At 37.7% G+C, this 144,179-nt stretch overlaps 2 protein-coding genes across 2 annotated transcripts; both read right to left on the reverse strand.

Annotated features, from left to right (window-relative positions):
• Window positions 1-3,765: 3,765 nt before the first annotated feature.
• Window positions 3,766-11,835, reverse strand: IFI44L (interferon induced protein 44 like; the record flags this gene model as incomplete). The annotated part of the gene is made up of 4 exons (XM_081214257.1): window positions 3,766-3,936; window positions 4,224-4,324; window positions 7,611-7,782; window positions 11,743-11,835. 4 exons carry the CDS (start codon window positions 11,833-11,835, stop codon window positions 3,766-3,768), a joined length of 537 nt encoding a protein of 178 aa, XP_081070383.1.
• A 35,032-nt stretch (window positions 11,836-46,867) lies between these two features.
• Window positions 46,868-113,892, reverse strand: PTGFR (prostaglandin F receptor; the record flags this gene model as incomplete). Its single annotated transcript, XM_081224000.1, has 2 exons — window positions 46,868-47,158; window positions 113,095-113,892. The coding sequence occupies 2 exons, from the start codon at window positions 113,890-113,892 to the stop codon at window positions 46,868-46,870; spliced, it is 1,089 nt and encodes a 362-aa protein (XP_081080126.1).
• Window positions 113,893-144,179: the final 30,287 nt, after the last annotated feature.

Consider the following 144,179-nt stretch of genomic DNA (forward strand, 5'->3'; position numbering starts at 1 on the left):
CTTTCACAATATAAAACCAAAATAGAAGACAAATGAACTCAAAAGCTTAAATGTATGGGGTTGTTTTGCATTTTTTATTGATGTCAGACTGGAGTTATCATGAAATATTTCAAAGAAATCAATTGTTTAAAAACCTTTTAAAACTATAATGATCTATCCACCACTGAGCACAGCTTGTTAGTCTCTTCCCCACCCCATCCCAATTCCTGCAACCCATACTTGCAGTTTTGTTTACACTGACATTTCTTCCCTGGGGCCTGGAATAGCTTGAATCTATCCATGTGAGGGGCGTGCAGCTGGATATTGGCTATTATCCAAACTATTGTCTGGCTGACCCCAGTGCCCTGCATTTTCTTCAACACCAGAAAAAAAATTTGCAGTGGTTTGCAACTGGTAGGCAAGATTCCATCTTGCTTATATTGATGGCAAAAATCAGATGTACTTAATCTACTCTCCTCCATAAATCAGCCCAGACACTCATCACATTAGGATTGGGATTTGGGGACATCCAAATTCCCACAGCTTTTAGGAACACCTAAAGACTTTGATCAGCCTTGCTATCAAGTGGCTACTTTAGCATCAGATGGAATTTTGTCCCTACAAGATGATTACTCATCAGCTGGTCTCTGAAGCACCTGAGACTTACTTGAGTCCCCCAATCAATTTTGTGAAATTAGTTATGAACCTGCCTTTTTTATGAAGAAGCAATATGATAACCTTTAAGATTAGTTTTCTAAAGAAGACACAGCCTTACACATCACCCACCACAATTACCCCTCTTACTAAGGTAGATACTGGGTGAATTTGTACAATGTTACCAATTTCTGTCAGAAAGAAACACTTTGGTTTTTTACTTTTTTTCAAGCTTTATTAAGATATAATTGATATATAACATTATGTAAGTTTAAGGTGTTCAACATGATGCTTTAATAAACATATATATTGTGAAATGATTACAATAAGGTTAGTTAATACATCCATCACCTCAAATCATTACACTTTTTGTATGTGTGGTGAGAACATTTAAGAACTACTTTCTAAGCAACTTTCAAGTATATGATACTGTATTGTTAACTATAGTCACCTTGCTGTACATTAGATTATCAGAACTTATTCGCCTTACAGCTGGAAATTTGTACCCTTTAACCAACATCTCCCCATTTCCCCCACCCCTCAGCCCCTGGCAACCACCATTCCACTGTTTCTATGAGTCCAGCTTTGTTAGGTTCCACATATAAGTGATGTCATAGAGTATTTGTCTTTCCTATCTGACTTATTTCTTTTAGCATATGCCATTTTGTTTAAAATGGCAGGACTTCCTTCTTTTTATGGCTTAATAATATTCCATTTTCTTTATCCATTCATCTGTTGATGGACACGTAGGTTAAGAAACAGTCACTTTTTAATGTCACAGCCAACCCACTCACTCATCCACCCACTGGGCAAAGTTTCTAGCAAAATTGTCTCTACAACATCCCTCTCACTTTAAGATGATATTCTACTTGACACCACACTTATGTTTCATCTACTGTGTCCCTTAGCACGATTTTACTAACAAATATTTTAGTGATTTGGGCTGGATTGTACATCAAGATGAATTGCAAATTATTCAAAACTCCTGAATGGCCTCTAAAACGTAGCAAAGTGGTGAATCCCACTGACTCTCAGGATGGTAGAGAAAGATTGGCAGAATCCACAATGTCAGGGAAGGTTCTCTCTCAGATAAAAGAGAAGCTTATCCCTTTTTGAAGCTCCCCTCACCAATCTTTTCCAACCTAAACTCCAAATATACATTTAGCTCCATTGGAGGTTTAAGTGTTCCCAAAGTAGTGTACAGCCGGAGGATTCAGAATTGTGACATAATTTATCTAACACCTTTATAGAAAAAAAAAAGAAAAACTTAGCCTCAACATTTGTACTCTCAAACAATGTTGGTTCACCTGGACAGTCCCTCATTGTTTATCTCTCTTAATCATTCCATTACTTCTCTTCTTTTCAGTGTCTCCATCTCCCTCATAAGGGTGTTACATGCTACCCCTTCAAATAGAGTAAAGAAGTTCTACCTTGAATCTAACTTTACATCTAGTAAAACTTTCCTCTGCCCAGATTTTTGCTGACTCCACCTTGGAGAAACATGAGTTATGGCCCTATAGTTTGTGAAAACAATGGTGGGTCTTCAATCACCTTCAGTCTTTCCCAACCAACAACGGCCATGTCTTGTTTTTCTCCCTGGATTACATAGAGAAAACATACCTTACTTTTTGGACCCGTTGCATCCTACATACATATCATAGCCATCCTGGCTGCCACTCTAATTTTGTTCCCAATATCTACTTTGGGCTCTCTTCCTCAATACTTATTACATTTCTATTCCTAGATCTTTTTTAAAGACCCCATCCATCTCTTCCATTGAATCATGGCTCCTGGACATTCATTTGAGCACAGCTTCACCTGCAGCTTTGCTTTAGGAAGTATTCCTTTTTCCTTAACTATCCCTAAGGAATTCTTGCCCTTGTAATACCCAGGACTTCCCTAAAAAAGATAATAATTCTGATTATAAGTAAATTAGACTGCTTTAATATTAATAACTATTGAGCCAAAGCATATTCATTTGAAAAAGACTTAGAAATTTGAAGAAGAGAGTTAAGAGAAAAAAGAGAGGAAAAAAAAAACACTGAAACCTATTTTCTGGAATTATTTTTTTATCTTTATTAATAGTTCTAACTTCTTCAGCCACCCAGAGAACTTTAGAATCATTTGGGAGCACCTGTATAAGACAACTGTGTTATTGACTTGCACTAGTAAACATATTTGATCACTCTACTTTGGAAACATGGCTAGGATGGTTTGGAATTCAATTAATGAAAATCAGGCATGGGTTCATTAGAAGAAAAAGCTTTTTTTTTTTACAGAAACAAAATGCAAGTCCTTTAGAAATACTTGTTCTTTTTAATTAACTTAAATCATATTGTCATCCAGAGATAAGTGAAACATTCTCCGTCCTTTATTTATCTCCAGCATTTCATTCTCTCCTAGTCTTCTCCTCTATAAGGAGAAAATTTTAAATACATGGTATCACTCTGGGGAGGTTGAGAGAGATGCTTAATAGCAGGTATGCTTGCTCCCTGCCAGGCACTATGCTAATTTCTGTGAATACAAAGATAAGTAAAATCGAAACTCTGTTTCTTAAAAGACTCACAATTTATTTAGAAAAGCAGATAACTATGTAACCAGTTTATATTCAATGTGGTTAGTACTTGCATAGAGTTTTAAATTAAGTGTTATGGATAAATAATAAGGGAATAGTTAATTTTGCTGAGGAGATTTAGAAAGGTGTCATACTAATTAAATTGTAAATAGTGCAGAAATACAAAGGGTGGTTTGCAATAGAGCGTATGTTGGCCCACCACTGCTCAAGGTTGGCCTTTGCACTTGAGGTGTGACTGATCCTAGAAGGAACCATCAGTTAGATGTTGTCAGAGACAGAAGGTAAAACATGAATAGAAGCAGAGTCCCAAAGAGGCTGTCAGCAACCCTGGTTTGGGCCAAGTGTCTGAATCAAGGCAACTGATGTCACATGCAGAGCTGGAACATTCCCACAATTGCCCCTGAAAACAAAACATAAAAAGAGTGAAAACAAAACACATATTGTAACATGGCTGTCAGGACTAGAGCAGGCAGATGGTACCAGCCATCCAACTGAGGCATAGCTTAGAATTTTTCCAAAAGCTTGTGAGAGGAGCAGAACGGGGTCAGATCACCTGTTTACTCAAGAGGCAAATCCTCTAAGAAGTCATCTGCAGCCCGGAACATCTGCTTCAGTGCAGAGAGGATCAAAATGTCCTTTAAAGGATCCATCTCCTGTTCTGAAGCATACTTTTCAACCACCAAGATATTAGAAAGAGGAATGCCTAGCATCTTGTTGGCATTCTGTATCTGTGGAAAAATCAATTTAATAAGCATGTCTTATATCTGAAATTTGACTGATTTAAATATAATTCAAGAAACAGAAAAAGCAATGGCTTAATAAAGTATTTTCTGAATATAATTATAATTCAGATCATTATTTTAAAGTGGGGTATAAACTTGAGTCAACCAGGCGATTGATCCATTTCTTCATTTACCCGTGAATATGTAGTGTGAGCACACACACACACACACACACACATACACACAGTACAACACTATTACAATACTATCTAGTTGCAAGAAGTATTCCTCACCTGGCTTTGAGAAATCATAGATTTATTCATCTTTAAGAAGTTGTCTTGAAGAACCACATAGCAATTATTCACTTTAGTAAGCAATGCTACATGTGCTACACCTATATCAAATAGATAAATCAGTTATTTTATATCATAAACAGAAGCGTGTCAACAAGGTAATTAAATATGTGTGAAAACAGTACTCTGTAACGTAAATTTGAGATCAGGAGAATGCAATAGCCCCAAGAAATCTCAATATGAGACTTGAAGTTCTTCTAACAGGAGAAATGATTCCTTCCAAAGTGAGAGATCATTTCTAAATGCAATTAAATTCACACTAAGTTGCAATCAGCTACTATCCCATTCAAATAGTGTGTTTTAAAGTGTCCAGGGGGTAAAAGTGGTTGCTGAATCTTGAAGACTACAAAAGAACCCCAAGAAAGAGAAAGTGAGGAGGGTTGTGTGTGAGCATTTATAAAAGCAAAGTACACTGACTTCACAGTTCTACTAAGGACCTCTTGCCTTTTCCCTCAAACCGCAGAGATCAGATGAGTAAATCACACTCACCTCCTAACGGAATCAAAGTTCTGCTTTACTAATAACTGATTCCCCAGGAAGGACAGAGGGGATATCCCTACAAACCCCAAAGACATAAAAAGAATAAGAAAATACTACAAACAACCTTACATGCATAAATTTGACAACTTAGAAGAAAAAGACTAAAACTACGCACTACAAACTACCACAACTCATCTAATATGAAATATATAATTTTAATAACTCTAAAACTATTTTTAAATTGAATTTGTGGTTTTAAAAACTCCTGAAAAAGAAATCTTCAGGCCCAGATGGCTTTACTGGAGAATTCTACCAGACATTTAAAAAGAAATTAATACCAGTTCTACACAATCTCTTCCAGAAAATGAAAGAAGAAGGAACACTTCCCAACTCATTATAAAAATAAAAAAACACAACTACAGACCAATATTCCTCATAAATATAGATGCAAAAATTCTTAATAAAATATTATCATACAGGATTCAGCAATACATAAAAAGAATTATGCACCATGAACACATGGTTTTTTTCCTAAAGAGACAAAGTTGGCTTAAGATTCAAATTCAGTCTATATAATCCATGATACAAACAAGCTAAAGAGGAAAAACTCCCAGGATCATATCAATCTATGGAGAAAAACCATTTGGCAAAATTCAACACCAATTCATGATTTAAAAAAAAAAAACTCCTAGAGAAGTAGGAATAAAGAAGAACTTCCTCAACTTAATAAAGAACTATTATTAAAAACCTATAGTTGACATCATAGTGGTGAAACACTAGATACTTTCCTCCTAAGATCAGAAACAAGGCAAGAGTATCTGCTCTCACCACTATTATTCAACATAGTATTGGAAGTCCTAGCCAGGACAGTAAGACAAGCAAAGGAAATAAAACACATACAAATTGAAAAGGAAGACATAAAATTGTCCCCATCTGAGATGTCATGAAATCCTAAGAACTCAACAAAAAATCTTCCTAGAGCTAACAAACTATCAATATCCCACCAAGATTTTTTTGTAGAAATAGACAAGGTAATTCTAAAATTCCCATGGAAATGTAAAGGTACTAGAATAGCTAAAACAATTTTGACAAATAAAAATAACATGGGAGGAATTATTTTACCCACTTTAAGACCTATATTTTTATTATTATATAGCTACAGTTATAAAGACTGTGTGGTGTTGGTAGAAGAATGAACACATAGATCAAGGGAACAGAATACAGAACCCAGAAATAGATGCACAAAAGCAAGGACAATGAATTTTTGACAACAGTGCAAAAGCAATACAATGGAGCAATGATAATCTTTTCAACAAGTGGTGCTGGAGCAATTGAATATCCATAGGCAAAATAAAATAAAATAAACCTTGACCTATACCTCACATCTTACACAGAAAGTGATTCAGAATTAATCATATATTCAAATGTAAAAACTAAGACTATAAAACTTTTAGAAAAAAACAAAGAAAAAATTTGGGGACTTATAGCTTGGTAACGGATTTTAGACACAAAATGAAAAGCATGATCCTTAAAAGAAAGAATTGATAAATTAGAGTTCACCAAAATTTTTTAAATTTAGTTTTTTGAAAGTCTCCGTTAAGATAATGAAAAGACAACTGAGCACTGGGAGAAACTATTTGCAAACTATATATCTGATAATTGACTCATATCTAGAATTTATGGATCTCTTAAAACTCAACAGTAAAAAACCAAAGTGTCCGAATAGAAAATAGGTCAAATACATGAAGAGATATTTCCCTGAGGAATACACATACAAACAAATAAGTACATTAAAAGATGTTCAATGTAATTCATCATTAGGGCAATGCAAATAAAGACCATGATGAGCTATCACTATACACCTATTAGAAGAGTTAATTTTTTAAAAAAATAGCAATAATGGCAAATACTAGCAAGAATACAGAGAAACTAGGTCTCTCATATATTGTTAAAATATAAAATGTGCAGTAATTCTGAAGAGTGGTTTGGTGGTTTCTTAAAAAATTAAACACACACTTAGCATAGGACCCAACAATCACAATTTCAGGGAATTATCCCAGAAAAATGAAAACTTATGTCCACACAAAAACCTGCACACTAATATTCAAAGGAGCTTTATTTGCAATAGCCAAAAACCAGAAGTAATCAAAACGTCCTTTGATAAAGAATGGTTAAAGCAACTGTGGAATATCTATACCATGGATTACTACTCAACAATAAAAAGGAATGAACAATTGATATACACAACAACTTCGATGGAATTCAAAGGATATTAGGCTGAGCAAAAAAAGCCAGTCTCAAATCAGACATACTGTTGGATTCCATTTGTATAACATTCTCAAAATGACAAAAGTATGGAGATGGAGGAGAGATTAGTTGCTGCCAAAAACTATGGATGGTGAGGATTGGGGGATACCATGACAAAGACCTTGTGGTGATAGAGTAGTTCTGTATCTTGATTGTAGTGGCGGTTACATGAATCTACACATGTGACAAAATGACAAAGCTATACCACACATTATAAGAGTGTTATATCTCCCGGTTTTAATCTTTCTGGTCTAGACACATAATGTGGGGAGGTGACTCCCCTATCTAGCCACAGGAAAATCACACATGACAAAAAAACTATGGCCTTTCTAATCTTTAAGGAATGAAGACTAGGATTTAGGGTCCTGCTTTCAGTAAAGCCTTTGGATGATCTCCATCTGCTGTTGCCACCAACTAACCCAGGGCTCGGGAAATTGGATGAAGGGGGCATGGGACCTTGCTGTACTCTTTTTGCAATTTCCTGTTAATATAGCATTATTTCCAAGTAAAAATATTTTTAATAAGTACAATGAGACTCACTGCAGTTTAATATTTCTTTCTGAACTTGTTTGAACTTTGCCACCATTTTAGAGGAGAGATTGTCAATAGAGTTGATATCAAAGACATAAGCCACACAGTGAATCCTGTCTTTCAGTGATGGAGAGGTGATGAAAGTAGGATGCTTGGGTGTAATTGGTTTATGGGGACTAATCTGTTATAGAAACATAAGGTAACATTTAGAGAGTCTCTGCTGAATTCTTTCAGATAAAATTCATGTTTCAAACATGCCCACCACTAACCTCCAAACCAAAATCTTCCCTTCCCCCCAATACTCCTTCCCCAGATTAGTTAGTAGCACCCCTTTCATGCTTCCTCTCCACTGTTAGCATGGCGCCATTATGTCTTTTTTATAAAACAACACACTCCATTGCTTTGGCAAAAATGGTGATTATAACTTAATTATCCATAGTGGAAAAATTTAGAAAAGTACAAATAATGTTTTTCTTAAAACCTAATTTCAAAACTCTTGCATACTTAAATGGACTAACTGAGAGAAAAGGCAAGAGAAAAATATATTGAAAATGTCATTTAAACTAAAACTATAATTTCTTTTAATTTTACAGAAGAAAAAGAAACTAAAGTGAAAAAAATACCAAATTTTAAATTACCATCTCCTTACCACAAGACAAAAATCTTTCCAGGGTTAAGAAAATAATTACAAAACATAATACAAGGCTGGGTTCATTATTTTTTTAACTATATGTTTCAGTGTTGGACTGAATTGATTGACTCTGTGCTGTGAAAAATGAAGGTGCTCATATGTCCATGATTTCTCCCATTTCTCTACCCTGCTCCTCCGCCCTGTATCTTTATGTCTTTTTAGATTGTGAGCTTCTTGAGGATAGGATTATGTTCATATTCAAAACTAGTGTAGTATCTGACACAAATTAAGTTTTTAATCAACAGTTTTTAAATAAATAAGTGCATAGTTAAGGTTTCCAATCAAGCACAATTGAGAGGCAAAAGAAGTCACTGCTTAGAAACTGAGGCTGATTTTATTGTGCCTAAAAGAAAGAAATTTTAAATTTTTTAAATTTTAAATTTTTAAATTTTAAATTCGTTGTCTGGGGACCAGGATGACGGCGGCCTCACCCAGTCTTAGTGCACTAGGAAAAAGCTTGCTAAAAGATCAAAGTTTAGACTGAGACATGAATTACAAGGAAGAAGTGAAGCAAGAGAGAGCACAGTGTTATAAGACCTCCAATTATTTTAGTCTGACTGGAATGGAATGACAACATCAGATTGGCAGGCAGTGAGGCTAGGGAGGTGATCATGGTTTTAAAAGACGCAGACATAGAGAATGGACTTGAGGACATGGGGAGGGGGCAGGGTAAGCTGGGATGAAGTGAGAGAGTAGCATTGACATATATACACTACCAAATGTAAAATAGGTAGCTAGTGAGAAGCAGCCGCATAGCACAGGGAGATCAGCTCGGTGCTTTGTGACCACCTAGAGGGGTGGGATAGGGAGGGTGGGAGGGAGACGCAGGAGGGAGAAGATATGGGGATATATGTATATGTATAGCTGATTCACTTTGTTATAAAGCAGAAACTAACAAACCATTGTAAAGCAATTATACTCCAATAAAGATGTTAAAAAAATAAATAAATAAAATGTACAAAGTAAAAAAAATATATACACACCTGGGGGGAAAAAAGTCTTATTTAAATTGAATTTTTATCAGGAAGACAACATTCACACTCTAAAAGCAGGGGGTGGCATGGTCAAAATTGAATGTCTTAGAAAGAAAAGTGTATTTGTTGTTTAGGAAGAAAAGTGTATTTTTTGTTTCTTGCTTTGTAACAAATACCATAAACCTAGAGGCTTTGAAACAACTCACATTTATTATGGCACAGTTTTTCCATGGATCAGGAGACCAACATGGCTCAACTGGATTCTCTCCTCAGGGTCTCTCACTCAAGGTGTTGGCCAGGAGTGGTCTCATCTTTCTCTGGGAAAGCTCTTTCCCGTTACGGCAGAATTCAGTTCCGAGAAGTGTAAGACTGAGGTCCCCTGTTGTTTGCTGGCTGCCAGCCTGAGGCCACTCTCAGCTCCAAGAGGATGCTCCCAGTTCCTTGCCAATGGTCTCACTCATCTGAGGCTTACAAGACATGTTGGCAACAGAATCCTCCAAGGCCAGCAGCAGAATCTCCCTCGTGTCAAGTCTCCTTTCAGAAAGAGCCCCTTTCTTTTAAGGGTTTACCTGATTGCATCAAGCCCACCCACTGAAGATAATCTCTCTTTTAAAGCCAATAAATTAATCATGGAAGTGGTATCCCATCATTTTCAGATCTCTCTCGCACTCAAGGGTAGAGAGTTACACAAGGATGTAGGTCATGGGGGGGGGGAATCATAGATTTCTGACTATCACAAAGGGCAAGACTGAGATCAAAGAGACCACTTTTTAGACTTTTGCATTTATTTATTTATTCAATCATTCATCCATTCATCTATCTGTTCTTTTTTTTTCTGTTTTTTGAAGTATAACTGATTTACAATACTGTGTTAGTTTCAGGTATACAGCATAATGATTCAGTATTTTTGCAGATTATGTTCCATTATAGATTATTATAAGATAATGGGTATAATTCCCTGTGCTATACAGTAAATCCTTGTGGTGTATCTATTTTATATATAGTAGTTTGTATCTGTTATTTCCATAACCCTACTTTGTCCATTCTCTCTTCCCTCTCCCCTTTGATAACCCCAAGTTTATTTTCTATGTCTGTGAGTCTTTTTTAGTTTTGCATATAGTTTTATTTTTTATATTACACATATAAGTGATATCATGTAATATTTGTCTTTCTCTGTCTGACTTACTTCATTAAGTATATTACTCTCTAGGTCCATCCATATTGCTTCCCATTTGCTCTTCTTATTCCTGTGTTGTATACCTGAAACTATCATAACATTGTAAGCCAATTATACTTCAATTAAAAAAAAATTTTAGTCAAACAGGAAAAAACAAAAAGATTCCCAGGTCTGCCTAGAATAATACTCTAAATCCTAGATTCAGGCCTTAAAGACTGAAATGGCCAAAGTGTTTTGTCACTTGAGTTATTCCTGTAGCTGAATAGGGGGGCCACCTCCAAAAGCAATGAGCATCCCCCACGCTGTGTGTAGTCAGGAAGACCAGAGAGCCACGGTTGCCTCACCCAACGGACAGAAAGGTATGGCCCTGACTTCCTTCTCCTTCTTTGCGCTTCCTGTTGTTCTGCAGCTTCTTCCGGATACAGACTCAGAGTCTCTAGCTTCCCAGTACTGTCTTGCTTTGAACATTTTGTTTTCTTTCCACTTATTTTGCTTCCTCATCCCATAATGCCTTCCTTTTCTATTTTCTTCCTCCTCAACATTTTTCCTTCCTTGGCTTTCTTCCTTCTCCTCTGTGGTTAGTCTCCACTTCTGCTTGTTATTCCTCAGCTGCTTAATATACATTTGAAGAATGAATTAAATTAAACAGATGAATGACAATTTAGAAACCCCCAAGGTTAAAGAAGAGCCTGGTCATGACCATTGTGACCCATTTTCTAAAGAGAAAGTAGAGCATATTTAAAGAAAAATGTCTCTTTGAGAAAATAAAAATAATGAAAATAAATATTTTCCTATAATTAATTTCTTTTCCTTATAATTAAACATACAATTATTCATTTCTTATTATTCTGCATTGTAGATGAACAGTGAACTGATTTTAACATGATACTCAGACTTAGGCTCAGGAAGAACAGCCTACAATGCTTATGTAATTTCACATTTGGGGCTACAACAAACTGTGGTATGAAAAATGTCAAATTTACCAACTTTACTACATTTAACATTTTTATTATTAAATGAAAAAGAATGTTGCATAATAAAATTTTCACAGTAATCATGAGCATAAAATAGAAATATATTTAAAAGAAATACAAATTTCACTCTTCTAACTCAAGTATGTTAAATCATCATTTTCTTTAAATCAATTTATTCATTTCTGAATCCCTCTCTCAGAGTGTTGGGAATTTATGCTCTGGCATTTGGGGAACTCTCCACTTTCAGAATTGGACCAAAGACACTGAATCCAGCAGCAGGACAGTACATGTCCTGAAGCAGTTAGGGCATGTGTCCTAAGCAAACTGTCCCAGTGACAGGAGCTTGACTGGGCCCCTTCTCCCTTGACTCCTGGACAAGGCTACTTCCAATTTCCCTGTTGATATCCATGTAACACATTCCTGTTCTTTAAGTCAGTGAGCATTGACTATTGCTGTTTATAACAATAGAACCCTAACAAACCCGCATTTACTTCTCTATTAACACTCTCACATCCTGGATGATTTGATTTGGTCCCATACTCTATTTTTTTTTTTTGTATATGGTACAATTAGTGTTTTTATTGAAATACAGTTAATTTACAACGTTGTGTCAGTTTCAAGTGCACAACAAAGTGATTCAGTGATACATACATATATATATATATATAATATATATATATAATATATTATTTTTCAGATTTTTTCCATTAAAGATTATTATAAGATATTGAGTATAGTTCCCTGTGCTATAGAGTCAGTCCTTATTATTTATCTGTTTTATATATAGTAGTGTGTATCTGTTAATCCCAAACTTCTAATTTATCCCTCCCCTGCCCCCTTTCCCCTTTGGTAACCATAAGACTGTTTTCTATGTCTGTGAGTCTGTTTCTGTTTTGTAAATAAGCTCATTTGTATCGTTTTTTTAGATTCCACAAATAAGTGATATCATGATATTTGTCTTTCTCTGCCTGACGTACTTCACTTAGTATGATAATCTCTAGGTCCATCCATGTTGCTGCAAAAAGCATTATTTCATTATTTTTAAGGCAGAATAATATCTCATTGTTTGTGTGTGTGTGTGTGTGTGTATATATATATATATATATATATATATATATATATATCACCTCTTCATTATCCATTCATCTGTCTATGGACACTTAGGTTGCTTCCATGTCTTGGCTATTGTAAATAGTGCTGCTATGAACATTGGGGCACATGTATCTTTTCAAATTAGAGTGTTCCTCTTTTCCAGATATAAGCCCAGGAATGAGATTGCTGGGCCATGTGGTAACTCTATTTTTAGTTTTTTAAGGAATCTCCACACTGTTTTCCTTAGTGTTTGCACCAATTTACATTCCCACCAACAGTCTAAGAGGTTTCCCTTTTCTCCACACCCTCTCTAGCATTCATTATTTGTAGACTTTTTGATGATGGCCATTCTGACCAGTGTGAAGTGATAACTTATTGTAGTTTTAATTTGTATTTCTCTAATAATTATCACTGTTGAGCACCTTTGCATGTGCCTCTTGGGGATCTCTATGTCTTCTTTGGAGAAATGTCTATTTAGGTCTTCTGCCCATTTTTTGATTTGATAAACCCTTAAGACACCACACAAAAGCTATTAGAACTGATAAACAAATTTACAAGGTAGCAGGATACAAGATTAACATACAGAAATCTGTTGCAAAAAAAAAGATTTCATAATTCCTAAAAAAAAAAAAAAGAAATCTGTTGCAGTTCTTTACACTAACAATGCAATATCAGAAAGAGAAAGTTTTTAAAAATCCCTTTTAAAATTGCATCAAAAAAATAAAATACTTAGGAATAAATCTGACCAAAAAGGTGAATGACTTATATGCTGCAAACTATAAAACATTGATAAAGGAAACTGAAGGTGATTCAGAGAAATGGAAAGATATCCCATGTTCTTGGACTGAAAGAATTAATATTGTTAAAATGGCCATACTACCCAAAGCAATCTACAGCTTTAATTCAATCCCTATCAATTTACTCATGACATTTTTCATAGAACTAGAACAGATAATCAAAAAATTCATATGGAACCATAAAAAACCCAGAATTGCCAAAACAACAAAGCTAGAGGTATAACCCTCTCAGACTTTAGACAATACTACAAAGCTACAGTAATCAATACAGCATGGCATTGGCACAAAAAACAGACATATGGATTAATGGAACAGAATAGAGAGCCCAGAAAAAAACCCACACACCTACAGTCAATGAATCTTCAACAAAGGAGGCAAGAATATACAATGGTCAAAAGACAGTCTCCTCAGCAAGAGGTGTTGGTAAAGCTGGAGAGCTGCATGTAAATCAATGAACTTAGAACACTCCCTCACACCATACACAAAAGTAAACTCAAAATGGCTTAAAGACTTAAATATAAGACATGACATCATAGAATTCCTAGAAGAGAACATAGGAAAAACATTCTCTGACATAAATCGTAACAATGTTTTCTTAGGTCAGTCTCCCAATGCAAAAGAAATAAAAGCAAAAATAAACAAATAAGACCTAATCAAACATAAGTTTTTGCACAGCAAAGAAAACCATAAACAAGTTGAAAAGACAACCTATGGACTGGGAGAAAATATTCACAAATGAGCACATGACAAGGGCTTAAATTCCAAAATATACAAACAGCACATACAACTCAATACCAAAAAAACAAACAGTCCCTTACTTTAAATACCACACATGTTGATATGCCAAGGACTCTCAGATGCATGTCTTCAGTCCTGACCTCTTCCCAGAACATCAGGCTGACCACTGATATCTCTACTGGATGTCTAAAAAGCATTTAAGTTTTTAACAGGCCTACAATAAAACCTGCCTTCAAACATGACCTCACTTCTCCCCTAGTAGTTCCTGTTTTAGTTAAGGATACCAACACCCATCTAGCTTTATTCAGACAAAGCCTAGGAATTCTTCTTAATTTCTCTTTTTTTTTTTCACTCCATATCCAAATTATGAGCAAAGCTGTCACTATAAAATATTTTCTCTCTAATATCCCTAGTGTATACTATTATCTTATTTAACTTAGATAGTGATACAAGCTCTGTTTTGGTGTTTCAGTTACCTGTTGTTGCATAACAAAGTACCTGTGACGTTTAATGAGTTAAAACAATGACAATTATTTCTCAGGATTCTATGCATTCACCATTAAGTGCTTCTTCTTCACTTGATTTTGGCTGGGGTGTAGAACAGGCAGAAGTCCAAAATGACCTCACTCCCAAGGCTGGAAGTTGGAAGTTGTTCCTGGCTGCTGGTTAGTAGCTTTCCTGGGGCTGTTGGCTAGAAGACTTGATTTTCTCTGACATAGTTGCTTGGCTTTCTCACAGTATAATGAGCCATAAGTTGATTCTTTGCAAAGACAAAACTAATAAACTCCTAGCAAGACAGATCAAAAGAATGAGAGAGAGAGAGAGAATGAGAGGTAGAGAATACAAATGATCAACATTAGATATGAAAGAGTAGACATCACTATCACTACTTACCTAACCCTAAAGACATTAAAAATAGAATAAAGATATTATTAGCAGCTTACATCAACATATTTGACAATATATATAAAATGGAAATTTTTCTAGAAAAACCCAACTTAAAACTGATAGAAGAAAAAATAGAAAATTTAAAATTTCCACTCTCTAATAAAGAAATTAAATATTTTATTTAAAATCTTTCCACAAAGAATAATGAACAGACAAAAAGTTATAAAAATATCCATCAAACACATGAAAAGATGTTCAAAAACACTCACAATTAGAGAAATGAAAATGTAGAAAGCACTGCTATACCGTTTCTCACTTGTATTTAAAATTTATGGCACATTCTGTTGGTGAAACTAGAGGGAAACAAACACTCATATATTACTGGTGGGAACGCAAGCTGGTACAGCCTTTCAGGAGGGGAATTGAACAATAAGTAAGAAAAGTACATGTGTCCTTACCTTTTGGCCAATAATCCCATATCTAGGAATCTACCATGAAGATATGCTTCCAAAAATGCAAAAATACATATGCACAGGGTTATTCATTACAGCATTCTTTGTAATTACAAAATGTTAGAAACAACATAAATGCCTATATATAGGAGATCAGGTGAAGAAATGGTACAATACACAGTGGAGAATTACGCTGTATAAAAAAATCTCTATGAACTGATATGAAGTAATTTCCAGAATTTACTATTAAGTGAAAAAAGTAAGCGCAAATAAGAGTATCTATAGTCATCTACCTTTCATGTAAGAAAGAACATAAGAAAATATACATGTATCCACTCATTTGTGCAAAAGAAATACAGTCAGCCTTCCATATTCATGGGTTCCACATCCACAGATTCAACCAAATGTAGATTGAAAATATGCAGAAAAAAATTCCAGAAAGTTCCAAAAGACAAAACTTGAACTTGCCACACACCAGCAACATAGTGTTTACATTGTATTTACTACCATTTACATAGCATTTATATTGTATTAGTTATTATAAGTAATCTAGATATGACTTAAAGTATTCCAGAGAATTTGCATAGGCTATATACAAATACTACTCCATTTTATATATAGGACATGAGCATCTGTGGTTTTGGGTATCTACTGGGGGTCCAGAAACCAATCCTCCCAGGGATACCAAGGGATGACTGTACAGGAATGCTAAACCAGAAACTAAAGAGATTGATTACTAATGGGGTGGGGAAGGTGTAGAGGAAAAGGGGGACTGAAAAAGGAGTAGTAGGTATGAGGAAGGAACGTCACTTCTCTAAGTATGTCCTTTGGCTTGCCTCTTACTTGTAGAACTCTAGTAATGTTTCACATACCAAAACAAATAAACAATTTAAATCAATCAAGATGTGGGAGGACCCCAAAATACAATATGAACTGTAGCAAAGGAACCTAACCTAACCATGTGCCCAGAAATGATGGAACCACTTTGAAGGAGAGGGAGAAGAAAAGAACTAACCTAGGTAACTGAGAAAAACGTACTTTGACTAAATACTCTAATGCTAAAGACAAAAAGAACTGTAAAATACCTTATTCTGCTTACTAAATGTGTTAGCAATAGGGGTTTGGGTTAGCAATTTTGAAATAAATTAATGTTTGTTCCAACTAGAATTGAAGGAAAGCTAAATATATTGTAAATAATAAGAACTATGCTTCTTTTTGCCAAAGAAATTACAAATAAGAAAAGGAAGAAGGCTAGCAGGAATTCTGTAGTGCTGTATTAGAATTGCAGGAATTGGTATAAGCACACATACAGATGGATAGATACAGAAATATAGATGTATGTGTACGTGTGGATTAATATGCAACATATATTCCTAGATCCATCAACTAAGAAAGGACTACCTTGCGGTGCCAGAATGTGAGACGGTGCTCCAAAAAAATGTCAAAAAGACACAGAATGACTGAAGGGGAAATAATTTGAGAAGCAAAATAAATAATAATCGTATTAGTTTATAACCCATAGAATAAAATAAATAGCCATGAACTCATCCTGATATAAATAAGTAATTTAATATGTAAATAAATGAATGACAAAGTACAGCTCTGAATTCCAATTAATAAGTGTAGGAAAAATGAGGGAAATAAAAAATCAATATTAGGTAAATTCCATAAGATGCATCAATGTATGCTAAAATTAATGAGTGTAAGTTTGAGGAGAAATAGGACATTTACAGAGTCTCAAAGTATCTCCCCCAAGATATTTATTAATTTTGAAGGAAAAAATAGTAACTTAAAGTAGACAAATTCTGCAGACACCACCTTAACTAGGTAATTGAGGTTAACATTACCAGGATAAACATATTGATATTATGTACTCCTAGTTATCATGCACTGAGAAGAACATATAACTTTTATGATATTCTTGGTAAAATGCGTAACTTTCATCTACTCATAAGAAAATATCAGACAAAGTCGTATCGAAGGCCATTTTACAAAAAAAAAGCTGAACAGAAATCTTCAAAAGTGTCGAGGTCATAAAAGATAAGGAAAGAATTAGAAACTGTCACAGACTGAAGGAGACTAAGAAGACAACTAAATACAATGTGGGATCTTAGATTGTTCCTGGGACAAAGACATTAGTAGAAAAACTGACAAAATTTGAATGATGTCTGTAATTTAGTGAATAGTATAATAGCAATGTTAATTTCCTAGTTTTGATAATTGTATTATGATTATGGGAAATGTTCATATTAAGGGAAACTGAGTTGAGAGTGTGTAGGAACTGTATAGGAACTCTCTGTACTATGTCTGCAACTTTTCTGTAAGTCTAAACTATTGCAAAATAAAAATTAAAAGAAAAATCTCACAAAGAAAACCCCAAACCCAGGTAGTTCTGCTAGTGAAATCTTTTAAATATAAGAAGAATAAATAATACAAACATTATACAAAAATTTCAAGAGCACTTCCTAAATCTTGAGATCAGTTAACGTAGATACAAAACTTGAGATCAGAATAACCTATGTACAAAACTTGACAAGGACATTATAAGACAAGAAAGGAAAACTATAAACCACTATCAACATAGATACAAAAATCTTAAACAGTATTTAGGAAATTGAATCTATCAATGAATAAAAAGGATAGTACATCCCAACGACGTCGGTTCATTGCAGTAATACAGAGTGTTTTTACATTAGAAAAGCAACTAATTTTATGTATTAATAAAAAAAAGTTTTGAAATAATATAAGATCTACACAAAGAGAAAATACTTAATAAAATTTGACACCCACTCATTTTAAAATAATAATAAAATCCTTAACAAACTAGGAATAGAAGGAACCTTCCTAATCTAATAAAGAGTATCTAATGATAAATAACTACAGTATGCATCATCCTTAATGGTGTAATACTGAACTTTTTTTCCAAGAAAAAGAGTATCTGCTATTACCAGTTATGTTTAACCTCGTATTGAAGGTGTTAAATGTAAACATGCAATAAGTCAAGATACAGAAATAAAAAGCATAAGAATTAGAAGGAAAAAGTAAATTCAGTGATTTGCATAAGTGTTAAATGTGTATGTGGAAAAATACAGAAGACTATGCAGGCACACTCTTAGAAATAAAATGTGAATTTAGCAAGTTCAGTGAATAAAAGGCAAATTGTGAAAAATCAGTTAGATTCCTATATAACAATAACAAAATTAATACTAAATATAAAAGATACCATTTACAATAACATCAATGCATGTTAAAAAAGTGATAAATCTATCAAATGTTGTACAAGAATAGAACTAACTAAATGGAAAAACGTACCATGTTCAGAGTGGAAGACTTTATTTTAAAGATATTATGTCAACCTAGATAAAATCAGGAGAAAGAAACCACACTGTAATTTAATCTGGGAAAGTTTAATACAAAGAACTATTTATAGTAACAGAGGGTTGTAACAATGAGAGATTGTCTAGAAGTAAAAACTAAAAACTGTATAAATAGCAGATATAAGGAACAGTCATACCCTTAGGATGAATTAGAACACACAGCCAGAAGTCCCAGTAGGGCAAAGAACCCCATATCTTAAGTATGGCAGTGGCTTTCTAAATGACAAGGAAATGCCTGTTGCGTGCATTGGTGGGAATTGCTGGAAATTCACTCTCTGGCGTGCTGGGGAAAGTTGCTCGGACAGCGGTGTCTCACTGGAGTCATGCTGCTACAAAACTACCCGAGGTGGGGTATTGGGGAACGCCGCAGGTGCTGGGTGCTTCTGGCTGCCATGCACTGCAGGAGCCTGGTACTGGAATAGCCAGCTGTGCATGCTGCAGGAGCTGGACCCTGGAGAAGCCATGCACGCTTCAGAATTTGCAGAACCGGGAAGCAAAACCCTTCTCTTGCAATGTCTCTCCAGTGCCCTCTACTAACAATGCTCAACTTCATACCAAATGACAAAGGGAAAACATTTAAAAGGACAATTTTCATCAGAGACTGGGCAATAAAGAGTGAATTTGGAGCCAGGAGGCAATAAATTGATAAAGGGAACAGAAGAAGAACACCACCCAAACTGGAGGACTCACTATTATAAAACTATTGTAAAACCATCATTAAGATAGTGTGTGATTGATGAAAGAGAAACTGACCAGTTGAACAGAATAGAGTCTATAGAGACAGACTCACACATACACAGTCGCCTGATTAATGATAAACACACACTGCAGTACAGTGAAGAAAGGATAGTTCATTCAATAAATGGTTCTGAGTCCATTAGAAGACCAAACAGAAAAAAATTAATTTTGACCCTACTCAAAAATTAATTCTAAATGGATTACAAATCTGAATGTCAAAGGTAAAACAATCACATTTTTAGAAGAAAACTATATGGAACATTTCCAGACTTTGGAGTAGGCAAAGCATTCTTAAATATGGTGCAAAAAGCAGTAACTATAAAATCTGATAAAGTGAAAAATATTAAAATTAAGGATTTCTTATCAAAAGACACACCACTAGGAATGAAAATACATCTCACAAATTTGGAGAGGAGATTTCCAATTAGTATATGCAACAGAGAATTCATATCCAGAATATTTCAAGAACAGGTACAAATCAGGAGAGACAAACCAATAGAAAAATGAGTGCTTCATAAATGGTGAATTGACATATGCAAAGTATTCAACTTCATCAATCATCAAGAAAGTAAAAATTAAAACCACAATGAGATATCACTATTCAGCTATCAGACTGACCGAAATGATAAAGATCAACGAAGTGTTGGCTAGAAAGTGGCACAATGGCATTTCTGGTTGTGGAAGTATAAACTGGTAAAACCATTTTAAAAACTAGTGGGCAGGGGCTTCCCTGGTGGCGCAGTGGTTGAGAGTCCGCCTGCCGATGCAGGGGACACGGGTTCGTGCCCCGATCTGGGAGGATCCCACATGCCGCAGAGTGGCTGGGCCCGTGAGCCATGGCCGCTGGGCCAGCGCGTCCGGAGCCTGTGCTCCGCAACGGGAGAGGCCACAACAGTGAGAGGCCCACATACCGCAAAAAAAAAAAAAAAAAAAAAAAAACTAGTGGGCAATATCAATGAAAGCTGAGTATAAGGGTACCTTATGACTCAGCAATTCTACCACCTATGAATTCTCCTATCCATATTCATCACAGAACATGCACAAGAATGTTCATAGCAGCACTGTTTGTAATAGTCCCAGGCTGAAAACTCCTCAAATGCCCATTAGCAATAGAACAAATAAATATGTTATAGTATATTCACAAAATGAAATACTGTACAGCAATGAGAGCAAAAGAATGATATCTTCATACCTGGATGAACCCCACAAACAATGTTAAGTGAAAAATGGGAAAAGGATGGGAAAAGAATACATAATGTATGATTTATCAATGTTCAAGTATAGTCAAAACCTACCTATGGTGTTAAAAATCAGAATAGTGGCTGCCCTTGCAGGAGCAGTGACTAGAAGCAGGAACAAGGGGAGTGTTCTTGGTGTTAGTAATATTCTGATTCTTGATCTGGGTGCTGGTTACATAGGTATGTTCAATTTATGATAATTTATTGAACTATACACTTGTGATTTGTATACTTTTCTGTATGTGTTATACTTCTATAAGTTGCTTTTAAAAGAGAGTAAAGGAAACAAAAACAAACATAATGACATCAAATTAATGAATATGGTACAATTAACTCATACTTCAAACGTATTGGGTATAAGATAAGAAAAATCTAATGAATTCTAGTTACAGTCTTCGTTTGGAGTAATATTCTCCTGCCACAAGGGGGTTCCCTTGTTACACTCCTTTACTTATGACACTACATATTTTCTAGATTCTCTTAGTGTTCTGATGCATTTTACCTATTTATCTTTGAAGAGTTCAACAAGGCACACTCTTTACTGAAAATCTGTAAATCTACAGAATAAAATATAGCATGAAGCCTCTCCACAATTACTCCAAAAATGGTCATCCAACAAGTAGTGGAAGATGTTTCTTCAAACTCTTAATCTGATTACTAGAAAGTGTATCCTAATATAATATTTAAATCTATCCCTTGTCATTTCTAGCCTTTGTTCTTGCTCTGACTCTCAGGACTGAATTTCTCTGTTTTGGGCAGAGTATAAGCTTTCTATTAAGGCAACTGAGGTATTTTTATCAGCTACATCCTATCTCTAACTTCTTAAACTGACAGTTGGGTAGCACTCACAGATTTTTTTTCTGGGTGTTGTCATGTTTAAATCTTTTGTACAAACACGTTTCAGGACTCTGTTAATCCTTATGTTAATCCTTATTAATTTTCTGTTAAATTTAGACAATTATGTCAACCTATCATGTTATTTTTAATCTAATTTGGTTTTCAAATTAGATTCCACAAGTTTTGTGTTACACACAAATGTAAATGAATTTCTCCTACCTCATAAGGTGCCTAGCATATAGTAATAACTCAATAATATTCATTTAAGTCAATTCGGTGAAATAATGTATTCAAGAAGAGAGCAATTTGAACCCAAATAATTATAAAGTTAATTTACATTTCTCTATCTTGTCTACATATATTTTATAATATTTTTCCTTTTTTTCTGAAATCCATATATTTTATGTCTACAGCATTACCCAAGTCTTTAGGTTGATCAAACCTACTTCACAAAGAGAATTAGATTATTCTACCAAGACCTGGTTTTGACTAAGTTATGATGGTACCTAGTGATCATTACTTCCCTCTATAATTTTGTCTGCTCATGCATTCATTCATTCATTTGTCAAGTATATATGGAGTACCTGCAAGGTGTTCTGCACTTTCTAGAAGCTGGGATGGGGACCTTGAATATGACAAGTTCCTACCTTCAAGGAGCTTTATGTTCAGTGGGAGAAAAATGGAAAATAAATAATTGAACAAATAAATTAGCAAGTTAATGTCACATAGCAAAAGTTCTGATAAGCTAATAAAAGCAAACTTACATAGTAGAGAGTTACAGGGAGATACTTTAGATAGGATGGTCAGGGAAGACCTCTTTGAAGAAGTACCATTTGAGTTAAGACCTGAATTGTGAGGAACCAGCCACAAAAGTGACCAAAAAAAAAAATTTCAAGAACAGAAAATAGCAACCAAAGGAAGATCTGAGGCAGTAACAAGCATGATGAGGGAAAGAAAGAAGGTCAAAGTAATGTATAGGGAGCAACAGCAGGAGAAGTGTGAGATGAGGTGGGTAAGGTTGGCAATACCAGAGCAAGTGTGGACTGATCGGCCATGTCAGGGAGTTTGTGTTTCATCCCAAGTGTAATAGGGAGCCATTGAAGGTTTTCAATGGAAGAAAGATATGATCTAGTTGATAGATTGAAAGCATCACTATGTATGCTGAAAAGAAGAGGGATGGCAGGGGAAGGTGGCAAAAGTGGGTGACTATCCAAATGAGTTATGATGGATTGGCCTAGGGTGGTGGTGATCAGGATAAAAATAAATTAAGAGGTAGGAAGAATATTTTGGAGATAAAGCCAGGAGATCTTGCTAATGGACTGTATATGGGAATGGCAGAAAGAGAGAAACAAAGAACAATTTCTAAATTTTTGGCCTAAGCAATTGACTATACGAAGGTGTCATTTTCTGAGCCAAAGGGAAACTGGAAACTGAGGAAAGATCGGATTTGGCACATGGAGCCAAAAGTTCCACTTTGAGTATACAAAGTTAGATGTTAAACAATTATGTAGCATTTTTCAGTTGCCTGTTAGACATACGAGTGTTGAGGAACTCATTAGGTGTTCCTGTCACTTCACCATTTGTTCATCCCTTTATCTTCGCCTCTCTTCTCTCTGTGAGCTGATTTTTGGAAACTCCAGTAGAATGCGTATCCCAGGTTGTATTTAGATAATGTTCAATGATTCATCCCTCTGCCCCACAGCCTAACATGCCCCCAAACAGCCATTACTGAAGACAGAGAGTGTAGTTTAACTTCTGCCTTACATATGGTAGAACGCTGTTGGGGACCAGGAAACATTTCTTGTTGTCAAGAATCAGGAACTGGTTTTTGTCCATTTTTGTATTACCTGAACCAGTGCTAGTATTTATAGAAAAAAGATTATTTAAACAAAAGTTATGTAAACCAAATGTTATCACTTTAAAAACACTTCCTAAGCCAGCTCAAAGATCAAAACTTTGACAATTTTTTAATAAGGCAGATATCCAACATTTGCCTGACTTAAAAGTTTGTTTTGTCCACTAACCTGATAGGTCAACTCAAATCCCAACAGCCAAACCAGTTTGGCAAAATAGATGATGATTTACCTAAAGTGGAACTGGACACTACTTAAATATCATTCTCACTGAATGACTTCACTTCTGATGTAAAGAAAACTGCTTCTAAAAATCCACGTTTTAATTTTAGTCAGAATGTAGCATAATGAGAAGGCTAGGAGAGAGAGGGAGGGAGGGAGAGAGAAGCAGACAGAGAGGCAGAGAGAGAAGAGGAAGAAACAAATTACAGACAAATATATTGATTTGTTTACAAGCATTTAGGACTGCTGGGAACTAGTTTTTAGATCTTAAATGTGTTGTGAATAAAATCTTCAGCTTTACAGTTTGTTCAGTGAAATATAAAAACACTATTCAGTCAAAATAATAAAAGTATATTAATAATGACATTACCACAAGCAATAAGTATACTTTCTTATCTTGGAAACCATCTACAAAATAACAGATGTTGAATGAATTATAAGTAAATTTCTCTTTTCTTTGTATAAAATAGTTGTGAATTCATTTATTTCTTGAAATTAAATACAAGCATTTCAGATTCCACCAGATCAGCAAACATAGCTCCCTACAACTATTCAAAAATTTAAAAAGACTGATAATAGAAAATATATGTATATAAATAAAAGTTTTTCTTATTATTTGAAGTCTGATTTTCAATTCAGTGGTAAATAGTATATTGTAGAAAACACCATGGTGTATTGAAAATTACTCTTTGCAACTAATAGGACTTGCACTGGAATCTTTAGTTCCATTTAGTTCCAGTCAACAAATATTTTTTTTTTTCAAATAATAATCCTATCTCACATTTCTACTGCAGCAAATAATAAAAATTCTACTTATTAAATCTCCTGAAAAACTTCCAAAAAACTTGAATGTTGTGAGAATTATACTAATTAAGCTTAAATTTTCAGTGTTCTAGAAAGCCCAATTTTAAAGTACCTCTTCATTCGTATTATTCGTATCATCCCTACTATCTTGCATCAGATTCCAATAAATCTAAACCATGCTTAAGGGTCAAGAAATAAAGAATAAACAGCTGATAAAAATGGCAGAGTTGGAGAATTGGGCAGATAAATTTTAAAACTATTTTCCATTATTATTAATGTACCAAATCTTTATGGACCATCTCTAATGTGCCTGATTACTAAGCTAAGCACTGAAGAGAGAGAAATGTACAGAATAAATATGGTCCCTGCTCTCACAGAGCTTTCCACGTAGTGCAGGACACAGATCTTGAAAATACATTCGCACAAAAATATATAAATTACAGATAATAATTATGACTATTTAAATCATGAATCTTTCCCTCACTCAACAAAATTATTTTTTAAATGCATCAAGATAGTCCCAGAAGAGTAGGGTTGAATCCAGTTAGATGGAAAATTTGCAAGCTGGGATATGGTGGGATTAGCTCACACATACTGATCGACAGAAAGAGAAGAGGAACAACATTGTCAGAATCTTTGGATTGCAGTGACTTCAGACCACATACTAGCCAGTGGTTCTGATATATAGCTCATAAATCTGTTTCCTAGTGCCCTCTCAAATCTTTGGCACTTGAAAGACATGTGCAGTGATAACATTGAATCTGAGAATCTTTTGCTTTCAATCTCTTTAAGTTTCTCAAATCCTAGTCACTAAGATTATTTCTGACTCACCTTACAGTCCTATGATTGGTGAAGCATAGTCTGACATAATTTATTCTGGAAAATTCAGTGTTGTGTATAGGCCATATATTAAGTACTGAGTAAATATTGCGTTTATTATTTTTCCCACACAATAGATAATTTATGAAAGCTCAAGATCTTTATAATTTCATTTTATAGGCAGCTATACTCTCCAGCTTCTTAATATCTTTGCTAAGATAATATTAAGTGTATTTGATTTTATTTGACATGGCTTCAGTTAAAATTTCAAAGTATCCAGAAATCAACTTTTGTATACTCCATAGTTCTTACTATTATTTTTCAAAATATGAGTATTATATTTTTCCCATTCTATATAAAGTAATTAAACTTGGCGAGAATTCACTAACTTTCAGAATGGTTTCCACTTCATTACTTGTCTTAAATTTAGAGATATTGATCTCATGATTTCATGAGTGTTTGATTTCACTTTATTGGTTATTTCCTTAAAATCATTGGTTAGAATCTAGCAAGAATGTTCAAAGAATAGTGAATAAAGTATGTGTGCATATGTTTGTTTGTGATTCTCTTTGCAAAATACAGAGTCAAGTTATTTTAATTAATGAGAATCTAATTGATAGGATGCACAGGGAATGAAGAAAGTAAGAATCCTAGGCACATGATTAGTTGTCAAGGAAATTCAAGAAAAGCCAAGCACCCAGCCCATACAGGAAGAAGAGATACCACAGTGCTCTTGGTCCTCATGGCACCAAAACATCTTTCAGGCACCAGGGCAACTGTAAAAATCTGGTCAACTTTTAACCCTTCCCACTATGAGAGTCCCTGCATCACTCTAGTTTTTCTGCTACCAACATGGCTCAGTTACTATGTCCATTTCCCCTCGAGCTACCAATTAAGTAATTTTCTCTATATTTCCCTATTCAAATTCCTGATAATTAGTGAATCTAGTGGGACCTGCTAACTACCATCAACACTTTCCAGGCCATCTTAAAACTGTTCATCTTGGTACAATCATACATGGCCGATAAGTTCACAAGGCATGGAACATGGACACCCTTGCTTTCCTCAGTCATGCCTTGGGGAGAGCAGTTTCCCTTAGGAAACAAGTAAATGGCCAGAAGCAGAAGAACCATCTTGCACTTATGTAGTCGAAACAAGAAAACTCACATCTAACAGTGGCAGGGTAGAAATCTAGAATTTTAACAACATGTTGGAGCTGCTATACCAGCTAGAATACCTTCCTCCTACCTTCTCATTACCTAAGGGGGAAAAAAATCTTGCTGTTTTTAGTTAACCACAGTTAATTAGGTTTTCTCTATGAGGCAGAATATAATTTCTGGCACTGCTGGAATGAAACATTCTTATGAAGCAATAAGATCTAACATTTCATCTGATCCCCAATGTCAGTGTACTACGTCTAATAAATTATTTTCCTCCATTATTTCATTTAAATGAATCACTTTGGTTTCTATTTTATCTTCTGCCTAACTATTAATAACAATGACCCCCAGAACACAGCCTTTGGCATCTCACTTTAAGAAATCTCATCCATTCCCATGGCTTCAATTATGACATACATGTTGAAGGCTGTCATACACCCAACTAAACCCAAGACTCTTGTATGTAGCTGACAACTGGAAATATGAACTTTATCTGTGGTGAAGATAAGGCACTTTAAACTCACCATTTCCTTCTTAAACCTGATCTTCCTCTGTTCTCTAATTTGGAGAATAACATGAGCCTCCTCTTAGTTTATCTAAATTGGTGTCATTGAAATTAAACTTTATTCTTCCTTTTGCCCTCTAAATACCATTGTCACCGAATCCTGGTGATCTACCTCGTATGTACTAGCCCTCTGTTCTGTCCTTCTCTCTCTTTCTTCACTGTCACTGTCCCTCTTAGAATCGTCAATGGGCTCATCAAGGGCTCATAACACTGCCCTCGGCTAGAAAAGGGCAACAGTCCCTCCGACACATTCTACTCACTACTGTGAGATGACTCTTTCTAAAATACAAATCTTATGTGATTTGCCATGTAAAACAGTTTGGTGACTCTTCATGGCTTTTAGGATGACATAAAATTCAGTAAGGCCCAGGCTCTACCATAATCTCCAGACTCATCTTTGACTATCTCACCCTAAGCACCAGTGACACAGTATTTCTAACACACCATGATTTTACACATAGATATATCTTTGAATATACTGTTCCCTATGCCTGGACTAAGCTTTCATTATTGTTCATTCTGATCCTCTCCTAGACTAACTGCCAGACAACTGCAAAAAATCTGATATCACCAACAGAAATGATGGACATGTTAATGATGTTCATATATTACATATCATTCATTATTATCTATTAAAACATTAAATAATCCCAGGATATAAATGATATTTCCACTTTACATATGAGAAAAATTGGTTCAAAAGAGTTAAATGATGTGTCTGAGCCAAGAAATCAAAGAAAGATGTATTCATATTATGTTAATCAATGAGCTTCATGTTTTATAAGAAACCACTCCTGGGCATATATCTGGACAAAACTATAATTCAAAAAGATATTGATACATGCACCCTTATACATGGTAACACTATTTACAAAAGCCAAGACAGGGAACCAGACTAAATGTCCATCGACAGAAGAATGGATAAAGAAGATGTGGTGTATATATATACATGAATATATATATATATATATATATATATATATACATATATATATATATATATATATATGAATACTACTCAGCTGTAAAAAAGAATGGAATAATGCCATTTGCAGCAACATGGATGTACCTAGAGATTATCATATTAAGTGAAGCAAGTCAAAGAAAAATACCATATGATATCACTTATATGTGGAATCTAAAATACAACACAAATGAACTTATCTATGAAACAGAAACAGACTCACATAGAGAACAGACTTATGGTTACCAAGGGGAAGGAGAGGTGGGGGAGGGATGGATTGGGAGTTTGGGATTAGCATATGCAAACTATCATATATATGTATAACAATCACTTTGCTGTACACCAGAAACTAACATAACATTGTAAATCAACTATAATAAATTATTTAAAAAATAAAGAAACCAAGGACAAATTATTTTATGCTTAAAACTACCAAGTGTTATTAAATTAATAATAGCCAATATAGACTTCAAATTCCCATTATGTTTTCTATTCTTATGAAAGGAACATTGACCACTCAGTTGCCACGAGTTAGTGATTATTACATAGTTTTAATATATGGCTTTTAAAATTAGGACATATTGAAAGGTGTTTAACAAATATTTGTTAAGAGGGAAAGAAAGATCAGTATTTCCCATGAAGATAATGTTACAATTTACAGAGTTATTAGCACAGGAAAATTAAGCACCTATTTTGAAGAACACAAAGTTCAGAAATCAGGATCAACAGGTGTTGCTTCTGTTAATATACAAATAGCCTGATTATGTTCTAATGCTCTGTTCCACTGCCATGCCTTCATGCCTGATGACTCTTTGGAAGTACTAGGAAGGCACAATTTGTCTTTCATTATTTATGACCTTAGGAAAGCTTAGATCAAATGAAGCATGGGGCTTCTTGTTCTTTATTTTAACCCAGATATCCAGCTGAGACCACTGAAGCACAGTGCATTTGGGGGAAGATGTAAGACCACACAAATTTACACTTATACCTACCGGAATAAGTGTATATTTTGGTGTTTGCAATAAGATTCCAATTTATCTTCACCTTAGGAGCTAGCAAACTGCTTCCAGGAAGCTTAAAAGAGTTTTGCAAATATTGGAGTGCTTATATGTATAACATTCTATGAAAGAAGAGATTAAAGATAGATAAATTATCTGATAAGTAGATAAGAAGAGATGTAATATATAAAATTATTATTAGAGAAAGGGACTGGAGACAAAACAATTAAACAATGTTTTAACAAAAGTAAAACAGTAATAGAGTATTCTGAAATTAATTTAGCCTGTGCCATTATAAGAAATTAATTGAATACTGTTCTTTTTATTTTTAGCTTTATTGAGGTATAATTTATACACAAAAATACTGTATACATTTCATGTAAACTCATGCAAACCCTTCATGAGTTTGGACATATGCAAAGTTTCTGTTGTCCAAGATGAATAAGTTGTAGAGATCTGCTATCCAACATAATACCTATAGGTAACAAACCTGTACTGTACACTGTAAAATACTATTCATTTTTTACAATGTATGTTGAGGCAGGAGAAATTGGGATGAATAGAAATAATCAACTTTATCCAGGTTTTTAATATTGTAAGCATGGAATTGTGTGCAGCATTTCTTAATTTTTAAAAATAATTTAAATATGTGTCCCTATATCTAGTTTCTCACTATTGATTTTAGTAGTTCCCTCTTTATTTCAATTTTGTTTGCTAGGCTTTTCAAGAATATTAGATTGTTGGGTTTCCTTCCCTCAGACAAGCAACCAATTTTTAGATTTTTATCAGTTTCCTTGTTCTATTTACTTTCTGAGTTATTAATTTCTTATTTGCTCTGTACTTTCTATCATTTTTGGTGTTGTGCTCATCCTCTGAGTTTTAGGAATGAGATTAGTTTTACCTTTCCTACACATTTCCCTTTAGTTCATAGTGCTTTCAATATATTTTTGTTGTTCATTTTCAAATGCATTTGATGAAAGTTTAATTCATTATTTTTAAATTTCAAAATATTTAAAGTTTTGAATTTGCTCTTGAGCGGATCTTTAGATGATGTATTTCATGTTTTAATATGAAAACTTCATTTTTACTTTCTCTAAATAGTATGAAGTTGAGTCTGAATTGTATTTTACATCCAATAGTAATTTAGGTGATTGTGCATAATAATTTAATTTTAAAATGTATACAAATTTTAAAATGATTGACTTTGTTATCGAAATATCTGGCCTTTGGGTATAATTTCTTTAGTTAGTTGAGTGCTTTATAGTATTCTAAAATTATTGCTTCTATCAAGTTATCTGTATATTTCTAACACCTTTTTACATGAAATATTGCAAGGTTACATATTCTGCTAAAATGGGTCATGACTATTATATGGTCATTGTGAACCATGCTTATTGATATAAAATTATCTTGCTTAATGATTTGTCTTGAATTGTCTTTTCTTTGAAATTTAATATTTCTTCCTTTGCTTTTTGTTTCTACTTGCCTTATTACTTTTCATCATCCTTTGTTTTTTAATCACCTGTGTCACTACTTTAGATATGCTTTTACAAGCAGCCTGTTATTGAAATATCCTTTTTAAATCAATATGAAATGTTGCTATGTAATAGGGGAAATTAAGCTATTTGTATCCATTTTCATAACTGATATAACAGTTCTCTTATTTCATACTTCCTCTGTAAAAAAATACTTATTTCTTTTGCATTTTATTGCATAGGCTAAACATTCTTAGCTTTTATCTACTCCAGTGATTTAACAATGATATATCCTGCTTTAAAATATGCTGCTAATCACATTAAGATTAAAAAATAGAAACACTATAATTTTCTGATTACTAAAATCAATAATGAATTTGCCTTACCACACTCCAAGTAAAATGGGAATTTACTTATTTTTTTCTCCTCAATCTATATTTGTAAATATAATCTAGGAGTTCAATATATATTAATCATATCAAATTATCATTTTTAATATTACATGTGTTTTCATTTAAGAATTACTTTTGATATTTACATATTTTAAAGCAATATTTTAAAATAAGTGCTTCTAATTTATTTTATATTGAAATGTTTTTCACACTCATCCCATTCCTCTAACACCACAGATTACTCATTTTGGGGTTATAGACCTTTATTTATTTTTGTGTTGACTTACATATGACTTGAAGTATTTCTCAAAAAGTATCCTTTTAGGGTAAATTCTCTGTACTACTGTGTATCTGAGTTTATTTTTTCATTAGCAACTCACGTGACCAACACCTTGACTGGATATAATTTTCTTTGATCAAAACTTTTCTCTTCAAAATTCTGTAAATATTGGTCCCAACTGATATCTGATGGGCATTTTTTCCACTTTTTGGTGATACATTTGTGTACAAGTTTTTGTTTGAATACCTGTTTCAATTCTTCTGGGTATATTCTTAGAAGTGGAGTTGCTGCGTCATATGCTAATTCTGTTTAATCTTTTCAGAAAACTCCAAACTGTTTTCCATAGCAGTTTCCCCATTTTACATTCCCACCACAAACTTCTCTACATCCCCACCAACACTTGTTAATCCTGGCTTATTATTATTATAGCCATTTTAGTGGGTGTGAAATGATATCTTATTGTGGTTCCACAAGGTTTTAATTACTTTAACTTATAATAAATTTAATACTCTCTGCTTTAGCAAGTATCTTTTCTATTTTTTGAAACAATCAGGTTAATTTTGTTTATTTTTAAATGACCTTTATATTAATTTTTTCAGATTGAAAAAAATTGATGTAATTTTCATTAGTATTGTGCTAGTTTTAATGGTTAATTTAGGGAAGATTTACATCTTAACAATTTTCAAATATTCTCTGGTGTCTCTCAATAAGACTTTGTATTTTTCATTTAGATTCTGAACATTTTTATTATGTTTATTCCTAGTTACTTGACACCAACTGGTCTGGCTATCTTACAGGAAAGCCATTTACTGACATTGTAATTTTATTTTATTAACTGGTAATCCAAAGACTGAATCCAGACTAAAAGCAATCCATACTAAATACAATTATTTTGAATACTTTATTTTGAAAACTTCAATTAGCAATATTCCATGTCCTTTTGAAAAATTAAGAGATCTAGACCATTCCCAGAAATTACCAATAGGCTGGAACTAAGTTGCACTGTCCCCTTTGCGTAGGAAATAATCTTTACTTTCCTACTTTCATCTGCACTACTTTCATCTGCACTACTTTCATCTGCACTACTCCTTGTTTTATTCAAAAACTAGGGCTGAGTAGGAAGGGATAAACATCAGTGTTCTTATGCTGTTGTTGATATAGTTTTTCTAGTAACAGAGTTAGAAAAGTAGAACTTTTTTTGTAAATATGAGTCTTGGTTGGGTTTCTCAGAAAGCACAGCCTGTGACAAGGAGTTGAACACAGAGAGTTTATTTGGGAAGGAATGAAGGAAGCAAGAATGAGGGAGTTAGGAAGACTGAGAAAGTGAAGGAGAGAAAAACAAGGCAATATCCTTTGCTGAACTGGTTACTGCAATAAACAATGGAGGCACAATCCTCCCCAAGGACCTCTGAGAACTGTGAAGATGCCACCTCAGAATTTTTCCTTCAAATAATGAGAGCTGGTGTATTCATCCACTGCTCCCCCCTCTCTACATTAGTTGAGGGCTGCAACTAGGGACACTTCATTCCACCACCCCACCCCCTGCCCCACCCAACTCTGGGCAGAATCAGCTCCCTTAACTTTGGGGAAAGCCCTGAGGCAGAAAAAAACAGCGATACTGCTGGGGCTTGAAGTAGGATCAAGGAAGTATCCACCACAGTCACTTCCAAAATCAAAGGGTGGAGAGGTTGTGGCTGGGGAAACCCAGCAGCATCGACAAAGCCATTTTCCTGTCAAAAGTGGGGAAATCAAGATAAAAATCAAATGAATGCATGTTTGAATAAAGTATCTCTGTGTCAAAAAAGACACAACTTAAGACTCCATTGTGAAGATACCTTCAAGATGGCAGAAGAGTAAGACGTGGAGATCACCTTCCTCTCCACAAATATATCAAAAATACATCTACATGTGGAACAAATCTTACAGAACACTGACTGAATGCTGGCAGAAGACCTCAGGCTTCCCAAAAGGCAAGAAATCCCCATATACCTGGCATGTAGTTGACACGGCTTTGGTGCTCCGGCTGGGTGTCAGGCCTGTGCCTCTGAAGTGGGAGAGCTGAGTTCAGGACTTTGGTCCACCAGAGACCTCCCAGCTCCACATAATATCAAACAATGAAAGCGCTCCCAGAGACTCCATCTCAATGATTAGACCCAGCTCCACTCACCAACCAGCAAGCTAGAGTGCTGGACACCCTATGCCAAACAACTAGCAAGACAGGAACACAACCCCACGCATTAGCAGAGAGGCCACCTAAAATCATAATAAGGTCACAGACACCCCAAAACACACCACCGGATGCGGTCCTGTCCACCAGAAAGACAAGATCCAGCCTCAACCACCAAAGCACAGGCACCAGTCCCCTCTACCAGGAAGCCTACACAACCCATTGAACAAACCTTAGCCACTGGTGGCAGACACCAAAAACAACAGGAACTACAAACTTTCATCCTGCAAAAAGGAGACCCCAAACACAGTAAGTTAAGCAAAATGAGAAGACAGAGAAACAGCAGATGAAGGAGCAAGGTAAAAACCCACCAGCCCTAACAAATGAAGAGGAAATAGGCAGTCTACCTGAAAAATAATTCAGAATAATGAGAGTAAAGATGATCCAAAATCTTGGAAATGGAATGGAGAAAATACAAGAAACGTTTAACAAGGACCTAAAAGAACTAAAGGGTAAACAAACAATGATGAACAACACAATAAATGAAATTTAAAATTATCCAGAAGGAATCAATAGCAGAATAACTGAGGCAGAAGAATGGATAAGTGACCTGGAAGATAAAATAGTGGAAACAACTACTGCAGAGCAGAATAAAGAACAAAGAATGAAAAGAATTGAGGACACTCTCAGAGAACTCTGAGACAACATTAAATGTACTGACATTCGAATTTCAGGGGTCCCAGAAGAAGAGAAAGGGACTGAGAAAAAATTTGAAGAGATTATAGTGGAAAACTTCCCTAATATGGGAAAGGAAATAGTTAATCAAGTCCAGGAAGAGCAGAGAGTCCCATACAGGATAAATCCAAGGAGAAACATGCCAAGACACATATTAATCAAACTATCAAAAATTAAATACAAAGAAAACATATTAAAAGCAGCAAGGGAAAAACAACAAATAACATACAAGGGAATCCCCATAAGGTTAGTAGTTGATTTTTCAGCAGAAACTCTGCAAGCCAGAAGGGAATGGCAGGCCATATTTAAATGAAAGGGAAAGGGAAAAACAACCAAGATTACTCTACCCAGCAAGGATCTCATTCAGATTTGACGGAGAAATTAAAACCTTTACAGACAAGCAAAAGCTAAGAGAATTCAGCACCACCAAACCAGCTCTACAACAAATGCTAAAGGAACTTCTCTAGGCAGGAAACACAAGAGAAGGAAAATACTTACAATAACATACCCAAAACAATTAAGAAAATGGTAATAGGAACATACATATCGATAATTACCTTAAATGTAAATGGATTAAATGCTCCAACCAAAAGATGTAGACTGGCTATATGAATACAAAAGCAAGACCTGTATATATGCTGTCTACAAGAGACCCACTTCATACCTAGGGACACATACAGACTGAAAGTGAGGGGATAGGAAAAGATACTCCATGCAAATGGAAATCAAAAGAAAGCTAGAGTAGCAATTCTCATATCAGACAAAATAGACTTTAAAACAAAGACTATTACAAGAGATAAAGAAGGACACTACATAACGATCAAGGGATCAATCCAAGAAGAAGATATAATAATTGCAAATATTTATGCACCCAAACATAGGAGCACCTCAGTACATAAGGCAAATGCTAACAGCCATAAAAGGAGAAATCAACAGTAACACAGTCAAAGTAGAGGACTTTAACACCCCACTTTCACCAATGAACAGATCATCCAAACTGAAAATAAATAAGGAAACACAAGCTTTAAATAACACATTAAACAAGATTGACCTAATTGATACTTATTGGACATTCCATCCAAAAACAACAGAGTACACTTTCTTCTCAAGTGTTCATGGAACATTCTCCAGGATAGATCATATCTTGGGTCACAAATCAAGCCTTGGTAAATTTAAGAAAATTGAAATCGTATCAAGTAACTTTTCTGACCACAACGCTATGAGACTAGATATTAATTACAGGAAAATATCTGTAAAAAATACAAACACATGCAGGCTAAACAATACACTCCTTAATAACCAAGAGATCACTGAAGAAATCAAAGAGGAAATCAAAAAATACCTAGAAACAAATGACAATGAAAACACAATGACCCAAAACCTATGGGATGCAGCAAAAGCAATTTCAGTGGAAATTTCAGTCTTTTTTCTGGTACGTTAACTTTTGTAACATGCGTATTTTTGTACCACAGTTGTAGTTGACACTATGGTTTATTTCACAATGGAGTCTTTTTTTTTAACATCTTTACTGGAGTATAATTGCTTTACAATGGTGTGTTAGCTTCTGCTTTATAACAAAGTGAATCAGCTATACATATACATATATCCCCATATTTCCCCCCTCTTGCATCTCCCTCCCATCCTCCCTATCCCACCCCTCTAGGTGGTCACAAAGCACCGAGCTAATCTCCCTGTGCTCTGTGGCTGCTTCCCACTAGCTATCTATTTTACATTTGATAGTGTATATATGTCCATGCCACTCTCTCACTTCATCCCAGCTTACCCTTCCCCCTCCCCATATCCTCAAGTCCATTCTCTACATCTTTATTCCTGTCCTACCCCTAGGTTCTTCAGAACCTTTTTTTTTTTTTAGATTCCATATATATGTGTTGGCATACGGTATTTGTTTTTTTCTTTCTGATTCACTTCACTCTGTATGACAGACTCTAGGTCCATCCACGTCACTACAAATAACTCAATTTCGTTTCTTTTTATGGCTGAGTAATATTCCATTGTATATATGTGCCACATCTTCTTTATGCAGAATCCTTTAATAACTTTTAAATAACATCAGACTAATGGAATTCTTAAAAATGATTTCAATGTCCAGTCCTATAAATTAGGTAATTCATGTGGCTCTTTAATTATACCACCACATTAAAAATTATTTTTCACAGCAGCAATGTAGCCTCAATTTTAAGACTGGTGTTTTAATACTCTCTCTGTGCTCTTAAGCAAATGGTTTCACCAAGCTATAGATTTTTTCTATTTAAAATGGCATAATAATATAATGGAATATTAATACCAAGTAAAGATCAAATTAGATCACTGATAACCTTATGAATAAAATTTCAGGCAAGAGAATCCGATTTTCAGAACTTGATAAAGAGGTCTACTTGTGGTCAGATTCAATTAGTCTCAGAGTACAAGAATAGTTATTGGTAAAAACCTCTGAAAATGATAAAAGGAGACTCAGAAATCTCAGCGAGAACAGGATGGTTTATAGGATTGCTCAGACTCTCCAGAAAAGATCCACTATAGACACGATAGTGAAGAGCTTTGTTTGTCATGCTAAGTAGTTTGGACCAAATTTGAAGGCAAAGAAGAATGGAAATAATTCAAAAGCAGGTAGGTAAAATAGTCATAGTTATTTTTAGAAAGAAAATTCCACACATGGTCAAAGTGGTGACTCTTTGGGAAACAAAGTGGTTTAAAAAAACAACAGGTAGGCAGCTATAGATCAGGTAAAATGTGATACTTGACTTGCAGTGATAATTGTAATGAAGAGCAAAATTTAAAAGCTTACATGATGGCACTCAGCAGCCATCTACCCTCTCTTAATCATCAGAGAAAGAATGATTTATATCCATAAAGAAATGTGTCATTGGGCAAGTGAAGGTTGAACCACACAGGCTCAGATGGTATTAATAGTTACAAATTTAATAATGGCACTCTTACCTACTTGCAAAATTTACTCAGCATTACAAGTGAAATGCTGAATTTCAGGGGGGTGGTCATAATTTTATAAAGAATTACTGGCAATGCTTATGGGAGTTGAATTATTTCCAAGAGCAGTGTTGTAATGTGATGGTGGATCATCTTCCATTCTTGCAGATGTTTTTCTTCTGAAGCTAGAGACATTAAAATCATTCTTTTCCCCTCATGCTTACTCCCCACAAATCAAAATTATGGGAAGTTTCTAAACACGTACAGGTGAATGACTGCAATGCCAGCCTGTAAGCTAAGTGGTTGATGCTGCTTCATTAGGTCAGATTGAATTGCTGAATCAGTTCTGAACCAAATCACAACCGATGATAGGTTCTCTTGACAGGTAAAGGCAAGCTAGTCCAAAATGTATTTCTATTTTAGTTGGACATAGCTATATTGGGCTTAAATCAGTAGAGGGCCAACAACTTACCCTCAAAGCCAGTTGATACATCTTTATTATAGCACAAAACTACAACCGCCACACAGATCCAAGCTGCTTTTCACCTCAAGGCCCTGGCACATGGAGGTCTTCTTGGAACACTCTTCCCAAACACCACAAGTTTCTGATTAGTGCAATTAATAAGGGCTGGGAGGTGTGTACCACAAACCAGAAAGAAGGTAGTATCCACAAGAGCCTCAGCTAGATCATCTGGCAAATGCTACCTCATGAGAAATGCCATTGTTTCTTAAGGCATTACTGAAAGCATCACTAAATGACAATTTTAATATCTGCCCAACCACAATTTGGAAAGCAAATAGCTATGTAGTGCTTCTAACTTTAGCTTCTTTAATTCTCAGGACATTTTTAAGCTCTCTGTTTTGCATTTTCTTTTGAGCATTGCTGTGAGGAAATCACTAATCTTATAAAACCAAAATCATAAAGTGATGACAAATGTCACAGTCTTCAGGAAACTATATCCAGTTGCTGTTTTTCACTCTTTTAATAGTCCAAGTTTTATAAATTAGCACATTTGGCACTGAGATTTCAGAATGATATATTTATTTAAAGAAGTAGCTAAGTAAAACATTTTTATCTGTGTTTATGTTTGATATTCTTTGTAAGTCTCCCAGTAACCAATGATATATTATCCTTAAGAGGGAGAGGAACTGTCCTAGGTAGAACTGTGTTTTGAAAAAGCACAGCCTGGGCTTTTGCTTCTGTAGCTTTTTTCCCCTTTACCTTAGAAATAGCACTTATTTGGACTTGTATAAAAGACCTTGTATTTTAATGCCTTTAGAATGAGATTTTGTGTTCAAGTGTTTTTATTTAGTTTTGGTCCATTTATTGTCTACTGTTATTCTAAAAATAAAATAAATAAAAACCACTCTTATAATTTACTTGACCCAAAAATATTAGTGTTATATTTTATTTGGAAACTGAAAAGTCTCAGCACCCACTGGGAAGCCAAAAAACTGACTGAAGATTTATTTTACCAGAGCAGGGAATTATTGTAAGATCAACTGGACTCAAGCAAGAATGGAAAACACAAGGATCAAAAAAGATTATAAACACTGAAAGTGTGGGGAGGGAAATATAAAATTTATCCAAACAACCTTGTTAAAAGCTTTTGGTTAGAATTAAAAGGTAAGCAATATTTTCAGACTATGGGAATTTTGCCAGTCTACAACATAACACAAAAATTCCTTTGACACCAGTAAGAAAGTTATAGCCACCTAAACCGTGGCCTCACGTAGGTCTGCTTTGTCTTTTTGTATACAATTTTTACTGTCAATCTATATTATCCCATGTTCTAGCCACTTTCTGGATAGTTCTTACATTTTTCAGGTCAAATTTGTTTGGGGTTGGAGCAAAAAAAGTGTTTAGGAAAAGAATTAAAATACCAGTACTAAAACAGTGGTACAGTTTTGCACTGTCAAAAAGCTTCATGGTTCTTTGTGTGTTTCATATCATGCCATCTGTGGCTGGTTAGCCTAGTTGATTAGGCCAGTGATTCTCAAAGTGTGTTCCTTAGACCAGCATTGCCTAGGGACCTTCCCCTGGGATCTTGTTAAAAATGTAAATTCAGTGGTTCATCTCAAGACCTACTGAATCAGTCACTGGGATGGGGCCTGGCAATCTGATTTAGCAAGACCTCCATGTAAAACAGATGCATACTAACATTTGAGAACCACTGGATAATAAACGTAATGTAACATACTCAACTCTTATATGGTCCATCTACCATAACTTTATCTTAATGTCTCAGACTATACTCTTGTTATGGGCTGAATTGTGTCCCTCCAAAATGCGTATGTTGAAATCCTAATTCCCCAGTCCCTCAGAATGTGGCTGAATTTAGAGATAGGGTGGTTAAAGAGTGTCATTAAGGTTAAATGAGAACTCTAAGGTGGTCCTTAATCCAATATTACAGGTGTCCTCATCAGAAGAGGATATTAGACATAGACAAAAGACCATGTGAAGATAAAGGGAAAAGACAGCCATCTACAAGTCAGGGAGACAGGCCTTAGTAGAAATCAACCCAACTGACACCTTGATCTCAGACTTCTGCCTTCCAGAAATGTGAAGAAATAAATTTCTGTTGTTTAAGCCACGCAGTCTGTGGTCCTTTGTTATAACGGCCCCAGCAAAATAATACACCTCCTCATTAACCCGCTTAACCTTAAGCTGGAAACTGTTGATGGTCACAGAAAACATATGGCAAACAGGAAAAATGATATTACATAAAATTATATTCTTTTCTGGAAAAACAATTGAAAGGCTGAGTCCTACTAATGATAGGTCTTAGTGGTATTGTTGAATACTAAAGGTAGTATTACTTTTGTGTGGTCTAGACAACTGTTTTCCATCCTGAGTTAATAATAGAGACCAGGTGAGCTGAGTGCAATATTTTAAAAAGCCTAATAGAAATCTACCCAAGATAAGACTTCAAGAACATAACTTTAAAAAACAATTCTGAAATTGCTAGCATGATGTTGGATCTATTGGTTATACATCTGGGATTTAAAAAGAAAAGTTAGATACCCATCTCACATGACATAAAAATATAAATTCCATGAAGACTACACAATTTAAAGATAAAAAACAAAATTTGAATTGTAGAAAATGACATAGGGGGATATATTTATAACCTTTGAGGACAGAAAGACTTTCTAAACAAGAAACAAAAGAAGGAATCCATAAAAGGTTAGTTCTACCTAAGTAAAAATGTAAAATTCTTGCATAGTGAAAGACACCTTCAATGCAGAAGAAAATGGCAGCCTGGTACAAAGGTATTTGTAACATATATCAAAAAGTATTAATACCTGCTATGGACTGAATTGTGTCTGCCCACCCCCCAAAATTCCTATGTTTAAGCTCTATCCCCCAATGTAATGGTATTTGGAGATGGGGCCTTTGGGAAGTAATTAGGTTTTGATGAGGTCACGAGGGCAAGGTCTTCATAATGGGATTAGTGCCCTTATAAGAAGAGACCAGACAATTTGTTCTCTCTCTCTCTCTGTCTCTGGCATGTGAGGATACAGAAAGAAGATGGCTAGAAAGAGAGCCCTAGACCAGTTATCTAACTGACTGACACCTTAATCTTGGACTTCTCAGACTCCAGAACTGTGAGAAATAAATTTCTGTTGTTTAAGTCATCCAGTCTATGGTACTTCATTAGAGCAGCCCAAGCTGACAAAGATAATATCCTTAATATACACAGTCTTCCTGCAAGTCAAGAGGAAAAAATGAGTGTATTAAAAATAGATAAAGGTCAGGAACAGGAAATTTATAGAGGAAGCACAAATGACTAATGAATGTATGAAAACATGCTCATCTTTATTAGCAAAGTGAAATGCAAGTAACCTAAAGGATGACCTAAAATATGCTTTATTTTTGCCAATAAGATTGGTGACAATAAAAAGATTGCTGGAATACACAGTAGATGATGTCAGGAATAGGGCATCTTCTCTTAGAAGAGAATGGCTGCACACACTGCACAATTTAGCAATGCATATGAACATTGAAAATGAGCATGTCTTAAGCCAGCAATTCCACAACATACACACACACAAAGTAGAATGGTGTGCATATCAAAATAGCATTATTTGAAAAAGGGAAATAACTGGAAACAAAAACAACTCTCCTTCAATAGGAAAATTGTTTATTTAAGTTATGGCACATTTAATTATGTAATACTATTTAGCTGTTAAAGAAGAGTATTCTTAATATATTGACATGGACAATTGAAATTAAGTGAAGAACACAATAGATGTCTCATTTTTTAAAGCTAAGATGATGTTGGTGTATACTAGTGTTGAATTGCCTCCTTTAATGTGGGAAAGGTAGCACTGTAACAGCAGGATGCACTTTGTTAATTTGGAGTTTACCAATCAGACATTAAAAATAATTCAAATGAAATTAAATATGAAACTCTAAGACTGAGTTTACATCCTAAGTAAAAATGTAAAGGGCACTTCAAATCCAAAATATAGTTCCTTTAGATTTCAATAATTCTACCTTTCCTTTTTATGAATAAGATGTATATAAAACAGTATTTTCATTATTCTTTCACAAACTATCTAGATTATTAACTAAAAAGTATACTTTAACAAATATGAGATTTTTGATAATGTAAAAACCTTCCAACTATTTTTTTTCATAATTGCATATCATATCTTTATCATATTACTTTCAGTTGATATTTTTGCAGGGCAGAAAGACAGCTCTGCTGGAAATTCTTTGCAATAACTCCCTACAGAATCTTTGAACAGGACACTTGGTATATATGAACTTACATCTCAAGATTCCTAAGATTTAAATTTAACCAAGTCTCTGATTCATTTCATATACTGTCATGTTTGGGTTCAAAATGAATAGACTTGGAGAAAAAGAAAAGAAATGTAGTTTAATCTTGTTCTAGTGCTATTATACTACTTTGGGTTTTCTGACAGTTCAATAAAATTCAATGGCAAAGAGTATATCAAGGTATCAAAATATTCAATTATAAGGAGACTGAAAATTCAAAGGCAAAAATAAATTTCAAATATTCTCATCTATTAGAAAAGCAACTATTTCAGACAGTGTTGCAACTAAGCTATTCTTAGGCATTGTACAGAAAGGTCCCACTCCCTGCATTTTTAAGAACCAAGTTTTTCACTTTTTATTCTATGGTGTTTTGTTTTGTTTTGTTTTGTTTGTCATCTAAAATTTCTATTAATTTCAAAAAGCTTGTGGAATATATAATGGCATTCATTCTGTCTTATCTTTATAGATTACAAGATTCTTAGATTACAAGCTTCTTAGGTGAATGAGATCTAAATGTTTTTAATCCCACGATGTTTCTAAATAAAAAAAAAAAAAATTTAACCTGGTTCCAGTTTGAATGCCGTTAGAAAGGCAATAATGAAAAAAAATTACCTAATGTGGAAATCACTAGTGCTATCTACCAATTATTTTCAGTTCTCCTCCTGGACATTTTATAGTATTGCATTTACCTGCCCGCTTGAAGTTAGTGGGGCATGTTATTTGCTTTGGCCAGAAATGTGTGAGCAAAAGTAATATGTATCACCTCCAGGTGTAAGCTCTAAGAGCCAGTGCATGATTCACCAGGCTGTTGTTCCGTTTAGCACTGCAGACAGCAACATATAAGATGATGGCTGCTTTGTCCCCTGAGGTCTCTGAGTGGTTACGGTAAGCAGAAATCCCCTTCTGAGTGGACAGCATCCACAGGTGAGATACAAACCTTTCTGGGTTTATGACACTGAGATTTGCAGGTTGTTTGTTATCACAGGTATACTTGGGCCACTGTGTTTTGGAAATGATCAGATTCCCATCAGAATTATGACCTACCTACATAAAATGAGGCACAGGTAAAAGAAAGAAAGCAGATGTCACAGAAGAGTGGACAGGAAAGGGATAGCAAAACGTAATAATGGAAAACAAGCTGAAATTCTTCCCATCTAATAGCAGGTAAAAATGGAAGTTTAGGTAGGTTCAAGAGTTCCAAGTTTTATATGATCTTCCTAAAAATAACCACTCTTGATAAACATTAGTCCAAGTTTATTTTTTAAAAATCATTTGTTTAAAGTTTTAAACTAGTCAAAGCACTAAAATTACATGAATTGCATACTGATGGAAGCCACAAAATACACATATCACTCTTTACTCTCTTATACAATCCAACAAGTATGAAGAGAACAAAATACATTTATTCACGTAACACATTTCATCTACTGTTAAAATATGTCAATAACAAGTTGAAGTCCAACACTATTCTTTACCAGGTGGTAAAATATTCTGACCTCCAGATGAAGAAGAAGGAAAATGTACACTCCCATCCTTTATATTCTCACCTTAGACAATTAATTTAGAGCAATAATTGTGATATAGGTGATGCTAGCAATAAGTTTCACAAAAAGTTCACTTTATTTATTTAACAAATAATCTTATTTGGATTCTAAACTCAGATTAGCACAAAACTAAAGTAATTTTTTCATTTTAAGACTGAAAATAATCAAACAAGACCATATGTTTTACAAGACAGATATATCTGTGTATGTATGTGTGTGTGTGTGTGTGTGTGTTTTAAGTATTTTCCACTTCAGCAATACAGATAGTTAGAAGCAACTTTCTGCCTTTAGAAAAAATGTCTAAAGAACATATTTCTATCACCTAGTTAAATCCATCAGCAAAAAATCTGATGTTTTGGGATACACTTACAGCTAATTATGAATCAGCATTATCTGTCTCTGCATTCACAAGCATAAAAACCCATGTGCTGTTGGGGGTTTTTTGATCTCATTTTTTTTAGAGTTCACTAACATCAGAAAAAGTCTGGTATTTTCAAGTAATTTGCCTAGAGTAATATAATTACCCAGAAATAATTTGATCAAACTGCATGTGAAGTTGCCTAGCTACTACTTAATCCAATGAGAAGGGAAATTCAGTTACTCTGATGGTCTAATGATAAATTTTAAAATAGAGTGTAGAACTTCAAAACTGGCAAACTTGCTGAACACTATTTACTTTGAACAAATATATGAAAGTTATTGGTAGATGCTCCATTTATTATTCCTTATATAATAAATTGTCAAACTACACTGAAATACATATAATGACAGAAATAAAATTCTGAAGTCAGATATGCATATTGTTGTGTTCACTTTATTTCATTTTCTGTGGACAAAAAAGCCTAACACAATGTAAACACACATATTCTTTGACTAATTGTTTTTTCAATTTTTGGTGTTTATTTTTTGAGTTTAACAGCATCATAAAACCAATTTAGTTACCCTAAACCTACGCTCAGATAATAGAGATAACCCTTCCAGGTTATGCAGAGAATGACCACCCTGTCACTTCCCAAAATCTTGCATGTTAAGCTCATACTCTCCCACACATGGGCATGTCACAATATCTCCTCAATGCAGACACACATGGCCAGAGTGACATCATGACCAAGGGTCATGAAATAGAGCAACAATTCTGTCATTTGAGTAGAAGCCACAAGGAGAAGAGGCCTAAAACTCTGAATGAGGGTTTCTCCTCCACATCTCTCCCAGATCAGGCTCTATGGGAGTGTCTGCTGCAGCGTGCTACCCAGCCTGAGAAGAAAGGATGGAGCTTTGGTGCCTTGTGCCTCTTCTCACAAAACGCCAACACTCTCTCAAGCAACTGTAGGAGATACATATCTCCTGTAAACCATCTACAAGTTCTTTTAGTCTTTAAGTGCTCCTAAAACACATGAGAACATGTATGTAATACAACAACGATAACAAACTGCAATGGCTTTTTTTTAAGTATATACACTGAAGATATATATATCTTAAAATAACCAGTATGTAATTGCCAGTTTAAAAATGCACAAAAACTTCGCACATCCATGCTCATTTGCACCAAGAAATTCTTTCCAGTTTTGGCAAGTATCAAGCACCTACTCGGTACTCTATATATGAGAATGACCTGCATTTGTATGATTCATCATTTACTTGTCATAAACTAAGAATATCATATGCCAGTGTGTATATGTATGTTGCCCTACTTTAAATTCATTGGGGAAAAAAAAGATAGTTGTCTTTAAGTCTTCACTGAGGCTATTTGCTCAATTTCTTTTTTTTTTAATTTATTTATTTATTTTTGGCTGCGTTGGGTCTTCGTTGCTGCGCACGGGCCTTCTTTAGTCACGGCGAGCAGGGGCTACTCTTCGTTGCGGTGCGCGGGCTTCTCATTGTGGTGGCTTCTGTTGTTGCGGAGCACAGGCTCTAGGCGTGCGGGTCTCAGTAGTTGTGGCACGCAGGCTCAGTAGTTGTGGCACACGGGCTTAGTTGCTCCGCAGCATGTGGGATCTTCCCAGACCAGGACTTGAACCCGTGACCCCTGCATTGGCAGGCAGATTCTTAACCACTGCACCACCAGGGAAGCCCCAATTTCTTTTAATGTATTCATTAGAATTTACCAACATTGACCAAAGTTAACAATAACTTCCAATGTAAATTACCAGTCAAAGGCAAAAATCTGTGAAAATAATAATTTAAGTCTAATTGAACTGCACAGATTTCCTAGAGAATCTAAAATCAGTCTCACGGGGAAGATTAATTTTAAAACAGACCCCAGTTAATGAAGGGACTCTTTTTACAGAAATGCATTTCCCTATTATAAGCAGAACTAGCTACGCTATGCTGTGATAGACCCACTACATTTTGAATGATTACTAAAATTCTTTGGGTTAAGTTATACAAACAAGCAAAAATAAAGTTTAAAATATCACTGAGAAATTTGGGGAAAGATTTCAACCCTTGATCTCTTGGTTAGCCATTATAAGGGTCTCAAAATGCCTGCTAATTGCCAACCCTCTCCTTGGCACTGGTAGCACAGGCTTTAGAAGATGCCACATTACAGATTTAAGGAGCCCTCTGAAGTTCTTTGTGTGTGTAAGAGAGGGTGTGTATGTGTATGTGTGTGTGTGTAAGTGGAAAGAGCCACGTTAGCTGCAGGTGGTCTTTGAATATTATTCTCTAGAGGTTGTGTTTCTTTTGTTCCCTGACATAGAAATGACACTGTGTCAATGACTCTAAAGGTAAAGTGCATTTGCCAATGTTCTTTGCACCTATCACTTGGGGTTTAAGTTCTGTTTTGCATTATCTATGGCAGAGCTTCTTAGGAACTGCTATAATGAATGTCACCTATACACGTGCTCACAGAGCCTTTGTTTCTCTAAAAATTATTGACTATACACTAGAATTTTCAGAGGAAATGGTGATTACTTGAAAACTATGACTTAACAAGAATATCTTCAAACAACACTTGACCTCCATAATAATAAATGCAAGCAGTCATATCTGTCAAATATGACAAGGATAGGCTCATTCTAAACAGGCTCACAAGATCAGTCAAACTGACAGCCACACCTCACGTACGTGGAAGTCATTATAAAAAGCCACAACGAATCCACTGTGACATGACAACACACTAATTGAGGCTACATAATCTGGGGTAAAACAGACCAGATCAAAAGAGGGCGCTCCGCTTCACTGTGCTTAGTCTATAAGGAACTGCTATAGAGCAGTGACACCCCCAAATAGCCATTTCACTGTACAGGTAGTAAGCCAAGTAAATGCTACAGGCTTCAAGAGAGTCACTTGTTCCAAAAGCATCAATAACACAGATAAGCCCCAAATTGTTTTCAATTTGACTCCTGTGGCATTATTTCATCACGTTTACCTCCAGTTGACAAAAACATGTGAAAATGCACAATTATACAGTTAATTTAACAAATTTCAAAAGCCAAATCTGACAAAAGTGCCCCCCAAACTATCTGGCTGAGGGTTGATTTTTCCAGTTAGGCTTTCTATATTTATACATTAACTGAAATATTGCCAAAACTTTCCTTAATTTGGTCCTAGACCTACACTGATTTACCATCCTACTGAACTAGGTGCTTGTTTGCTGAGTTACTTTCTCTGTAACTGGTGACTCAGAAATAGCAGCAACCTTTAAGGAATTTTTAATGGAGCTAAGCTCCCAAACATGTAAGCTGATGATATGTACTCCACAACAGCGTCTGGTAAATGTGTAGAGACTCTTAAGGACAGCCTTCCGAAGAAGAATATACACCCAGGGATCTAAGATTTGATTCCATGTTGCCATTCGAAGAGTAAAAAGGGTTCTTTCACAGGCACCCATAAAATCTTGCCTATTCATTCCAATGCTGGCCATTGTCACCTGCAAAACAAAATACGGAAATCAGCTGAGAGACATTTTCTCAGTCCTATAGTTTTGTTTTTTAACATCTTTATTGGAGTATAATTGCTTCACATTGTTGTGTTATTTTCTGCTATATAACAGTGAATCAGCTATACATATACATGTATTCCCATATCCCCTCTCTCTTGCATCTCCCTCCCACTCTCCCTATCCCACCCCTCTAGGTGGTCACAAAGCTCAGTCCTATAGTTTTTTAACTGAACAAACTACTATATGCTATTCATTTCACTTTCCACAAAGTGATGTTATTTTGCAAAATACTGAGAAAAAGAAATGAACAGTCACAGAAACATTGATGTAGACATCTGAATCCTTTGAATTCAAATTGACATCAGAACTACAAAAATGTTAACTTATCTAGCAAGTCAAATGTGCACAAATAGGTATGTGCACATATACGCAAGAGAGGACAAACACTGATCCTAGTAACAGACCTTTTCTTACTTCTGGGAAGAGAAAATTCAAAGCCAACACACATTTGTAAATTTCAATGAAAAAACTAAAGTTTATTTATGCAAATAAAGTATAGATAAGCTAAAGTTTGGATAAACTATAGAGTTTTAAATTTTTTATTTAGAGCATCTGATACTAATTTGCACATGGTATGTTATATTGTTCTGGAATGTTACTTTTAGAATTTTCTGCTTGGTAACTACAATGATACCAATGTTTTCTCTTTCATATTCCCTTTCCTTCATCTCTTACCCTAACCTTAACTTAGCTAAAATATTCCAAAATGCAATGGGATTTCCTAAGGGCTTTGAGGAAATGGGTTCCCCTCTTCATTACCATTGAGACTTAACAATAACAATGTAGATTTTGGTCTCATGTGTCCATTTCCTGACCACTCATGATGTTAAAGAGATCATTTTGTAGAATAAGTTCCATAAATGGTCCCAGCTATAGGTTAGAACTAGTCTAATCACTGAGCCCAGCTTTAACTTCTAAATGAACAACTGCAGAGCAAACAAGATATTTTTGAAAACACCTAGGATATAAAAACAAATAACAAATAAATGAACAAAAGGTAAAACTGAAAACTTAAGGGAGACAGATTATTATGCCACCAGGATTAAGAGAAGATGTAAAAGCCTAAAACCCAAATGAAAAGAAAATCAAGTCTTCTTGGTCTTCTTGATGGATCATTATCAAGAAGAAATATCTTAATTTGGCCTGGTGATACTAATGGTTGAAGGAAAAATGTCACTTACCAAAACCTTCATTATCTACACAACAAAGTAGAAACTCCTTAATTGCCTTTTTGATGATGCATCTGAAATCCTCCTCTAAACCTCATCTCTCCTGCCAACACCCTCTGCTCCAACCGCTGTAAAGGCCTCATCTGTCCCAAATGCACCATTCCCTTCTGAACTTTGGCTTGTGTAAGTCTCTTCATTTTGAACTTCTACTCCCCCTTTCTCTGCCTGACAAACTCCTACGCATCCTTCAAACCCCATGTCAAAATGGGCTCACCTCCATGAAGCTTTCTCTGGCTTCACCAAGATGAATTAGCAAGTTGTGCTGCCCCAGCACCCTGTCTATACCCAATTGTATCACTTGCCACACTGTCTGATAATTATGTATTATCCTGTATATCTATGATCATCTCTTCTTTGTATTTTTATTTCTAATAACTGGTACAAAGCTGATACCTAAGATGTTCTTAGTAAGTGCTGAAATGAATAAAATTGTATTAGTTTTATTCATTGAGGCTATTTCTAGAAGCACAGCAACTAGTCATCAGAGAAACATCTGCTCATCCATCACAGAGGTCTAATATTTTGAGGCTTAGAATGCTTCTAAAAGTTTTAACACAACACCATCCACTAGTAAATGATTCCAAGCTGGTTTGTTGCCACTAAAAGGAACAAGATCTTGCAGTCCACACAGATCCTTTGGGAAATGGTTCTTTCCTTTATGGGTCCTTTTGTAGGGGAAAAATGTATCAAAGTGCAGGCTTCATGATTCTCTAGCTAAATAAGGCCGGCCAAGTTTCAACACAGAGAAAATTAGTCCCCATACAATAGTACCTGGGTCAGGTTCAGAGTCCTGTATCCCTGCTCCCCAAGTTAGCCAGCAGGATTGAAGAAATAAGCCTATATGAGCCCTGTTCCTCTCAGAAGAAAGCAGAGCCAAGCCCCAGTTGGCTATCGGATTGAGATATCGGGTTGGCCAAAAGTTCATTCAGGTTCTCCATAACATCTTACAAGAAAACCTGAACAAACTTTTTGGCCAACCCAATATTTTCACTTCATGTTTTTTCTTTATTCATCAAATATGTGTTGATTACCTGCTATGTGCCAGGAAATGTGCTAGGCACTGAGGACACAGTGGCAAACAAAGCAGACATTCCCTGCCCTTATGGAACTTAAAATCTATTTGCTGAGTTTTGGGAGGGTTTTTTTGGTTCAAGAATGAAGGAATCAATCTTTCTCTTGCTTCATGAATATTAAGTGAATGCGTTTCCTATTAATGACTAGGTGTGTTCCTGGAGATCTCAGAACCCAGCCAAGACATGGCTCTGTGTAGTCGGGAAAAAAGATGCTTGGTGCAATTGCATGGAACAGCTGGGCCTAGTTTAGAAACAACCTGAAACTAACACAACATTGTTAATCAACTATACTCCAATATAAAATAATTTTTTTTAAAAAATGCCTGAATTACATGACACACACTTCTCTGACTTGACTCTTCTCCCTCCCTGCAAGCAGCAGTGTGGTCACCAGCCGTGAAAAGCCATTGAGTCCTCTGCTGAGGGCAGCCGGTACTCAGGCTTCTCTCCAGAACACCAGAGCAGTGGCCAGGCATTCCATCTCTCTCCCTCCCTTGACCCCCAGCCCCAACCTGGAAGAGAGGTTGCTTTAGGGCCTAGCTTGGGAGAAGCACCAACCACTTACCCACCAGTAAAGATGTGGATGGAGTGTTCATGTTAAAGAAAGATCATAGTATATTGTTGACAATAGTATATTATTGAAAATTCAGGACAACCAAGTATGCAACAAAGGATAAATTATGGTAATTTCATGTAATGGGAAAAAAATGAAAGCATTGATGTTTGTAAGATTCAGTTTGTAAGATTCAGTCTTAATTTTTTTTAAAGCAAGTTACCAAACTTCGCTGTACGGCACGTGCGGCATCTTAGTTCCCCAACCAGGGATCGAACCCATGCCCCCTGCAGTGGAAGCAGAGTCTTAACCACTGGACCGCCAGGGAAGTCCCGCAAGTTACCAAACTGTATTCACTGTATGATCCCAATTTTGAGAAGAAAACAAAACATAATTTTGTGCATACATAGAAAAAAAAACCTGGGGTGTAGTTCAATGTTTTCCTTTGTTAACTCCAGATAGTAGAACTACAGAGGATTTGGATTTTCTCCTTTGGTTTGTCTCTAATTTACTAATTTGTTGGATAGATTGTGCATTGCTTTTGTAATCTGCATCTTTTTTTCCCATGTAATTTGTTGAAATATACAGGCGTACCTTGTTTTATTGCTTTTAGCTTTATTGTGCTTTGCAGATACTGCATTTTTTTCTTACAAATTAAAGGTTTGTGGTAACCTTGTGTTGTCAGGTGATGGTCAGCATTTTTTTTTTGCAATAAAGTATTTTTAATTAAGGTATGTACATTGTTTTGTTAGACATAATGCTATTGCTCAGTTGATAGCCTACCGTATAGTGTAAATATAATTTTGTATGCCTTGGGAAACCATAATTTCATAACTCATTGCGATATTCAGTTTATTGCAGTGATCTGGAACCGAACCCACGATATCTCCAAGGTAAGCTTGTACTATGGTACTAAAGAATCAGAGCTATTGTTAATCATTTATGAATGTCTATGTGTATGTGAGAGAGGTGCTGCAGAATTGCTGGGGAATTTCAGCCCTTATAAGCCTGGTAGAAGGTTGGGAGTTGGGGTAAGAACAGGAATGTCTACCATTTTCCCTAGGCTCCATCAACATCCACCTCACAAGCCCTGAAAGCATTCTTCTCCAGCCAGCCCACGGGAACTTGGATTCCAGAGAGCCGTGCACAGATTCTCATCACACACGCAGCCTTTCATCTAGGTTCTAAGAGCTACCCGACACGTAACTATTGTGTGTTATTTTCTAAAATATCTTCCATTGGACCTTGGCAGGTTACAGTTGGTCATCTTTGTTTATGATTAGAATTCTAACTGAGAAGTGGAAAGGCCAACTGTTTGGATACTCTATGAAAACATAAGTGAATTAACCTGATACTTCTCAAGACACTCAACATTAAGACAATAGAGAAATAATGGAATCAAAGATGTGTATGGGCCAGAGTGTTTATGTTCATTGCTAGCTTCAAAGAGCATAACAGACAGATGTTACAATACAATCTCCATTTATTTGGGCTCCATAGTACAATTATATCAACTGTTAAGGTCACCAAATTAATGAATCTACCAGGCTACTTTACTCACAGATAATAGAGCTCATGGTCACTAAAGTTTTGTTCTGGAAGTTACTCCATCATCCCCTACCCTAAGTCTGTATATTTGTTGACTGGTATCAGCACTCCAGTGGCTGTTCACAATTAAAAGCAATGGTAAATTCAAGAATTATAATTCTGTTCCTTTGAGTAATCACGAAAGTAAATCAAGCCAGCAGTGAGTAGTTTGAGTGTCTACTACATCCAGGCCTTGTGGTAGATGCTAGTGATGCAAAGAACAATATTTAGAGAAATCCCAACATATGATATATTTTGCTTTGTCTAGTTTTTACTTCTGTCTCTACCACTAAAATATCATCTTTAAGGCATGTATTTTTATCTGGTTCTCTGCTGTATCCCCAGCACCTGGCATAGAGTAGGGTAGGCCAATATTTGTTGAATGAATTAAATGAATGAAGTCCCTATGATGAGAGACTGACAAGAAAGCAAACAGTTATAATTTGTAAGTAATATAATAAAGACATATAAAAGGTAACACAGGCAGAGCTATTTGCTGGTACATGATCACAGATGCAGTAATTAAAATAATGAGCTTTTGCAATTTTTCTAGTACATCAAAACTTCATTTACTCAGACTTCACTAATTTTGAATTTTGTTTCTGCTAAAGTTTGTATTTCTCCTTGGCACCATTTTTTAAGGAAATTTAAATGAATACATAATAAAAACATTTCTGGTAGAATGTCCAACTTCTTTAGATATGAGGCCATTTTCTAGCATTTTATTAACATCTATTTTCATATGAACAGTGTCTATGACAACTATACATTGTTCTCATCTAGTCACTAAAGCAGGTATTTTCACACATAGATTTCTTTTCTTTTTTTTTTTTTTTTTTTTGCTGTACGTGGGCCTCTCACAGCTGTGGCCTCTCCTGTTGCGGAGCACAGGCTCCGGACGTGCAGTCTCAGGGGCCATGGCTCACGGGCCCAGCCGCTCCGCGGAATGTGGGATCTTCCTGGACCGGGGCACAAACCTGCGTCCCCCGCATCGGCAGGCAGACTCTCAACCACTGAGCCACGAGGGAAGCCCCTCACACATAGCTTTCTTATTCCAAGCAGACCATTCCTTTCCTCCTTTCTGTCCTCATAAAAGACTTAGTTCAGGGACACTTTCTTTGGGGACTGAAAGCATACACAGAAGTACAGTTCACTGATTTGCAAGTTATTGTCTCTTATAGCATGGTCATCCAGAGACTGATCTTTAGGGTTGGCACCTGAATAACCACAGAGATGAGGGCTAATTGTGATTATGTCATTACAACCCAGTCTTACCCGATGATGACAATGGTCCATCTGGAAGCTTTACCAAGGAACCATTTCATTACATCTCCAAGTTTGAGAAGTTCAATCTATGTGATAATTTGGATAACTAGTGAATAAAGAACCAGGTATAGATGAATGATTTTTAAATGTCACAGCACCTATGATTATTGCAAATTAGAAATTTAATTTAATTTAATTTAATTTTCATTTAAATTGCCTTAATGGCAATTTTGGAAAAGGTACATTATATAAATCACTGAATCCATCTCAGTACAACAGGTAACTTTTAGAATTGAATATATTTGTGGTGATCTAACTCTAGCATTTATTCTTAAAATAGAATATTTTATCTCTGCAACAATGACTACAAGAACTTTGAGAAAAAAACTTACTCTAGTGTAACTCCCAAATAATAGATTTTTTTTTAAGTAACAAATTGAAATGTAGAGGCTCTAACAGGATATATCTTTCAACTATGAACTTTTCCCATACCTGAATTTTATAAATTTCTACACTGTTGAATATAGAATCATTTCCTATTTATTGAATACTCATTAAAATTAAGACAGTATTTGCACATGGTGAATGATTCAGAGATAAGTAAGACAGAAATATTATAGTTCAGGGAGAAATGGACAAAAACATGTGGTATTTCTTATACCACAACTCTAGAACAGCTGTGAAATGTTGTCTACCCCTAAAGTATACATCAGTGCTGCAAAATACAAACACACGTACAATAATATTTTTTTTCTGTTTGATGTGTTGATAGAGGATTAACCAATGGTCCGATTGACAGCACATCTTTGTCTCTGCCTAAAGACATTGACAGTTACAAAGAAGTGAGAAAACAGGGCATGCTGTATCAAATAGCTCACCCTAGAATGGGACTGTCCTAAATCATAATATTTTGTATGCATCTTTGCTGCTTCATGCCGGCTGAGGAAATCAGGTTCAAAATGAAGAGCAGGAAAAATTTTCAACTGAACAGTACATAGAGAAGAAAAAAATTATAATACTTGAAAAAACAAATATTAATCTTTCTAGAGAATGTTCATTTGTAGAATCCGTGTATTTTCATTTTCTATTCCAGTATTTTCTCCCAGGCCTGCACTTTTTTTGAGTCTGTTTAGAGGGAAAATTTATGCCAGAACTCCTAGGACTAATCGTCCATGTGGTCCCCTGCTGCTAGGCCTTACAAAAAAAAAAAAAAAAAAGTTGTATTTTTTTTCTGACACTTTTCAAAGGAATAAAATACAGTCATTTATCCCAGAATACAAAATATAACAAAAAATTTAAATAAATAAAATGTTTATACACACACACACACACACATATACATGTATATCACATGTGATTTCTTTAAGGAAAAAAATATAGGAAATGTGAAATGAGTACAATCAAAAGATATGTTCTACAAACCAAATAGAGATTGTATTGAGCTACAATGAGAGAAACTTACTCATAAATGAATGAGAACAAACTATACCGTTAAGAGAACATCTTTATTACAACTGCAGACTCTATCATAGAACTGGACCACCATCAAAACACAGGCCAGGGCTTCCCTGGTGGCTCAGTGGTTGAGAGTCCACCTGCCGATGCAGGGGACGCGGGTTCGTGCCCCAGTCCAGGAGGATCCCACATGCCGCGGAGTGGCTAGGCCCGTGAGCCATGGCCGCTGAGCCTGCGCGTCCGGAGCCTGTGCTCCGCAACGGGAGAGGCCACAACAGTGAGAGGCCCGTGTACCACAAAAAAAAAAAATACATGAAACACAGGCCAGCATCAGGCCATAAGAACTGATCTTCCTGGCAGTTATGGGATCCTAAATCATGGGAAAGGCAAAAAGTCTCCTGTAAACCAGAGCAACATGCTATGCCACCTATGAGTGAGATACAGCCACAAATAATAACAACTAAAATTAGAACTGAGTACTGCCCTGTGCTAGGAAAGCTCTTTTTATGTATTAGGTCAAATAAACCTCACAATGACCATATGACATATGTACTATTGTTATCTACACTTTACAGTTAAGGGAACTATGGTTCAATAAGATAAAAGACCAGTCCATGTTAAGTGTCAGGGCCTGAATGAAAGCATGTCCAGGGCCTGTCCTTCTAATTACTACACCAGACTGCCTAAGGGCCCTGCAATTTACTTGCTCAATATTCTTACCAAACTTCACTCTGGAGAGTAATCAAAGCTTCCTAGGGAGTGGGAGACACTGAGAGAGACACTTGCCTGAGGGAACAGAGATCTCACCGCAACCAGGACTGGAGAAGGCGGCCCCTGGAATCTGCTGCTCCAGCTGACCTCTCCGTCCACCCTGAGGCAGTGGTGGGGATGGAAGAAGAAAGCAGGGCAGGATTGAAGCCCTGTTCCAGTTGTAAAAATACCTGAAGAAGCCCTTCTCTTTTTCCCTTCAGATTAACAGATATATCCAACTTGCCCCTATGAGAGGCCAAGAATAAGGCAGAGGCCATAAAACAAGGTTTAGGATTGATGTCTCTCAGTCAGAGGGGTCCGAGGTACTATGCTAAAGTTTCTTGGCCCAAATCTAGTCATGAGCTACAGTAAATGATTATGTGTTTTTGTGATCACTACCTCTAAGGCCTACGTTCATGTTTCAAAGAAAGCAAAAATATAATTTAACTGATCCTGAGAGAAGGGAAAACAAAATGTGCTTCATTTATTATGTACACATGTACCTGTCTACATCACTTCACCTGAGAAGACAGAATCACAAAATCTTAGTGAACACAGGAAAGTTTCCTTTATCTAGTCCAGTCTTCTTCACAAAGCACAAATTCCTTGCAAGTGTCCTTAAGTAACTAGTGGGAAAGACTCAGCACTACTCATGAAAGAATCTCTGCCATTTTAGGGCTTCCCTGGTGGCACAGTGGCTGAGAGTCCGCCTGCCGATGCAGGGGACACAGGTTCGTGCCCTGGTCCGGGAAGATCCCGCATGCTGCAGAGCGATAGGCCCGTGAGCCATGGCTGCTGAGCCTGCGTGTCCGGAGCCTGTGCTCCACAACGGGAGAGGCCACAAGAGTGAGAGGCCCGAGTACCACACACACACACAAAAACTCTGCCATTTTAACTGTGTGAGTTGTTGAACATTCTCTATTATCACAAGCTAAAATTTACTCTATGTATCTTAATGTTTCCTCTCCGGAGCATCATAGAATAAGTGCACTTGTTTAATGTCAGCCTTTCACATACTTTAAAGATAGCGCTGGCCTTATATTTTCTTCATTTCTTCAACTGCTCCCCATACAACACAGTTTGCAAACTCCTGGCTGTCTACTTCTTATACCCTAGTTTCATTCTTCCTTTTAAAAATTGCACTGGTCAGAAATAAAATTAACATTCTATAAATGGTCCAGTAATTACAAAGCTCAACGGAACAATCATTTCCTGTGATCTGGACAGACTACCTACCTGTGCTTCCAGGAGTATGTCAGCTAGTTTCTCCTTGGCATGCAGCCTATGAATGGATCCTAACTCCTAGCACATTATAGAAAATAAGCTTCTTACTTATTAATTGTACTGTTAGTGAATATGTAGAGTAAGATAATCTTCACTTTTCCCTGCTTGTTTCCAAATTATTCACACTTAGATGTATGAATGTATAAATATATATCAACATATTCATACATCTAAATATATGCAGAGTTAGAGTCACAGATTTATGACTCTGTCTAGATTTACTTCATGGTATAAACATCCAGTTCCAGAGCCTCATATGTCAAACCTGAGGCAGCACCAATGCATACGCTCTTTGATCCACTTTGATGATGTCCCTCAAACCCACATCCTGCTCCCTCTTCAGTGTCCTATCACTTAAAAACCAGAACATTATATTACAGGCTCCTAACTGGTCTTCCAGACTCAACTTTTTTACTTATTCATTTATCTTATTTCAATTTCTTTATTCTTTTATCAAATATTTCATAAATGCCAAAAACATGTCATTTTCCTATCTTTCCCTCACTGGGAATGACCTATCCTTCTATCCTTCCTACCCCATCTTCTCCAGGAAGCCTTCCCTAAGCTCTCTATAGCTTGGTAATCTCTCATTCTAAATGCATTCACATCATGCTTGACACCACTTCATGAGCATTGACAGACATAGTATCAGTGCAATATGAAAAATATAATGAGATAAGGTCAGTATATGTATAATAGTCCTTCAATTATATTTTAAGTGCCTTGAGGGTAGGAATTATGTTTTTCACTTTCTCAAATCCTTCTCCTCCACCTTACATAGGACAATAGGGAAAAGACTCCCACAGCTTAGGTGAGAAAGACAAGAAGAAACAGGCAATTTCAAGAACAGAAGTTCAGAGATTTAAGCAGAAAGCAGGCCTGACAACCCCAGATCCATGTCAAGCATTCAAAGTGAAAAACAACAGACATAAAAGAAAGCTTATGTGGACATGTGTTTCAAGGAATGCCTCAGATATATGAGACCATTAAATTTTAGTCTGTCCAAAAGTGCTTATTTACTTAAAGGGACCTGGTTAGTTACACTGAGTTTTAAATATTTAATTTTTTTAAGCTTAGAAATCAAACATCTCCCCAGAAATCTTTCCTGTCCTTAGGGAAGGGTCATAGTCTCTGGTCAAAACTGAGAATGATATGGGAGGGTGAAGAGGAGAGATACAGATGCAGAGATTTCCACTGGCCAGATCCCAGAAGGACTTGGGAGCTTGGAAATGGGAGGCAGGGGGAATGGGTGCATTCAAGGTGCTACAACAGAAACTTCTCTGCCTTAGAGGTTAAAAATCTTGTGCCGATTATCACACTAAGTGAGGTAAGTCAGACAGAGAAAGACAAATATCATATGATAGCACTTATATGTATCTAAAAAGATGATACAAAAGAACTTATTTACAAAACAGAAATAGAATCACAGACATAGAAAACAAACTTATAGTTATTAAAGGGGAAAGGGGGAGAGGGATAACTAGGGAATTTAGGATTAACAGATACACACTACTATACATAAAATAGATAAACAACAAGGACCTACTGTATAGCACAAGGAGCTATATTCAATATCTTGTAATAACCTATAATAGAAAAGAATCTGAAAAAAGAATATATATAAGAGTATATAGAGTTAGTGCACCACGGCTAGCCCGGAGGGAGTCCGGGGAAAGGGTCTGGAGCTGCTGAAGAGGCAAGAGACTTTTTTCCCTTTTGTTCCCTGGTGCGCGAGGAGAGGGCATTAAGAGGGCTGCTTGGGGAAGCGCCGGTGACAGGCACGAGCCGCGGGTAAGGCACGGACCTCGGAGACGGGCGTGGGCCGCCGCCGCCGCCGCCGCCGCGGGGCCTGTGTGCGAGCGCGGGTCACTGTCCGCCCCGCCTTCCGGGGGGCCTGTGCACCCCGCCACTGCTGGGGTCCCCGAGACCCGGGGACGGCTTTCCCGGGAAAGCGCACGGAGCGCCACGGGCTGCTGCAACGTCACGCCGGCCTCTGCCGCCGCAGGCCCGCCCCACACTGCGCGCCCCTCCCTCCCCTCTGCCTGAGTGAGCCAGAGCCCCCGAATCAGCGGCTCCTTTAAACCCGTCCTGTCTGAGCGAAGAACGGACGCCCTCCGGCGACCTACGCGCAGAGGCGGGGCCAGGTCCAAGGCTGAGACCCGGGAGCTGTGAGAGCAGAGGCAGGGAAATCTCTCTGTGCAGCCTCGGAGGCAGCGGATTAAAGCTCCACGGTCCATTTGATGTGCCCTGCGTCTGTGGAGTGCATGAATGGACAGCGAATCATCCCAAATTGAGGAAGTGGACTTTGAGGACAAGATTTAAGACTTTCCCCCCTTTTCCTCTTTTTACAACGAATTATTCCAAATTAAGGAGGTGGACTTAGAGAGCAAGATTTCAGACTTCTCGCCCTTTTCCTCTTTTTACAACGAATTATCCCAAATTGAGGAGGTGGACTTGGAGAGCAAGATTTTTGATTTTTCCCCCTGCTCTCTTTTTGTGAATGTGTATGTGTAATCTTCTGTGTAAGATTCTCTCTGTATAGCTTTGCTTCCACCATATGTCTCAGGGTTCTATCGGTCCGGTTTTTTTTTTTTTTTTCAATAATTACTTTCTAATTTTAATAACGCTACTATATTTCATACTTTATTCTATTTTACTTTACCTGCTCTTTCTTTTTTTCCTACTCTCCCTTCCTCCCTCCCTCCCTCCGCTCCTCCTTTCCTTCTTTCTTTTTCTTTCCTCCCTCCCACCCTTCTTCTTTCCACTTTCTTTTTCTTTCCTTCCTCCCTCCCTCCTGTCTTTCTTCCTTTCCTTTCTCCCTCCCTCCCTCCTTTCTTTCCATCCTTCCTCCCTCCCTCCCTCCCTCCTTTCTTTCTTCCTTCCTTCCTTCCTTCCTTTCTTCCCTTCTTCCTTTCTTTCCCTCTCTCTTTCTTTCTTCTACTAATTCTTTCTTTCTACTTTTTCTCCCTGTTACTCTGAGCCGGGTGGATGAAAGGCTCTTGGTGCTGCAGCCAGGAGCCAGTGCTGTGCCTCTGAAGTGGGAGAGCCAACTTCAGGACACGGGTCCACAACAGACCTCCCAGCTCCACATAATATCAAGCAGCGAAAATCTCCCAGAGATCTCCATCCCAACACCAGCACCCAGCTTCAGTCAACGACCAGCAAGCTACAGTGCAGGTCACCCTATGCCAAGCAACTAGCAAGGCAGGAACACAACCCCACCCATTAGCAGAGAGGCTACCTAAAAACATAATAAGGCCATAGGCACCCCAAAACACACCACCAGACGTGGACCTGTCCACCAGAAAGACAAGATCGAGCCTCAACCACCAGAGCACAGGAATTAGTCCCCCCCACCAGGAAGCCTACCCAACCTACTGAAACAACCTTAGCCACTGGGGTCAGACACCAAAAACAACGGGAACTACGAATCTGCAGCCGGCAAAAAGGAGACCCCAAACACAGTAACATAAGCAAAATGAGAAGGCAGAAAAACACACAGCAGGTGAAGGAGCAAGATAAACACCTACCAGACCTAACAAATGAAGAGGTAATAGGCAGTCTACCTGAAAAAGAATTCAGAATAATGATAGTAAAGCTGATCCAAGATTCTATTTCCATGATCCATAATCTTGGAAATAGAATAGACAACATGCAAGAAACAGTTAACAAGGACCTAGAAGAACTAAAGATGAATCAAGCATCGATTAAAAACACAATAAATGAAATGAAAAATACTCTAGATGGGATCAATAGCAGAATAACTGAGGCAGAAGAACGGATAAGTGAGGTGGAAGATAAAATAGTGGAAATAACTGATGCAGAGCAAAATAAAGAAAAAAGAATGAAAAGAACAGAGGAGAGTCTCAGAGATCTCTGGGACAACATTAAACGCACCAACATTCGAATTATAGGGGTTCCAGAAGAAGAAGAGAAAAAGAAAGGGACTGAGAAAATATTTGAAGAGATTATAGTTGAAAACTTCCCTAATATGGGGAAGGAAATAGTTAATCAAGTCCAGGAGGCACAGAGAGTCCCATACAGAATAAATCCAAGGAGAAATACACCAAGACACATATTAATCAAACTGTCAAAAATTAAACACAAAGAAATCATATTAAAAGCAGCAAGGCAAAAACAACAAATAACACACAAGGGAATCCCCATAAGGTTAACAGCTGATCTCTCAGCAGAAACCCTACAAGCCAGAAGGGAGTGGCAGGACATAATTAAAGTGATGAAGGAGAGAAACCTGCAACCTAGATTACTCTACCCAGCAAGGATCTCATTCAGATTTGATGGAGAAATTAAAACCTTTACAGACAAGCAAAAGCTGAGAGAGTTCAGCACCACCAAACCAGCTTTACAACAAATGCTAAAGGAACTTCTCTAGGCAAGAAACACAACAGAAGGAATATACCTACAATAACGAACCCAAAGCAATTAAGGAAATGGGAATAGGAACATACATATCAATAATTACCTTAAATGTAAATGGACTAAATGCTCCCACCAAAAGACACAGAGTGGCTGAATGGATACAAAAACAAGACCCATATATATGCTGTCTACAAGAGACCCACTTCAGACCTAGAGACACATACAGATTGAAAGTAAAGGGATGGAAAAAGATATTCCATGCAAATGGAAATCAAAAGAAAGCTGGAGTAGCAATTCTTATATCAGACAAAATAGACTTTAAAATAAAGACTATTAGAAGAGACAAGGAAGGACACTACATAACGATAAAGGGATCGATCCAAGAAGAAGATATAACAATTGTAAATATTTATGCACCCAACATAGGAGCACCTCAATACATAAGGCAAATACTAACAGCCATAAAAGGGGAAATCGACAGTAACACACTCATAGTAGGGGACTTTAACACCCCACTTTCACCAATGGACAGATCATCCAAAATGAAAATAAATAAGGAAACACAAGCTTTAAATGATACATTAAACGAGATGGACTTAGTTGATATTTATAGGACATTCCATCCAAAAACAACAGAATACACATTTTTCTCAAGTGCTCATGGAACATTCTCCAGGATAGATCATATCTTGGGTCACAAATCAAGCCTCGGTAATTTTAAGAAAATTGAAATTGTATCAAGTATCTTCTCCGACCACAATGCTATGAGACTAGACATCAATTACAGGAAAAGATGTGTAAAAAATACAAACACATGGAGGCTAAACAATACACTACTCAATAACGAAGTGATCACTGAAGAAATCAAAGAGGAAATTAAAAAATACCTAGAAACAAATGACAATGGAGACACGACGACCCAAAACCTATGGGACGCAGCAAAAGCAGTTCTAAGGGGGAAGTTTATAGCAATACAATCCCACCTTAAGAAACAGGAAGCATTTCGAGTAAACAACCTGACCCTGCACCTAAAGCAATTAGAGAAAGAAGAACAAAAATACCCCAAAGCTAGCAGAAGGAAAGAAATCATAAAGATCAGATCAGAAATAAATGAAAAAGAAATGAAGGAAACGATAGCAAAGATCAACCAAACTAAAAGCTGGTTCTTTGAGAAGATAAACAAAATTGACAAACCATTAGCCAGACTCATCAAGAAAAAAAGGGAGAAGACTCAAATCAATAGAATTAGAAATGAAAAAGGAGAAGTAACAACTGACACTGCAGAAATACAAAAGATTATGAGAGATTACTATAAGCAACTCTATTCCAATAAAATGGACAACCTGGAAGAAATGGACACATTCTTAGAAATGCACAACCTGCCAAGACTGACTCAGGAAGAAATAGAAAATATGAATAGACCAATCACAAGCACTGAAATTGAAACTGTGATTAAAAATCTTCCATCAAACAAAAGCCCAGGACCAGATGGCTTCACAGGTGAATTCTATCAAACATTTAGAGAAGAGCTAACACCTATCCTTCTCAAACTCTTCCAAAATATAGCAGAGGGAGGAACACTCCCAAACTCATTCTACGAGGCCGACATCACCTTGATACCAAAACCAGGCAAGGATGTCACAAAGAAAGAAAACTACAGGCCAATATCACTGATGAACATAGATGCAAAAATCCTCAACAAAATACTAGCAAACAGAATCCAACAGCACATTAAAAGGATCATACACCATGATCAAGTGGGGTTTATCCCAGGAATGCAAGGATTCTTCAATATACGCAAATCAATCAATGTAATACACCATATTAACAAGTTGAAGGAGAAAAACCATATGATCATCTCAATAGATGCAGAGAAAGCTTTCGACAAAATTCAACACCCATTTATGATAAAAACCCTGCAGAAAGTAGGTATAGAGGGATCTTTCCTCAACATAATAAAGGCCATATATGACAAACCCACAGCCAACATTGTCCTCAATGGTGAAAAACTGAAACCATTTCCACTAAGATCAGGAACAAGACAAGGCTGCCCACTCTCACCACTCTTATTCAACATAGTTTTGGAAGTTTTAGCCACAGCAATCAGAGAAGAAAAGGAAATAAAAGGAATCCAAATTGGAAAAGAAGAAGTAAAGCTGTCACTGTTTGCAGATGACATGATACTATACATAGAGAATCCTAAAGATGCTACCGAAAAACTACTAGAGCTAATCAATGAATTTGGTAAAGTAGCAGGATATAAAATTAATGTACAGAAATCTCTGGCATTCCTATACACTAATGATGAAAAATCTGAAAATGAAATCAAGAAAACACTCCCATTTACCATCGCAACAAAAAGAATAAAATATCTAGGAATAAACCTACCTAAGGAGACAAAAGACCTGTATGCAGAAAACTATAAGACACTGATGAAAGAAATTAAAGATGATACAAATAGATGGAGAGATATACCATGCTCCTGGATTGGAAGAATCAATATTGTGAAAATGACTCTACTACCGAAAGCAATCTACAGATTCAATGCAATCCCTATCAAACTACCAATGGCATTTTTCACAGAACTAGAACAAAAAATTTCAAAATTTGTTTGGAAAAACAAAAGGCCCCGAATAGCTAAAGCAATCTTGAGAACGAAAAACGGAGCTGGAGGAATCAGGCTCCCTGACTTCAGACTATACTACAAAGCTACAGTAATTAAGACAGTCTGGTACTGGCATAAAAACAGAAAGATAGATCAGTGGATCAGGATAGAAAGCCCAGAGATAAACCCACGCACATATGGCCAACTTATCTTTGATAAAGGAGGCAGGAATGTACAGTGGAGAAAGGACAGCCTCTTCAATAAGTGGTGCTGGGAAAACTGGACAGGGACATGTAAAAGTTTGAGATTAGATCATTCCCTAGCACCATACACAAAAATAAGCTCAAAATGGATTAAAGACTTAAATGTAAGGCCAGAAACTATCAAACTCTTAGAGGAAAACATAGGTAGAACACTCTATGACGTAAATCACAGCAAGATCCTTTTGGACCCACCTCCTAGAGAAATGGAAATAAAAACAAAGATAAACAAATGGGACCTAATGAAACTTCAAAGCTTTTGCACAGCAAAGGAAACCATAAAGAAGACCAAAAGACAACCCTCAGAATGGGAGAAAATATTTGCAAATGAAGCAACTGACAAAGGATTAATCTCCAAAATTTATAAACAGCTCATGCAGCTCAATAGCAAAAAAACAGACAACCCAATCCAAAAATGGGCAGAAGACTTAAATAGGCATTTCTCCAAAGAAGATATACAGACTGCCAACAAACACATGAAAGAATGCTCAACATCATTAATCATTAGAGAAATGCAAATCAAAACTACAATGAGATATCATCTCACACCAGTCAGAATGGCCATCATCAAGGAATCTAGAAACAATAAATGCTGGAGAGGGTGTGGAGAAAAGGGAACACTCTTGCACTGCTGGTGGGAATGTGAATTGGTACAGCCACTATGGAGAACGGTATGGAGGTTCCTTAAAAAACTACAAATAGAACTACCATATGACCCAGCAATCCCACTACTGGGCATATACCCTGAGAAAACCATAATTCAAAAAGAGACATGTACCAAAATGTTCATTGCAGCTCTATTCACAATAGCCCGGAGCTGGAAACAACCTAAGTGTCCATCATCGGATGAATGGATAAAGAAGATGTGGCACATATATACAATGGAATATTACTCAGCCATAAAAAGAAACGAAACTGAGCTATTTGTAATGAGGTGGATAGACCTAGAGTCTGTCATACAGAGTGAAGTTAGTCAGAAAGAGAAAGACAAATACCGTATGCTAACACATATATACGGAATTTAAAAAAAAAATGTCATGAAGAACCTAGGGGCAAAACGAGAATAAAGACACAGACCTACTTGAGAATGGACTTGAGGATATGGGGAGGGGGAAGGGTAAGCTGTGACAAAGCGAAAGAGAGGCATGGACATATATACACTACCAAACGTAAGGTAGATAGATAGTGGGAAGCAGCCGCAGAGCACAGGGAGATCAGCTCGGTGCTTTGTGACCGCCTGGAGGGGTGGGATGGGAAGGGTGGGAGGGAGGGAGATGCATGAGGGAAGGGATGTGGGAACAGATGTATATGTATGACTGATTCACTTTGTTATAAAGCAGAAACTAATTAAAAAAAAAAAAAAGAAAAAAAAAAAAAAAAAAAAGAGTATATAACTGAATCACTTTGCTGTACACCTGAAGTATTGTAAATCGACTATACTTCAATTTAAATCAATAGACACCAAAAATACAAACAAAAAAGAAACATTGTATATCTATACAAGAAAGTACTGTAAGAAAAAAAAAAAAGATGTGAGACACTCGATATATTCTAATAGGGCTGTCTCCATGGCACATTGTTGAGGGTAAAAAAGCAAGGTGCAGGAAAGCATATATTACATTTTGTATGAAGGGGAAAATAATTTATACATATATTTATGTTTACCTGCATATTCATAAAATGTCTTTGGAAGAATAAGTAAGAAACTAATATCAGTGGTTGCCTGTCAGGGATTGGACAAGAGTGAGAGAGACATACCATTTTAGAGTTTTTGAATTTGAACCAAATCAAAACATAATGCAAACAGTAATTCCAAAGGAGACAAAACAAATAAAACTGAAAAAGTCAAAATTAAAAACTTTTTTGAAGCCCTGATAAAATAATTTTACCTTCTTTCAGATAAATTGTATAATCTTTAAAAATCGTGACTCACTGTATTGTACACCTGTAACTTACATAATATTGTACATCAACTATAACTCAAAGAAAAGATTTCAAAAATTGCCTAAAAAATTATCTCATTCTTTGAACAAGAATGTAATGTGTACTACCATTTAAAAAAAAAAAAGAGAGAGAGAGAGAGCTTGTTCCATTCCCACACTTTCTACATAATAAGTTGTTAGATTCAACCACTGTTAAATCAAACTCACTGGTAATCAGTTTGATTTAATTTTAGAGAAGCCACCTACTGCTGGCCATTGGATATTCCATTCAGTGTCTGACACCCCCAGTCACAAGAGCGGTACGGGAAGACTAGGCCCACCTAAGGTGGCTTGGGCATAGTAGGAATAATGGAATTCCTTTACCCCAATCTATCTTCAATAGAGGGTAGAAAGGGAAAGGAAAAGTCATGTTGGCACTAGATATATATTAACAAAACTCCCAACAGTAGCTACTATTTTTCTGATACTGCAGCTAAGAAAACTAAATCACAAAGACATTAACTTGCCCAAGTTTGCACTGCCGGTAAATTGCAGAGGCAGGATTTAAATCCAAGTCTATCTGGCTTCAAAGCCTGTGATCTTTACTATTCCCAGTAATGAGACCAGTAAGTGCTATGTTACATTCATGAACAAGAAGATAAAAAGAGGGGCTTCCCTGGTGGTGCAGTGGTTGAGAGTCCGCCTGCCGATGCGGGGTCACGGGTTCGTGCCCCGGTCCAGGAAGATCCCACATGCCGCAGAGCGGCTGGGCCCGTGAGCCATGGCCGCTGAGCCTGCGCGTCCAGAGCCTGTGCTCCACAATGGGAGAGGCCACAGCAGTGAGAGACCCGTGTACCGCAAAAAAAAAAAAAAGATAAAAAGAAAATAACAATTAACATTTAGTGAGTAGTCACTATGTTCCAGGCACTGTTTTAACACTTTATACCTAATATCATTTTTAAACCTATTAACTCTTTGAGGAAAGCAGTATTATCCCTATATTAAGATGAAGGAACTGAAGCACTGAGAAGTGAGGTAATTTGCCCTAGGTCACCCAACTAAAATGTGGTGGAGTCAGGATTTGAGGAGTGGGATATGGTGAATAAGGATTCATGTACTAGTCTCCCTGGCATTGGTAGGTCTCATTTTTAAATCTCTAGGTTTCTATTTCTGTCTGCCTATGTCTAGTTGTCTTTCTATCTGATTCTAGCACTCTCTCACCTGGTATTTCTATTAATATACTTTCACTAGAAACTTTTATTTAAATCGGGAACATATGCTTATAAATGTATTGCTCCAAATCTCTTGTGCCATAACAACAGATGCAACTGACAGGTAAGTCATATGAGTTGGGTACCCACTGAGACTAAGAAGGATGGTTGTCAAAAAGCTGCAAGGGCAGAGGAGAGCTATTTATCCAGAAGGGAAAGGTATTTTTTTTAATGTTAACTAATAGATGTAAAGTGATAGAATAGACAAAGCTCAGCGTCGGTTTTTTTTCTTCTTCTTCTTCTTATCTACCCCATGATAAATGGCATGATTATCATTTTATTAGTCTCTTTCCTCTCATCCTTTTGACTGGTCATCAAATACCCTTTTGGATCTTTTTTTTTTAATTATTTTTTTAATCCACACTTCTAATTGTTATCCTTAGTCGATCATTTCTGTTCTTAAGCAACATTGAAAATAAAAAATCAATAGGAAAAACTTTTAGGTCTTAGAAAAAGAAAACGTGTATGAAAATATGTATGTTTCTTTATATATCCTACCTTGTTATAAAAGTGATTTGAGGCATTTTACTTTGAATTATGCTTTTAGCAGTATTGTAAACTCTTTTTTTCTAGCTATGATTATCTACCTTAAACCCATAGTTAGGCTAAAGAAATATTGGTTATGCTATAAACATTAGCAACGAGAGATGCATAAGATATTTTCATCTTAATCAAGAAATGTTTATCTAAAATGTCACGACTAAGATAATTATTAACAACTCACCTATGATTTAAAGAGAGAACAACTGGTTGGAAATCAATTGTAATATTGGAGGTGCACTGTTTGGGGAAAAAAAGACTACTTTGTTTGACTGCTGGCAACACTGGTTTTTTTTAACGTCTTTATTGGGGTATAATTGCTTCACAATGGTGTGTTAGTTTCTGCTTTATAGCAAAGTGAATCAGCTATACATATACATATATCACCATATCTCCTCCCTCTTGCATCTCCCTCCCACCCTCCCTATCCCACCCCTCTAGGTAGTCACAAAGCACTGATATCTCACTGTGCTATGCAGCTGCTTCCCACTAGCTATCTATTTTACATTTGGTAGTATATATATATATATGTCCATGCCACTCTCTCACTTCGTCCCAGATTACCCTTCCCACTTCCCGTGTCCTCAAATCCATTCTGTACGTCTGTGTCTTTATTCCTGTCCTGCCCCTAGGTTCTTCAGACCTTTTTTTTTTTTAGATTCCATATATATGTGTTAGCATACGGTATTTGTTTTTCTCTTTCTGACTTACTTCACTCTGCATGACAGACTCTAGGTCCATCCACTTCACTACAAATAACTCAATTTCGTTTCTTTTTATGGCTGGGTAATATTCCATTGTGTATATGTGCCACATCTTCTTTATCCATTCATCTGTCGATGGACACTTAGTGGCAACACTGTTTTAATAACAAAAGCAGACTGTAGCAGTAAGGTGTTTCAGGACGGATGTTAAGGTGTTTCAGTAAAACATCTGCCCTGAAACACATTATGTTTTTCCAAAGAGAAATTTCCTACAGGCAAAGTCGTTTTATTACTACAGAAGATCAGAAAGATTTTCTAAAGCCTTCTCTAGGTCTAGCACAATAATTTATTATGTAATGGGAATTTTTAATGAAATGAGTGTCCCTTTAAAGAGAAAAAACATCCACCATTTTTAAGAGAAAATCAGTCATTGAAAAAGGCAACCTAAGCCCACAGACCAAATGCAAAGGCTCTCAGCAACCTTATGGGTAAGTTTGTTACAAACTCTTTACAGATGAACAAATTGAGACACAGAACACATAATAGGTAGAGTCTGGGTCAGGATTATAACCAATGTCTATTTAAATCTAAAGCATAATATGAGTATAGTTCAAAATGAAATCAACATATACTTCTGGTCAGGAAAAAAAATCAGGCCTCACAGATTATCCAGTCAATTTAATTAAAAATAATTTCATTTCATGGCAGCACTTGCGTCAGTCTGGTTGTTTGGTCACCAAGATAAGACAACTCATTAATCATTGAGATTTCTTTTTTTACTTTCTGAACTTAATTCTCTGGAGTGATGTAGTTACACTTTTAATTTTTCTTTGGGGTATCTAAGTAGCAAACTGAAATTTATCTTCCTTCGTTGTAAATCAGTGTATACACTAGCATTCTCTAGACAACAGTCTACTGGCCTAAATCCAAACAAGTTCACTCCCATGTGATTTTCAACACTTAGCCATAAAGCTCTGTTCCAAATCTGTTTCCTCTATGAAACAATCTAGTGCAATCATTATACTCCACATGGTTCTTTCTCGTCACACTTTGTTATGTATTACCCAATTTTCAACTGTTTCAGAAGCACATACCATGGATCCACTAAACAGTAAATTCTATCAAGAAAAAGACTTTGTCTTGTGGACTCCTTTATCCCAAGTGCCTTGTTCAATGTGTGGTACATAACAGGTGCTCAATAAATACCAAACGAAAGAATGAATGAGAAGAAATTTTATGGTCCATGGAGGCTACAAGCCATGACTCTTATTTTACACTGTGCTGGGCACATAGTGAGTGCCTAACTGTGAATTGGTATACAATCTTCTCAGTAATTCAGAAAACCATCCCAATTTGCTGCAATGGCCACACCATATCATAAATAAAGGAATAGCCAACACTCATCAAGTTCATGATACTTTTATGCTCAACATCCAATAGAAGCAGAATTAATGGGTTGTAGGGTTTGGGGAAAGGGGATCTTTTTAAATTTATTATTTTATTTTATTTTATTTTATTTTATTTTATTTTAGGTAAGAGATTCAGTTATTTGAAGTGGTAAACTTAGACCTTAAAAGTTTGGCATAAGCCTGTCATTGATGTCTCTTTGACATGATTTTGGGAATGCAATTAAAATGACATTTTTGCATTCCATTGATCATCACTTCCTTAAGACCTCAGAAAGGCTGTCATTTACTGGTGTATTAGCATCATCGTCATCATCATAAAAAATTACAATAAATTATTTTGTTAGTTTAAGATACAGTTAAGACTCAGAGGCCAGCAATCATTGTCTAAAAACTAAACCATTTTACGACAATATGAAAAATTACTGCATTTATACCATTTAAACCTTTAATCCCATAGCTTTTTTAAAAGTCATAAAAATTCAACTTTTAAATAAAACCAAAACTCTACAATGCAGTATATACAATTATTAGGTTTAGTTGATGTTCTTTCTGAAATAAAGTACTGACTGGGGGACCTTCAAGATGGCAGAGGAGTAAGACACGGAGATCACCTTCCTCCCCACAAATACATCAGAAATACTTCTACACGTGGAACAACTACAGAACACGTACTGAACGCTAGCAGAAGACCTCAGACTTCCCAAAAGGCAAGAAACTCCCCCATGTACTTGGGTAGGTAGAGCAAAAGAAAAAAGAAAAAAACAGAGACAAAAGAATAGGGACTGGACCTGCAACTCTGGGAGGGAGCTGTGAAGCAGGAAAAGCTTCCACCCACTAGGAAGCCCCTGCACTGGAAGAGAAGGGGCGGGGGGCTAGGGGGAAGCTTCGGAGCGACTGAGGAGAGCACAGCAACGGGGGTGCAGAAGGCAAAGCGGAGAGGTTCCTGCACAGAGGATCAATGTCGACCAGCACTCACCAGCCCGAGAGGCTCGTCTGCTCAACCGCCAGGGTGGGTGGGGGCTGGGAGCTGAGGCTTGGACTTTAGAAGTCAGATCCCAGGGAGAGGACTGGGGTTGGCTGGGTGAACACAGTCTGAAGGGGGCTAGTGCATCACAGCTAGCTAGGAGGGTGTCCGGGAAAAGGTCTGGAGCTTCCGAAGAGACAAGAGACGACTTTTTCTTGCCTTTTTGTTTCCTGGTGTGCGAGGATAGGGGATTCAGTGCACCGCCTAAATGAGCTCCAGAGACAGGCGCGAGCCGTGGCTATCAGCGTGGACCCCAGAGACGGGCATGGGACGCTAAGGCTGCTGCTGCCGCCACCAAGAAGCCTGTGTGCAAGCACAGGTCAGTCTCCACACCTCCCCTCCCGGGAACCTGTGCAGCCCGCCACTGCCAGGGTCCCGCGATCCAGGGACAACTTCCCCGGGAGAACACACGGAGCGCCTCAGGCTGGTGCAACGTCCCGCCAGCCTCTGCAGCCTCAGGCTAGCCCCGCATCCGTACCCCTCCTTCCCCCCGGCCTGAGTGAGCCAGAGCACCTGAATCAACTACTTTAACCCCATCCTGTCCAAGCAAAGAACAGACGCCCTCGGGCAACCTACATGCAGAGGAGGGGGCTAATCCAAAACTGAAGCCCAGGAGTTGTGCAAACAAAGAAGAGAAAGGTAAGTCTCTCCCAACAGCCTCAGGAGCAGCAGATTAAATCTCCACAATCAACTTGATGTACCCTGCATATCTGGAATACCTGAATAGACAAGGAAACATCCCAAAATTGAGACAGTGGACTTTGGGAGCAACGATATATATTTTTTCCTTTTTCTCTTTTTGTGAGTGTGTATGCATATGCTTCTTTGTGTGATTTTGTCTGTATAGCTTCACTTTTACCATTTGTCCTAGGGTTGTGTCTGTCCTTTTTTATTATTTTTTTTTAGTATAGTTTCTAGTGCTTGTTATCATTGCTGGATTTGTTTTCTGATTTGTTTGCTCTCTTTTTTTATTATTTTTTTATTTTTTTTAATTTTTAATAATTATTTTTTACTTCAATTATTTTTTCCTTCCTTCCTTCCTTCCTTCCTTCCTCCCTCCCTCCCTCCTTTCCTTCCTTCCTTTCTTTCTTCCTCTCTTTCTTTTTCTTTCTTTCTTTCTCCCTTTTTTTCTCAGCCATGTGGCTGACAGGGTCTTGGTGCTCCGACCAGGTGTCAGGACTGAGCCTCTGAGGTGGGAGAGGCGAGTTCAGGACATTGGACCACCAGAGACATCCCGGCTCCACATAATATCAAATGGCAAAAGCTCTTCCAGGATCTCCATCTCAACACTAAGACCCAGCTCCACCCAACGACCAGCAAGCTCCAGTGCTGGACACCCTATGACGAACAACTAGGAAGAAAGGAACACAACCACACCCATAAGCAGAGAGGCTGCCTAAAATCATAATAAGGTCACAGACACCCCAAAACACACCACCAGACACGATCCTGCCCACTAGAAAGAAAAGATACAGCCTCATCCACCAGAACACAGGCACCAGTCCCTTCCACCAGGAAGCCTACACAACCCACTGAACCAACCTTAGCCACTGGGGACGGACACCAAAAACAACAGGAACTACGAACCTGCAGCCTGTGAAAAGGAGATCCCAAACACAGTAAGTTAAGCAAAATGAGAAGACAGAGAAATATGCAGGAGATAAAGGAGCAAAGTAAAACCCACCAGATCAAACAAATGAAAGGTAATAGACAGTCTACCTGAAAACGAATTCAGAATAATGATAGTAAAGATGATCCAAAATCATGGAAATAGAATGGAGAAAGCATGAGAAATGTTTAACAAGGACATAGAAGAACTAAACAGCAAACAAACAATGATGAACAACACAATAAATGAAATTAAAAATTCTCTAGAAGGAATCAATAGCAGAATAACTGAGGCAGAAAAACGGATAAGAGACCTGGAAGATAAAATAGGGGAAATAATTACTGCAGAGCAGACTAAAGAAAAAAGAATGGAAGACAGTCTCAGAGAACTCTGGAGCAACATTAAACACATGAACATTCGAATTATAGAGGTCCCAGAAGAAGAAGAGAAAAAGAAAGGGACTGAGAAAATACTTGAAGTGATAATAGTTGAAAACTCCTCTAATATGGGAAAGGAAATAGTTAATCAAGTCCAGGAAGTGCAGAGAGCTCCATACAGGATAAATCCAAGAAAAAACATGCCAAGACACATAATAATTAAATTACAAGAAATTCAATACAAAGAAAAAGTATTAAAAGCAGCAAGGGAAAAACAACAAATAACATACAAGGGAATCCCCATAAGGTTAACAGTTGACCTTTCAGCAGAAACTCTGCAAGCCAGAAGGGAGTGGCAGGAAATATTTAAAGTGATGAAAGGGAAAAACCTATAACCAAGATTACTCGACCCACCAAGGATCTCATTCAGATTCAATGGAGAAATTAAAACCTTTACAGAGAAGCAAAAGCTAAGAGAATTCAGCACCACCAAACCAGCTTTACAACAAATGCTAAAGGAACTTCTCTAGGCAGGAAACATAAGAGAGGGAAAGACCTATAATAACAAGCCCCAAACAATTAAGAAAATGGAAGAGGAACATACATATCAATAATTACCTTATGGTAGAAAGGGGACTTCCGGGTAAGATGGCGGAAGAGTAAGACGCGGAGATCACCTTCCTCCCCACGGATACACCAGAAATACAGCTACACGTGGAACAACTCCTACAGAACACCTACTGAATGCTGGCAGAAGACCCCAGACCTCCCAAAAGGCAAGAAACTCCCCACATACCTGGGTAGGGCAAAGCGGAGAGATTCCCGCACAGAGGATCGGTGCCGAGCGGCACTCACCCGCCCGAGAGGCTTGTCTGCTCGCCCACCGGGGCGGGCGGCGCTGGAAGCTGAGGCTCGGGCTTCGGTCAGAGCGCAGGGAAAGGACTGGGGCTGGCGGCGAGAACTCAGCCTGAAGGGGGCTAATGTGCCACAGCTAGCCGGCAGGGAGTCCGGGAAAACTCTGGAGCTGCCGAAGAGGCAAGAGACTTTTTCTTCCATCTTGGTTTCCTGGTGCGCGAGGAGAGGGGATTAAGAGCGCTGCTTAAAGGGGTTCCACAGACGGGCGCGAGTCACGACTGAAAGCGCGGAGCCCAGTGACGGGCGTGGGACGCTGGGGCTGCTGCTGCCGCCGCCAAGAAGCCTGTGTGCGAGCGCACGTCACTGTCCACACCGCCCTTCCGGGAGCCTGTGCAGCCCGCCACTGCCGGGGTCCCGGGATCCAGGGGCGGCTTCCCTGGGAGAACGCACGGCGCGCCTCGGGCTGGTGCAACGTCACGCCGACCTCTGCCGCTGCAGGCTCGCCCCGCACTCCGTGCCCCTCCCTCCCGCCCGGCCTGAGTGAGCCAGAGTCCCCGAAGAGGCTGCTCCTTTAACCCTGTCCTGTCTGAGCGAAGAACAGACGCCCTCCGGCGACCTACACGCAGAGGCGGGGCCAGATCCAAAGCTGAGACCCAGGAGCTGTGAGAACAAAGAAGAGAAAGGGAAACCTCTCCCAGCAGCCTCAGAAGCAGCGGATTAAAGCTCCACAATCAACTTGATGTACCCTGCATCTGTGGAATACATGAATAGACAACAAATCATCCCAAATTGAGGAGCCAGGAGTCAGTGCTGTGCCTCTGAGGTGGGAGAGCCAACTTCAGGACACTGGTCCACAAGAGACCTCCCAGCTCCACATAATATCAAACGGCGAAAATCTTCCAGAGATCTCCATCTCAACACCAGCACCCAGCTTCACTCAGCGACCAGCAAGCTACAGTGCTGGACACCCTATGCCAAACAACTAGCAAGACAGAAACACAACGCCACCCATTAGCAGAGAGGTGGCCTAAAATCATAAAAAGTCCGCAGACACCCCAAAACACACCACCAGACGTGGACCTGCCCACCAGAAAGACAAGATCCAGCCTCATTCACCAGAACACAGGCACTAGTACCTTCCACCAGGAAGCCTACACAACCCACTAAACCAACCTTAGCCACTGGGGACAGACACCAAAAACAACAGGAACTACGAACCTGCAGCCTGCAAAAAGGAGACCCCAAACACAGTAACATAAGCAAAATGAGAAGACAGAAAAACACACAGCAGGAGAAGGAACAAGATAAAAACCCACCAGACCTAACAAATGAAGAGGTAATAGGCAGTCTACCTGAAAAAGAATTCAGAATAATGATGGTAAAGATGATCCAAGATTCTATTTCCCAGATCCAAAATCTTGGAAATAGAATAGACAAAATGCAAGAAACAGTTAACAAGGACCTAGAAGAACTAAAGATGAATCAAGCATCGATTAAAAACACAATACATGAAATAAAAAATACTCTAGATGGGATCAATAGCAGAATAACTGAGGCAGAAGAACGGATAAGTGAGGTGGAAGATAAAATAGTGGAAATAACTGCTGCAGAGCAAAATAAAGAAAAAAGAATGAAAAGAACAGAGGACAGTCTCAGAGACCTCTGGGACAACATTAAACGCACCAACATTCGAATTATAGGGGTTCCAGAAGAAGAAGAGAAAAAGAAAGGGACTGAGAAAATATTTGAAGAGATTATAGTTGAAAACTTCCCTAATATGGGAAAGGAAATAGTTAATCAAGTTCAGGAGGCACAGAGAGTCCCATACAGAATAAATCCAAGGAGAAATACGCCAAGACACATATTAATCAAACTGTCAAAAATTAAACACAAAGAAATCATATTAAAAGCAGCAAGGCTAAAACAACAAGTAACACACAAGGGAATCCCCATCAGGATAAGAGCTGATCTCTCAGCAGAAACTCTACAAGCCAGAAGGGAGTGGCAGGACATAATTAAAGTGATGAAGGAGAAAAACCTGCAACCAAGATTACTCTACCCAGCAAGGATCTCATTCAGATTTGATGGAGAAATTAAAACGTTTACAGACAAGCAAAAGCTGAGAGAGTTCAGCACCACCAAACCAGCTTTACAACAAATGCTAAAGGAACTTCTCTAGGCAAGAAACACAACAGAAGGAAAAGACCTACAATAACGAACCCAAAACAATTAAGAAAATGGGAATAGGAACATACATATCGATAATTACCTTAAATGTAAATGGACTAAATGCTCCCACCAAAAGACACAGAGTGGCTGAATGGATACAAAAACAAGACCCATATATATGCTGTCTACAAGAGACCCACTTCAGACCTAGAGACACATACAGACTGAAAGTAAGGGGATGGAAAAAGATATTCCATGCAAATGGAAACCAAAAGAAAGCTGGAGTAGCAATTCTCATATCAGACAAAATAGACTTTAAAATAAAGACTACTAGAAGAGACAAAGAAGGACACTACATAATGATCAAGGGATCGATCCAAGAAGAAGATATAACAATTGTAAATATTTATGCACCCAACATAGGAGCACCTCAATACATAAGGCAAATACTAACAGTCATAAAAGGAGAAATCGACAGTAACACAATCATAGTAGGGGACTTTAACACCCCACTTTCACCAATGGACAGATCTTCCAAAATGAAAATAAATAAGGAAACACAAGCTTTAAATGATACATTAAACAAGATGGACTTAGTTGATATTTATAGGACATTCCATCCAAAAACAACAGAATACACATTTTTCTCAAGTGCTCATGGAACATTCTCCAGGATAGATCATATCTTGGGTCACAAATCAAGCCTTGGTAAATTTAAGAAAATTGAAATTGTATCAAGTGTCTTTTCTGACCACAATGCTATGAGACTAGATATCAATTACAGGAAAAGAGCTGTAAAAAATACAAACACATGGAGGCTAAACAATACACTACTTAATAACGAAGTGATCACTGAAGAAATCAAAGAGGAAATTAAAAAATACCTAGAAACAAATGACAATGGAGACACGACGACCCAAAACCTATGGGATGCAGCAAAAGCAGTTCTAAGAGGGAAGTTTATAGCAATACAATCCCACCTTAAGAAACAGGAAACATCTCGAATAAACAACCTAACCTTGCACCTAAAGCAATTAGAGAAAGAAGAACAAAAACACCCCAAAGTTAGCAGAAGGAAAGAAATCATAAAAATCAGATCAGAAATAAATGAAAAAGAAATGAAGGAAACGATAGCAAAGATCAATAAAACTAAAAGCTGGTTCTTTGAGAACATAAACAAAATTGATAAACCATTAGCCAGACTCATCAAGAAAAGAAGGGAGAAGACTCAAATCAATAGAATTAGAAATGAAAAAGGAGAAGTAACAACTGACACTGCAGAAATACAAAAGATCATGAGAGATTACTACAAACAACTCTATGCCCATAAAATGGACAAACTGGAAGAGATGGACAAATTCTTAGAAATGCACAACCTGCCAAGACTGACTCAGGAAGAAATAGAAAATATGAATAGACCAATCTCAAGCACTGAAATTGAAACTGTGATTAAAAATCTTCCATCAAACAAAAGCCCAGGACCAGATGGCTTCACAGGCGAATTCTATCAAACATTTAGAGAAGAGCTAACACCCATCCTTCTCAAACTCTTCCAAACAATATCAGAGGAAGGAACACTCCCAAACTCATTCTATGAGGCCACCATCACCTTGATACTAAAACCAGGCAAGGATGTCTCAAAGAAAGAAAACTACAGGCCAATATCACTGATGAACATAGATGCAAAAATCCTCAACAAAATACTAGCAAACAGAATCCAACAGCACATTAAAAGGATCATACACCATGATCAAGTGGGGTTTATTCCAGGAATGCAAGGAGTCTTCAATATACGCAAATCAATCAATGTGATACACCATATTAACAAGTTGAAGGAGAAAAACCATATGATCATCTCAATAGATGCAGAGAAATCTTTCGACAAAATTCAACACCCATTTATGATAAAAACCCTGCAGAAAGTAGGCATAGAGGGAACTTTCCTCAACATCATAAAGGCCATATATGACAAACCCACAGCCAGCATTGTCCTCAATGGTGAAAAACTGAAACCATTTCCACTAAGATCAGGAACAAGACAAGGCTGCCCACTCTCACCACTCTTATTCAACATAGTTTTGGAAGTTTTAGCCACAGCAATCAGAGAAGAAAAGGAAATAAAAGGAATCCAAATTGGAAAAGAAGAAGTAAAGCTGTCACTGTTTGCAGATGACATGATACTATACATAGAGAATCCTAAAGATGCTACCGAAAAACTACTAGAACTAATCAATGAATTTGGTAAAGTAGCAGGATACAAAATTAATGTACAGAAATCTCTGGCATTCCTGTACACTAATGATGAAAAATCTGAAAATGAAATCAAGAAAACACTCCCATTTACCATTGCAACAAAAAGAATAAAATATCTAGGAATAAACCTACCTAAGGAGACAAAAGACCTGTATGCAGAAAATTATAAGACACTGATGAAAGAAATTAAAGATGATACAAGTAGATGGAGAGATATACCATGCTCCTGGATTGGAAGAATCAATATTGTGAAAATGACTCTACTACCCAAAGCAATCTACAGATTCAATGCAATCCCTATCAAACTCCCACTGGCATTTTTCACAGAACTAGAACAAAAAATTTCAAAATTTGTTTGGAAAAACAAAAGACCCCGAATAGCCAAAGCAATCTTGAGAACGAAAAACGGAGCTGGAGGAATCAGGCTCCCTGACTTCAGACTATACTACAAAGCTACAGTAATCAAGACAGTGTGGTACTGGCATAAAAACAGAAAGATAGATCAGTGGATCAGGATAGAAAGCCCAGAGATAAACCCACGCACATATGGCCAACTTATCTTTGATAAAGGAGGCAGGAATGTACAGTGGAGAAAGGACAGCCTCTTCAATAAGTGGTGCTGGGTAAACTGGACAGGGACATGTAAAAGTTTGAAATTAGATCACTCCCTAACACCATACACAAAAATAAGCTGAAAATGGATTAAAGACTTAAATGTAAGGCCAGAAACTATCAAACTCTTAGAGGAAAACATAGGTAGAACACTCTATGACATAAATCACAGCAAGATCCTTTTGGACCCACCTCCTAGAGAAATGGGAATAAAAACAAAGATAAACAAATGGGACCTAATGAAACTTCAAAGCTTTTGCACAGCAAAGGAAACCATAAACAAGACCAAAAGACAACCCTGAGAATGGGAGAAAATATTTGCAAATGAAGCAACTGACAAAGGATTAATCTCCAAAATTTATAAACAGCTCATGCAGCTCAATAGCAAAAAAACAAACAACCCAATCCAAAAATGGGCAGAAGACTTAAATAGGCATTTCTCCAAAGAAGATATACAGACTGCCAACAAACACATGAAAGAATGCTCAACATCATTAATCATTAGAGAAATGCAAATCAAAACTACAATGAGATATCATCTCACACCAGTCAGAATGGCCATCATCAAGAAATCTAGAAACAATAAATGCTGGAGAGGGTGTGGAAAAAAGGGAACACTTTTGCACTGCTGGTGGGAATGTGAATTGGTACAGCCACTATGGAGAACAGTATGGAGGTTCCTTAAAAAACTACAAATAGAACTACCATATGACCCAGCAATCCCACTACTAGGCATATACCCTGAGAAAACCATAATTCCAAAAGAGACATGTACCAAAATGTTCATTGCAGCTCTATTCACAATAGCCCGGAGCTGGAAACAACCTAAGTGTCCATCATCGGATGAATGGATAAAGAAGATGTGGCACATATATACAATGGAATATTACTCAGCCATAAAAAGAAACGAAACTGAGCTATTTGTAATGAGGTGGATAGACCTAGAGTCTGTCATACAGAGTGAAGTAAGTCAGAAAGAGAAAGACAAATACCGTATGCTAACACATATATACGGAATTAAAAAAAAAAAAAAGTCATGAAGGACCTAGGGGCAAAACGGGAATAAAGACACATGCCTACTTGAGAATGGACTTGAGGATATGGGGAAGGGGAAGGGGAAGCTGTGACAAAGCGAAAGAGAGGCATGGACATATATACACTACCAAACGTAAGGTAGATAGATAGTGGGAAGCAGCCACAGAGCACAGGGAGATCAGCTCGGTGCTTTGTGACCGCCGGGAGGGGTGGGATGGGGAGGGTGGGAGGGAGGGAGATGCATGAGGGAAGGGATGTGGGAACAGATGTATATGTATGACTGATTCACTTTGTTATAAAGCAGAAACTAATTAAAAAATTAAAATAATAATAATAATAATAATTACCTTAAATGTAAATGGATTAAATGCTCCAACCAAAAGACATAGATTGGTTGAATGGATACAAAAACAAGACCCATATATATGCTGTCTACAAGAGACCCACTTCAGACCTAGGGACACATACAGACTGAAAGTGAAGGGATGGAAAAAGATATTACATGCAAATGGAAATCAAAAGAATGCTGGAGTAACAATTCTCATATCAGACAAAATAGACTTTAAAACAATGACTATTACAAGAGACAATGAAGGACACTACAAAATGATCAAGGGATCAATACAAGAAGAATATATAACAACTTTAAATATTTATGCACCCAACATAGGAGCACCTCAATACATAAGGTAAATGTTAGCAGCCATAAAAGGGGAAATCGACAGTAACACAATCATAGTGGGGGAATTTAACACCCCACTTTCACCAATGGGCAGATCATCCAAAATGAAAATAAATAAGGAAACAAAGCTTTAAGTGACACATTAAACAAGATGGACTTAATTGATATTTATAGGACATTCCATCTCAAAACAAAAGAATATACTTTCTTCTCAAGTGCTCGTAGAACATTCTCCAGGATAGATCATATCTTGGGTCACAAATCAAGCACTGGTAAAATTAAAAAAATTAAAATCATATCAAGTATCTTTTCCAACAATGCTATGAGACTACATATCAATTACAGGAAAAAAACTGTAAAAAATACAAACAAATGGAGGCTAAACTATACATTACTTACTAACCAAGAGATCACTAAAAAAATCAAAGAGGATTTCAAAAAATACCTAGAAAAAATTACAATGAAAACACAATGACCCAAAACCTATGGGATGCAGCAAAAGCAGTTCTAAGAGGGAAGTTTATAGCAAAACATTCCTACCTCAAGAAAAAAGAAACATCTCAAATAAACAGCCTAACCTTACATATAAAGCAATTGGAGAAAGAAGAACAAAAAACCCCAAAGTTAGCAGAAGGGAAGAAATCATAAACATCAGATCAGAAATAAATGAAAAAGAAATGAAGGAAACGATAGCAAAGATAAATAAAACTAAAAGCTGGTTCTTTGAGAAGATAAACAAAATTGATAAACCATTATCGAGACTCTTCAAGAAAAAAAGGGAGAAGACTCAAGTCAACAGAATTAGAAATGCAAAAGGAGAAGTAACAACTGATACTACAGAAATACGAAGGATTATGAGAGATTACTCCAAGCAACTATATGCCAATAAAACGGACAACCTGGAAGAAATGGACAAATTCTTAGAAATGCACGACCTTCTAAGACTGAACCAAGAAGAAATAGAAAGTATAAACAAACCAATCACAAGCACTGAAATTGAGAGTATGATTAAAAATCTCCCAACAAACGCAAGCCCACAGGCTACACTGGTGGCACAGTGGTTGAGAGTCCGCCTGCCGATGCAGGGGACACGGGTTCGTGCTCCGGTCCAGGAAGATCCCACATGCCATGGAGCGGCTGGGCCCATGAGCCATGGCTGCTGAGCCTGCACGTCTGGAGAAAAAAAAAAAAAAAAAAAACCACAAGCCCAGGACCAGATGGCTTCACAGGCGAATTCTGTCAAACATTTAGAGAAGAGCTAACACCTATCCTTCTCAAACTCATCCAAAATATAGAAGAGGGAGGAACAGTCCCAAACTCATTCTATGAGGCCACCATCACCCTGACACAAAACCCAGACAAATATGTCACAAAGAAAGAAAACTATAGGCCAATATCACTGATGAATATAGATGCAAAAATCCTCAACAAAATGCTAGCAAACAGAATCCAACAGCACATTAAAATGATCATACACCATGATCAAGTGGGGTTTTTCCCAGGAATGCAAGGATTCTTCAATATACACAAATCAATCAATGAGATAAACCATATTAACAAATTGTAGGAGCAAAACCATATGATCATCTCAATAGATGCACAAAAAGCTTTTGACAAAATTCAACACCCATTTATGATAAAAATTTTCCAGAAAGTAGGCATAGAGGGAACTTATCTCAACATAATAAAGGCCATATATGACAAACCCACAGCCAACATCATTCTCAATGGTGAAAAACAGAAACCATTTCCACTAAGATCAAGAACAAGACAAGGTTGCCCACTCTCACCATTATTTTTCAACATAGTTTTGGAAGTTTTAGCCACAGCAATCAGAGAAGAATAATAAATAAAAAGAATCCAAATCGGAAAAGAAGAAGAAAAGCTGTCACTGTTTTCAGATAACATGATACTATACATAGAGAATCCTAAAGACTCTACCAGAAAACTAGTAGAGCTAATCAATGAATTTGGTAAAGTAGCAGGATACAAAATTAATGCACAGAAATCTCTGGCATTCCTACACTAATGATAAAAATTCTGAAAGAGAAATTAAGGAAACACTCCCATTGACCACTGCAACAAAAAGAATAAAATATCTAGGAATAAACCTACCTAAGGAGACAGAAGACCTGTATGCAGAAAACTACAAGACACTGATGAAAGAAATTAAAGATGACACAAACAGATGGAGAGATATATCATGCTCTTTGATTGGAGGAATCAACATTTTGAAAATGACTATATTACCCAAAGCAATGTACAGATTCAATGCAATCCCTGTCAAACTACCAATGACATTTTTCACAGACTGCAACAAAAAAAATTCACAATATGTATGGAAACACAAAAGACCCTGAATAGCTAAAGCAATCTTGAGAAAGAAACACGGAGGTGGAGGAATCAGGTCCCTGTACTTCAGACTATACTACAAAGCTACAGTAATCTAGACAGTATGGTACTGGCACATAAACAGAAACATAGATCAATGGAACAGGGTAGATAACCCAGAGGTAAACCCACACACATATGGTCACCTTATCTTTGATAAAGGAGGCAAGGATATACAGTGGAGAAAAGACAGCATCTTCAATAAGTGGTGCTGGGAAGACTGGACAGCTACATGTAAAAGAATGAAATTAGAACACTCCCTAAAACCATACACAAAAATAAACTCGAAACAGATTAAAGACCTAAATATAAGGCCAGACACTATCAAACTCTTAGAGGAAAACATAGGCAGAACACTCTATGACATAAATCACAGCAAGATCCTTTTTGACCCACCTCTTAGAGTAATAGAAATAAAAACAAAAATAAACAAAGGGGACCTAATGAAACGTAAAAGCTTTTGCACAGCAAAGGAAACTATAAATAAGACAAAAAGACAACCCTCAGAATGCGAGAAAATATTTGCAAATGAAGCAACTGACAAAGGATTAATCTCCAAAATTTACAAGTACCTCATGCAGCTCAATATCAAAAAAACAAACAACCCTAATCCAAAAATGGGCAGAGGACCTAAATAGACATTACTCCAAAGGAGATATACAGATTGCCAACAAATACATGAAAGAATGTTCAACATCACAAATCATTAGAGAAATGCGAATCAAAACTACAATGAGGTATCACCTCACACCAATCAGAATGGCCATCATCAAAAAATCTACCAACAATAAATTCTGGAAAAGATGTGGAGAAAAGGGAACCCTCTTGCGCTGTTGGTGGGTGTGTAAATTGATATAGCCACTATGGAGAACAGTATGGAAGTTCCCTAAAAAACTAAAAATAGGGGGCTTCCCTGGTGGCGCAGTGGTTGAGAGTCCGCCTGCCGATGCAGGGGACACGGGTTCGTGCCCCGGTCTGGGAAGATCCCACATGCCGCGGAGCGGCTGGGCCCGTGAGCCATGGCCGCTGAGCCTGCGTGTCCGGAGCCTGTGCTCTGCAACGGGAGGGGCCACAACAGTGAGAGGCCCGCGTACCGCAAAAAAAAAAAAAAAAAAAAAACTAAAAATAGGACTACCATATGACCCAGCAATCCCATTCCTGGGCATATACCCTGAGAAAACCATAACTCAAAAAGAGTCATGTGCCACAATGTTCATTGCAGCTCTATTTACAATAGCCAGGACATGGAAGCAACCTAAGTGTCCATTGACAGATGAAAGGATAAAGATGTGGCACATGTATACAATGGAATAGTACTCAGCCATAAAAGAAACAAAATTGAGTTATTTGTAGTGAGGTGGATGGACCTAGAGTCTGTCATACAGAGTGAAGTAAGTCAGAAAGACAAAAAACAAATATTGTATGCTAACACATATATATGGAATCTAAGAAAAAATAAAGGTTATGAAGATCCTAGGGGCAGGACAGGAATAAGGATGCAGACGTAGAGAATGGATTTGAGAACGTGGGGAGGGGGAGGGGTAAGCTGGTATGAAGTGCAAGAGTGGCATGGATATATATACACTACCAAATGTAAAATAGCTAGTGGGAAGCAGCTGCATAGTACAGGGGGATCCTCTTGGTGCTTTGTGACCACCTACAGGGGTGGGATAAGGAGGGTGGGAGGGAGACACAAGAGGGGGGAAATATGGGGATATATGTATATATATAGCTGATTCACTTTGTTATAAAGCAGAAACTAACATACCATTGTAAAGCAATTATACTCCAATAAAGATGTGAAAAAAAAAAGTACGGACTGCAACATTTCTGTGTTTTATAAAGCATCTTATCTTACCTAAAATTTCATAGTTGATAATATGAATTATATCAGCTGCCTTTGTGGCTGAAGTGTATGGCTTTTGGTAAAGTATAAGAAGAAGACTGAGAATTTGCCAAAGTGTTCTACTAGAAAAGAAACATGAGCCATGCTATCATTAATCCTTAACAAGAGCTACACGGCCTTGTGAGATCTGCCATTTATGAAGCAGATTGCATCCTCCACCTATTTTATGGGTAAGTCCTGGTTATCTCTACAGTGAGCACAAGTGCATTCTATCCCTTTTAATGGGAACAGCAACCCATCCATGAAACATCTCCTTGACTCAATACTGACCCCAAACTTTTGCTCCACCAAAGACACTTCACTCACGTTACTCTCACGAATCATGGTGTTTGTTATGAGCATTTCCTTGCCATGCTACTGACTGAGGTATTACTTACTGCCTCGCTGGTAGCTTGCCAAAGAATGACATAGGTGGTGACCCCATTCTTTCTATTTGTCCCAAATGAGGATCTACATCATAAAGAGTATACGAAAATGCTGGTGACCTGGCTTCATTCCAATAAAATCATTGGTGTTCTTGTCATGACCCTCAGTGTTCAGGAGGACCTATAGGTGAAACTGTTTGGGACCCTGGATGTCTGTGGCAAACTGGATGTTAGCGCTATCCAGGCTACCTCTACTCTGCCCACTCACACCACACATTTCTATCATTCCTTGCTGACAAGTGACGTCAAATAAAGCAAAAGGCAAGAGCACGAAGACATGCCTAGCAGGATTCAGTCACCTCATTTAAGACTATCTGTAGAAATGAATCATGCCTATAATGGAGGTTCAGGAATGTTCCTGCCTTCTCCACTCTCAGTGTGGTGTTAAACTTGATGCTACATCAACCTTACTCTTAAGCAGCCTCTTGGAAAAATATATTGGTTGTCTTCAATTGTTTATCCCTGAATAGGACACCACTTTGAAATAAAGATCTAGCAATAAGTTTTTAGTTCCAGTGAATAATTTAAATTGTGTATAGTTCTTGCAGTATGGGGCAGGACATGGGATTTTTTCTTTGTATGTTTTTGCTTTTAAAGGCATATTGCCAATCTAATATAAATAAGTCTCAGTAATAGACCAAAATCAACAATAGTACTCCTTGGTGCGATCATTATGTAGATTTATTACATAAGCCTATCACTAATTTCAGAAGATTGCTTACAATTTATAACTAGCGAATTGAAACAGTTTCTAAGATTTCAAAACAGCAAACAAAATATTATAATACCACATTTGGTCCTGTAATATAAAAAAGAATTTGGGTGGCCATTGTCCCCTGGTTACTGGGCAGGAGCCTCTAAGCCCTTAGAATTTCCCAAATGATAGATTTGTCTTTATTATTCATGATGGGCCCCTGGAATCAGGCCTGAGTTATGCTAATGAAGTGATTCATGGTGGACCCATAAGTAATTTCAGGATGGGGTCAGGCCATGCTGGAAAGACGACTCATGTAATTAGTGGTTTGGAGCTTTGAACCACATGAGATCATCCTGACCTCCTGGAGATTGACAGGGTCAATGATTCAATCAATCATTACTAAGTAATGAAATCCAATAAAAACTCTGGACATCGAAAGCTTGGGTGAGCTTTCCTGGTTGGCGCAGCACCTTGATGTATTGGGAGGGTGAAACATCCTGAAGACATGTAAAGTTGGTGTTTAGGACCCTCCCTGATCTTGCCCTATGGGTCTCTTCCTTTGGCTAGCCTGATTTTTATCCTCTACAGTAAAACATTAAACATAACACTTTCCTGAGTTCTATGAGTCATTCTAGAGAATTATCAAACCTGAGGAGGTAGTAGGAATGCCTGAATTTATTTCCAGTTGGTCAGAAATGAAGGTGGCCTGAGAATCCCCAAGCTTGTAGTGAGTGTCTGAAGTAAGGGCAGTCTTGCAGGGGACTGTGCCCTTAATCTGTAGAATCTGAAATAACTCTGGTCAGTCAACATCAGAATTGCATTGCAGGTCCCTTGTTACATCTTCAAGCACGTAAGTGTGATAAAGGTTAAGTAAGGCTGGAAATATTATAATAGCCATGGACTGCTTCATTTTAGGCATCCTGATATTGATCTTACATGTTGGAACTGGTGATTGGGATACCATTTTCATACCATTAAAAAGCAGCCGGAGGATATACATGAACTTTTCAATTAAGCCATGGTGGATACCCTAGGCATAACTAGTAGCAAAAAAAAATTCTTGCATTTGTTCAAAGTATAGAGTTTTCGATAAAGTTATTATGATCCCCTTCTGATTGACATAAGACAAATACTTTATTATAGAAAAGTATAAAAGGTTAGAATTGGAAAGAACCTTAAAAATCATGTAGCTTAAGTTGTTCATTTCACAGGGAAGAAAATAAATGAGGCCAAGGAGATAAGTGATTTGCCCAATAGCTATTTAGTGTCAGAGTTGGGACTAGATCTGCGACATCTCAAATCATACTGTGATTCCCAAGCTCCTTGTGGCAAAACATATTCAGTTACTGAGGCAGATCTATTTTAGTCTAGTTGTCTTGCCAGTGAGAGAGAGAGCAAAAAATAGCATGCAGGATACAATCACATGTTTTGCCTTTCTTCTATTGATCATTAAAGTAGCCCTTTTCATGTCTTCTTTACATTTCTGCTGACTTACCTAACAAAAGAGGTAGCCAATGCAGATATTCACTCATTTCATAAGCATTTATAAAGCATCTACTATAAATCAGTACTAGGTACTTAGAGATATCAAGATTATTAAGCCCCTCTTTTCTAGTGAGAACTTCATCCTTCATTAAAAAATAAACACAGCTGTATAAGTCCTGTGATCAAAAGCTGGGGATATCATGGGTGGGTCTTTTCTGGCTGACTAAGGAATTTGGCCATTATTCTGTAGGCCTGACAAGCCATTAAAGTGTTTTAAGCAAAGCAAAACAAAAAACAGAAAAAAAAAGAAAAAAAAAACCTTCCCTAAGGCATACATGGGACATGACCTTGCCAACTTGCTTGAAGATCACAATAGAAATGCTTCCTTGTCTTGTTGCTTTTCTTTCTACATGCCTCAGCAACCACAATGGTTTTGCCAAAACTGTGAAGATGGCCAGATACACTCTAACTTAGTATTGTTCAGCCGCTATTATAGAAGTCTTATGATAAAGGAGGTATAACCAATTCCTTGTCTGAACAGTTAAAACTCAGTCCTGTAATTCCTGGCTCAAGTGAGGGCCATGAAGAAATTTGAGCCAGATAGTAAAGGAATAAGGCACCCACTTGAGCGTGTAAGCACATTTGACATCCCTCATGGACCTTCAGCCCACTGAGTCACTGAGGCACTGTCTGGGGGGAAAAACAAGGAAAAGATTTCTGGCTGCAGGAGTCCTTCCAGCATGGAGTTCTCCAGTTCTATAAGAAACAGTGGGAGGCATGTTACCGTTTATGTAATCCTTGGGTAGCTTCTCAGGATTCCAGGGACAAAGAGTGACACAGTCCATCAAAACAAACACACAAGTATAAATTAATTATACAAAAAAAATGAATTCAGTCTTTGTTAAGAGAACTAGCAATTAAGACTATCAGTTTACTATCCAGAGACAAAGCCAAATTGAGGGGCATCCTACAAAATAAAGATAAGAATACATCAAAAGTGTCAAGGTCAGGGGCTTCCCTGGTGGCGCAGTGGTTGAGAGTCCGCCTGCCGATGCAGGGGACACGGGTTCGTGCCCCGGTCCGGGAAGATCCCACGTGCCGCTGAGCGGCTAGGCCCGTGAGCCATGGCCTCTGAGCCTGCGCGTCCGGAGCCTGTGCTCCGCAATGGGAGAGGCCACAACAGTGAGAGGCCCGTGTACCGAAAAAAAGAAAAAAAGTGTCAAGGTCAAAAAAGACAAGGAAAGACTAAGAAATTGTCACAGAGACTAAGGAGACATGACCAAGGAGTCACAACAATGTAATGCTGGATCTTGGATTGGACCCTGGAACAGAAAAAGGGCATAGTAGAAAAACCATGATCCAAATAGAGTCTATATTTAAGTTAATTATCTTGTACCAATGGGATTTTCTTAGTTTTGATAATTGTTCTATGGTAAAGCAAGATGTTAACATTAGGGGAAGCTGTGTGAAGGGGATAGATAGATAGATAGATAGATAGATAGATAGATAGATAGATAGACAGATAGATAGATAGATGATATAAACTCTCCTTAACATCTTTGCAGCTATTTAGTAAATCTAAACTAAAAAAATAAATAAATAAATAAATAAATAAATAAAGCTTGTATAGTTTTTTTTTGTTTGTTTGTTTGTTTTTTTTTTAAGGAATATAGGTTTTAGAGTCAGAGTCTTGGGTTTAAAACATAGTTTTATTTCTTACTAGCAATGTAGCCTTGGGCAACTTCCTTAATCTCTCTGTGCTTTACTTTCCTCATCAGTATAATAAAAACAAGTTTAGGGCTTCCCTGGTGGCGCAGTGGTTGAGAGTCTGCCTGCTGATGCAAGGGACACGGGTTCGTGTCCCGGTCCGGGAAGATCCCACATGCCGCGGAGTGGCTGGGCCTGTGAGACATGGCCGCTGAGCCTGCACGTCCGGAGCCTGTGCTCCTCAACAGGAGAGGCCACAACAGTGAGAGGCCCGCGTACCGCAAAAAAAAAAAAAAAAAGTTTATAAGTGAATAAGGTTAAATAAAATATTTAAACACTTAGTATTATGTCAGGTACATAATAAATTCCTAAAAAAGTTACAGCTAGTATTTGCTTATGAGCATTAGCATAATTATTAAAGATGTCATTATTATTGTTGATATTATTAGGATTTTCTGGTTTCCTGGAGTCACTTCAAGAACTAATAAAAATGCAGTAATACTATAGATAGCATGTATTTACTCTCTTCCTTATTCTGTTGGAGTCAGATGGAGTAAACTGGCTCTAATACCTTCTGGGGTAAACTAACTCATCAAGCCTGGGTATGTGTAGTTGCTGAGTGTGCTGAGTGTGGAGGCTGAAGAGGGCAAGTACAGAGATGGAGACGGTTTCACCAGCCTCTAACAAGTGCCCTCATCAAGTTATATCATTCTTTTTCAATGAATAGATGATTATACTCAATAAGCTACTACACCAGCTGCCTAAAAGGCACCATCAAGATTAAGGAATCCATACACTGTTTTATGCTATCAATTACAACCAGATCTTTGTGTTCCAAAGAGCTGTTGAGATTTTGTTTCCAGAAATCTGATATTGATATTTTTGCTGAATTGGAGGCCACTTTTATACATGGTAGGAATACAGTTCCCAAGAGTTAGGAGTGTATCAGTACAACATTTGAACTAATGAGTGACCTGAGTACTTTAAAAACTCTCTGGATCACTTCTTTAAACAACGAACCAGAGACAGTCCCTGATTTACAAACTTTTGACATAGCATTCATTTATCAGTTACTTTTTAGAACACAGAATACAGCTCACATAACAATGTAGAACCTACTTACTATATAAGCTTGTTTAAAATATTGTGCCATTGACACAAAAAATTAACTAAAATAAAATTCTGTTGCAATGTTAGTAATCCTCACACACACAAAAAAAGAGTTATTTTCTAAATGGAACTTTATGTCATATCTGAAAGCTATGTAGGGTTCTGACCCCTAGATTGCCAATTTCCTAGGTAGTCTAAAGGTACTCATACTTGTCTTTCACATTTTCCTTTTCCCCAGATGCTATTCTCCAACATAGACTTCTATTCTTGACCACTTCCCCATGAGCTCTGAATTGTACTAATTCTCCCCCTTCCACTGCTTCAAGGTACTGACTACCCTGAGCTCACTCCCTAAAGATATTATTCCATAATTTTAAGTTTTTTAAAGGTAAGTCAGACTTCTGGGAGAAAGGAGAGGGAAATGTACAAACTAGTTCAATCTTTCTGTAGGACAACTTGGCAAAATACCTCATACATCTTCATAAGATATTTCCCCTTGAAACTATCAATTCCATGTCTATGAATTTATTCTAAGGAAGTAAATAGAATTAGTGTGCAAAAATCCACAGGATGCACACCTCAAAGTTGTTCATAAAACAGAAGAGCAGAAGCAGCCTCCAATAAGCAGTGATTTGTAAAATAGGTTATAGGATATCTACACAATGGAACAGTTTGTAGCCATTAAAATGATGTTGCCTAAGAATGCTTACAGATAAAACATTTATATTGTAGTTAAGCAAATAAAGATTACAAAATAGTAGCATTTTAGTTTGATTACTATAATAATTATAATAGCTGAAACTTATTGTATAATTACTACATACCTTCTGAAATAGGTACTACTAATATTCCCATTTTAATTATAAGGAAAAAGAGACAAAGTTAATTAACGTGCCCAAGGTCAAATGGTTAGTAAAGATAATCTGGCTCCCAAAATCACACCCTTAACACAGCCTCTCTAATACCTGTGTATATGCTTTGAGAAAAGCGTAGAAGAATATCAACAGTACTTAAGAGAGGTTGGGTATGTACCTGTCATAAGCAAAATTTTTACAATAGAATGACTCCCTGAAGATGTCCCAACCCAATCCCTGAATACAATGAGATATATCTCCCATGATTATTATGTTATATTAAAAGACACAGTGGACCTTAACACAGTGCAACTATCACAGGTGGACCTAATCTAACCACAGGAGCTCCTCTAAAAGCAGAGAATTTTCTTCAGCAGGTAGCGCGAGAAGCCAGCGAAGATTCCAAGTGTAAGGAGAATTCAGTACACCATTTCTGCTTTGTTGATGGAGAGGACCACATGAGAAGGGAGTTCAGCTGCCTCTAGGACCAGAGAGCAGCCCCCAGCTGACAGCCAGCCAGGAAATGGGGACCTCAGATCTATAGCTACAAGGAACTGGATTCTGACAACAACCTAATCAGCTTTGCAGAGAATTCTTCCCCCAAGCCTCTAGGTTGGAGCCCAACCTCACTCTTACCTTGATTTCAATTCCCTGAGCAGAGAACCCAGTTGAACCCACCCAGACTTCTGACCTACAGAACTGTGAGATAATAAAGTGGGCAATTTCACACTGCTAAGTTTGTAGGACTTTGTTATCTAGCCAAAGAAAACTAATACAGTACTTATGAGGGACTTAGAATTAGGAAACTAAAATTTGTGTATTAAAAACCTACAACAGCATTATACTTGATGGAGAAAATATAGATGCATTTTAAGATCTGGAACAAAATAAGAACATCTATTATTACTACCATTGCCTAACTTAGTATTATAATTCCTCACCAATGCTATTTTTAAAATGAGGTATATAAGAATTAGAAGAAAAAGGATCAAACTTTGTTGTCTAGAAATGATTAGAATCAATAAATGACTGAAACCAATAAAAGAGTTCAGCAAGTTGCTGAATATATGACCAACTCAGAAAAATTAAAAACACTTCTTCTCACTAAAATTAGCAACCACAGAATACAAGAAAAATTAAAAAGAACATTCAAACTAGCATAGAAATTATAAACTCTTTAGGAATTTACTTAATCAAGAAATAAACAAGCCGTTTAAAGGGGCTTACTTTTTTTTTTTTTTTTTTTTTTTTTTGCCGAACGCGGGCCTCTCACTCTTGTGGCCTCTTCCGTTGCGGAGCACAGGCTCCGGACGCGCAGGCCCAGCGGCCATGGCTCACGGGCCCAGCCGCTCTGTGGCATGTGGGATCTTCCTGGACCAGGGCACGAACCCATGCCCCCTGCATCGGCAGGCGGACTCTCAACCACTGCGCCACCAAGGAAGCCTGGGGCTTACATTTTTCAATTCTCCTTTTCCTGTATTTTCCAAACCATATTTAATGAACACATATTACTTTGCTAATGAAAATATACCATATCAATGGTGATATTCAAAATGTTTAGAACATTGGTACCAATCAATTAGAATGGCATGGGCAACAAAGAAGTAGTTCAGTCATACAGGTATATGCCAGGTGAAGAAGAGCTTCATGACTTATAATTATTAATTAAGTAATTATTATATTTCTTTCCCTGAATTGGCTGGGAAGAACAAACTTCAGCCTTCCACTTTCTTTGAAGAATTTCTCTCAATTAACTATTTTTTCCTGTACTTACAAAGAAAGGTAAGAGAGTGCAATTAGATCAACAAAGCAAGCTGGCTTACTTAAAAAATGCATGCAACAAAAAACAGAACTGGCATAGAAGGGAGAAGGACATGTCTACAGGGATGGCGAATGGGAAAATAAGAAAACAAAACCAGGAAATTCCCTGGCGGCCCTGTGATTAGCACTCAGCACTTTCATTGCGGTGGCCCAGGTTCAATCCCTGGTTGGGGAACTAAGATCCCACAAGCTGCACAGCTCAGCCAAAAAACAAAAAAGAAATCAAAACCAGCCCATGTGGCCTGCACGTGACCAGCAGACTGACCATCCTATCCTGCCTGAGGGGACAGAGTAAAACCGTGTAGCTCAAATCACATCTCCCCACATGAACTCAGTCTTCAGAGAATGCAAATGCTGGGGACCTTGCCATTACCTGCCTTCAAATTATGAAATGACCAGGGTAATAATCCTTGGAGCTTGATTTTCAGATGCCAGAGGCAATCAAAAGATAGTAATTAAAGCATGTCAACATACTAAATAAGTACTTTTACAAAATCCACCAGAGTGGTAAGTAAATTTAACATAAAAAGCACCTTAAGAGGTCAAATTGGTGGGGTTTTTTTTTTTAAATCACAATCCTGGTCTTCCCAACAGATAATTTGTTTCTCCTCTTAACATAGAATTGTTTTAGAAATGTCAAGAAATGACTTCTAAAAAATACTATCTCAGAATTTTGCACTTATTCCTTTCCATCTTTGGATAATTTTTGAAATATTATTTGTGCAGCTAGTTCACTATCACAACATCAATGGTGCCTAACTAACAATAGTTGGCATTGCACAAAGCCATAAAATATTTAAAACTGAGGAAATGCAAAGGTCCACTTTACAAAACAGAAACAGACTCACAGACTTAGGGAACGGACTTATGGTTACTGGGGGGGCAGGGTGGGGGGACTGATAGATTGAGAGTTTGGGATTGACATGTACACACTACTATATTTTTGTTTGTTTGTTTGTTTGTTTGCGGTACGCAGGCCTCTCACTGTTGTGGCCTCTCCCGTTGTGGAGCACAGGCTCCGGACACTCAGGCTCAGCGTCCATGGCTCACGGGCCCAGCCGCTCCGCAGCATGTGAGATCTTCCCGGACCGGGGCACGAACCCGTGTCCCCTGCATAGGCAGGCGGCCTCTCAACCACTGTGCCACCAGGGAAGCCCAACTATATTTAAAATAGATAACCAAAGAGGTCAAGTTGTTTTCACTTTATAAACACATTCAAGGAAGGCAATAGAGACAAGCCCTGTATTCTTTAATCATGATTCATCCCAAACTGAAGGCAGTTTGTTGCCAGATGGCACTATTGATTCATTCATATCACTAAGAAAGGTCTAGTAGGTCTGAAAATGACCATCAAAGGTATCAAGGCTGTTCTTCCCTTAGGAGATTGTCAGTAAATGCTCAGGAAATTTCATCCTTGCAGTACTGTCAAACTGGTTCCAAAGCCACTCCCTTCTTTCCAGTATATAAATTCTCTGTTATTTTTTCCATCAAGCTACCAAGTTTTGTGGTATTATTTGCAATACCAGAAAGCCAAGCCCTTCTTCTGTGGTTATATAGAAGACATTGGATTCCTAAGCGGTTTTGTAAATAATACCACAAAAATGGCCTTGCTTAAAAGAACATGATTTTTCCCAGAAATAAACAATAGGAGATAAACATATGTAATCAACAAGAAATTAGGCTTTGCATTCAGGTAAGTGTTTTGATAAAGAAGAGCTGAACTAGCCTCCAGATTTCCCTGATTGGGTTAACCAGTGAAAGATACAAGATCCCAAAAGCTGAATTGCAAAGGTCCAAAATCCCAAAAGGTGAAACGATGTCAGGTTGGCATCTTCAAGAAGAATTGACTTTATTAAATACATTCATATTAAGAAGCACATCATGAAAAGAAAGGAGGCGGTACAAACCAAAAATGGTGTTTACTACAAGTTTATGGAAAATAAATCAATGTAAGGAAAAGATGCGACCATTTAATACAAGGAAGAAAAGAAAACAGAAAGTTTATAAATCGATTGAATCAAAAGACAAGAATTGCAATTCTAGAAGAGAACTCTGTCTCATGATTGGTAGTTAAGCACCTATTTCACTAAACCCAAAGACCACCAGAGACCACATAAGCCTGAAGTCAAGGGGGCTTTGGTCAAGAAGTCTCTACCCTCCATTGTTTGGTGTAGACTAAACATAAATGAAGTTTCCAGCAAAGCTGCTCCTTGGAAGGTCATGGGCACTTGCTCACAGAGTTCTTTTGTAATGGAGCCAGTTCTGCTCCTGCCTCCCCAAATAAACTACAGATTCCTTTGAAGTTAGGATGTCATTTTATTCATGTTTATATACCCATGTAGCACATGTGCAAATAAATGTCCATTGAAAGCACTTAGTGAATGTTTTTCAAATTACCACTGAGTTTTACTAGAGTATCATTTGGAATAATGGTCATAATAATAATCAAAACAATCAGCACCTTTCGCTGGGTGCTTACCAGATGTCATGTGAAAATTCACAGGTTACTTGATTAAATCAATATATAGATATAATCAGTACTGTTAACCATATTTTACAGAAGTTAAAATTGAAGCCTACAAAACTCCGTAATAATTTGTCAAAGGAGATGTGGCTAGCATATCTAAACTTGGGTAGTGAGAAATTTCTGCAAAAGAACATATATATATATATATATATATAAAACTGAATCCCTTTGCTGTATAGCAGAAATTAACACAACATTGTAAATCAACTATATTTCAATAAAATTTTAAAAATTTGAAAAAGAAATTTCTGCACACTGAAATAGGCTATGGGAACTCACCTAATTAGAAGTAGAGATTCAAGTATAGGCTACAGAGACTCAGTATAGTCATTATGCTGTGGAGTCAACACTGATGAAGATGCTCATTGATGTAGACAACATAAAAAATCAAGACATCTTTGACTATAGTAGGTGCCTGCTAAATATTTGGGAAGTGAATGCAGAACTAAAGTGGGAAACAACAATTTTTCCAAGTCAAAGAACTGTACTGAAGTCCTGACTATGCCATTCAACAGGGAATGAATACTGATCCTTTCTTTCCAGCAACAGAAGCTAGAGAATAGTTAAGCACCTTGACTCAGAAAACACAGCCTCTTCTCAAGTCAGAATTTGCTGAGGCTTGTTATGGTGGGGCTTGCTCTCTTTCTCTGCACTTACATACTTTAAGATCCTGTAGAAAAGCTCTGTAAAATAAAAGGATATGCCCCATTCCTGCTTTATACAGTTTAAACAATGGGAACTATAGTATTAAAATCAATAGTAAAAAAAAAAAAAAATGGGGCTTCCCTGGTGGCGCAGTGGTTGAGAGTCCGCTTGCCGATGCAGGGGACACGGGTTCGTGCCCTGGTCCAGAAAGATCCCACATGCCGTGGAGCGGCTGGGCCCGTGAGCCATGGCTGCTGAGCCTGTGCATCCGGAGCCTGTGCTTTGCAACGGGAGAGGCCACAACAGCGAGAGGCCCGCGTAACGCCAAAAAAAAAAAAAAAAATGTTTTTAATTCCAGAGTCAAAACCTAAAAACCCCAAACAAGGGATATGTAAACTCCTGGCCCATGGTCCGTCTGACATGTAATACACACTGTCCTAGAAATGCATGTACATGTGTGTCCTTCATACTGTTATCATAGACACAATAATCGTTGAACATTTTTCTTTTGTTGTAAAATAATTATTAGGGCATTTCAAAGCTGATTTCTCTAGAGCAGCAGTCCCCAACCTTTTTGGAACCAGGGACTGGTTTCGTGGAAGACAATTTTTCCATAGATGGCAGTGGGGATGGTTCAGGCAGTAATGCAAGCAATGGGGAGCGCTGGGGAGTGGCAGATGAAGCTTCACTCACTCGCTCACCTCCTGTGTATGGCCCGGTTCCTAAAAGGCCGCGGACTGGTACCAGTCCCCAGCCCAAGGGTTGGGGACCCCTGTTCTAGGGTCAAGAAACAGAAAATCATTTGTAACTAAAGCATGGAGTTATCAAATTTGTGAGTGTGAGTGTGTGTGTGTGTGTGTGTGTGTGTGTAGCTCTGCAAAACCAAAACCAAAAAAGATTACAATAATAAAGAGAATTAAAAGAGAGCCAAATAACCTCATCTCAAAAGCAAAACAGCATGGATAATTGCATATTTCAACCAAATGAATGTTCATCAAATTGCCCTTTGCTAAGGCAGCAAAGAAGAGGTACTGAGATTATAAACCAAGTAGAATAGATAAGATGTAACTAAATGTTTCCTTTAAAACTTTTGCCACACAATATAATTGTATTTTAAGCCTTAAGGAGAATTGTTTTGAAAGTGTTTCCTTTGTTACTCACAAGCTAATCTTTATTTAATAGTGATTTATTATTTGCCGTACTTCCCAATATAAGTTCTAGAAAAGCAATGTATACATTACTTATATTTCAAATGAAATTTTTCAAACAACTTTCTGCTATATTCCTGTTCTGTTGTAATCCATTCTCTATGTAGCAGCCAAAATGATCTCTTAAAGCCATACATCAGATCATATCTTTCTCTTGTTAAGAAAGCATTTCAACCTAATTTAATCCAAACTCACAGTGACCTAAAACGTCTTCGAAAATCTGACCCTTGCCTTCCTCTCCGTCCTCAAATCCTACCACGCTTACCTGTGGTTAGGTAAACCAAAACAAATGGTTTTGTTTCTCATTACAAGAAGCTTATACCCACCACTGAGTTTTTTGTGCTGGTTGTTCCCTCTACCTGACCACCCTGCCCATGTATCTTCCTGTGGCTGACTCCTTTTTGTCATCCAGGGCTAACCTCATCATGAGGCCTTCCCTGACCATCCAATCTAAAAGAGCCCCAGCCTACCCTCTGTCATAGCACATACAGCTATACGAAGTCATTCTGTTAATTTCTTTACTTCTTCTTCCTCTCTCTCTCCCTGTCTCTCTGTCTCTCTCTGCCTCTCTGTCTCTGTCTCTCTCTCTGTCTCTCTCTCCCCCCTCCCCAAATAGTCCCTCCCCCTGGCTACCCCCACCCTCAGAAGAATGTAACCTCCATAAAAGAGGGAATATTGCCTGTCTTATCCAGCACCATGCTCCTAGAACACAGAACAGCCTCTGACACATGAAAGGCTCTAAGAAAAATATTTATTGAATAAATGAACATTTCTAAACATATTATATTTACGGATGCATTTTAGTTTTTTTTAGAGTGAATTTTCACTAAGGCCATATCTTCAGCTCTCTTTAACAATCAAGGACCATGGCTTCTTCCAGCTGCAAACATGCCTGGTTATGACTGCAAGACATTCGGAACAAAGAGGCTGTTCACTGAGAGATAAACACATTTTCAGGATGAAAGTTTGTTTCACTGTAATCAAAATTCTGAAACTGGCTCTTCATGGCACGCTATTCTTGATATGCAATACCAACTAACAGAGATGCTATTTTTTTTTTATTTACCCAGATAAATTAGGACCCATTTAGCTTGGGGACAGCAGGGAAAGGTAGGAGACTAAGGATATTATCAATAGGAAGAAGAGAAGCAAATTTTTTTTCTAATTTTTTGAAGGCAGACTTTTTTAGCAAATTTGTTCAAAGACTTACTCCCAGTCAGGCCTATGTCAGAAAAATAGTAGAGTACAAAAATAATCCTCCTTTTAATCCTGTTCATCTTTCTTCACAAATTACAACCATCTCAATGTCTTTGAGCTCTCTTCATGTCAGAGCTCTTCTCTGTGAATCTTGACTTAAATCTGAAGATATCTTAATTTTATCTGTATAAAATTTGCATTGTAACACATGGCCAGTGATGTTACAACTGCTCATGATGCTAATTGCAAATAATGTCCAGCTAAATGCAAATAATGTCCAAGAATACGATTGTATTCTTTGGGTAAACCTTCTGAACATACAGAATCGTAAATAGTTTCCACGTCTGAAGAAAGATACAACTGAAAACATAATAGGGATTCAGTGAGTTAACATCTGTAAAGTGCTAAGAGCTTTGTCTGGCATATGGCAGGAGCTATATAGATGAGAGATTTTAATTAATTCTTCCACTACAAAACGAAATTTCTAGGCAAACTTTACTTTTAAAATGATCACCACAGTTATAATTTCTAGTTACATTTCAAGAACTTTACTGCTTTTTTCCAAAACTAACCTTTAAAAATAAAATCCTTATGTGACATCATATGCATTTAATAACCATCATTATAAGGATGTTGCTTCATTCACTAATTTCTTTTGTGATGAAAGGATTCTAATGGATGAGCTGCATTTTCCTTGAACCTCTCCAAGTAGTGTACCATGCACCGCAAGAAATAGAGTAGAAACATATGGCCTTGACTCTGTCATTAGGGGCTCCCTGTCCATTTGATATATTAGACAGTCACAAGACAAGTAGTGCAAATTTATGACTATATAGAATTTGATGCTATACTTTATCCATAGAAAGAGAGATAAATGTGGGTTAGAATAATCAGAACAGGTTTCATGGAGAAAATCATTACAGATATAAATAAAAACAAATCAAGACTTCCAGAATTGTAATTTCTCTAATAAAAAGAAAATCAGATTTGCATCAGTGTAACATGCTATAGTGACATATTCTCCTAGAGAGATGATCTTTAGCCACCAGCCATATATACATTTGACTATACTTCATGCTAAACCATGCAATTTTGGCATTTCATTTATGAAATGTTAGACTTTCTTCAAGAAATTTTGGAAGGAAAAATACTTAAGTTACTTAATCAACATTCATATATGAGTGTTCTGATTTTAATTATAAAAGCATTTCTTAAGGAACTGTATTCACCTGTACTTAAAGTCATGCTAGCACATTTATTCCTCTGTCCCCTCCTCAGGCTGGGTGGTAATCTGTCACTGAATAGGGAGGCCAAACTTCTCCCTCTACCTACCACAAAGAAAGCTCCTGTTTCCCACAGATGCCAGTGGCATTCAGTGGACAGGAAAAATGAGCTTAATTCCAGAATATACACCTTCATCCTTCAAGCTGAAACGTTTTGGTTTTGGCTGTTGGAGAAGGGTGGGTAGTGGGGTGGAGGTAACAAAGAAACTCCTCAGGACTCACGAGGCTTTGTTACTCTGCTCAGGACCTGAATATACAGGGCATCCTTCAGAAATCACTGTGATGCGTGATTTTTAACTGATTGCTTACTTGTCCCATTATCCTGTTTAGCAGATAAATAAACTCTGGGCGAGTTGAATTGACATGAACTTGAGCTTTCGGCAACCATGTAAAACAAACCAAGAAGTCCAAGAGAAAGGTGACTCCAGTGCTGTGGTTATAGCTTAAGTCAATTCATACTCAAAGCAGGTATTCGAGACAAGGGCACCGATATAGGTAAAGCTGGTTATTCATTCATCATAACAGCCAAATATAAAATGGCTTGCCAAATCAACCATGAAATCCACGTCAATCTAAAACCATTGAAATAAGCAGGCTAGCTTTTGTATTACTACCATTTATTTTAGACAGACAAACCTAAAGTGGGCAATCAGGAGAAGGTCAAGAGCACACAATGGAAATGACTCCTAGACATACTGTTGTCTTCTCCATCATCCAGGAATGCTTTTAGCAAGCTGACCCTGGCATCGTATCCACAGATGAGCCTGATACAAGCTTAGAGAGAAGAACTAGAAAGGCAAAGATGTCCTCTAAATGTCATGCATTTAGAACTGCCTAGTATTTTTTTTTTCTTGATTGAAAACAGCAATTCTTTATATTCCCTTGAAATAAGAAACAGTCTGCCTTAGCTGTCTTTGGACTTTCAATGGAAAAAACAATCACCACACATCCTATAATAGCTTCAAAACCACCTCATGCTAGCAAAGATTATAAAGACTATGGAATTTTTTTTTTTAGCTCTTTTGTATGTCAGGTGGTTTTTTGATTCAGAAATAGTATATGAGAGAAACACTGAAATGGTCAGTCGCAAAAATGTCATTATAGAAGCATATAAATATTAAACTGTATCAGAAACTAATTTTCTGTTCACTGCACTGAATTCAAGCATAATGATAGAGATATGTGTTGTTACTTTTGTGTTGCAATTTGGAAATAAGCTTTCATATTAGGATATGAGGAGAAAGAAGGCATTCACAAAGTTTTTTCTTTCTATATGCAATTCTAATCTGGCTTTTCCCCAAAGACTGCATTTCTAATTTAAGCCTATCCACAGGATATGCTGGGTTGGAGAAATATTCTCAGAAGTTTCTTCCTAGTGCATAGGTCTTGGGCAATTCCAAACTACAACCTGGAGCAGGGACAGGCCAGTTACAGGTGCTGAGGTCCACTGTGGTCTGTAACAAATTTGTGGGAACAGGTAGAACTGACCTACTTTCTAAACTGGAAATTAGCCATGCTCTTCCCTTCACTGACCCCCCTTCTGATTCAACTTCATGCTTCCCAAATTAGCAGAACCATCCACCAGAATACAGACTAGAGAATATCAGAAAATGTACTCCCCATGTTGTATTTTCTTCAATGTCAGAATTCTAGAGCTCAGCCAAGAGGTATTGGGGGCATGACAGAGAGGGAGAGAAAAGCTCTTCTTGTTCTGTTTGAATGTTATGATGATGCTGTATTCCATTAATAAGAATGGCACAAAAAGATTCTTAGACTATCCCAATAATAGTAAACGCACAAACAAAATGCAAAATACCCGAAAAGTCTATTGCTTTCATTGCACTAATAATGCTCACCTTCAGTATAAGATAAAGAAGAATTCAAAGCAAACTGTTTTAAAAGTGAGAGGGAAGGTCGCTTTATGTTTATAAAAGGAATAATTTACAACAAAGAATTAAAGAATTAATTAATTAATTAATTAATTAATCCCGGTGACATTACGTTGAAATCTAAATCATCGAAATCCAATGAAAACCATTAGAAATGCAAATATAAACTAACAAAACACAAATATAATAAAATTCCAAGTTCTCATACACATTATTTGACAGAACAGTTAGAAAGAAAAATAAGAAAATAAGATTCTATAACCAATAATCTTGATTTAATACCTATGTATTGAACTTTGTAACTTAAAAAAGTGTAAATTATTTTCAAATGCCCATGGGATATTTACAAAATCTGATAATAAGAAGTTAACTAAAAAAAAAAAAAAAAGAAGAAAAAAAACCAAGAAGTTAACTAACTTGAAAACAGTAAGATTTGTAAGTTGATGTAAGGCATTTTTTTTTTTAACATCTTCATTGGAGTATAATTGCTTTACAATGGTGAAGCAACTGACAAAGGATATAAGGCATTTTTAAACTGTTAAACTAAACAGCCCTATGGAAAGACTAATTTTACAAGAAAAATTTCAAATTTTGTGTTATGATGAAACTACAAAATTATTATACAAAACATGATTATGATCATGAAAGGGGACACTCTATATTGTAATTGATAAACTGAACACAAGTCTAAATAAAATGTGAAGAAAATGGTAATTGTACATAAAGTTAAAGTTAGATCAATAGGATGAAATGAAGAGTATAGAAAGATCCAAACACATTTAAGAATTTCATATATAACAAAGGTAGGAGTTTAGAACAGCTGCAGAAAGACCATTTAATAAGTGATTTGGGATAACTGGCTAACCATTCAAAAGAAAATTCATGTTATTAACTTGCAAATTAAACCAACATAAACTATGAATGTATTAAAAACATAAATACAAAAAAATGAAAAAGCAAAAGTGCTAGAAGAAAAAAGAAATGAATACCAATGTCATCTTAGCCTGAAAAAGTATTTCTTAACTTGAAACAGAAAGCAGTAACTACAAAAGAAATTATTGATTCATTCACTACTTGTATAATTAAAATACTAAGTTAAAAGGTGAACAATGAATATGGAAAAACAATTGCTTTTATAACAATTGATTTTATAATTATTTTTATACATTAGCATTATCTGGTCTTTGTTATCCAAAAAGTTTTTGAAAATCATTTACAGATACCCACACATTCACAAAAGAAAGGAGATAACACCCAATAATATAAGAAAAAAAGTTCACTCCTTAATCAAAGAAATTAAACTAATATGTATTCTGTATCAGATGAGTAAAAGAATGCACCCAGTATGTTAATAGTGTTTATCTCTGGGTAGTCAGATTTGGAAGACTTTTTAAATTTTAATGTGTAGTTTGCTGTACTTTCTTACAATAAAATTTTATAGTTAAAGAAAACATTGCATTATTTCAAAGTAGCTTGAGGGAATATAACACATGAAATTTAATATTCCTTAATAAGGATAAGATGTCCGTGGAAATAAAGGGAGGTCTTTCCTTTCCAACAGAGTTCCTATAATATGAGAGCGCCTCTCCACCCTCACACCTATATATGTCAGCTTTCTGCTGCCTTCGTTGCTTCATCCCTGCTTCACTTCTCATCCTGCATTCCGTCTCTCTGTCATTTGTGTGGTTTTTATTTTCCTTGTTTTCTGGTCCTCTGCCGTGAACAAAAATGCAAGAAGCAAAATAGGGGAAGATGTAATCAAAGTAATAACAACAATTACTGTTGCTGCTGCTGCTACAGCAATGTTATTATTTATTATTTAATACTAATACACTTTTGGGCCCTGAGGTTCCTCCACTTATTACTAAAGCAATTAACCCTCTACCCTCCTCCCAGGCAAGGTCAGAAAAATACAAATAGTTTTATTTATGTCATACTAAAAGAAAAAAGAGAAGGAAAAGGAGGACACACATAAGAGAGATTGGAGGAGCGAGCACAAAGGTTGTGGGTAAATTGAAGGAGCTAGAAAATATGATTCCTAGAATTTGGCTCAGGAAAATTTTCCCAGGTCATGTCTCTGTCTCTGTGCTTTACTATCCTCCTGGAGAGACACCCAGCCTTTTGTTCAGTAAAAACCTGCTCAAAGAATAAATCAGTGAGTAAATTAACAAGTAGATTAAAGAATAAATGATTTTTATATTTTCTTCATTTATATTATTAATGTTCATAGCAACTTGGTTTTCTTTATCTTCAGTCCTTGCTAACACTTTCTTAACCTAAATTCTTGGAAGGAATTATTGGGTTTTGTGATGCTTCATTTCACCAACATTTATTTCTCTTCTATACCCTGAGTCACTTCCTTTGTCAAAAGATAGTATAAAATACTACTTTGAATTATGCAATTTTTATTATCTGATTTAATTTTTCTACTACTCATATTTCATTACTTGAAAAATCTTCTAGCTTTTAATATTAATTTATTACAACCTGCTGTATTCTAATCTTGTTTGAGCCTGTCCCCAATACTAAAGAGTTTGTTATTCGTACACTTTTATATCTCTAGAAATTATATACATTATTATCTCTTTTCTCCTTGTTTTACCTTACAATTTACATTACTTGACTTTGGATCACAATTTTTTCCAGTAACATTTCCTTCTAAATGATATGCTATAGATATTTATAAGTTATCAAAAATAATCTCATCTACTACATTCATAACAATATGCCTGCTACTTTTTTTTTTTTTGCCCATAGCTATTTTATTGTATTTTTTTCAAGCAAGAGCATTTATTTGGTTATCCATTTTAAACATAGCAGAGGGATAGTTTGGGAGTTTGGGATTGACATGTACCTGCTATTTTATTCTAACATAAATTATAATCAAATATCTTCATATTTCAATTTTCTATATATGTCTTCCTTTTTCCTTTTCTATAAATACTGTTAATTAAGGCCATAGATATAGTGACCAATTAAATCACAGAGATTGTTATTCTGCATCTAGAACACTGCTTGGCACCTGGGAGGTGCTCAATAAAAGTTTGTCAAATAAGTAGACAAATAATTCCTTGTGGACCACCAAATTGGAAGTAACGGCTTCCTACTACAGCACCCTTATTCATTTAATAACTAATTAAAAAGTGCCTTTGATCAGCTTGTTGACAGATGATCTTTTGTTGGCTTTTATTGGTCGGCAGCATTAATATTTGCCAGTAATAGCAACATAACGATAATAGTATAATAACTGAGGCATATGGTACTATGTCAGACACTATTTTAACTTACATCTATTCATTTATTTAGTCCTCACAACAACCCAGTGAAGCGATACTATTACTCTACCTATTTTACATGTGAGGAAATTGAAGCACAGAGTGGTTAGGGACACACAGGAATCAGAAGAAACAGGACATGAAACCAGGTTCTTAACTACTACATGACACTGAGCTAATATTTTAGCTCCTCGAGTATATCTTTTACTCCAACTAAGTTGTCAGCTCTTCGAGGAAAAAGCTTTATCTTTTAACCCCTGGAATGGGCACAGCCCCAATAGTAGTACTTTATACATAACAGTCTCAATAGTTTTTTGCTAATTTTAGCTTGGTTCAATAATGTATAAGTTAATATCTAATACATTATTATAATTATAATACTACATTATTAGATTATTTGAGTTCATATAAGATGTGAAAGATTAGCACAAAACATCTTTACTTCTGGTGAGACAGTGAAATGAGGCACAATATCTGAACCTTCGAGGGACATTGTTCAGGAAAGTTTTCTGATCCCAGTGTGACCAAACCTTCTCAAGAGAGGAGAAATGGAAAACATCTGGAGTAAACACAGATGACTATTTCTAATTGAGATGGCAGGTGGCAATAACAGCAATAGATGCTTGAGGCTCTGGGGATTGTGTTGAGCATCTACTGTATGCCAATCACTATGTTATGAGATTGTAAGGAGGACAAATCATATTTTCCAGTGGTACTTTTAAGTAAGATCTATTTTTATAATCAGTTCACGGATGTACAAAACTGGCTTAGAGTAACTCCAGGTCACAGCTAAGAGATGGTGGGGCTGGGACCCTGCCCCCGGCCTGTGCTTAAATAACTAGAGCATTCTAAAAGGAACGCTTGATTTGGGACTGTGCACTAAAAGCTAAAGGGAATCTTTTACACAATCCAGTTGTCTCTGTCTCCTTTGCCCTCACACTGCAGCCACACTCTGTTTTGGCATTTCACAGTCTGAATTTAATTTGGGGATTCAGTAGCTTAGAAGGAGTGAGAAAAACCATCTCCCTGTCTGTATAAAGCCACAACTGTACCCACTCCCCTGTGGCATTACCATCCTGACACCCAGGACGGAGGGCTGACAGAATAACAAATTTACACAAGCTTTGAAAGGTAATATTTACAAATATCAAAAGACAAAATTCTCCTATTGAATGAAATCCTCTCTAAATACAGATAAATGACATTGAAATAACAGTTAAAATCTGGTGTGGCTGTAAATGATTTCCGAAGCAAACATAAATGCAAATGCATTTTATATACCTCCTATAAGGATGAGACTAAGCAAATAAAGTTAAAACTGGCAACCCAGAGAGATTTGGGGCAAATCAACATCTTGAATTGTTCTTGAAATGCTTGGGGGCTTAATTTAAAACCCCAAAACACATTAAGCCAGAGGAGTTTTAGACCCATGAGGGTATAAATTTAATCCACATGTTTCTGATTCATTTACACTTGAATCATTCAAGTCATGTTTTGTAAGTGCCGTCTCAATGTCTGATATGTTTGGGCGTTTTTATGTCTCTCTCCTTAAAAACAGGAAGCCATATTTTGCCAAGAGTAAATAAACTTAAAATACCTAAGTATTCCAGACAACCGTGCACAACTAAATCAACAGATTTTTGTGTAAATTCTCAACGTAGTAGTGCCTTTTTTTTAATTGATTGACTTTTGGTCCAATTTTGCACCATACTTTTCCATGAAGGGAGATCATATACTCAAATGAGTTCAATTCCAAAGGCCTATGCATAACTCAATATATTTACCAAATCACACTGTAAACCTATGTGTAACATACTTTATATTTAGATAATGTGTGAACAAATGGACTTCTAGAAAATGGTCCTAAACTGGATTCTATGGGAAGCAGACTTTGAGACAGAGATCTACATGCAGGCATTTTTCTGAGGACAGTGAGGTGATGAGGAAAGCAGGACTTGGCACAGGGAGAAACAGAGCTGGAATGGAGCTACAAGCTCTGAAGCACATATGACCCTTCAGAAATGTCCCAAATGAGGCAAAGGGGTAAGTGCTTTGGATCCCCACACCCACCTGTCACTGTACACAGAATGACCAAAGAGAGGGGGGCACAACCACGGGCAAGGCAGCTCCCTTGGCTGAGGGTATTTTCCCCAGGGGCAAAACTCACTCCAAAGGGGATCTGGGTGGGGCACCAGTGTCTACTAAGCAGGTCTGTTGGAGTTCTCTGAGAATTAATCCTCCATGAATATAAGACCTAATCAATCTTTTAGTCTGATTAGCAATACAAATTGAGCCATGTAGACACTCAATCAGCTGGCAAAGGCTTGAGGTAAGCAAGCCCATTTTATAGAGAAATGTCAACATTCACTATGGAGATTTTATGACAATGTACAACCAGTATCTGCAGGTCTTTACTCAAAGAAATTTTTTCCTTCTGTCTCCTGAAGTGACCCCGTCAAAGATAAAACACCAATAAAAAATACATACATTTTGGGAGAAAAAATGTGTGCATGTAGAGAAAAAGGTGGTGCTAAAGATAATAATGGGGCAAAAATAACTATGAATAAGTTATATCACCTAATTGTTTCCTTTGTCTTCAATACTTTGTAGTTAATACTTGGTTCCTTAGTTCATTCATTCAATAAACATTGGTTTATGACCTACTACTTGTAGAAACTAAAACACAAACCAGTAATATAGCTCCTAGCTACCAAGGACCACTGAGACTAACAGAGGAAATTGGCATGAAACATCATAACAAAATAATATCATTCCTAGTTTATCCATGATGCTGACAAAATTCCTAAATTCTAGCACCAGATGCAAATTGTAGAATGTTCAGGATTCTCCAGGACACCATTTCCAACTAATACTCCTGGGGAACCTCTGAACACACGTTCCCCTCTCAGACTTCTCCAATCCAAACCCCAATTCAAAGTATTGGAAGTATTCCCGAGGCTCTCCTGACCTCATCAGCAGACTGGGTCCAAAGTGGAAATGAGGGCCATTACCCACTGAGCCCTCCTTTATGTGAGATTCATTTAGCAAATACTTACTGAGCTCAACTCTGTGCCAGGCACTGGTCTCAGAACTGAGGACACAGCAATAATCGTGGTCCCTTCCTTCAAGGAGCTTACATGCTAGAGGCAGAAGCCAAAAAACAACCAAATAAACAGAGAAATGTACCCCATGTTATCCGATACTGCTAAGTGCTATGAGAGTAAATAAAGCAGAGCAATGGAGGAGAGAAGAGAAAGGGTACTTTTTAAGATAGACTCCCTAGACAACATGATATTTAAGAGAGGAGTCGGGGGAGAGCCACATGGATGTCAGGAGGAGAGTACTCCAGGCAAGAGAACACCAAGGCTTCGGGGACAGGAATATGTTCCCAAATCTCTCAGAACTGCTCCTCTGCCAGCTCCTGTCACTGAACTCACACCATGTACTCCATGTCCACCCAAACACAAGAGCAGCCTGAATTCCTATCATAGAAACTACATTTAATGTATCTCTAAAACATACCTTTTCATCTGGATATGAATTTTGAGCTGCATGAGTCTGAGTTTTTTATGAATTTCCTAAAAGTAGAACCTAAGTCTTACCAGTCCTTTCTCCAGACATCATGATTGCTGCTTTCACATTCCAAACCGGGGAGCACTCCCACTTCACAAAGGAAACCAGCTAAAACAATTTCTTACAAATCACCTCTAAGATCAGCAGCAATGCAAGAAAAACCAGAAAGATCTGACATAAAATTATATGAGAGTGAGAGTCCATTTGTTTTTAATTTTAGAATGAAACCCATTCGAAGCCCTTTTTATTTGGTATAATTAGATCCAATGATGGATATAATTAGTTAAATTTTTTAACTAATTTAAAAATTAGTTAATTTTTTTAGTTTGGGAAATCATTCAAACATGTACACATTATGTATATACATATTTATACATTTTTCATATTTTTCTTTTCACTTGAAGCGTGTAACTATACATCTGTTCACCATCCTTTCAGTGTAGAGGCAGGTGCACAAGACACATACACAGATTTCTATTACACAGGTCTTAAATACGATAATGAGAACCAGCCTCTCCAAGAAAGCAATATTTACTAGTAGTCAAAGTGTTCTATTCTGTTGTGTTGTTCCATCATTTGCCACTAGCCCTGTAAGACCTGATCATTATGATGCCAATACCTTTAGTAATTCAGTAGAATTCAATTAACCATTCGTTTTTTGATTTATATCTGACAAACATCTTAGTGACCAAATGTTTAACCATATGACTAGAAATACTAGCAGAAGAGTAACAACCTTAGAAAAATCAAATTCAAACACTACCTACACAAGGAAACACATTTTTTGGGTAAACTCACCTACATAAGATATCATTTTGCTCTTCATATACTTTATACTTCTTTTCCCAATTCAAAATGAACCTCAACCCTTGAAGAGAAAGTAAACAAACTAAATAGCCTTCCAGAAAAGATCCCTGAAGTTTAATTGTGTCATAACTCTACAGTTGCTGACTTAAGGAACAGATTAAAAATTACCATTTGGTTTCAATATTTGCTTAATTAACGCTCACCTACAGAACTCAGAATCCACATTCTGGTCAATCATTTCCAATCTCTTGACATTCATACTACTTAAGTTACAGTCAAGCAGTCAACAAGTATTTAATGCTCTGCCAAACTAGTGAAATAAGCATAGCAATAATAATAAATTCCTTTTAGGACTACATATTCTAGAAATGGAACATTAAAAAGAATCAGTACCTGTAGAAAGACAGAAGCAAAGACTATTAAGGAAATGTTACTTAGAAGTGCTGTTAAATGTCTTCATTTTCCCTGTCACTCTAGAAACATCGGAAAAAATCTTCAAGATTTATTTATTTGGAAAAAGTGATTTACCTAGAATGCATGCAAGACAATTTTATAATTGCCATTTGACTCTCAAAGATTTTTGTATTAACTTGTTGCTAAATGGAATTGTAAGCTAATAAGTACCTACTGTATTTTCCTGGATTTTTCAGTTGGGATTGTAATTAAATGAATTTATATGAGTTAACCATGTTTAAAACTATAAAATTCAGATATTGAAATTTTTTAAAAGTCATTAACAAGTTATATTTTAAACTAATATTACAATTGTACTACATTTCTAAATTTCAGTTCCTGAAAATACACACACACACACACACACACACACACACTTCCCCCTCTGTGGGGGAAAAAAAAAACAAACATTAAATTTTAAAAGAACACCGTAAGGGATTTTTAGGGTGGTAAAACTATTCTATATTATACTGTAATGGTGGACACATGTCAATATACATTTGTCAAAACCCACACACTGTACAACACAAGGAGAACCCTAATGTAAACTACAGACTTTAGTCAATAATAATGTACAAGTATTGGCTCATCGATTGTAATGAATGTACTACATCAATGCAAGATGTTAATAATAAGGATGACTGGGGGGTGGAGGGGTGGAGACATGAGGAGCTATATGTGAACTCCGTGTTTTCCACTCATTTTTCTGTAAACCTAAAACTACTCAAGAAAAATGAAGTCTATTAAAAGAGAGAGAGATTTCTAACAAACATCATGATCATCTTACCTTTGTATTAAAATCAATCATCAAACTTAATAAAGTATCCCCCTTTTCATCAGCTACAAATTTTAAAAGTTTTAGAAATTATGCCACTACTGATGTTTTGATGCAGTAAATCCTGCCAAACCCAGACACCATCATCTGCATTACTCACTTCCTCCTTTTAGTGTATGCACCTGTACCCCATTCCAGTTTGAGGCTTGAAAATGACAGTGAACACAGGTCAAAGAGTGTCTTCAGATGTTCATTCAAATGACAAATCCAACATTTCATCCTCATCAATTATAGAGAGAAGGCACATGGTGTAAAGTAGGCCATTGACATGGAAGATGTCACAATTATAGTGCATCTATGGGAATTTAGAAGCTTGGTTTCAGAGGTATTTTTTTTTAAACTAAGAAGCTTTTAAAATATAGGGTGGAGAAAAATGGCTCAGTCATTAATACCTATGCAGTTCCTCCTGGGCACTTAGTTGGTAAAGGAGAAATGGTTCAACAGAGGAATCAGTGTTGGGTATTATTTTGGCATTCCCAAGCCTGGGTTTTTCACTCAGGTTCCATTTAGAGCTGTCTGGTGGTCTTAATGTAATGTGCAAGGCACTTATGTCCAGGCCACAAGTTATAAATCCTTCAGCCAGAACTTGCCATGAAGACCCAAGACTCCACAATAGAAACTGAAAATAATGCTTGAAACAACTTAAAACATCAATCCAGCAAGGGGTATCTGTGGTAGACCTACTACACACCTAATGCAGAAACAATTTCCACACTAAAAAGCATTTTAGAAGTATTGATACATTGGTGTCATAGGTGTAGCAATAATTCACAGTTAAATAGAATGCAGACCTCAGAAAATGTTTCACAAAAATAAAATTATATTCCACTAGGAAATATGTTCAAAAGATGAATTAAATTGTAATATCTATTTTAACAGTAAAGAAAACCAAAAATTTAGGAAAAGAAATTAGAGAAAAACATAAATTCAAAATATCATGGTGAGGATGAAATTTTGTTACTTTCCATTCCCTTACAGTAGTTAACCTATAACTCCTATTTCTCAAAGTCAAAAGCCAGAACTAAGTAGAATTTAAAGGTGACTCAGAACAAGCAAAAACCAAAACACCAGTGATTAGCCCAGTTGTCCAGATTATCTGTGTCTCATTAAGTTCACTATTTCATGGTTTTCAGGTTTCCTCCAGAGCTAGGACCTTCATTTTTACATTTTCTTTAAATATTTTCAGCTACCTCTTTTCTCCCTTTCTTAGTATTCCCTTTCCAACCCTCAAATTAATTTCATTTTTGCTCAGACTCACTGTTTATTTTAAAAAGTTACTCTATTTAAAAGTTTAAGAAGAAGAGGAGCATTATTCTAAGGGAATTTCCTTTGTCAAGTAGCATAAATTAAACTCTCTAAGAATGAACACTGAAATGACTCGAAGTGTTGACAGAACTCATCTCTGCTATTCAGATTCAAACAACTGAACTATGAGCTCAGATGAGACCCCTAACTGGGGTCACCCAAGGCCTCCTAAATTGACAATAAGCCAGCCTCAAAATGTTGACTTGCCATTGACCGATGTAGCCTATCCTATCCTCGGTTGGGCCCCTAGGACCAGTTCTGGAACATCACGAAAAAAATATTTAAATGATACAAAAATTCCAGAAGCCAAATTCAAATTGTGAGGAAATAACAGGGATAGAAATAAGGAAATATTTTAAAAGTAGAAATCTTTCTGCAGAATAAAATCAACTACCATAGGATCTGTCTACAGCAACAGCTCTCAAAGACTTTTCTGTTCACCAGGACCAGCAGGATTGTTTATTAAAACTCTACTGGCAATAGTTCTTGGACAATGGACCTAAGGGGGCCTAGAAGAACCGCATTATTAACAAGCACCTGCATAACACGATGCAAGGTATGACCATGGCCTTTGTGTTATGTCTACCTTTGTCTCACCCTTTTGCTTTACCTCTACCTGGGTATCACCTGTATTACTATCTTTGGATACCAATCTGTTTCCCCACTGGTACAAGAAAAGGGATGAAAATAATCTTTACTGCCATCAGGAGCTACATACAGAAAGATGTTTTCTCTTTCATTGTATGTTATCACTTTTTCCTTCATAAAGTAAACTGTTGTAGAGAGTTATGGTCATACTTATCAATCATAAGTATTTTGTCTTCTACCTAGAAAGTCATATAAATGACTTATGTTTGTTGCTAATTATTTAAACTTAGCCGTCATTTCCAAATAAAAATACCAAGATGTTAAATATAGTTGCTGGCTAAATTGAAAAAGAGGAAGGAATGAAATGATAAGAGAAGAATCCCTGGTTCTCCTGCCAGTCATACCCCTCCCTGCATTACTATTATCCTGGGTTTGTGAACTAGTGATTCCTTACCTTATCTACCCATCTAGTTCACCTGCACTATCCAACTATCTCAACTCATCACCTCCCTTTGCAAGCTGAGACCTGGTCATTGTGTGTTGAGAAGCAGCCAGTCTATAAATTACAAGTCCATGTGATTTTCTATCAAGACTTACTGGAGTCCATTCTAATATTGTTTTATAACCATTTTTTTTCACATTTTAGAAACTAGTCATATTCAGTATATTAAAATTATGTTACTTCTGTGAAAATTACTTTATACCACACTGCAACAGGTAACACTATGGTTAGAATTGTTTAGGGAGATATTTCTTTTAATTCTGGGCTTGTGGGGAAATAACCATCTATGTCATAAATAGCTTAATTCTCAGCCAGAGCTGAGAACTAAAGTAAGTTCTGAGTAGAAGTAAATTCCAGCATTTAAAAGATGAAACAGCATTGCCCATCAAGACTACCAACTTTGAAAAGACAAGAAACCTTGTATTGAATATCGATTAACTGAACAAAGCAAAAATTGTCAAAACCATAGGTCCTTACCAGAAACGGACTCCAGCAAACGCAGGAGACACACATTATACCCAGGAGCTGGATGACCATTTCAAAATGATGAGACCTGCCTTGTCTGTGCTGCTGACTTTTAAATTTAACTCTTAAAAGTGAAATTCCTGTGATGGCATTGCAAAAAAATGAAATACCAAGGGCTAGGAGCCCCAGAAATGAAAAAAGTAAAAGATAAAACCTATCTTCCCAGTCTTTGATGTGATCTGTTTTGTAGAAACACCAGGTCTTCGACGCTTGAATTTTATAGTCACGATGCCCAAGGATGGGCAGCAAAGCTACGAAAACAGCAAAGAAGCACACTCCACTCAACATCATTTTAACATGTTTGGATGTAATTTTCGTAGAGTGAAATATTGGTTGGGTGACTCCAATACATCGCTCAATGGCCATCACACTGCCTAGAAAAAGTGGGCACAGACCAGAGAATACCATGCAGATACCAAAAATACTGCAAAGGACATTTGATTTGTCAAAATGGATCCAGTCTTTATCAGAAGCATATACAAAGACTGCTATAGCTCCATTGATGAGGTGCCCAAAGAAATCTGTGATTACCAGAGCACTAGCTAAAAGCAAAAACGATGACTTGTACTTCTGTCTAAATCTCTGGTATGCCTTCATGAGAATAGCAATAGCAAGGCTGTTTGATAAGATTCCCACTGTCATGAAGGTTATCGAAAAAGATATTGAAAGCTCTTCTTCCATTTGGCAAGTTGTATTTGAAAGGAGCCCAGCTGCAGGAGACACTGGCTGTTTGGAATTGTTCGTGGACATTGTGGTGGAGATAAGAGCTGGCCACTCAAGTCATCTCCCTCTCAAAACAGTGCAGGCTTGCGGTCCAGAGATCTGCAGCATAAAGACAGAGAAATTATGAGCCCTGGATAACTGTTCATCTGACATTGAAGGCCAAAGCACCCCAGCACCCTGTGGTGGGAATCAGATTTATCTGGCCTGTCATGAGCAAGGTCGCATCATAATGAAAACAGCACACATCCGCCTGCAGTTCCACATTTCATTTTCAAGGTAAAGAAGCTACCAGAATTGAGACCCCTTGGTTAACCTCTATGGCTACTCTGCCACTGGGCACCTCCTAAACTGCCTCCTGACACTTCACTGACACCTTAAAACTCCTAAGGTTTACGAAGTCGCTTAACAAGGCTAGATTTAAACCCAGTTGAGTTTTTAAAGTATAATAGTCTATTTTAATAACTAGGTGACTTTCTAAAGTTTCTGCTTTTTTCTCTGATGAGCTTTGTCCCCAAAGTGCAGATTATTTCTTTGAGACCTATGACTGTCAGGCAGACAAAATCATCTTCTCCAAACTTTGGGAGGGTGCAAAGTGGAACCACAAGCCCGCTGACGCTGCATGGGGCTTCTCTGAATAAGTTCTAAAACTATTTGATTTAGGTCAAATAACAGCAAACCACACGCATCAGTGACCCCTGGAAGGCTCAGTGTTGAGTCTCTAGGAAGATTTTCTGGTCCAGCTACCACCTGTGCAGAAACGTTGGCTGATGAGAGCAAAGAAGGCGGGCCGCCCTCACTGTGGGCGCATCTGCCTAGATGCTGTTGATCTAAGTTACAGCTTCAGGGTAGCTACATCCCAGGCGAATTATTTATTTGTCGCTCTTTCCCTAGTGAGTTGAGGCCTGAGTCACAGACCCTCTATACCCGCCACCACTGCCACCCGCCCCGAGCTATTTCCACCGGCGTTTCCCCAGCAGCTTTCCGGGAGGCTAGGAATTCCGGAGCCAGCCTTTCCTGGGACCTGCCCAAGTGGGGCCCTCCCGGGACTGCCCGGAGGGCGGCCGCCTCCTCCGGTCTTACTCACAGCTTGACTTTCGATCACTACTACCCCACCGCCCCGAGGCCTCTGCTTGCAACATCCTTCCCAAACCTCTTAACTGCCTGAAACTTTCTGCGATTGCTCAAACGCCAGGGGCCGGTTTCCCTCCCACCCCGGGGGGCGCCAAAGGCCTGCGCTGGCCAGGATGCCGGAGTCGAAGTGTCGCGGGCGGGGAAGCAAGGAGAGGGAAGGGGATCTTTTTCTTTACCCGTTTCCCTCCTCTGAGATCCGTTCTACCCGGTCCCCAGGCGCGCACCTCAGGCTCCAGACGGATCAGACATTGCTCTGCGGGTCTCCCCAGCTTGGGGCATCTGGTCCAAACTTGTTGGCCAGTTCAGGCTAAGGTGCCCTCCGGTGCCGCTGGCTGCTGCTGCCGCCGGGCATCCGAGGTGGGGTGGCTAACCCTCAGTCGGGTGGCCAACGCGTGGGAATCCAGCCGCTGAAAGGGTGTTTACCTTGGCATCCCGGGCCGCGGGAAGGGCTCTAGGTGGAGCAGAAGAGCGCGCGGGTCCGTGGGCCATCCCGCGCCCGGCTCCGCTCCGTCGCTGCCGCCGGTTCCTGGGGCGCTGCGCCGCGCTCTCGCTCCGGCTCCGGCCCGGGCTCCGGCCCGGGCTCCGACTGTCTCGCCGCGCGTGCTTCCGCGCGCTCGCCCAGCGCGGAACCTGCCGGGTGCGCTGGGCTCCTCTGATCCTTTAGCACCTAGCGGCGCTCACCGCCTGGGCGGGGTGGAGGGCGCGGTTGACCTCCGCCCCTTGCTCTCCGCCCCTTTTGCGTTGAGTCCAGAGCCGGACCCGGAGGGACTTGAGCACCGCGCTCGGATGCTACATCCCCCTCCTCAGCATCAGAGCGGCCCTCTCAGCTGCCCGACCACTTAAGGAAAAGTTTTGTTTTAAACTCATTCTCCAGCTAAAGGCGCCGTCTCTACGGCTGTAAAATAGGAACCAGGAGAGCTGAGGAAAGCCTTCAGAAAGCTGTCGTGACAGCGTCTTGAACTGTCAGATTGCAGTTTGCAGACAGTTCATCCCAAATCCAGCTCAAAAAGGATAAAGAAACCAGGTAGAAGGAAAGAGATGGTGTATTTGAGCTTAGGGACCGATATCCCCAGGAAGTTAAAAACAGGTATTCGGGCCACGTGTTGTCAATGGAAAGTCACTGCCTTAGGATTCACTGTCACTTAGAGGACTGGACTGTTCCTAGCTTTCTAAAGAATGTGAGAAGGGAAAGGGATAAGCAGTATTCTCACAGGACACATGCAGATAAAGCATTAGTAACATTTTAATGATCAAAAAAGCCCGATGGTGAGAGAATTTCTAGTGGTATGTTTACCCAAAGAGATGTGACTCTTAAATTTTGTGGAGATTATTTTTATGATCAAGTAAAGAAAAATCCACTACTTCATTAGCAATTATAATTTGAGCCATTTTAATGCTGTAACCACTTTTTGCTAATATTGTTTTGATCTGTACCTATTAACTATCTCATTTTTATAGCTAATCGCTTATGGAAATCTATTACTGACCTTTGCTCTTTTTATCAGTAAAATATAACCACAGCTTTTGTGAAAAAACAATGCCACATGGAAATAAACCCTCTTTTCTCCATTCTAAAATCAGAAAGGGCCTCTAAATTCCTAGAAATTGGAAAGGATCATAAAGTGCTACAGTGAGATAAAATAAATTAGCCATTAACTATAGAAAAGAATGATTGCACAGCTTTCCCCTGTGGTAGATATTGAGGTTTTTTTTAATGATATGATCATAACTTGTAAAATAAACTGTTACTCAGGTATGGTCAGGGAATTGAAAAATTTGGTTAACCAAATATTCTGCTTAGTAGAGAAATATTACATCTGGATGAACAGTGTCCAAATAACAACTATGTAATAAACCACATGGAAAATGTGCATGACACAGAGAACTATTCTTTCCTTTAGTGATTAACAGCACTTAATCACATTAGATGCAATTACCTATTTACTTATGTCTCTCCCACTGAATTGAATTCCTGCAGAAGTCTCATTCATCTCTCCATCCTCACCCAGGACTATGCCTGGTCACTTATCCAACGCTGTCTGAATTCATCAATGTTACAACCAACATTTCCAGTATCACACTTCAAAATCTTGAACAGTCCCCATCTCTCGCTGGCACATCTCACTAACAACAGCTGCTCAATCTACTGGGTAAAAAAAGAGAAAATTCGAGCTTCCCTGGTGGCGCATTGGTTGAGAGTCCGCCTGCTGATGCAGGGGCCACGGGTTCTGCCCCGGTCCGGGAGGATCCCACATGCCGCGGAGAGGCTGGGCCCGTGAGCCATGGCCACTGAGCCTGCGCGTCCAGAGCCTGTGCTCCGCAAAGGGAGGGGCCACAACAATGAGAGGCCCGTGTACCGCAAAAAAAAAAAAAAAAAATTGAGAAAATTCTCGTTAATGCAATTTCAAGTCGTAATATTTATTATGTGATATATTCAAAACATTATTAATTTATTTTTCAAAGTACTAGATAAATCCTATTTTTTTTAAAAAAAGCATCTACTTCACATGTATTCTTGGAGTTCCTTTTTTAGAATCCATTCCTTAATCAAGACACATTTCACCTGAGTCTCAATAAAAGATTCTAAAGCATCTACATCTCTTCTCAAGATAGAAAAAATATATTAGTATCAGTAGAGAAGGCTACTAATTTATATGGAAGATTAAACAACTAACTACTCTTAAAAGAAAAAAATATATGCCTGGCCTTATCACACCCAAATCTGATCCCCTATTCCAAGTTCCCAATGGCAGCCTCTGACTGCTTATATAAGGAAGAAGAACTGGCCAATCAGCAGATGAGAGAAACAAACAGATCAAAAATTGTGTGTGGGGGGGAGGGGATGGTTGATAAACTCTTCTGAAAAGTGGTAGTTGGTATTGTTACTGCTAAGTGAACGCACATAAAACTCTTAATTTATACATTCATTCAACAAATTTCTTGAACACCTACTTTGTGTCAGGCACTGTTTCTAAGAGACAGAGGTACAGCTGTGTGGACAAAGAATCCAAGCCCCTGCTCTGGTATGGCTTCTAGGCTGGGGGAGGGTACTTACTTCTGTGGAGCGTGTGTCCAAAACCCTGATGTGATTTGGTGGCTTCCCTTTAATGGAGGCAAAGCTGATGTCAGCCTGTCTACAAGGAGATAACATACCATGACAGGTGTGTACCTGGCAATCACCTTCATTCAGGATTAGATGCAGAACACTTTGCTCAGAAGAGTGTGCACATTATAATTAAAGTCAGAGAAACTGGGACTCAGTGATGACACTGAGGCTGAAATTAAAACTCCATAAAAATCAAAGGAAGTGTTGGAAGTTGATTTTTATAGTTTTAATAAAACTGTCTAGGAAAACTTTTCTGGAACTTGCCATTGACATTAATACTAGAAACTACGTGCAGTTTGGTAGTAATGAAACTAATAACAACTTCTTTTGTCTTTTTATTTTTATTATGTAATTCTTTGAAACACGAAAAGTAACATACATAATGCATTTGTAAGTTGTGAATTATAATATAAAATAAACACCCATGCACCTACTATCTAATTTAAGGACGGCATTAATTTCCTAAGACTGCTGTTACAAAGTACCGCAAACTGAGTGGCTTAAACAACAGAAACGTATTGTCTTATAGTTTGGAGGTTAAAGTCCAAAATCAAGATGTTGGTTAGTTCCTTCTGAGGGCTGTGAGGGAGAATCTGTTCCATAACCCTGGCCTAACTTCTGATGAATTTCTGGCAATTTTTATCGTTGCTTGGCTTGTAGATGCCTCACTCCAATCTCTGCCTTCATCTTCACAGGCCATTCTCTCTCTTTGTCCTCACATGGCCATCTTCTTATAAGGAGCCCAGTCATATTGGATTCGGGATCCACCCTACTCCAGTACGACCTGATCTTAATTAATTACATCTGCAACAACCCTATTTCCTAATACAGCCACACTCTGAGATACCGGGGGTTGGGATTTCAACATATTTGAGGGGTGGGGGAGTAATTCCATCCATAACAAGGGCTATACTAGAACATTACTAATATCGTTACATCTATCTGCATATTTCTGCCTCCATTTCATTCCTCTGTATCCCTCCCCCAGAGATAACCCCTATCCTGAATTGTTTGTCATCATTCCCTTGCCTTTTATTGTTTTATCACATAAATAACCAAATGAACCAATATGTAATTTAATTTTCCTTGTTTTGTAACTTAACCTTCTGTAACTTGTTTGTTTTTTGTTTGTTTGTTTTGCGGTACACAGGCCTCTCACTGTTGTGGCCTCTCCCGTTGCAGATCACAGGATCCGGACGTGCAGGCTCAGTGGCCATGGCTCACGGGCCCAGCCACTCTGCGGCATGTGGGATCTTCCCGGACCGGGGCATGAACCCGCGTCCCCTGCATCAGCAGGCGGACTCTCAACCACTGCGCCACCAGGGAAGCCCCAGTAACTTGTTTGTTTAATGCAAGATTTATAAGATTCACACATATTGTATGCAGTAATAGTTATTCATTTACAAAATTCTATATTCACTCAATGTTTGGATATCCAAATTTTTAGAATATCATCCTATTAATAACCATTGGGATTATTTCCAGTTTTTTGTTCTTAGGAAATAATCTACTATGAATAATCTTGTATTTATCACTTTGTGTAGGAGTTTCTCTAGGATATATACCTAGAGTGAAATTACTGGGTCATAGCATATGAGAATGCCTAACTTGCCAAGACAAAGCTGTGCCTAAGAGTGTTCCTTTACATTTGTGATAACACTTGGAATTGTCTATCTCTTTAATTATTACCAACCAGATGGTTGTAAAGTGATATCACATTGGGGAACTAAATTATATTTCTCTTTGCATTCCTGTTTCTTCTTCTGTGAAATATCTGTTTGTCTCTTTTGTCCAAATTTTTAGTGGGTTATTTGTCTTCTTATTAATTCTTTATGTGTTCTAGATACTAATCCTCTATCAGTTGTAGAGCAAACATCTTTTTCCAAATCACAGCTTGCCTTTTCATTTTCTTTACTATCATTTCTTCGCTATCATTTTTTTACAAGCAGTGCTTAATTTAATGGTGTCAAATTTAAATATTTTTAATCTCATATTTTATGCTGTGCTCTAGCATTTTTTGTCACATTTTAAAACGCCTTCCAGAAACTTGATTATAAAGATATTCTACTATATATTTTCTAAATGTTCTAACATTTTTGCCTTCCACATTTGTCTTTAATCCCTCAGATAATTATTTTTGAGTATTTGTGAAGTAGGAATCCAGGGTTTTTCTCCATATGGATAATCAACATTTGTGGTGCCATTATTAAATAATCCCACTATTATGGGTTGAATTGTGTCCCCCAAAATGCAAATATTGAAGTCCTAACCCCCAGCACCTCAGAAAGTGACCTTATTTGGAGATAAGGTCTTTACAGAGGTAATCAAGTTAAAATGAGGCCATCAGGGTGGGTCCTAATTCAATCTGATTAGTGTCCTTATAAAAATGGGAAATTTGGAGACAGACACACAAGGAGAACACCATGTGAACATGAAGATGACCCAATTACATGCCATGGAAAGAGGCCTGGAAGAGAATCATAGCCCTCAGAACAAACCAGTGCTGCCCTCAGCAGCCCTCAGAACGAACCAATGCTGCCAACACCTTGATTTTGGACTTCTAGCCTCCAGAACTGTGAGACAATACATTTCAGTTGTTTAAGTCACCCAGTTTGTGGTACTTTGTTATGGCAGCCCTATCAAATTTGTACATACTCCCTTCCCCACTAATCTGAAACATATATCTCTCACGGACCGAGTTTCCATATATGCATGGGGAAATTATTATTCATTGACAGACCTAACATGCTCAGTGGTTCCCACTGGACTCTGGTCCCCCTCGGAAGTACTATTTGGGAAGTGCTATTGTCATCCTTAGGATAAACTCTGAATTCTTTAAGGGTGGTTTTCAAGGCTCTTCCTAATCTATCCCCCTACTTCTGCCCCAAGGTTTAACTCTCATTCCTCACTGCTCAAACTCTTTGCCTCAGCAACACTGACATCCTCAACTCCTACAACCTGTCGCTTGGCCTTCTGCCACCTCTATCTTTAGCAATCTTCCTCCAACCCCTCATACATTGCCTGATCCCCATTCAGGCTTCAGTGCTCAAAAGTTGTTGTGGTTTCTGTACATCATGCTAACTGCATGTCTATCATGGCCATTGTATTTCCAGCACCTTGCACATGCTGTGGAAGTGCTCATGAATGAGTGAGTGAATGAATGAATGAATGAATGAAGTAGACATACTACAGAAGTGGAAACCCAAGCACAAAGAAGTAACTTGCCTGATTAGAGTGGCAGGTACATGTGACAAAACCAAGTCTGTCTGACCACAAAACCCATACCCTTCCCAACTCTTCGTACTGCCTCTGGGTTTAATAAAATATAAAGTGTTGTCCTTTATGCACAGGGTTTGTTGCTGCTAAGCCTACCACAAGAAGGACAAATGCCTGTATTGTTTTTCTTTTGGTGCAAGAAGTTGTTCAATAATCCATCTACACCTTTTCACAAGATCCAAGACCCACAATGCCACTTTTTTAGCACTGATGTTTTTGTTAACTCTTCAAGACAGGCAGAATGGAAAGTCTATGAGGTGAAAAGATGGGAAAGGTTGGAGGGAAGCAGAAGAGCAATATAATATTTATCGATTTCCTGCCCTGTGCCCAGCACTGTGACAGGCTCTTTAAATGCACACATCAACACCACCAGATGGTCATTTTATCCTCATTACACAGAGGAGAAATGAAGAAACTGAAGCCCAGGGCTTCCCTGGTGGCGCAGTGGTTGAGAGTCCGCCTGCCGATGCAGGGGACACGGGTTCGTGCCCCGGTCCGGGAAGATCCCACATGCCACAGAACGGCTAGGCCTGTGAGCCATGGCCGCTGAGCCCGCGTGTCCGGAGCCTGTGCTCCACAACGGGAGAGGCCACAACAGTGAGAGGCCCACGTACCGCAAAAAAAAAAAAAAAAAAAAAAAAAAAAAAGCATCTTGATTAGTTGCTAATAAAACTCTTTAAAAAAAAAGAAAGAAAAAAAAAAAGAAACCGAAGCCCAAAAAACATAAATTCTTTGTCCAAGATCACACAGCTATGATGAAAGTGAGATGCAACCCAAACCATGAGGTGCTCAGCAATTTCTGCTTCATTCAGGGACAGGGGGCCATGCAGTTCCTCTTAAAACTCCCGTCTATTCTCACACCTCTCCATGAGCCTGGACCCTGCCCCTGGCTAGTGCCTCTGGAGCCGTGGGTGCCTATCACCATTCACTATTTATTCTACAAGTTTATTAGACTCAAACTGAGCGAGGTGTTATGCTAAGGACTTTTCAGATGCAGGCATCATGTAGCCCCAGCTTCTGCCTTCAAGAAACTTAAAATCTAGACTAGCATGCTAGTTCTTGTTAATGACCGATTTTTCACTTCTCTTTCCATTTCACCTTCATCCTTTTCCTGGTTCCCATTTGCCCTTTTGATACTTTTCTTCCTGATTTATTTGACTTCAATATTTCATATAGATAGCTAGGCTCCAACAAAGAAGCAAATTTAATCTACCCAGTAAACTATCATTTTTAAGTGGCCCTGAGCAGGTGAGACACAAGACATACAGTGTTTGACAAAAGTGAAAGTGGCAAGCAAGAGTTTGCATCAGGGGAGAGAATGGACCAGATGCAGCATCACAGAAATGCCTGAAGGCACTGGGGACCCCACAGGGGCCAAAAAGGAAGACAGTGTTATGCAAATAAACTTTGTCTCCTTCACTTTTTTTTTGCATGCTTGCATATGAAAAGATATAGAATTTACATCTGTTGAGAATCGGCTGTGTCTCAATGCTAAACACTTTACATATATAGTCAATTAACTTGCCCTAAAACTCTATTAAAAAGGGCAAAATCATGATCTTCATTTTGCACAGAGGCAACTGAGGCACAGAAAGATTAAGGGGTTAAATTGCTTAACGGCGGAGGAGGAACTCAGTACCAGGTCTGTTCAACTCCTTGACCCTAACCCCTGGCCCGACGGCCTCCCTGAAACTGATAAGCAGTCAAGACGCCCCCGCACGCTGTGGTTGGACACGCAGGGTTTTCCCAGTATTGGCAGCTGTCACGGAATGTCCTTCTGTGGCTAAGTAGTTATCAGGGGTCATCTTGATTCCTCATCTGCATTCAGTGTTTGTCCAGAGTTTTCACGTGAATGTTGCTTCAGTGAAGTTTCAAAACACCCTCACCCAAATCCAGAGCAAATCTGAAACCACCATGAAAGATGATGAGACCGTCCTTGCTAAAGTAAAGAAAACCTCCCCTTAAAAAAACATTAAAAATGAGTCCCTTGAACTGCAATTTAAGTAAAGGGAGCTTGAAGAAGAAAATAGTGATAGGTTCACTGTTCCTCCAGCTCAGCACAAAAGGGAAACTGCTTTTCTTGAAAGATGGAGCCATCTCAGCTGTGGAAACAATAGCCACAAGCTGAACTCCAGCGTAGGACTGCCTTCTTGGGCATGCAGCCAGTGCGAACTTGAAATTTCTTAATCATTTATCTTTGAACTTGTGTATTTAAGTGAAGTCCAGTGGGACAATGGAGCCTGCACCAAGGGCTTAGACCTCCAAATCCTGTACAATCCCACCTCCCTGGGATGGGCCTCCCTGGGATGGGCCTCCCTGGGATGGGTTCTTGGCCACCCATTCCCCTGTCCCAGACCTCAGCCAGTCTCCTCTGACACCCCCAGCAGGTGACTGCTGCCACTCTTTACCTGGGAAGGGGCCTGGCCACGAGTTTTGGTAGGGTGGAGATCAGGCACACACTCTGGCATCTCTGGGCCAAGCATGGCTGCTGCCATTCCCACTCCAGGTGAGACTTGTCTGGGCCAGGGCAGGACAAGCCTCTCACCCCCTCAACCAGGTACTGAGCACATCCTGGCACAGAGGTTTAAGATCTTTAGGGGTCTCCCATCTACCGTGGGTTGGGGCAGTGGGCTCATGGAAACAGGGAGAGCCACCTGGCTAGACTCTCATGGCCCAAGTCCCCTACTGGGACACTGCACATGGGTCCCTTGTTTGAGGGGAGGAGGAACCCAGTAGCCATCAGGCCCCAGCAAATGCACACACACCTCAAATCACGGAACAGGACCCTTGGGTATCTGTGAGGGTTTTGCACTGGCCCCTATGCCCCGAGGGCTCCCTTAGCCAGCTCCAGGCTGCCGGATTTTCTCTTCTTCCTTCCAGCCTTCCTCATTCAGTCTTGAGTTTGTCTCTGACCAGCTAGAAGCACCCTTGAAGGACAAGCCACAAAATACAAACTGTGTAATTTCGGTGACTCCACCCTGAAGTGAAATGTGATATTTGAATTTGAATTGGCATTGCACCATATAGAGAACAATAAAATTCATGCTAGTAATGTAATATTTTAGTTTCTATTTTCTTAGAACATCAAATAGCAAATAAACAACGCCAAGACAAGGCCAGAGACAGACCACAAAAGAAGGAAAAGCTTTATATTTTAGTACCTTTGCCCTTTTTTCTGCTTTTTGCATTTCTTTCTCAGCTTACACACATCAAACACTGGATCCTAGTCATCTGGATACCCCTAGGCTATGACATACAATCAATAAATATTTGGTAAGTGAATGAATAAATTCCTGTAACAATTTTTCCCTTATGGCACTAAAAGCTTTCTACCTGCTAAACTGACAGAGAGGCTGTGTCATCTATATTTTTGTATCTTCCCTAAAACTTAGCACATTTCCTTTGTTGATGATCATTAGAGTGTATTGAATCACCACATACATTTGTGTTTTCCCTTGTCTCAGTTACCATTATCTCTCTAGACAATGTGAAGTGGAGATCAAAACTATAGACTGAATAAATTAAAACCAAAAAATACTCTCAAGTTATCCAACACACAAGGCAGAAAAAAAATTGAGAGGAAAAGTCATTCTCAGACTGAAATGTGCAACTAATTAGCCACGTTCTTCACAACATGTTTCCTACCCAGGCAGAGCTGAGGCATCACATCTCTTTTTCAAAAAGGCCAGTTAGAACTTATTCTAATGTGGTTGACATTGTTTCTTTTTCTATTGTAAAATTTTTTTAAAATAAAATTGAAAGTTGAAAGCTCTGTATGGTCATGAATTTTTTTTAATTCAAAAAAATTTTGGCTTTCAGAGTGTGACTTTTCTGAATGTAAGAGGCTCTCGTCTTGTGAAAGTGTCAGCCAGAGCCATTTTTCACTAATCAGAGGGAACAATGCTGCTGTTACAATGCTGCAACCTTGACAAATAGAAACTTGGCTCTTTTCAAACATGCTGAGAGTTTGTTCTTTCACATCATCATAATTGAGAATAAATCTCTATTCTCAATAGGACAATCATCAGACAGAGATGTCTCCCTTTCCGGAACACCTCTCTTGCACATTGACTACCTTCTGCGTCTCTGCCACAGCAGATGGTTTAAACACAGTTGAATGAGGGTCAAACTTTGTCTCAAAATGTGAACATTCTCATCATATCTCTGTTCATTTAGACAATCCCAGGTATCCAGCAGGTCAATATATTAGTCATCTTTGATGCCCTCTCTCTCCCTACCCCACCGATAGCTCAACATACCAACTCACTAATTAGCTGATCATCTTGGACAAGTCACTGGACTCCTCTGATCTTCAGATGTCTCATCTACACACTGGAGAACAACAGGCAAGGGAATAGAAAAGAGAAATGACTAGGTTAGAATGCTATTTAGGATTCTGTATTAGTTCTCCAGAAAAACAGAATCAATAAGGTGTATGTGTGTGTGTGTGTGCTTGTATATGCATGTGTGTGTGCATATATACATTATATATATATTACACATATTATATATATAAATTATATATAAATATATATTATATACATATATATGTAATATACTACATGAGTGTTCAGCCCACAGGCAGAGACACAGAAGGACCATGCTCCAGTTCCAGTCTAAAGGCAGACCCCTGGAGAATTCCCTCTCACTTGGGGACACCTGCCTTTTTGTTCTATTCAGGTGTTCAGTGTATATACATATACACACACAACTTAGTGGTTCTGTTTCTCTGGAGAACCCTGATACAAAATCCTAATCCTACTGCTTGGCCTCTACATGAAAACAACCCTCTCATACATCATGCGGGTGGTCAGGGCACCAGCAGTTACATAGCATTCCATACAGAGAACCAGTCACACAAGGAACTAGAGGACAGAATAAGAGACCAAGGGAAAAGCCTGTTTGTAAAGAGTGGGTGAATGAAGTGGAATTAGTGTAAGTCAGCCCACCGGACATGCAAGTGCCTAGGACTCTTCCCACGTACCCCATGGGCAAGGTCCACTCTAGTTCCCCTTGGCTTGTGGTCTGAGTCCACTGACCGCTCCATCAGAACAAGCCCAGGAATCTGCTAGAGAAGATTCTAACAAAGACAGACACTCCCTGCTAATTCTACCACTGGTTTACTAATTTATTCAACAAATGTTTATGTGTTTAGCTTGAACAAAATTCTGGATACAATTCCAGAATTTCTGGAGTAAGTTTACCGTCAAGTTATACAGCTAAAATTTAAGTGGGCAAGAGATCTTTGATAGAATTGGCATGGTAGACATCACCCAAATATAACATGTGAAGAAGAAAGAGGAGTTGAGCTCATAATCACACCACATCTACAGGTGATTTTAGAATTTAACCACATCAGGGTGTGGTATGGAAAACACTTTGGGCAAACCAGGCTGCCACTGAAAGCCTGAAGGTACTTGGAATATGAAATGAACCACTGGGCCAGGATTAGGTTGGCAATCACTGTGTCATTGTGCCTTCAATTTACCAAGACATCTGCTTAAATTGGTCAGTCCAGGCTGTTTGGCCATGAGGGCCTGAGGCTGACCCATCCAACTAATATGTATTGATGGTTACCCCTGCCTCACATGTGGAATCTGCCAGTTTCAGGTACATTAAATCCAGATATAGACTATACCAAAACTGCACACTGTAATCCAAAAGCATATGCTAGAAGAAGAAAAAAAATTAAGAAGAAATTATTTCATCAGAATTGTGAAGTTTGACCTTAAAATAATCAATCAAAACTTTATAAAATAAAAACAGGCAGTGATATATGCTGAAATTCAGTTTAAGTACAGTCCTTATGTATTTACACTCTAAAGCAATGGAAAGCTATTGTCTCACACACATCATCAGTTAATTGATTTCACTCTTCCAAGCTGGTGTTTCAAAATTAATTTAGAAGATGTCTCTGGGTCTAGGGTTATCCCCTAGTTTACCCTATCAAAAATTTTTTCAATTGAAGCCTATTTAACTTAACTGACCAGATATTTATTACCTTCTAGAAAATACCTTCTAGCAAACCTGTAAAATGGTTTCATTTTCCTAACAGTAGACTTTACCGTGGCTTACACGATCAGCTTGCAACTACCTCTCTAATCATCCTTCTCTACCTCGTCATCTTAATCACCCTGGCTTTTTTTCCTACCTTAGGGCATGTGTACTGTTGTTCTCTCTGACTGGAATAATTTTCCCACAGATATCTGCTTAGCCAACTCCTTTACCAACTTCATGTCTTTGTTGAAATCTCCCCTTCTCAATGAGTTCTATTCTTAGTTATACTGTAAACTGTTCCCCCCCATGCCTCACCAGCACCCCTGCATGGATCAGACCCTCTCCATCCCTCTTACCATGCACTACTTTTCCTCTTATCCATAGTACTTATTAACTTCTAACATAATATATGATTTCTTTCTTTATTGTAACTATTATTTGCTGTCTCCCCCTCTAGAATGACATCTCCGTGATTGCCTTAGTATCCTATGGCTGCAATAACAAACCACTTCAGACTTGGTGGCTTAAACAACATAAATGTGTTCTCTTATGGTTCTGGAGGTCAGAAGTCCAAAGCCTGTTTCACTGGGCTAACACCAAGGTATCAGCAGGGAGGCTCTGATGAGAGGATCCATCTCTTTCTCTTTTTCAACTTTTAGAAGCCACCCTCATTTCGTGGCTTGTGGGCCCTTCCTATATCTTCATAGCACATCACTCCAATCTCCACCTTCTCCTCTCCTGAAGGAAAATCTCTCTCTGCCTCCCTCTTGTAAAGACACTTGTAATCACATTTAGGACTCACAGGGATAATCCAGGCTAACTTCTCGTCTCAAGGTCCTTAACCTAATCCTACCAGCAAAGTCCCTTTGCCACAGAAAGTAACATATTCACAGCTTCCTGGGACTATGATGTCAACTTCTTTGGTGGGCATATCTCAGCATATCCCAACGAGGATAGGAATTCTGTCTGTTTTGTTCCCTCAGCTTATCTCAACCCAAACCTGGAACACAGTAAGGACTCAATAAATACCAGTTGCATTAGTAAGGTTAAACTGTATAAGGTGAAATCATACAAGTAGTTTAAAATATTTAGTTGAGAATTTGACTGTATCATATGTGATCTTGAGAAGCATTCACAGAGAATTTCACACTGTGGTAAAAGCACCCAAAGAAGCCATACTGCCTAGCGTTATTCACACAATTACTTTACCTCTGCCACGTCTTAGAACATTTTTTTCTGTGAAAGAAATGAAGTCTCTATTGAATTGAATCACCCCTGAATGATTAGATTGAAATATGACCCCCTTTTGTTTCCTTTCTTTAAAATTATTCCACATTTTTGTTTTGTCTATGTGCTGTACAATCTCTGTGAAGGACTACTTCTCGGGGTACATACATTCAGAGCTACTAATTCAGAATGTTTAACTAACAAGTCAACAGTTATTGAATGACATATTAGTCTTGGCATGCTCTTAAAATGTTTATTACCTCACAGAATTCCAATTCCAGATAATAACCCACACTATTGACCCTCAAAAATGTATATTTTACAGTTGATTATTTGAGATTCATAAACCTTGTGGAAACAACCAGGAGCAGTGGTCACTCTCAGTTAATAACTATTGGATCTTTAATCCACCCTGTTAAGCAATTTATCAAGCTATGGATATAGGCTTTATTTAGTTATTCATTCATCTTGCTCCACAAAAGATCTGACTGTAGCCTAAAGGGGGTTGTTTTAATAAACAAATGGCTAATAAAAAGGCAAGTTTATTTTTTAACTTATTTTTTATTGAAGTATAGTTGATGTACAATATTAAATAAGTTACAGGTGTACAATATAGTGATTCACAATTTTTAAAGATTATATTCTATTTATAGTTATTATAAAATATTGGCTATATTCCCCGAGTTGTACAATGTATCCTTGTAGTTTATTTTATATCTAATAGTTTGTTAAATAAAAAATGCAAGCTTATAGTGGGAAGCAGCTACATAGCACAGGGAGATCACCTTGGTACTTAGTGACCACCTGGAGGGGTGGGATAGGGAGGGTGGGAGGGAGGCTCAAGAGGGAGGGGATATGGGGATGTATGTATACATATATCTGATTCACTTTGTTATACAGCAGAAACTAACACAACTTTGTAAAGTAATTTTACCTCAGTAAAGATGTAAAAAAAAAAAAAAAGACAAGTTTAGAATTAAAAATCAGGGCTGGGCAAAATACAAATAAGAGTAGGATAGCAATACCAGGGAAACTTATCAGCATTATAATGCAATTTATCAGCATTATAGAATTACTATATTTGAGTCTCATATTTGGATCTAAGCTTCTTAGTTGGTCTCTTGTAAAGGAAGAAATAGTCATATAGTTGTTTCAGACAAAGAAGGAAGGGAGAAATGCCAGTTCTTTAAGGTGGGGGGCGGACTGTTCCTAGCACGTGAATGAGAGATACCATGATGGGAGATGCATAACATGATGTGACATGTAATGTGCAAAGGTGAATAAGCACACTAGAGTCATAAAGGTCTGGGTTTGAATACTGGCCCCACTACTTAACCTCTGTAAGCCTCAGCTTTCTCACCTGTTAATAGAGGTTTGTTTTTTTAAAGGCCCTACCTAAGAGTATTATTGTAAAGAGTAAATTATGTCTTACGTGCAAAGCAATTGAACATGTATAGCAATATCTACCTTAAAGGATTGCTGTACAGACTAAGTGATGCAAGTGTGTCAGGCACAGTGATAGACACTGCACCAAAAGATTCAAGCAATCTTGGCTATTATTAACATCCACTAGCATTTTATGTCTAAGAAAAATATCCTACCTGGGAACCTAACTGGAAGCTTAAAGTTAAATGTGAGTTTCTAGTGTACGGTTTTGTATTAATAACAATGGGCTGGAATTAATTTGACAATTTCTAAATATATTGCCAACTTTGCTAGAAATAACAGTAATATCTAATGTTATTGAGTGTCTGCCAAACAGCCAGACATTGTTCCGAGTAATTCACACATACCATATCACTGAATCCTCACTACAACCCTATAAGGAAAATACTTTTCTGTTCCTCATTGTACAGTTAAAGAAACTGAAGTTCGAGGAGTCTAAGTAGCTTGCCTAACCAAGCCCAGCAAGGAAGTAACTGATAACTCTAGTTCTCTCCAAATTTGATTGAACAAATTGTCACAACCTTATAATAATAGCAGACTGGAAAGTTCAATGAGAGAACATCTAATGTAACTCCTCATTTTAAAGATGGAGAAAGAAGTCCCAGAAGACACTGGGGACTTGTCCAAGATCCTCAGGTAATTATGGCAAAACTAACATAAGAAGATCTTCACTCTGTGGGGGAGAGTGTGTGAGTGGGGAGGTAGCAAATAACTCTCCAAGGCTGGGAGAGTTGTGGTTGGTGAGTGCAGTCAAATGTATGAGGAGAATGGCTCCAGTACTGCTCTGCTGCAGCATACACTTTTTACCTTCAAAAACAATTCAGTGAAAATAATTAATTAAACTTAATGTTTGACTAAATGTGATGCTTCTGTTCTAGTGGCTCATTTGATCTCCTCATTAGGCAGAGCCATTGTCTTATTATCCGCACGAACTTAGTAATGAAACACAGCCTTAATCATCAGGAGCACAGTAAGCCAGACCCCGTTTTGACACTTTGTCTTGATCTCCTACTCTGCGATTAACAAGATGGCTAGATCTCATTCAATTAGAGCAGTCTCTTTATTTCTCTCAGTCATTCATCAGACATCTAATAATGGTTCTCAGAGAGTATTGCACACTTTTCAAATTCTTAACGTTGCCTGTTTTCTTAAGTAAACTTTAGATGGTCATCTGCCTGCTTGGACTTTGAGAAGTAATCAACATTTTTGAACATTTTCTATGGTCCCAAGAACTTTCTTAAGTACTTTACTTATATTAACTCGCTAACACATTTTATTCTCAGGACTGTACTATGAGGCAAGTGCTATTATTATCACAATTTTGCAGATGAGGAAATTACCAAGAGGATAAGTAATGTGTCCAGGGTCTCAAAGTTGGTAGGTGGTGGATTGAGAGACAAATTCAGGCAGTAATATCCAGAGATTGCATTCTGATTCAAATTCTGCTAACTAACCCCACACCAAATATGTCAAAAGAAACTGGAATATATTATTACTGTCATTTTGTTCTAACAAAACTGAAATGATCAAAAGAGAAAAAGGCAATATGTAAGAATGGAATTCTCACTGAAGAATTTGTACATTGTGCCCTGAAAGGTTAGCTCATCTGCCCCTGTGTTGATCCGAAATTTTCAAACATTTGTACTTGGAAACAGTATTTATAGAGCACCCACTAGCTAGGCGCTGTGCTAGACATGGGACATGATAATGTCCTCTCGTAACAAATGAGTCCACAAGCTAAGACACTGCTTGGTGCTCCCTCAGAGCTTAACCTCACACAGAGCAGCTGCGCTCTCATTCTTTCTAATAAATCCAACATGGGATCAAGGATGAAATAATACACGGTCAGGAGGAGTAAGAATTAAAGGATCTAGCAAAACTTAGAGCACAATCACTGCATGTTGTTACCCATTTTATGATATACAACACTTTACGAATTCATAATATTTCCTCACATTAAAATTTTAATGATGGGGTTTCCCTGGTGGCTCACTGGTTGAGAGTCTGCCTGCCGATGCAGAGAACACGGGTTCGTGCCCCGGTCTGGGAAGATCCCACATGCCACGGAGCGGCTGGGCCCGTGAGCCATGGCCACTGAGCCTCATGTCCAGAGCCTGTACTCCACAACAGGAGAGGCCACACCTGTGAGAGGCCCGCGTACCACAAAAAAAAAAAAAATTAATGATGTAAATTATTTATATTTAATATACATTATATATTAATAACATTTCTCACATTACAATTTCATTGAAAACTTTAATAACCTTTTCTCACTTTTTTAAACATTTTTATTGGAGTATAATTGCTTTACAATGGTGTGATACTTTCTAACAAAGTGAATCAGTTACACATATATATATTTTCCTGTAACTCTTCCCTCTTGCATCTCCCTCCCTCCAACCCTCCCTATCCCACCCCTCTAGGTGGTCACAAAGCACCCAGCTGATCTCCCTGTGCTATATGGCTTCTTCCCACTATCTATTTTATGTTTGGTAGTGTATATATGGCCATGCCACTCTCTCACTTTCTCACAGCTTACCCTTCCCCCTCCCCATGTCCTCAAGTCCATTCTCTAGTAGGTCTTTGTCTTTCTAACCATCTTGCCCCTAGTTTCTTCATGAACTTTTTTTCTTCTTAGATTCCATATATATGTGTTAGCATATGGTATTTGTTTTTCTCTTTTTGACTTACTTCACTCTGTATGACAGACTCTAGGTCCATCCACCTCACTACAAATAACTCAATTTTGTTGCTTTTTATGGCTGAGTACTATTCCATTATATATATGTTCCACATCTTCTTTATCCATTCATCTGTCGAGGGACACTTAGGTTGATTCCATGTCCTGGCTATTGTAAATAGAGCTGCAATGAATATTTTGGTACATGACTCTTTTTGAATTATGGTTTTCTCAGGGTATATGCCCAGTAGTGGGATTGCTGGGTCGCATGTTAGTTCTATTTTTAGTTTTTTACTGAACCTCCATACTGTTCTCCATAGTGGCTGTATCAATTTACATTCCCACCAACAGTGCAAGAGGGTTCCCTTTTCTCCACACCCTCTCCACGCTTTATTGTTTGTAGATTTTTTGATGATGGCCATTCTGACTGGTGTGAGATGATATCTCATTGTAGTTTCGATTTGCATTTCTCTAATGATTAATGATGTTGAGCATTCTTTCATGTGTTTCTTGGCAATCTGTATATCTCATTTGGAGTAATGTCTATTTAGGTCTTCTGGCTATTTTTGGATTGGGTTGTTTGCTATTTTGATACTGAGCTGCAACAGATGCTTATAAATTTTGGAGATTAAACCCTTGTCAGTTACTTCATTTACAAACATTCTCTCCCATTCTGAAGGTTGCCTTTTCATGTTGTTTATGGTTTCCTTTGTTGTGCAAAAGCTTTGAAGTTTCATTAGCTCCCATTTGTTTATTTTTGTTTTTATTTCCATTTCTCTAGGAGGTAGGTCAAAAAGGATCTTGCTGTGATTTATGTCACAGAGTATTCCGCCTATTTTCCTCTAAGAGTTTGATAGTGTCTGGCCTTACACTTAGGTCTTTAATCCATTTTGAGTTTATTTTTGTGTATGGTGTTAGGGAGTGTTCTAATTTCATACTTTTACATGTAGCTGTCCAGTTTTTCCAGCTCCACTTACTGAAGAGTCTGTCTTTTCTCCACTGTATATTCTTGCCTCCTTTATCAAAGATAAGGTGACCATATGTGGGTGGGTTTATCTGTGAGCTTTCTATCCTGTTCCATTTATATATATTTCTGTTTTTGTTTCAGTACCATACTGTCTTGATTACTGTAGCTTTGTAGTATAGTCTGAAGTCAGGGAGCCTGATTCCTCGAGCTCCGTTTTTCTTTCTCAAGATTTCTTTGGTGTTTTGGGAGTCTTTTGTGTTTCCAGACAAATTGTGAAATTTTTGGTTCTAGCTCTGTGAAAAATGCCACTGGTAGTTTCATAGGGATTGCATTGAATCTGTAGATTGCTTTGGGTAGTAGAGTCATTTTCACAAGGTTGATTCTTCCAATCCAAGCACATGGTATATCTCTCCATCTATTTGTATCATCTTTAATTTCTTTCATCAGTGTCTTATAATTTTCTGCATACAGGTCTTTTGTCTCCTTAGGTAGGTTTATTCCTAGATATTTTATTCTTTTTGTTGCAATGGTAAATGGGAGTATATCTTAATTTCACGTTCAGATTTTTCATCATTAGTGTATAGGAATGCTAGAGATTTCTGTGTATTAATCTTGCATCCTGCTACTTTACCAAATTCATTGATTAGCTCTAGTAGTTTTCTGGTAGCATCTTTAGGGTACTCTATGTATAGTATCATGTCATCTGCAAACAGTGACAGCTTTACTTCTTCTTTTCTGAATTGGATTCCTTTTATTTCTATTTCTTCTCTGATTGCCATGGCTAAAACTTCCAAAACTATGTTGAATAAGAGTGGTGAGAGTGGGCAAGCTTGTCTTGTTCCTGATCTTAGTGGAAATGGTTTCAGTTTTTCACCATTGAGGACGATGTTGGCCGTGGGTTTGTCATATATGTTCTTTATTATGTTGAGGAAAGTTGCCTCTATGCCTACCTTCTACAGGGTTTTTACCATAAATGGCTGTTGAATTTTTTTGAAAGCTTTCTCTGCTTTGATTGAGATGATCATATGGTTTTTCTCCTTCAATTTGTTAATATGGTGTATCACATTGATTGATTTGCGTATATTGAAGAATCCTCGCATTCCTGGGAAAAACCCCACTTGATAACGGTGTATGATCCTTTTAATGTGTAGTTGGATTCTGTTTAATAGTATTTTGTTGAGGATTTTTGCATCTATGTTCACCAGTGATATTGGCCTGTAGTTTTCTTTCTTTGTGACATCTTTGTCGGATTTTGGTAGCAGGGTGATGGTGGCCTCATAGAATGAGTTTGGGACTGTTCCTCCCTCTGCTATATTTTGTTTTCGTTTTTATTTTGTTTTGTTTTGTTTTTCAGTACACAGGCCTCTCACTGTTGTGGCCTCTCCCATTGTGGAGCACAGGTTTTTGACGTGCAGGCTCAGCAGCCATGGCTCACGGGCCCAGCCACTCCGTGGCAGGTGGGATCTTCCCAGAGCACGGCACGAACCCGTGTCCCCTGAATCAGCAGGCAGACTCTCAACCACTGCACCACCAGGGAAGCCCCCTCTGCTATATTTTGGAAGAGTTTGGGAAGGATGGGTGTTAGCTCTTCTCTAAATGTTTGATAGAATTCACCTGTGAAGCCATCTGGTCCTGGGCTTTTGTTTGTTGGAAGATTTTTAATCACACTTTCAATTTCAGGGCTTCTAATTGGTCTATTCATATTTTCTATTTCTTCCTGGTTCAGTCTCGGCAGGTTGTGCATTTCTAAGAATTTGTCCATTTCTTCCAGTTTGTCCATTTTATTGGCATAGAGTTTCTTTTAGTAATCTCTCATGATCCTTTGTATTTCTACAGTGTCAGTTGTTACTTCTCCTTTTTCATTTCTAATTCTATTGATTTGAGTCTTCTCCCTTATTTTTCCTGATGAGTCTGGCTAATAGTTTATCAATTTTTTTATCTTCTCAAAGAACCACCTTTTAGTTTTATTGATCTTTGCTATCGTTTCCTTCATTTCTTTCTCATTTATTTCTGATCTGATCTTTATGATTTCTTTCCTTCTGCTAACTTAGCAGTTTTTTTGTTCTTCTTTCTCTAATTGCTTTAGGTGTAAGGTTAGGTTGTTTACTTGAGATGTGTCTTGTTTCTTAAGGAAGGATTGTATTGCTATAAACTTCCCTCTTAAAACTTCTTTTGCTGCATCCCATAGGTTTTGGGTCATCGTGTTTTCATTGTCATTTGTTTCTAGGTATTTTTTGATTTTCTCTTTGATTTCTTCAGTGGTCTCTTGGTTATTAAGTAGTGTATTATTTAGCCTCCATGTGTTTTTAATTTTTACAGATTTTTTCCTGTAATTGGTATCTAGTCTCATAGCGTTGTGGTCAGAAAAGATACTTGATACAATTTCAATTTTCTTAAATTTACCAAGGCTTGATTTGTGACCCAAGACATGATCTATCCTGGAGAATGTTCCATGAGCACTTGAGAAGAATGTGTATTTTTTTTTTTTTTGGATGGAATGTCCTATAAATATCAGCTAAGTCCATCTTGTTTCATGTATCATTTAAAGCTTGTGTTTCCTTTTTTATTTCCATTTTGGATGATCTGTCCATTGGTGAAAGTGGGGTGTTAAAGTCCCCTACTATGATTGTTTTACTGTCAATTTCCCTTTTTATGGCTGTTAGTATTTGCCTTATATATTGAGGTGCTCCTATGTTGGGTGCATAAATATTTACAACTGTTGTATCTTCTTCTTGGACTGATCCCTTGATCATTATGTAGTGTGTTCTTTTTCTCTTGTAATAGTCTTTATTTTAAGGTCTATTTTGTCTAATTTGAGAATTGCTACTCCAGCTTTCTTTTGATTTCCTTTTGCATGGGGAAAGTGGGTTTTTTTGAAGTGGGTTTCTTGTAGACAGCATATATATGGGTCTTCTATTTGTATCCATTCAGCCAGTCTCTGTCTTTTGGTTGGAGCATTCAATCCATTTACATTTAAGGTAGTTATTGATATGTATGTTCCTATTACCATTTTCTTAATTGTTTTGGGTTTGTTATTGTAGGTTTTTTCCTTCTCTTGCGTTTCCTGACTAGAGAAGTTCCTTTAGCATTTGTTGTAAAGCTGGTTTGGTGGTGTTGAATTCTCTTAGCTTTCATTTGTCTGTAAAGTTTTTAATTTCTCCATCAAATCTGAATGAGATCCTTGCTGGGTAGAGTAATCTTGCTTGTAGGTTTTTTTTCCTTCATCACTTTAAATATGTCCTGCCACTCCCTTCTGGCTTGCAGAGTTTCTGCTGAAAGACAGCTGTTAACCTTATGGGGATTCCCTTGTGTGTTATTTGTTGTTTTTCCCTAGCTGCTGTTAATATTTTTTCTTTGTATTTAATTTTTGATAGTTTGATTAGTATGTGTCTTGGCGTGTTTCTCTTTGCATTTATCCTGTATGGGACTCTCCGTACTTCCTGGACTTGATTAATTATTTCCTTTCCCATATTAGGGAAGTTTTCAACTATAAAGTCTTCAAATATTTTCACAGCCCCTTTCTTTTTCTCTTCTTCTTCTGCGACCCCTATAATTTGAATGTTGGTGCATTTAATGTTGTCACAGAGATCTCTGAGACTGTCCTCAGTTCTTTTCATTCTTTTTTCTTTATTCTTGTCTGCCATAGTTATTTCCACTATTTTATCTTCCAGGTCATTTATCCGTTCTTCTGCCTCAGTTATTTTGCTATTGATCCCTTCTAGAGAATTTTTAATTTCATTTATTTTGTTTTTCATCACTGTTTGTTTGCTCTTTACTTCTTCTAGGTCCTTGTTAAATGTTTCTTGCATTTTGTCTATTCTATTTCCATGATTTTGGATCATCTTTACTATAATTATTCTGAATCCTTTTCAGTTAGACTGCCTATTTCCTCTGCATTTCTTAGTTATGGTGAGTTTTTGCCTTGCTCCTTCATCTGAAGTGTGTTTTTTTGTCTTCTCATTTTGCTTAACTTACTGTGTTTGGGGTCTTCTTTTTGCAGGCTGCAGGTTTGTAGTTCCCTTTTTTTTTTTTTTTTGCTGTCTTCCCCAGTGGCTAAGGTTGGTTCAATGAGTTGTGTAGGTTTCTTGGTATAGGGGACTAGTCCTGTGTTCTGGTGGATGAAACTGGATCCTGTCTTTCTGGTGGGCAGGTCCACGTCTGGTGGTGTGTTTTGTGGTGTCTGTGGCCATACTATGATTTTAGGCAGCCTCTGTGCTAGTGGATGGGATTGTGTTCCTGTCTTGCTAGTTGTTTGGCATAGGGTGTCCTGCACTGTAGATTGCTGCTCGTTGAGTGAAGCTGATTCTTGGTGTTGAGATAGAGATCTCTGGGAGATTTTCACCGTTTGATACTAGGTGGAGCTGGGAGGTCTTTTGTGGTCCAGTGTCCTGAACTTGGCTGTCCCACCTCAGAGGCAAAGACCTGATGCCTGGCTGGAGCACCAAAAGCCTTTCATCCACACTGCTCAGAGTAAAAGGGAGAAAAAAATAGAAAGAAAGAAGGAAAGAAGATAAACTAAACTAAACTAAAATAAAGTTATTAAAAGAAAAAATAATAAATAATTATTAAGAGAAAACTTTTTAAAAGATTAATAAAAAAAAAAAAAGGACACACAGAACCCTAGGACAAATGGTAAAAGCAAAGCTGTACAGACAAAATCACACAGAGAAACACACATACACACTCACAAAAAGAGAAAAAGGGGAAAATATATATATATCATTGCTGCCAAAGTCCACCTCCTCAATTTGGGTTGATTCCTTGTCTATTCAGGTATTCCACAGATGCAGGGTACATCAAGTTGATTGTGGAGATTTAATCTGCTGCTCCTGAGGCTGCTGGGAGAGATTTCCCTTTCTCTTCTTTGTTCTCACAGCTCCCGGGACTCAGCTTTCGATTTGGACCCGCCTCTGTGTGTAGGTCGCCTGAGGGCATCTGTTCTTCCCTCAGACAGGACGGGCTTAAAGGAGCCGCTGATTCGGGGACTCTGGCTCACTCAGGCCGGGGGGAGGGAGGGGTACGGATGTGGGGTGAGCCTGCAGCGGCAGAGGCCAGCGTGACGTTGCACCAGCCTGAGGCGCACAATGCATTCTCTTGGGGAAGTTGTCCCTGGATCACGGGACACTGGCAGTGGCGGGCTGCACAGGCTCCGGGAGGAAAGGTGTGGATAGTGACCTGTGCTCACACACAGGCCTCTTGGTGGTGGCAGCAGCAGCCTTAGCATCTCATGCCCGTCTCTGGGGTCCGCGCTTTCAGCCATGGCTCGCGCCCGTCTCTGGAGCTCCTTTAAGCAGCGCTCTTAATCCCCTCTCCTCGCGTACCAGGAAACAAAGAGGCAAGAAAAAGTCTCTTGTCTCTTCGGCAGCTCCAGACTTTTCTCAGACTCCCTCCCGGCTAGTCGTGGCGCACTAACCCCTTCAGGCTGTGTTCACGCAGCCAACCCAAGTCCTCTCCCTGCACTCTGACCGAAGCCCGAGCCTCAGCTCCCAGCCCGGCCCGCCCTGGCGGGTGAGCAGACAAGCCTCTGGGGCTGGTGAGTGCTGGTCAGCACCGATCTTCTGTGCGGGAATCTCTCCGCTTTGCCCTCCACACCCCTGTTGCTGCACTCTCCTCCGTGGCTCCAAAGCTTTCCCCCTCTGCCACCCGCAGTCTCTGCCCGCGAAGGGCCTCCCTAGTTTGTGGAAACCTTTCCTCCTTCACGGCTCCCTCCCACTGGTGCAGGTCCTGTCCCTATTCTTTTGTCTCTGTGTTTTCTTTTTTCTTTTGCCCTACCCGGGTACGTGGGGAGTTTCTTGCCTTTGGGGAGGTCTGAGGTCTTCTGCCAGCATTCAGTAGGTGTTCTGTAGGAGTTGCTCCTCATGTAGATGTATTTTTGGTGTATTTGTGGGGAGGAAGGTGATCTCCACATCTTACTCTTCTGCCATCTTGAAGCTCCTCCCTTCTCACTTCTTTTTAAATCAACGTTTCCGTATGAAATATGGACTTACATAAATAGTCTTCCATACTTTTGCAAACTAAAAAAATATATACCAGACATCATTCTATTGCAATTTTCTCCTTCTTGGTTTCCAACGGTCATTTCACAACTGAATTTCTTATGGATGTCATTTGGGGTAAAGAATCAAGAAGCTCGATGTCCATTTTAGAGTCCATTGGTCTCCCTTCCACTCAATCCCTGCACTGTTTATTGAAGCTTAAGATAAGCATGAGACTCCCCTAGTGGTGCAGTCGTTAAGTATCCGCCTGCCAATGCAGGGGACACGTGTTCGAGCCCTGGTCTGGGAAGATCCCACATGCCGTGGAGCAGCTAAGCCTGTGTGCCACAACTATTGAGCCTGTGCTCTAGAGCCTGCGTGCCACAACTACTGAAACCTGTGTGCCTAGATCCTGTGCTCCACAACAAGAGAAGCCACCACAATGAGATGCCTGCGTGCCACAACGAAGAGTAATCCCCGCTCGCCGCAACTAGAGGAAAGCCCACGTGCAGCAACGAACACCCAACACAGCCAAAAAATAAATAAATTTATTTTAAAAAGATAAGCATAACGCTAATTCTTAGAGAAATGCAAATCAAAACTACAACAAGGTATCATCTCATACCATTCAGAAAGGCCACCAACAAAAAGTCTATAAATAAATGCTGGAGAGGCTGTGGAGAAAAGGGAACCCTCCTACATTGTTGGTGGGAATGTACGTTGGTGCAGCCACTATGGAAAACAGTATGGAGGTTCCTTAAAAAGCTAAAAATAGAGTTACCATATGTTCCAGTAATCCCACTCCTGCGCAAATATCTGGAAAATACAAAAACTCTAATTCAGGAAGTTAGATGCAACCCAGTGTCATAGCAGCACTATTTATAATAACTAAGACATGGAAGCAAACTAAATGTCCATCGACAGATGAATGGATAAAGAAGATGTGGTATATACATTCAATGGAATATTACTCAATCATAAAAAGAATGAAATAATGCCATTTGTAGCAATATGGATAGACCTAGAGATTATCATACTAAGTGAAATAAGCCAGAGGAAGACAAATATCATATGATATCACTTATATGTAGAATCTAAAAAATGATACAAATGATCTTATTTACAAAACAAAAACAGACTCACAAACATAGGAAACAAACTTATGGTTACCAAAGGGAAAAGAGGGTGGGGGAGGGATAAATTAGGAGTTTGGGATTAGCAGATACAAATCACTATACACAAAATAGATAAAAAACAAGGTCCTACTGTATAGCCCAGGGAACTATATTCTATACCTTTTAATAACCCATAATGGAAAAGAATCTGAAAAAGAATATAGATATAAATATATATAAAATATATATATAGAGAGAGATCTGAATCACTTTGCTGTACACCTGAAACTAACACAACATTGTAAGTCAACTATACTTCAATTTAAAAAATAAATAAAGCAAAATTTTAAACTGAAAAAGAAAAAAAAAGGATAAGCAGCACACATTTCTCTGAAGCTGTATTACACACTAAGAGCACAGGTCCTGGCACCAACATTCCTGTTTCAACTCCAGCTTCATCATGTATTAGTTGTGACCTTCAGCAAGGTACTTGATCTCTCTGTGCCTTGATTTCCTTAACTGCAAATTAGGGGATAATAACAGAGCTACCACTAGTACTAATACTCTTCAACATGCACCAGTATGGGAGATCTGGCTCTTAAAACATTGAAATACTTTCATGCCAGTAGATAACTAGCTGCCAACTTAAGAATTACAGTGCCCATGCACACAGCCTCCACCCAGGCCACACCCCCTGGGTCGCCTCTATATCATTGAATTTATACATTGAAAAGCTAACGCTTTAAATAGCAGAAACCTGACTACCCTGCTCCAGCTCTGTGCCCTGAATCCATTCCAATGGGCCAGAACCCATACATAGCATCAATTCTTCAGGTTATTTGAAAGACAAAGAAAGTGCTTCTCAGACTAGTGAAAGTCAAGCAGTGAGAAGAATCCCTCTGAGAAAAGCTCAGTTGTAAATATGTGAGCTTATTAATATTAATAATACAAAACAAATAGCTTTCCTTAGAATTACAAATATGAAGGGGTTAAGAGTACATCCAATAACAAGTGATGCTGCTATGTGTAGATATAGTTATATTTCTCAGAGTGTAAAATATGATCTTTTCAAACATAATAAATGCTTAATTAAAGTGTCTTTTCTCTAGAGTCCAATAAGAACTTAATTAACTAGTAAGAGCTCTTTAACACCAATAAAAAGTAAAAGTAAAGTTTTAAAATAATAGTTCAGAGAGGTTTTTTCTAAGTATTAGATTGAATATTTAAGCAAAAAAAAAGTTGACTTGTATAGCTCAGTCTTTAAAAACATTTCATTTTAAAATTACTCAAAAAACTGTATTTATAACGTGACACCATTTTCTCTCTCCTACTGGTTCCCAAGGATCTAAGTTCAAAAACAGAATTTGCATAAGTTTGTGTGTGCAGTGTGGAGGGTGAGGTAGGCTGAAACTGGTACAGGCTAAAGTAACCAGCTACAAATAAGAAGTAACAACCAATGGCTCAAATGAATTCACTTTCTTTTAAAACCAAATAACAATTAAGGAAAAGATTTTTAATTACTGAAGCAGTAACAATCTTAACTGTGAAGCTATTACTATGCCCACCAGCATTTTCTGTCTATAAGCACTGAAGACAGATTTTATAATTCATAGCTCTCAAAATTCTTGCCTGGTATTTTTATGAGGTTCAAGATGATAATTTTATAAAAACTAAAGCCTAGATTCTCTGGACATCTTCCAGAAAAGAAAGGTTTAGGGATAATACAAAAAACAATGTTAGCCATTCACCAGCATCTGTAGAAAACTCAGGAATGTAGACCGAGTGATTCAGAGGGACAGAAAGCAGAAGTCCAAAGACTCTGGGAGGACCCCCCCAATTCGGGCTGTTCCCAGCAGCTGCAGACAGCTGACCTGGCAGGGCAGAAGTCTGGCACTGAGCGGTCCCATTCTCCCAACCCACAGGGCCCATGGGGAGAAGTGAGTATCAAACGTCTCTGAGCTGACTGTGCAGAAGGTTCCAAACAAATGCTTGGGTCTTATTCTCATTTCCCCAATTAAATAAAGGAAGAGATGAAAAAGTTCCATTTGAAAAATAGTCATTTTTCATTATTCATCAAAGGAAAACCTGAAAATATGTATGATTCTAATTAGATTTTCTATTTTGTTGTTTAAAAAACACAGTTTATCAATGGCTAATGGAAACTTAGGAATTTTAGCTAATAACAATATGTTTTACTTATTATTTTTTAAGTAGAAGTTCAAAAACTTCAAAATAAAGAATTATTAAGAATAAAATATCAAGTTGCAAAAAAATTGGATCACAAAATATCACTCCCCTACTTCTCTCTCCTTCCCTTTTTGAAGTAAAAAAATAGTTGGTGGAAAGATCATAGAAATATAAAAAAATATTCTAGAAGGTAGAATAAAAAAGAATAAGATAGTCAAGGTAGAGAGAAGTAACACTGACAAAAATAATTATTTGCAAAATTTTCATAACTGTATAAAAAATTGTACAACAGAAATCAATAGGTTCCCTGTCATAAGATATCATTAAAAGTGAAAATTTATTTACTTAACAAATAATTTTTGAGGCATTGCTATGGCATTTGGTAACACTCAGAATATAGCAGTGAACAAAACACCAAAATCCCTTCCCTTTGGGAGCTTTCATTCTAATGGGAGGTGACCTGGACCCTGGAACTAGCTGTTCCCTCTGGCATAACTGCTCTTATCGTGTTTACTGTCGACTTCCTCTCGTACTTCAGGTCTCCAGTTTGGAGGTAACCAGACTAGCTCAGGAAAGATATGATGGTAGCTTGGAACCAGGTGGTGGAAATGTGAGAAGTGGTTGAACATATTTTGAAGGTAGAGTCAGTAAGATTTACCGATGGATTTGACACAGAGTGGAAAGAAGAGCCAAAATGCTTCCAAGATCTTGGCCAAAGCAACTAAAGGATGGAGTTTCTATTAGCTGAGAAAAGTAAGACTAGGGGTAGAGAAGGTTTGGTGAGGGAGACAGGAATTCAGTTGCAGATATGGTAAGTTTTAGATACCTGTTAGAACTACAGGTAAAAGTGTTGATCAGGCAATTGAATACATAAGCCTAGAGATCCGACTGAAGATGTAAATATGGGGAATGTCTACCTATAGATTATACTTAAAACTAGGGAACCAAATGTGATCACCAAAGGAGTAATAAGTATAGACAGAGGTAAGAAGAGGAAGGGCTTTTACACTGAGTTCAGTTTGATGACGAGGGAACAGAAAAAACAAAACAAAACTAAGAAGCAGCAAATACGTAGAAGGCAAACCAGACAGATATGATATTCTTGGTGGGGGGGGGTGGCAAGTAAAGAAAAAAAAGTAAAGGTAAAGGACAAAAAAGTAATCAACTATGACAGATGCTACCAGGGGGTCAAATAAGGTTCTAAGAA

This window comes from Mesoplodon bidens (genome assembly GCF_964165515.1).
Source record: "Mesoplodon bidens genome assembly, chromosome: 2".
Taxonomy (NCBI): Eukaryota; Metazoa; Chordata; class Mammalia; order Artiodactyla; family Ziphiidae; genus Mesoplodon; species Mesoplodon bidens.